Source organism: Eretmochelys imbricata, chromosome 2 (assembly GCF_965152235.1).
Source record: "Eretmochelys imbricata isolate rEreImb1 chromosome 2, rEreImb1.hap1, whole genome shotgun sequence".
NCBI lineage: Eukaryota > Metazoa > Chordata > Testudines > Cheloniidae > Eretmochelys > Eretmochelys imbricata.
This window is the reverse complement of record NC_135573.1, coordinates 267,169,001-267,290,896: the sequence shown is the minus strand read 5'-3', so window position 1 is coordinate 267,290,896 and position 121,896 is coordinate 267,169,001. Positions and strand designations below refer to the sequence as shown.

The 121,896-nt window shown below is 50.3% G+C and overlaps 4 protein-coding genes across 5 annotated transcripts in view; 3 read left to right on the top strand and 1 right to left on the bottom strand.

Annotated features, from left to right (window-relative positions):
• The first annotated feature begins 2,118 nt into the window (after positions 1–2,118).
• Positions 2,119–55,654, top strand: LOC144260216 (uncharacterized). The gene is made up of 4 exons (XM_077808771.1): positions 2,119–2,133; positions 3,355–3,481; positions 9,021–10,444; positions 49,625–55,654. The coding sequence occupies exons 1-4, from the start codon at positions 2,119–2,121 to the stop codon at positions 50,648–50,650; spliced, it is 2,592 nt and encodes an 863-aa protein (XP_077664897.1). The 3' UTR covers positions 50,651–55,654.
• LOC144260076 (histone H2A-like) lies at positions 36,671–37,099 on the bottom strand. The gene has a single exon (XM_077808622.1). It carries the CDS (start codon positions 37,097–37,099, stop codon positions 36,671–36,673), a length of 429 nt encoding a protein of 142 aa, XP_077664748.1.
• Positions 41,811–49,410, top strand: LOC144260077 (zinc finger protein 566-like). Its single transcript, XM_077808624.1, has 4 exons — positions 41,811–41,928; positions 47,666–47,792; positions 48,373–48,486; positions 49,120–49,410. The coding sequence occupies exons 1-4, from the start codon at positions 41,887–41,889 to the stop codon at positions 49,176–49,178; spliced, it is 342 nt and encodes a 113-aa protein (XP_077664750.1). The 5' UTR covers positions 41,811–41,886; the 3' UTR covers positions 49,179–49,410.
• Positions 55,655–118,611: 62,957 nt separating the features above from the next.
• LOC144260053 (uncharacterized) overlaps positions 118,612–121,896 on the top strand; it is a 12,510-nt gene continuing 9,225 nt past the window's right edge. The window contains exon 1 of one of the 2 annotated variants that reach the window (XM_077808567.1): positions 118,612–118,703. The gene's annotated coding sequence lies outside the window, so the exon portion shown is untranslated. Of the gene's footprint in view, positions 118,802–121,896 lie in introns of both variants that reach the window. The other variant, XM_077808568.1, reaches the window with a different exon arrangement.

Here is a 121,896-nt window from a genome sequence, read left to right as displayed (position 1 = left end):
CTGGACCTGGGCCCGGATGGATAACCAGAACCGGCAGAGAGCTTTCCATCCTTTGTCCTCAGATTCTGACCGCTCCCGGCCCAGTTGCTGTCAGCCCAAGGAGGCCGGTGGTTCGGGTCATACAGGAGCCGGATAACGGAGGCTCCCATCAGTGGGGTTCTCCGGGGCATAAGGAACACATTGTGTTCAGCAGGGATACCTGGATATGGACATCTGTGGCAAGGGAAACTCACGTTCACTTTAAACCTGGAAAAACACGGATTTTTAGGGGTGAATTTGAGGGGTTTATCACGGAAGATCCGGATCCCCGGTGATCCGGTTTAGCACGCCTGGGGCCGCCCCAGCGATCCGGTTTAGCAGGCTGGGGCCGCCTGGCGCTCTTGGGCTCGATGATCCGGCGCCCCCTCCCGGCCGAGGCATTGCAGTGACCCGGGCTCTGTGCCATGGCCGCATGCCCGGAGCTCGCCCCGCCGCGCCGCTTTGTGTCCAGACCTGTGCGCGGCTGGTGCGGGCAGATCCGGAGACATCCCGGGTTCCGCGCTCCGCACATCGCCCGGCTCCGGCTCCGGCTCCTCCGGCTCCGGCTCCGACCTCTCCCCGCTCGCCAGCCTTTGTCTCCGTCCGCACCCGCCTCTCGCCCCCGCCCCCTGCTCCAGTTCCAGCCGGTGCGCGCCTGAGCCCGGCTGCGGCTGCCCTGGGGAGCGGAGCCGCCGAGCGGGGCGGAGGAAGGTGGAAACCCCCCGCTGGAGCCGGTGCGCGGCTGTCTGCGGCTGAGCAGCCCTGGCCGCTTTGCCATCTGCCGGCCAAGCCTTTCGCCGCCCGCGGCCCGTCCGCGGGGCACCAGGACAATGCCCGGAGGGGCCTCGGCTCAGGTAGGGCATTTTACAATCAACTTCCCCGGTGTGGCCGCGGAGGCGGGTGGGGGGCGATGCGCCGCGCTTACTGGCAGCCGGGGCCGTTCCCCTCTGCACCAGGTACATCGGGGATGCGTGCAGACAGGTCCGGAGTGCCCGGAGCGTCGGACCCTGGAGGCACACGCAGACTGGCTGGCTAGCTAGATAGGGCTCCTATCCACAGCATATGTTTGTTTATGTGAAAAACTCCTTAAGGGACCAATAATGGAACAGTTCTAAAGCTACCAGCAGGATTTGAACCTAGGTGCTTCAGAACCAAAATAGGAGAGGCCACCACTTGAGTGGAAGGGGCAGCACTATTACATGGTAGCAATAGAAGGCTATTATCCTCTATGCAAATCAGCCACTGGCAGGAGGGGAGCACACTTCATAAGCATATTGCATTAGGATGTGGTATGAGTTTTGCATGGGAGGCACGGTGCACCGAGGCAGAAGATTGGTGCATACTCAGTGCAAGAGAGAATATCAGAAGAATTTGCGAGACACTGGGGAGGGAGTGGTCAGTAGGTGTGCATTGCACCTGGGAGAATTACAGTTCACTGGGTCCATGTGAACCGAAAAGATTGGAAACAGAAAAGGGACCAGATAGGAATAATCCGTCTGTGAAATCAAAACATAAGGGCAGGAGAAAGGATGACCTTGCGGCAGCTGTCTGGGGTTTTTCTCTGGAGCTGAGTTAGTAACTGGGTTTTTGGGTCGGTGCCCAAACCGAAACAGCCAGAAAAAAATCTCATTGGCTTCATTCCAAAGCTGAATTTTAAAAAAAATTCTCAGCAAAATGAAAAACACAAAAATTTCATCTGGGTCCAACTAAAGATTTCAAATGTCGATTGGAAACAAGATTTGGTTTGGAAATAGTCATTTCAGAATGAACTCGCCAAACGCTTCAAAATGTTCCGCCGTTTCTGAAATGTTTGTTCGTTTTGGGTTTTTGTCCAAAACTATTAATTGAATTCGACTCACATCCACGAATCATTTCGGTGCCCTGGAAAAATGCCTTTTCCAGAAAATTCACTATTTGCCAAAAATATGTTGCCTGCATCTAGTTGTCTCCCAGCACCTCTCGTGCCAAGCAGAGGGGGGACTTCCAAGCCATCCTGCACTTCAGAATGGCCTGGACCCATCTGAGTAGGACACCTCATCACAGCAGCTAAGAGGAAGAAGAAGGACTTTGAAAATTATGGTGATTTGGGGTAACAAAAAAATGCTGTCGGAAAAGGTAAGGCCGGGCGTGAATGCAGGGGATGAAATCAATGAGGGCTCCACAATGGCTCGCGTAATAACGTGCTGCTTAAATCTGGCCATCGGTCAGAAAATTACCAAAGAGGAGGTGTGGTTGCCAAGGCTGGAGCTGTCGATGGACAGCAGGAGACGGGATACATGCAGAGAACCAGAATATATACAAAGCAGCTCATCCAGATAACATGCATTGTAAGGCTTGAAAGGAATTCGCTAATGACCCTAGAGGCCTGAGCAGACAGGAAGAAGGTAGATCTTGGTGCATTGAAAAAGAGAGAAAGCTTAGCAATCGCTGTGTGGTTTGTCACACTTTCATCTCTAGCAATGTCTACTGCTATATGGATAGATATTGATGGTAGCCTAGAGACTGACGTCAAGATCTGAGCCCCATTGCGCTAGGCACTGTAAAGACATGTGGTAAGAGATGGTCCCCTCCACCAGAGGTTACAGTCTAAATAGACAATGCTGGGGAGGGGAAACAGACAGGAGGTGTTTTGCCCAAGGTCACGCAGCGTGTTGCCAGGAATAGACCCCAAATCTCCTTCCTTTCAGTCCAGTTCTCTCTCCACTGGATGACACTACCTTTCCTCAATGGAAGGAATATTAAGGGTTAAAAACCCTGTAAGCAACTGGAGGCTGGTGGAACCATGAGCAATAGGCAGCGAGGGCTAATAAAGAACCAATCACGCCAGACAAATGTTATTGCTTTTATTCGGATGAATTCACAAAAGTAGCGGCTGTCAGGAGCTCACTGGCAGCAGTGAAATTAGACGCTAAGGGAGCCTAAGTGCAGGGTGTCACGAAAACTTAAGTTTACCACTAATTGGAACTGGTTTGGCCACGGAGGTATGGCTTGGAAATAGGGGGTGCAGTGGGGTGGGGTTATAAACGGAAATTAAGGGGACTGAGTCACAACGCCAGGTGGAGCTGGAGAGAGATACTCAGGAGGGTTTTGCTGGGCTTGATTTTAGGCTTGATTTTAGTTACGGTGTGTTTCATGATCTGGAAAAAGAGGGGAGAGGCCCACAAACTGCATGCACCAATGGCATTGCAATGGGAAGCCTTTTCAATGCCAGGGAGGACAGAGGAGGATATGAAGGGGCCTAGAGAGGTCGGTAGGCTGGGCTGGAACCCCACAACTGCCAGGGACAGGTGGTGACTGAAGCAGCAGGTGCTGAGCGTTTGGTGCTTGTTATTGCAGGTGCCGGTGACGTTCGATGATGTCGCCATCTATTTCTCCCGGGAGGAGTGGGAGATGCTGGCGGAGTGGCAGAAGGAGCTGTACCAGGAGGTGATGAGGGAGAATTATGCAAATCTGATTTCTCTGGGTAAGGATCAGCCTTCGTTGTTTTACTGGGTGCAGCAGGATCATTGAAATCCCTGGGCTGTCTTTAGTCTATTATTATTCATTATTTGTTTTACAGTAACCCCTAGGGGCAACCAATCCAGGATCAGAGCCCCACCATGCCAGGTGCTGTATACACTGGCTTTAAAAAGCTAGTCCGTGCTCCAGGGAGCTCCCAGTCCTAGGATAAGTCTTGCCTACTAAGCATGCAATGGCCCAGATCATCAGCTGATGCAAAGGTCCGTAGTTCCATTGAGGTCAATAGAGCTATACTGATTGATCCCAGCTATGGTTCCGACCCCTGGCGTGGCATCCCTGGGGAAAGACAGTGTGCTCCTGAGGGTCAGTAACAGACGACCACCGCCGAGTGACGCTGCACCCCGTGCTGCTCCAGCCTTGACCCTCTAACCTCTTGCATGTGGGAAGCACAACCCTTTCTAATGCTGCGGTCACTGATGTGAGCCTCCGGCACCTACCCAACCCCCACAGAGGTTTCCTGTCTGAGCCCCACTTGGTAAAACAGGAAGCCTCGTTCTTGGAACCGCTCCGCAGCAAAGCAGGACACTGGAAAGCAGACAGGCGCGTTCGGCCCTCACTGCTGCTCTGTTATCAGTGGAATGAGTCACGAGCAGAAGCAGGTCATTTCTCAGTTTTCCCGAATGGAGGGAGAGAAATTCGCCCATCACATGGCTAAAGGACCAGACGTGTCCCACTCATGGTAGGGGAGTGGACTGCTATAGACCAGCAAATCGGGAGGAGGAGGTATTTTTAGAACAAATAGCAAAAGCATCCAAAGGACAAATCCCAATGGTAACGGGGGACTTTAACACCCCAGACAGCTGTTGGCAAGGCAATATGGCAGGGCACAGACTCTCCTAACAGCTTGGAATGTGCTAGGGAGAATGTTTTGCTTCTGAAAGTGGAGGAAGTAACTAGGGGGCTGCCATTTTAGATTTGATGCACGATTTGTACGCATGATTTCTCCCTGTCATATAAGAGGCTAACAACAAAAACAGCACCCCAAGCCCAGCGCCGCTCAGGCCTAGCACTCCAGGCTGTCGCCTGGGTCACCTGCCCCTAAATCCAGGCCTACCACAGAACACCCTGCCATAACAGAAGGAGGGGGTAAAACGTACTTTGTTGCGGGTGGGATGGGGTGGGCAAAAAAACAGACTGTGGGAGTTTGCAGGAAAACACTACATCTCTTGTCAGTTTACTAAGAGTAGCCTATTTGGGAAATTGCTCATTGCTCAATTGTTTGAGTTTCTCTTTCCCAGTCGTGTTTATTTCCCTCACTCCGAAGCCGGTGCAGTACACCAGCCCAAGTCAGGGCCAAGAATCACACTCCTGGGTCGTGCTGTTCTGTGATGCCACATATGCGCACTCAGTCCCTGGTGTATCAGCTTGCTGCCAGGGCTGTGAGCAGTTTTTCCATTAAATGTTTTTTGAAAAGCAGTAATAGTCCTGACACATAAATAACTTGAATGGGATGTTTCAAAGTTCTCAAATCGGTGCTCAGAGTCCAATATAGCTGCCTCAGGAGATCTTTAATGACCTGAAAATCAAACAGGACTTGCACAGGAAGAGGAAACATGGACAAATTGCTGAGGATGACTCTAAAAAGACAGCACCCGCATGCAGGGACAAGACCAGAAAGGCTAAGGAACAAAATGAGTTCTAACTAGCAAGGGACATGAAGGCATTAGGAAGACATTAATAAATAAATACATCAGCAGTCACAGAACACAAAGGAGAGTGTGGGTCCAGTACTTAATGGGGAAGGTTTTGCTTCAGTCTTCACCGAAAAGGTTAATAATGACCAGATGTTTAACACAATTAATATTAACAACAGGGGACAGGAACACAAGCAGGAAGAGGGAAAGAACAGGTTAAAGAATATTTAGATAAGTGAGATGTATTCCAGTCAGCTGAGCTTGATGAAATTCACCCCAGGGTACTTAAGGAAGTAGCTGAAGCAATCTCTGAACCATTGGTGATTATTTTTGAGGACTCAGGGGGGACGGGTGGGGTCCTAGAGGACTGGAGAAGGGTGAACATATAGCCGATATTTAAAATGGGGAAAAAGGAGGATCCAAGGAATTATAGACCAGTCAGACTAATTTCGATACCTGGAAAGATACCGGAATAAATTATTAAACCCATCAATCTGTAAGCCTCTAGAGGTGGTGAAGATGATAAATAATAGCCAACATGGATTAGGCAAGAACATATCATGCCAAACCAATCTAATTTCCTTCTTTGATAGGGAAATCTGCCTAGTAGATGGGGGGAAGCAGTAGATGTGATATATCTTGACTTTATAAAGGCTTTTGGGACATCCCATGTGACATTTTCATTAGCAAATTAGGGAAATGTGGTCTAGATGAAATTACTATAAGGTGGGTGCACAACTGGTTGAAAGACCGTACTCAGAGTAGTTATCAATGGTTCGCTATCAAACTGGGAGGGTGTCTCTAGTGGGGTCCTGCAGGTGTCCGTCCTGGATCTGGTACTAGTCAGTATTTTCATTAATGACTGGATAATGGAGTGTAGAGTGTGAAATGTACAGATGACACCAAGCTGGGAGGGGTTGCAAGCACTTTGGAGGACAGGATTAGAAATCAAAACAACCTTGACAAATCGGAGAATTGGCTGAAATCAACAAGATGAAATTCAGTAAAGACAAGTGCCAAGTACTACACTTAGGAAGGAAAAATCAAATGCACAGCTACAACACGGGGAATAACTGGCTAGGCAGTAGTATTGTTGAAAAGGATCTGGAGGTTGGACTGGATCAGACTGAATTGAATATGAGGGACACAGGGTGGGTGAGGTAATATATTTTATTGGACTAACTTCTGTTGGTGACAGAGACAAGAAGTTGGTCCAGTAAAAGATATTATCTCACCCACCTTGTCTCTCTAATATCCTGGGATCAACGCGGCTACACCACATCCCGCTTTGCTCAGCACTGGTGAGGCCCCAGCTGGAGTTCTGTGTCCAGTTTTGGGCACCACAATTTAAGAGATGTGGGAAAACTGGAGTGGGTCCAGGAGAGCGACAAAATGATGAAAGGTTTAGAAAACCTGACCTACGGGGAAAGGTTGAAAAAATTGACGTGTTTAGTCCTGAGAAGATGGGGGCAGGGGAAGGGGGATGGACCTGATAACAGTCTTCACATATGTAAAAAGCTGTTATAAAGAGAACCGTGATCAGCGGTTCTCTTTGTCCATTGAGGGTAGGACAAGTGGTAATAGGCTGCATTTGTAGCCAGGGAGATTTAGATTAGATATTAGGAAAAACTTTCTGAGGATGGCTCAGCCCTGGAACAGTGACCTCGGGAGGTTGTGGAATCCCCATCATTGGAGGTTTTTGAGATCAGGTTGGACAAACACCTGTCAGGGATAGTCTGGGTCTACTTGGTTCTGCCTCAGCATGGGGGCTGGACTAGATGACTTCTTGAGGTCCCTTCCAGCCTGACATCTCTAGGATTTGGGAAAGCATATGCTGGCTTGAGTGGGATTTACGTTGTGCCTCAGCCACATGCTGGCCCCCTGCACAGGGTAAATTTCACCATTTTGAAATCGCTTTAAGATTGTTGCTAAAAAATCCACCTTCTGCTGTTACTATGCACGACTTTGAGAGGGTCAACAAGCACGTGGACAAGGGGGATCCAGTGGATACAATGTACTTAGATTTCCAAAAAGCCTTTGACAAGGTCCCTCTTTGACAAAGGCTCTTAAGCGAAGTAAGCAGTCATGGGATAAGAGGGAAGGTTCTCTCATGGATCGGTAACTGGTTAAAAGACAGGAAACAAAGGGTAGGAATAAATGGTCAGTTTTCAGAATTGAGAAAGGTAAATAGTGATACCCCCCCACCCCCGGGGGTCTGTACTAGGCCCAGTCCTGTTCAACATATTCATAAATGATCTTGCAAAAGGAGTAAACAGTGAGGTGGAAAAATTTGCAGATGATACAAAACTACTCAAGATAGTTAAGTCCCAGGCAGACTGCGAAGAGCTACAAAACGATCTCTCAGAACTGGGGGCCTGGCAACAAAATGGCAGATGAAATTCAGTGTTGATAAATGCAAAGTAATGCACATTGCACAACATAATCCCAACTCTACATATAAAATGATGGGGTCTAAATTAGCTGTTACCGCTCAAGAAAGAGATCTTGGAGTCATTGTGGATAGTTCTCTGCAAACATCCACTCAAGGTGCAGCAGCAGTCAAAGTGAACAGAATGTTGGGAATCATTAGGAAGGGATAATAAGGGATAGTTAATAAGACAGAAAATATCATATTGCCTCCATATAAATCCATGGTATGCCAACATCTGGAATACGGTGTGCAGATGTGGTCGCCCCATCTCAAAAAAGTTATATTGGAATTGGAAAAAGTTCAGAAAAGGGCAACAAAAATTATTAGGAGTATGGAATGGCTTCCGTATGAGGAGAGATTAATAAGACTGGGACTTTTCAGCTTGGAAAAGAGACAACTAAGGGGGGATATGACAGAGGTCTATAAAATTCTGACTGGTGTGGAGAAAGTAAATAAGGAAGTGTTATTTACTCCTTCCCATAACACAAGAACTAGGGGCCACCAAATGAAATTCATAGGCAGCAGTTTTGAAATAAACAAAAGGAAGTATTTTTTCACACAACGCACAGTCAGTCTGTGGAATTCATTGCTAGAGGATGTTGTGAAGGCCAAGACTACAACAGGATTCAAAAAAGAACTAGATAAGTTCGTGAAGGACAGATCCATCAATGGCTAATAGCCAGGATGGACAGGGATGGTGTCCCTGGCCTCTGTTTGCCAGAAGCTGGGAATGAGCGACAGGGGATGGATCACTTGATGATTACCCGTTCTGTGCGTTCCCTCTGGGGCACCTGGCATTGGCCACTGTCAGAAGACAGGATACTGGGCTAGATGGGCCTTTGGTCTGACCCAGTGTGGCTGTTCTTATGTTCTTATCACTCTCAAAACACTGTGGGCCAGACTCATTCCTGATGTTCAGGGAAGTCAGTGGAGCTACTCCAAGGATACATGTGAGTCTAGGATTTTCCTTCAGTTTACCCAAGAGACGGTTAAGAGATGCCTAGATCACAATCTCTGAGTACCTCCATGGAGAGGAGATTTTTGATAGTAGATGCCTCTTTAACCTAGCAGACAAAGGCCGAATGGTAGGTGAAGCAAGGGAAATTCAGGTTATAAATAGGTCACACATTTTGTAACAGGCAGGGTAATTAGCTATTGGAATAACTAACCTAGGGATGTGCTCACTTCACCATCACTTGAAGGCTTTAAATCAAGACTGGATGTCATGCTAAAAAGCATGCGTTAGCTGGCCCAGAAGTTTTGGTCTGGATGTAGAAATCACTGGGTGAAATTCTCTGGCTTGTGTTCTGTAGGAGGTCAGACTGAAAGATTGGAATGATCCCTTCTGGCCTTAAAATCTATGACTCGTTACCACCACCCCATCCATAAATAATGCCTGGACTCTTTTCTCTGTCCAGCAGGGGACTGGCCCAGGCAGAGAAGCAAGAAGAAAAATGAGGAGGAATGTGCTGAAAAGTTGGAAGCCCCTGAGCTTCCGACTGGAATCGGCTTGGCCAAAGGCTCAGAGAAGGCAAAGATCTGCAGCACTCGGATCGCCTGCGTCCCAGAGCCAAGCAGCGAGGAAGGCGGCTGGCTGGGGCAGCTTGTTGAAGGTGGAAGAGGGAACAGCCACTGCATGCGGCCCAGTGGGAATCAGGGTCCCAAGAAAAGGGCGAGACCACACAAGTGCGATGAGTGCTGGAAAAGCTTCACCTGGAGATCGGAGCTGGTTCAGCACCTCAGGACTCACACCGGGGAGCGGCCGTATAAGTGTGCTGAGTGCGGGAAGGGCTTCAGTCAGCACGTCAACCTGACCATCCACCAGCGTATCCACACCGGCGAGCGGCCCTACCGGTGCAGTGAGTGTGGGAGGGGCTTTACCCAGCATATCAACCTGACCCTCCATCAGAGAATCCACACTGGGGAGCGCCCGTACCAGTGCTGTGAGTGCGGGAAAAACTTCATCCGCAAATCCAACCTGGCCAAGCACCAGAAGATCCACACGGGCGAGAAGCCCTTCCAGTGCGCCCAGTGTGGGAAGAGCTTCGTGCACAAGTCCGGCCTGGTGTCGCACCACAGGACCCACACAGGGGAGCGGCCGCACCAGTGCGAGGCGTGCGGGAAACGCTTCGGCCACAAGTCGGGCCTGCTCTCGCACCGGAAGACCCACACGGGCGAGCGGCCCCACCAGTGTGCCCAGTGCGGGAAGAGGTTCCGGCATAAGTCAGGCGTGGCCTCACACCAGAGCACCCACACGGGCGAGCGGCCGCACCCGTGCTCCCAGTGCGGCAAGCGGTTCTCCCGCACCTATGAGCTCATCTCCCACCAGCGCCTGCACACGGGGGAGCGGCCCTACCCATGCGCCGACTGTGACAAGAGCTTTGTGCGCAAATCTAACCTGGTGAAGCACCAGCGTGCGCACACGGGGGAGCGGCCCTACCAGTGCGGCCAGTGCGAGAGGAGCTTCTCCCAGAGGTATGAGCTGGTGGCTCACCAGATCACCCACACTGGGGAGAGCCCCTATACCTGTGCCCAGTGCGGGAAGATCTTCAGCCAGAAGTCAAACCTCGTGAAGCACGAGCGCATCCACACCGGCGAGAGTCCCTTCCCCTGCACCCAGTGCGGGAAGAGCTTCAGCCAGCGCGCCAACCTGGTGAAACACCAGCGGATCCACACCGGGGAGCGACCATTCCAGTGTGCCCACTGCGGGAAGAGCTTCAGCCAAAAGTGCGAGCTCGTGTCGCACGAGCGGATCCACACTGGGGAGCGGCCATTCCAGTGCACCCACTGCGGGAAGAGCTTCAGCCAGAAGACGAGTCTGATCGCTCATCAGAGGATCCACATGGGTCAGCGACTGAGTGAATGTGCCCAGGGCGATGCCCTCCCATCCAGCTCTGTCTGGCATTCCAGCTGATGCCAATGGGGGGCTGACGTGCAGATCAAGGGTGGTGCGTGGCTCTGGGTATGGATCCATCAGTAAATATCTTCTTGCCTACCAGGGAGCAAACAAGGGAGGAACTAGGGCTTTCAAGTGGGGACAGCTTGAGATTTCCAAACACATCCGAGAAAGATTTTAAATGGCTCCTTGAATCTCCCTTGTCAGGAGAGGGTGGATATTTCAAACCTGTCTTCCGGTTAACAATCAGCAGGTTGGGAAACACCATGTAATTGTTGAGAAGTCCAGGAAACATCTGGCAAAGCAGGAACCATGTTGAATAGCAGAGTGTTCCCCCAGGAGAAGAGGGGGCAGATTTGGAAGACGCAGGGCTGATTCAAACCTTGGGTTTTCCAAATGTCTGATGATGAACCTTCTGAGCTTGACTGACTCTCAGGAAGACTGTAAGATGGGGGTAGACCCCTCATCAATACCCTCAACTAGCCAATGGGAACATGGAGGGCTGGAAGGGGTGGAGAATGATTAATGGGGTATGAAGAACAGCTGGTCAAATAATATTCAGCAAATATATGATCTGGTTCTTGTTCAGCAATGAATGAAAGAAGTAACTTTTTGAAGCGTTCATTCAGCTGTTGAAAACTGTTCCTCAAAGAAATTATTTGGGGCCAGGTTCACAAAGGTGTTTAGGTGCGTAAAGATGCCGATAGGTGCTAGTGAGATTGACAACAGCACCTAGTGAGTCAGGCACCCCACTCCCCTTGACTCTCAGTGGTATCTCTGGCCCAGGTCCTCAAAAGTAGTTATGCACCTAACTCCCAGTGGGAGTTATACTTGGAGGATCTGGCTGGAGGCACCTAACCTGCTTAGGAGCTTTTAAAAATTCTTGTATGCGCTTAGCTGCATCTCTAGACACCGAAATGCTTTCGTAAATCTGGCTGTTGACCAGGGCTGGCCATACCATGAGGCAAACTGAGGCAGCCACCTCAGGTGCCAGACTGGGGGCGGCACCACTAGGACCCAGAGTTTCAAAGTTTTGGCCCAAGTGAGGGGGCATAGGGGCGTCATTTTGAGCTCCCCGCCTCAGGTGCCAAAATGTTGTGGGCCGGCCCTGCTGTTGACCAATAACAGCAAAGGCCAGTGCGTAATGCTGAGCCCTTTCCCTGGTCTTCTCCCAGAGGCAGTTCTATTTCTGTGTGGCAGGTTTAATCACATCCTGGTGCGTGGGCGATCAAAAGCCATTATGCCTGATGCTATTTCAGTGGTGAGTAAGAAATAATGTCAAAACTATCCCAATAATAGTTATTTCCTGGATGCTGAATTGATTAAACATATCCCAACTACTTCATATATATAAACCCGTTCTTTCAAAAACATCAGTAAAGGAGGACACTGCCCTGATTATGTGGAAATATATATGCTATGACATGGCTAAGATCATGAAACCATGTGTTCTGATAGCCTTCTCTCCAGTGTGGTCCCCACACGTAACCCATTAACTGAGAGACTCTTTTCAGAACCATTGTTTTAAATTAACAGTATCAACTGGATTTAAATTGGTGTCTTCTTTAGCCCAAAGAGGAAGTTATATTTTCTTCTGATCTGTCTGGATAAACTTAACACAGTGGCCTCAAACTTGTAAAACTGCCTCTCAGGCTGGTATTCCTCTCTGCGCTCCTCACACGTGATCTGACTCACCTCTTTAATGAACGCTGTTTCCTTTTTATTTATGCACTGATCTAATTATTTCCATTATGTACCATATAAAAAAGCCTTCCCCGTGTTAATAGGTGCCTTTTTAAAGCACAACGTGTAGTTCAAAGGTAGGAAAATTCTCCATGGTCTTTGACTCATTGGCTTTTTTTGGTCTGCTTTATGTTTTGCTTCCTGTAGTGTAACTTCCATGTCTTGCTGCCTGCACGGAGGCCTTGGTGTAGAGCAGGGAGCTGGCTTGGTTTGAACTCTGCAGTCCTTATTGCCCAGGGGTTGGGTTATAATTTGGGTATGATTCTGTAAGTGCTCCGTGCCCGGGAGTCTGGTTGACTCCGAAGACAGTTCTGTGGTTGGAATGCTCATGGGACTGGGGCCTGGTGTTTCAATTCCTCTTAGCCATGGATGGCTCCCACCTCTATGTCACCTTCTCATCTGACAGGAATGCTGTGACTTCCATTACACCGGAATGGAGAGCTGGGCAAGGAGCAGCCGGCTAACGCTCAATCCAGACAAGGCACAGAGGTGATGCAAGTGGACAGGGGAAGTGTTTTGAGGAACTGTTTGCAAAGGTGACCTGGCCCTTCACTGACAGAGTACGTTTACCCTGCCACTCACAGCAGAATCCTGCTTGGTTACTCATTGCTCTTGAGTTTCAGCTAGCTGCGGGGATCAGAAAAGCCAGCTGCTACTTCCCATTAGCCAAACAATTATGCTCATTCCTTTCTGATGTGGACCCAGCCACAGAGACCCAAGAATGTGTTGCAACCTTCTCTATCTGGGCTTACCAAGGAGCTGCATCTTCTAAGCAAAACTGTCTGGCATCAGTAAAACAATGGGTCCATTTCTAGGTGCTTGCCCTGAATGGGCTAGAGTCCAGAGACCTCTGGGACCACCTGTCTTCTCCATTCCCCGCTATCCTTCCTACACTCAGCGGGGACGCTGAGGGTGACAGAGCCCAGATTTCATCTTGTGACAGCAGAAGAACAAGGTTCTTGGTGAAAAGTCCACGCTTGTGACAACCACTTCCCCAGCACATCAGCTCGATATGCACATCTCACTACCTTGAAAGGATGCTGTAAGAAGACACCTGCTTAAACTAGCATTTCCCCATGCAACCAGGTTGTAACGACGCCGTTCTCACACATCATCAGCTACCAGTGTCAGAAAACAGATTAAAGGGAGAAAGGTTCAGAGTTTTACTTCATACATGTAAAATGAAGGCTCAATACCCTGAGTCACTCTGCCCCTGGCGATGAGTGAGACAGCAATACCTGCGGATAAATGAAATCAAATAGTGCATTCAGGGAACAATGCCAAAGCCTCCTTGTCGCTAACTTCACCATGTCAGTTCAGATACAGGGCAAGAACAGGCTGTGTAGCTGAGTGGACAAGCTCTCTGGATCAAATTCTTCCTGGACATAAGCAGACAAAACTCCCATTGAAATTGCTGGGAGTTGCCACCACTCACACCAGAGTGGGACTGGATTTCGGGGCTTGCAAAGGTGGTGAATTCAAATCCTGTTACTTGAGGATACTTTCTTGTCTTGGCATCAGATCAACTGTTATGTTTTCACTACTTAATTATCATCATCAACCAAAAATGTGACTTTATCCTTCAAACACTTAGTATCTGGAGCGATGCTTTCTATCATGTAGGCAGTTCTCCTCCTGTCGTGAATATTTACGGGATCAGAGTCTTGCTTTGTGTTCAATGAAAGTATTTAAATAGTTTTCAGAGTAACAGCCGTGTTAGTCTGTATTCGCAAAAAGAAAAGGAGTACTTGTGGCACCTTAGAGACTAACCAATTTATTTGAGCATAAGCTTTCGTGAGCTACAGCTCACTTCATCGGATGCATACTGTGGAGAATACAGAAGATGTTTTTATACACACAAACCATGAAAAAATGGGTGTTTATCACTACAAAAGGTTTTCTCTCCCCCCACCCCACTCTTCTGCTGGTAATAGCTTATCTAAAGTGATCACTCTCCTTACAATGTGTATGATAATCAAGGTGGGCCATTTCCAGCACAAATCCAGGTTTTCTCCTCACACACACAAACCCACTCTCCTGTTGGTAATAGCCCTTATCCAAAGCGATCACTCTCCTTACAATTGGCAAAAAGAAAAGGAGTACTTGTGGCACCTTAGAGACTAACCAATTTATTTGAGCATAAGCTTTCGTGAGCTACAGCTCAATTCATCGGATCCTTACAATGCGCACGATAACCAAGGTGGGCCACTTCCAGCACAAATCCAGGGTTTAACAAGAACGTCTGAGGAACAGTGGGGGAAAAAACAAGGGAAAATAGGTTACCTTGCATAATGACTTAGCCACTCCCAGTCTCTATTCAAGCCTAAGTTAATTGTATCCAATTTGCAAATGAATTGCAATTCAGCAGTCTCTCGCTGGAGTCTGGTTTTGAAGTTTTTCTGTTGTAATATCACAACTTTCATGTCTGTAATTGAGTGACCAAAGAGATTGAAGTGTTCTCCGACTGGTTTATGAATGTTATAATTCTTGACATCTGATTTGTGTCCATTTATTCTTTTACGTAGAGACTGTCCAGTTTGACCAAGGTACATGGCAGAGGGGCATTGCTGGCACATGATGGCATAGATCACATTGGTAAATGTGCAGGTGAATGAGCCTCTGATAGTGTGGCTGATGTGATTAGGCCTCGTGATGGTTGCCAACTGTGCCCACATATCTATTCAGGGGACACCAACAGGAGAGTGGGTTTGTGTGTGTGTGGGGGGGGGCATGGGGAGAAAACCTGGATTTGTGCTGGAAATGGCCCACCTTGATTATCATACACATTGTAAGGAGAGTGATCACTTTAGATAAGCTATTACCAGCAGGAAAGTGGGGTGGGGGGAGAGAAAACCTTTTGTAGTGATAAACACCCATTTTTTCATGGTTTGTGTGTATAAAAACATCTTCTGCAGTTTCCACAGTATGCATCCGATGAAGTGAGCTGTGGCTCACGAAGGCTTATGCTCAAATAAATTGGTTAGCCTCTAAGGTGCCACAAGTACTCCTTTTCTTTTTTAAATAGTTTGTTTCTCAGTGAAGTAACTAATCATACAGTACATCATAGATGGTTTGCTTGGTTATTAACTATTGTTATTTGATTGTATTATTTATGTAGTACCAACACTGTATATTAAATGTTACATGCATGCAGGTCGTGGTCTGAAGATCCTTGCTGGTGTCTATCAGATTAGCTCTACTGGCTTCAACAGCTGAGGATCTGACTGGTGGAGAGAGGACTTTGCAAATCTATTCCTAAGCATTGTTTAGTTATTGGCCATAAAACGCTTTGAAACTGGCAGGTGCTGTATTCCATAGAGTGGTTGCCATTTGTAACAGGTCGGGGCACTCACTGACACAGTGCCTCCTGCTGGTCAGTCCGGGAATTAGCTCATCCAGCTCAGGAGCGCCCTCTTCTGGCCGATTTCCCTGCCCTTACCTGCCTCTCTGTAGTCCCTTTATCTCCACCACATGTAGGCCCCATGTCCATCCTTGACCATGGTGCCCTTACCTTGGGGGGCTGCCCCTCACCCAGGGAAACCCACTCTCCTGAGCCCACCTCATCTCAGTGACTACTGCCAATTGTCATCTAGCCCCTTCTCTCAGGGGCACACCGAAGTCTGAAATGGCCACTCATCACTGGCAAGGGGGTGGTTGGACCTGCTGCTTTTTCTTGCCCTGGCTGCCTTCCTGCAGCCCTAGTACGTCCTCAGGCCTTTGCTGCAAGGCCTCAGACTGGGAGGTCGCCAGGCCAGAGCTCCCCAGCTCAGCCTGCCCTTCCCCAGCACTGCTCTGTCCAAGGTACCCCTGTCCCTACCCAGCAACTAGGTCCTTCTTGCTCCACTACTGGAACAAGACTCACCTCCTTCTCCCCAGGAGCCCTTCTTATACTGGCCCAGACAGGCCCTGACTGGCTGCCTCCAACCCGCTCATGATTGGCTCCCTGGGGCAGCCCTCTCCCAGGGCTGTTTTTAACCCCTTCCAAACCGGAGCAGGGTGACCGCTCCACTACACCATTATACAGCCAACATTTATCGTCACCCTAGAGATGATGTCACAGTGATTTCCTATGCTAAGCATGTCTCTGATAGGCCAAAGTTGGTAGCGGCTTGCCTTTCATTGGTGATCATCAGGGATCCTAGTTGTCAGTGATAAACAAACTCCAAAATTCTCCAATAAAAAAAAAATCCATGTTTTCCCACGATTAAAATTCAGGTTATGTTTAGCGCTTTCCGTGTGTCTACAACTGTCTGCCTTCTCACGTAGTCTACAGCCTTGCTGTGTACAGTACCACACAGCACAGTGCCATCCACATGACATTTGTCCTTGCCAAACTCAGGGACACGGGGTTAGGGGTGGTTTTCAGGTTTGTGGCCTCTTTTCATAACTTAATTACTCACGGCTGGAGGCTGAAGTGAAATTTGAGATGCATTTAAACACGAAGCTCTATACACCAGAAGCAGTTTGTTGGAGTGTGTTTAGCTATGTACATTTAAAGCACATTCAAAAATCAACCACAAGAGGGGGAGGCTGCGCGCACTGAATACGTGACACTGGTGCTTTCAGTAAAATCTAGTTAATAGTTAATATATGTTTTAATTTTTTCAGAAAATGTAAAAAACAAGATTCTCTGTAACAACGCAAATCCCGCGTTTTTCCACGGCAAGTGGATTCCTAGGATCCCTAGTGATCATTGTAAGAATCAAGCACTATTTTTTAGGTTTGATTTTTAAAATAAGCAGCCTGATCCAGCTGCCATGACCCTTGCTCAAGCCAGCTGTCCCACTAAAACCAGTGCCCCTCCTGATCCCGGTGGAAATACTCCTGCTGACTGACACTCGCATGAGCCAGATCAGAATTCAGCCCCTTAAAGTCAATGGGGTGACGTTTTTCATTCATATTATTGTCATTACAGTAGCCTCTGGAGGCCCCTCATACCGAGTGCTGCACAAACACACAGTGAGAGAGATTTGCTGCCCAGAGACCTGGCAGTCTAGCCAAGACAGCTGAAGGGCTGCAAGGCGACAAAGGCACAAAGTGGTGCAGCGACTTGGCCGAGATCACACAGCAGGTCAATGGCAGAGGTGGGCCTGGAACTCAGGTCTCTGAAGGGTCAGTGTAGACCTCTGCTTACAGCCATCTTCAGCAGGGAGCACTGCCATGGGGACGGGTTGCAGGCTCAGGCCCTGTGTTTGTATCGCAGACTAATACCTCAGCGTTACAGACACGCTAGCCAAGGGGGCATAGCCTGGGGGAAGAAAGGCCCCGAGAGGAACATTTCTTCCCTTTGGACTCTTGCATCCCTCAATGCTCTGCTGCATTACTTGTGCCGGGTGAAATCCATGCCCTAGGGCTTGAGCGGCATGTGGAAGATTCCTAGGTCTCCCATAGCCCCTGGCTCAGAGCTGAGCCCCAGCTGCTGTGCCAAGACCTGGCCCTTCCTATTTATTGCAGATGTTTAAAAAAGCTTTTGTGTTGCAGAAGCAAAAGCGCACAGTGAGGGCTGGTTTCTTTGTAGGGGCTTGTGCATGGACATAGGTCTCAGCGTGACCCAGCGAAATTACTTTGTAGCCCTGCTCTTTGGTTTGGATTTTTCAATGTGGAATTGTCTCAGTATGTTTCTGTTGCATTCAGGGCACCTTCCCTTTCGGGCCTGTAACTGTGGGTCAGTTGTACCAAAGGACTGTGTAGCCTAACAGGTAACGTGTCTGGTTTGAACTTCCAACTCTTACTGGGGTTATACTTTTATTAAATGTCTAAGCAGACTGCTCCATCACTGTGCTTCTAGATAAATTCATCCTTGAACCACGTCTGTAAAGGGAAAAAAATCCAAAACGTTTGCAACATCAGTAGATCCAAGCTGGAAAATAAAAATTTCAGCCATATAGAGATGCCTATGCAATCCACTGGCAAAGCATGTGTCATGTCCCCCTCAACTGGCTGGCTCCTATAAGGATAACGGCCTACTACTGCTGTTGCTGTTGAAGTTACTCCTTTAACTCAAGTGGTAGAGGTTGGTTCAGTAGAGCTGAAGGTTTGGGATGGAAACCCTGCTGAAGACCTATGAGGCAGGGGTTCATTGCATCTCAACAGCTCGGTTAGAAAAGGGTTAACATATTACGTTTAAAGGGCAACATGCAGATACGGTAATTTGGTCTCCCCTTCTGCGATTGACTGAGGCTTGATCTACACGACGTACCTACTTCAGTATAACTATGTCGCTCAGAGGCATGAAAAATCCACACCCCAGAACGATGTATCTATGCCGACCTTCACCCCCACCCCCATGTAGATAGCGCTATCTTGCTGGGAGAGCTTCTCGGGCCGGCATAGCTGCCGCCTCTCCCATCGGCTTAGAGCGTCTTCACCAGATGTGCTACAGCGATGGAGCTGCGCCGATGTAACTGTAGTGTAGACCTGCCCTAACTCACTCCTGGGAGCTTTAAACTGGGGAGTGGCAGCTCCGTGTGTCACATCAGCCACCCAGCAGGGCATAAAGTCTAGTGGTTAGGGACTGAGATTCACGTCTTCTGGAGTCTGGTCCTCTCTCTGCCCCTGAGCAAGACACTTCCCCTCTCTGTGCTATAGGTTCCTCAGGTGTCAATGGGGGATTGTATTCATTGCACAAGGGGGGCTTCATTCATTAAAAGCTCAATCTTGCCAGCCCCTTACTTAGTCAATGGGAGACATTCCATGTACTGAGGGCTTGCAGAATAACATGGCTGCTTCTTGAGATATCAGGGCCCAGATCCTCAACTGGTGTAAATCCTGTCACTGCCCTGACTTTACACCACTAAAGATTTGGCCCCACATCTTCATAGGGCTGAACTCTTTATTTTCCTAATTAGGGTTTTTATTAAAACCAGTGAGATATGCTGGATCAGACATGGTGTCGAGATCCCCACTGTGTTTATCGAGATCCCAGAGGGGCAGGGTCGTAGCAGTGCACTGTATTGTTATTTCTACATGGCTGCCTACATGATTCCAAATCAAATGGAGGACAGGTCGAGCAAGGGCTATTAACCAGGATGGGCAGGGATGGTGTCCCTAGCCTCTGTTTGCCAGAAGCTGGGAATGGGATGGATCACTTGATGATTACCTGTTCTGTTCATTCCCTCTGGGGCACCTGGCATTAGCCACTGTCGGAAGACGGGACACTGGGCTAGAGGGACCATTGGTTTAATCCAGTATGGCCGTTCTTATGTTATATTCTTAAATACATCAAACAACTATATCCAGTACTATGTAATATTCAGATTCTAATTAAATGAGCATATGCAGAGATATATTGGCTGCCATTCATTCTTGTCTCCTCTCACACCTCATTGCTTCTGCCTTCCAGGAGAAGTAAATAACAATGGGGAAAATTCATCCTTGGTGTAATTTAGCTCAGGGGGTCAACCTGTGGGTCATGACCTAAAATTGTGTCACCAGAATGTGTCAAAGGGTCACGTAGGAGGCCTGGGTATTGGGGAGGGGGTGAGCTCCAGCTTCTTGGCAGGGAGACCCTGGCGTGGCGGGGGGAGGATGCAGAACCTGCCCTGCACCACCCCACAGTGACCGCTCCTGTAGGGCTGGCTGGGCTCAGGCCCCTGCTCCGGGCGCTCTGAGCTGGTGCACAAGGTTGTGGTGTCACTCAGGTTTGGCCCAGCTACCTCTCCGTCACGGTGACAGGGTGCAGCCAGGCCAAATCTGAAGGCGCGGCAGTGTGACCCATGCACCGGATCACAACACCAGTCATGCAAATGTGGCCTGGCTGGCCACCCGTCAGCAAGGGCCAAACCAGAGCAGCACTGCACCCCTGAAGGTCACAACCCCGGGAGAGGGGACCCAACCGAGCCCAGCCAGCCCCATGGGACAGGAAACACAGGAGCCACCACCATGGTATGCAGGGTGTACCTAGTTAGTACTTATTACATTAATGTGTATATTGTGGATGCGAAATGTGTAGTAAACCAGATGGTTTTTGCATTAAAGCTATTTACTGGGTCATGGCGGGCCGTCAAGGTTACAAATGGGTCCTGAGTCCAACCAGATGGAGAACCGCTGGTGTAGATGGACTGGAATTCAGTCCAGTATTTTGTTGCATCAGGATCCAGCATGTGGGTGGTCCCTTGGCTATTCATGAGGAAGCAGCAAGTCCCAAGTGAATTGCTTGTATTCAGTTATTACACCAAGAACATAGTGGATGAAATAGCTCACTGAGCAACTCCAAAGTCTGGCATCTCCTTGTGTCACCCTAGCCGGTGTCCTCTCGCCTTCGCACCTCCTGCTGGATACAGGCAGTGTCCACAAGATGGCACTAAGGTGCAGTCTCCACTCTAAACAGATGAAGAAGATGTTTATTTCTTCCTGGGACCCACCTCCTGTTTCTGTCCCACTCTACTCAGTACTGGGGAGGCCCCTGCTGGAGTTCTGTGTGCAATTCCGGGTACCACACCTTAGGAAAAATGTGGACAAGTAGGAGAGAGTCCAGAGGACAGCAGCAGAAGTGATAAAAGGTTGAGAAAACCTGACCTGTAAGGGAAGTTATAAAAAACTGGGCAAGTTTAGTCTTGAGAAAAGAAGACTGAGGGGGGACCGGGTAACAGTCTTTAAAGAAGACAGTGATCAGTTGGAACAGGCTCCAAGGGAGGCTTGGGAACCCCATCACTGGAGGTTTTTAAGAACAGGTTAGAGCAGGGATTGGCAAACTTTGGTCTGCGGCCTGCCAGGGGAAGCCCCCTGGTGGACCGGGCTGGTTTGTTTACCTGCCGTGTCCGCAGGTTCGGCCCATCGCGGCTCCCACTGGCCGCGGTTTGCCGCTCCAGGCCAATGGGGCTGCAGGAAGCGGCAGCCAGCACATCCTTCGGCCCACGCCGCTTCCTGCAGCCCCCATTGGCCTGAAACGGCGAACCACGGCCAGTGGGAGCCGCGATGGGCCGAACCTGCAGACGCGGCAGGTAAACAAACCGTCCCGCCCTGCCAGGGGGCCGTGTGCCAAAGCTTGCCAATCCCTGGGTTAGAGAAACAGCTGTCAGGGATGGTCTGGGTTTCCTTGGTCCTGCCTCAGCACAGGGGGCTGCACTAGTTGACCTCTCGAGGTCCCTCCCAACCCAACATTTCTATGATTACATCTTTCTTGGTGTCCTGCTCTGCAGCATTAAAACAAAATAGCTTCTGACCCTCTGCTTGTGAAGAAAACCTTCCTAATGCGACACAATTCATTGCTAGCTGCAGACAAAGAGCCTGAAACATTAGCTCTGAAAGGTGTGAGCTGCTCTTGATCCTATCCATGGACTGTTAACTGGCACTCCGTGCTGGGTTCCCTGCCCAGTGCTTACCCAGGTGCTCACAGGGTTGCCAACTCTCATGATTTTGCCAAGAGTCTCATGATAATGATTGTTTCTCCAGCCCCGGGCTCCCCCCCACAGCCCCGTGCCCACTCTCTCTCTCACACACACACCGTGCTGCAGCAGAGCCATGCATTGTACAGCGAAAGCTAGAGGGAGCAGCTCACGCCGCTGGTGGGGAAGGCTCTGCTCACAGGGAAGCGCTGCCTCTTCCATCTCTGCTCCTCCTTCCGGAACCAGACACATGCACGGGCCAGATGTGGCAGAGTCAGCCTCTGCAGCCCCTCTTGTTGCCCACTGGGACATAACTCACCCTGCCTCAGTTTCCCTCAGTCCGTGGTTGGCCGCTGCCTCCCAAGTGGTCTGATGCTGCGGCAACTTACCCCGCATCCAAAGTTCCCCTCCCAGGAAACCAATGTTCCCAAACAAATATAACAAAATCAACAGAAGATGCTCTGTCCCAGCCTTGGGCGGGACCCCATCCTTCTACTCGGGTTTAGCTAGTTACCCCTCACCAGCGCTCCCTGCCTCAGGCCTGCCTTTCCTCCGGGGAGACTCCCAGGCACTGATCTCTCTCTGTGCCGGACATAACCTTAGACAACAGTCCCAGGGGCAGCATGAACAGAAGGGCCTTGGCCCCTCGTGGGCTCAGCACCCTGTTCTTTCTGCTCCTCTCTCAGGGCTTCCTCCGGGAGCCTCCCCTCTTCCGGGGCCGGTCTCCAGAGCCTTCCACCCTTCCGCAGCGCCTTGCCCTAACAGCTCTCTCACCCTTTGTTGGCATTGCAGGACCCCTTCCCAGCCGGGTTTAGTAACTGACCAGGGCCGCCTGCTCCCTAGCCAATCGGGATCAGCTGGGGGAGGTGATCTGTCACAGACTGGACCCGACTCTCCCTAATGGGCCAGCCAGCCTGTGACACCAGGCCTCTCCCTTCGCATACAGTCCAGTGGGACAACTGGTGGAGGAATCTCACCTCCCAGAATGGCCTGCGTGCCAGCAGCTTCCTCAAGGGCTGGTGAGTCCGGGAGAGTCCCTCTGCCAGCCTCTCCCACTCCTGGTCCTGCAGAGCTGGGCACTATCACCACCACGGCTCCTTCCCGGAGCGAGGCCCCTGCACTGCGCCCCTAAAAGTGGGGTCCCGCAGGCCAAGGAGTGGGGAACACGGACGAGAGTGGTGCTTGGCTGCACTCGCAATGCATCGGGGGATGGGGGAAGGGCGTGCCCCTTGGTCCCCGGTCCCGTGCCTGGCGCAGGTTATTCCATCCCCTCCATCTCCAAGTGCTCGGAGGCCTGTCCCCAGCAGGGCCAGCTCGCCCCGCGCTCCCAGAAGCTGGAGGTGCTGGCAGTCAAGGCCCTTCTCAGGCCAAAGTGCTGTGGGTGCCTTTTATTTCTGCCTCTTCTTTTCACCCCCTCCCTGGCCCGGGTGCCTATGGGAGCAGCGCTCCCAAGCGAACGGAGGAGAGGTAGAAATAGCAGCCTGGCCAGCAAGCACCAAGTGGGCAGGTTCACATCCAGCAGATGTCAGTTAACCAAGCTGGGGCTGCTGAAGGAGGCTGGCATCCTCTTATTGCTATCGCCCAAGGTGCCCAGCCAGGGGCGCTGCGTGGGCCCTGCAGGGACGGGGCTCTGTGCACCAAGGGCAGAGCTGCAGGGTCTCCTCTGCCTGTCGCTCCCCCATAGAGACAACCCGACATCTGGACTTCAGGAAAGCAGACTTCGACTCCCTCAGGGAACGGATGGCCAGGATCCCCTGGGGGACTAACTTGAAGGGGAAAGGAGTCCAGGAGAGCTGGCTGTATTTCAAGGAATCCCTGTTGAGGTTACAGGGACAAACCATCCTGATGAGTCGAAAGAATAGTAAATATGGCAGGCGACCAGCTTGGCTTAATGGTGAAATCCTAGCGGATCTTAAACATAAAAAAGAAGCTTACAAGAAGTGGAAGATTGGACATATGACCAGGGAATAGTATAAAAATATTGCTCGGGCACGTAGGAATGAAATCAGGAGGGCCAAATCGCACCTGGAGCTGCAGCTAGCAAGAGATGTCAAGAGTAACAAGAAGGGCTTCTTCAGGTATGTTGGCAACAAGAAGAAAGCCAAGGAAAGTGTGGGCCCCTTACTGAATGAGGGAGGCAACCTAGTGACAGAGGATGTGGAAAAAGCTAATGTACTCAATGCTTTTTTTGCCTCTGTCTTCACTAACAAGGTCAGCTCCCAGACTGCTGCGCTGGGCATCACAAAATGGGGAAGAGATGGCCAGCCCTCTGTGGAGATAGAGGTGGTTAGGGACTATTTAGAAAAGCTGGACGTGCACAAGTCCATGGGGCCAGACGAGTTGCATCCGAGAGTGCTGAAGGAATTGGCGGCTGTGATTGCAGAGCCATTGGCCATTATCTTTGAAAACTCATGGCGAACGGGGGAAGTCCCAGATGACTGGAAAAAGGCTAATGTAGTGCCAATCTTTAAAAAAGGGAAGAAGGAGGATCCAGGGAACTACAGGCCAGTCAGCCTCACCTCAGTCCCTGGAAAAATCATGGAGCAGGTCCTCAAAGAATCAATCCTGAAGCACTTGCATGAGAGGAAAGTGATCAGGAACAGCCAGCATGGATTCACCAAGGGAAGGTCATGCCTGACTAATCTAATTGCCTTTTATGATGAGATTACTGGTTCTGTGGATGAAGGGAAAGCAGTGGATGTATTGTTTCTTGACTTTAGCAAAGCTTTTGACACGGTCTCCCACAGTATTCTTGTCAGCAAGTTAAGGAAGTATGGGCTGGATGAATGCACTATAAGGTGGGTAGAAAGCTGGCTAGATTGTCGGGCTCAACGGGTAGTGATCAATGGCTCCATGTCTAGTTGGCAGCCGGTATCAAGTGGAGTGCCCCAAGGGTCGGTCCTGGGGCCGGTTTTGTTCAATATCTTCATAAATGATCTGGAGGATGGTGTGGATTGCACTCTCAGCAAATTTGCGGATGATACTAAACTGGGAGGAGTGGTAGATACGCTGGAGGGGAGGGATAGGATACAGAAGGACCTAGACAAATTGGAGGATTGGGCCAAAAGAAATCTGATGAGGTTCAATAAGGATAAGTGCAGGGTCCTGCACTTAGGATGGAAGAATCCAATGCACCGCTACTGTCATAAATATAAAGGGAAGGGTAAACCCCTTTGAAATCCCTCCTGGCCAGGGGAAAGCTCCTCTCACCTGTAAAGGGTTAAGAAGCTAAAGGTAACCTCGCTGGCACCTGACCAAAATGACCAATGAGGAGACAAGATACTTTCAAAAGCTGGGAGGAAGGAGAGAAACAAAGGGTCTGTGTCTGTCTGTATGCTGGTCTTTGCCAGGGATAGACCAGGAATGGAGTCTTAGAACTTTTAGTAAGTAATCTAGCTAGGTATGTGTTAGATTATGATTTCTTTAAATGGCTGAGAAAAGAATTGTGCTGAATAGAATAACTATTTCTGTCTGTGTATCTTTTTTGTAACTTAAGGTTTTGCCTAGACGGGTTCTCTATGTTTTTGAATCTAATTACCCTGTAAGATATCTACCATCCTGATTTTACAGGGGGGATTTCTTTATTTCTATTTACTTCTATTTTTATTAAAAGTCTTCTTGTAAAAAACTGAATGCTTTTTCATTGTTCTCAGATCCAAGGGTTTGGGTCTGTGGTCACCTATGCAAATTGGTGAGGCTTTTTATCCAACATTTCCCAGGAAAGGGGGGGGGTGCAAGTGTTGGGAGGATTGTTCATTGTTCTTAAGATCCAAGGGTCTGGGTCTGTAGTCACCTAGGCAAATTGGTGAGGCTTTTTACCAAACCTTTGTTACGAATTACACCTTGTAGGACACGCACACAAGTGCTACGAATTACACCTGGTAGGACACGCACACAAGTGCTACGAATTACACCTGGTAGGACACACACACAAGTGCTACGAATTACACCTGGTAGGACACGCACACAAGTGCTACGAATTACACCTTGTAGGACACGCACACAAGTGCTACGAATTACACCTGGTAGGACACGCACACAAGTGCTACGAATTACACCTTGTAGGACACGCACACAATTGCTGCGAATTATACCTGATAGGACACGCACACCAGTGCTGCGAATTATACCTGATAGGTCACGCACAGTTCGAATCTAGGCTGAGGCACAGAAACAAAGTCCACAACTGCAGAGTTCCCAAAAGACACTAAGTTTATTACGCTCGAGCGTGGTGCCCCCCTGCTAGCCAGGAGGGGACCCTGAATGCAGATTATACAAAGGTTATATACCTTTTAGCAAAGCATGTTGCCCTCGTGCATCGGAAACCTTAGCCAATAAACAAACCCTTGTCTTATCTACCACCTATCCCTGCTTGGTGCATTCCTCGTGCTATACCAGTATGTTAATTTCACAGCATGGTCCTAAAGCCATGCATCAGTAACTTTTATTATCAGGATGGGAGGCCTCACATCAAGGCCAAGAGACAGGGAGTTAGAGACTGACAAAAACCAGATACTGGGAGTCAAGGCAGGCTGGAGACAAGGAGGAGGATTTTCACAGGGATTCAATATCTAAGGATTACTCCTCCTGGTGTATGATGTGCTGGCATTTAAACAATGGTGGGCCCCAAACCAAAATGGAGTCACATGTGCTAACTTTTTCTTAACAGTCCTCCCTTTTTTTTTTGTACGTCAGTAAGCTATATCAGGGCTGAGTAACCGTGCTGCAGGGTTAGCAACTGCCGACAGCACATACTGCAGCATTGTAGGCATACAAAAAATAACGCAAAAACAATAACAGTCAAAAAAAGTAAATACAAAATACGCCGTCCCCAAGTCCCCACATCCGGTAGCCATGAGGTGAGCCAGTCCCAGACCTTCTGGAATCTGGCGTTGGTAGTGTCGAGGCTGATGTGGTGGAATAGGGCTGCCTGTTGCTTGAGGATGTGGATGTTAGTTTCTATCCTATGGTGCTGATTTACAAATACACAACAGCTTGAATTGACCAGAGCACAAACCCCGCCCTGATTTGCAAGGAGATAATCCAGGGCTAGGCGGTTTTGCAATGTAGTTTGGGATAGCTGGGTGACTTCAATTTGAAGGGCAGAGAGAGCATCTGCAGTAGCATTTGCCATTAGTTACAAAGCAGCTGAAATGTTAACTATAGCTTTTTCCAGCTCGCTTACTCCCAACCATGGTAGAAACCAACGCACAAAGGAGTGAAAGCCTTTGGGCCGATAAGAAAGGGGGTTTAAAGGAATACTTCGTCGGTCCCTCCATACTAGATTGCGGATCTCTCCCCGGGTCAGGTTCTGGTGTACTGTCACGGCGGGTACTATAGCCCCTAAGGTACATGTACCACACCATCCTGCTGGGAGAACCTTATAGGCTGTGTGATTGCATAACCAATACCAGCCAGACCCCTCGGGGACCGCCACGGGGTCCTGGAGTAGGTAGAGGGGCCTCCCGCACCAGAGCTGATTTGGATGGTGTCCTTGCACCCTACAAAATTCCCTACAAAAACTGTATTTTCTATGCCCTTACGTTGTGACACACATAAAGCATAATTACTCTGGGCCACCATATCAATAGACCATATTTGGATTGTAACATTCCAGTTAAATGTAGTGTTTGCCCATAGCTTAGCTTGGAGTGTTCGATTAAGGGGGATAGGTACCCCTACCAACGGGACGCCCTGACCTAAATATGTGGGGGTACGAATACAAATCCAACACTGCGTTCGATTTACACCCTGTTTGATAGCACGGGTTAAATTCAAGAAGCTATTGCCCTCCCATCCTTGTACTGGACTTGGGAATAGGGAGAGAACCCCTCCCAGGCAAACCATACCAATGTTGACATCCCCCCCTGTACTATACAAAAAACACTACCCCCAATGTAAGTCCAATAAACAGGAACACAAAAAGTCCTGGTGGGCTGTGAAGGTCCCAGTAGCTGGAAAGCTTAGTCCATGGGTTGGTCGTGGTGTTCATTCGCGAAGTGGCTCATCCAATGGCTTGTCAGGGTCAGGTGGGGGTCCCAACGCCAACTTAACATAGCTATGATGGATCCAGGAACCTTTACCTGCAAAGGAGTGGTGGCAGATGGTGGGAGTAATGTTCATGGCTGTAAGGCGTTTTTGGTATTTATACTTGCCTACAAGCACAGTTCCAGCCTCTGGAATAAACCCACCCCACCACTTTACTTCACATTTCCAAGAATACATTCCGCAACTTTCTCCCTGCCAATGTACAATGCTCCGTCTTTGCCATCAAGGCCAATTCTCAGTGTCTTTTGCAGTCAGGAATTTTTGGATTTTGGTGGTTTTAGCAGAGCAGGCGTTCCTTCTCTCTTGGAACAGTCATGGTTTTGCATTATACAGGGGAGAGGTTACTAGCACGTCACCCTGTAGTGCTTTGGTTTCTTTAGCAAATACTGAATGCAGGTTAGCTTTGTCAGTGGACAAGGGAGAGGTTACTAGCACTTCACCTTGTTGTTTTTTTTTTTTTTGTTTGTTTGTTTGGTTTTTTTTGCTGTTTAAAAGGAGGAAAGAAAAAAAAAAAAAAACCCAGAAGGAGGGACAGGCTGATCAGTAGTCGAAGTGAAGTCACCTCGAGGTGGAGGGGTCTTTTTGCAGTAAGAAGCATGGGTCTAGGCAGTCAGTCCTTGGCACTTCACAGCGGTGTTGGTAGTTAGCAGGACTTAATAAGGGCCTTTTCAACATGGGGCCAGAGTAGTATTTTGTCGAGGGACCTTTATGTAGACCCAGTCACCTGGTTTTAACAAATGGCAGGTTTGCTCAGGATTCTTGAAGCGGGACTTCTTTTACCTGTAAATACAGAGACCTAACACATTTCATTAATGTCTGGCACTGTGTTGCAGATTTCACAGCTGTTTGGGCACATTTAAGCCCCCCTCTTTCTTGGCTGTTAGCCAAATCCTAGCTGTGAGTAGTGTCCTTGGGCAGGCCAGTGTCTTATCTTTGGACCGAGCCTGCCAAGCCTGCCAGCTACAGCGTTGAATTAGCTCGTCCTCCGTTTTATTTATTTATTTATTTTTTTCCCTTCTTGGCTTTTATTAACCTGCAAAGGAAACTTTCACTTTTTACTTATACATTTTTGTTTAAAAAGGAACACATGTACATTGCCCATTATACAGCACTTTAGTCTTATTGTATAATGTATGCCACATATACCCTTCTAGGAAAATGACTTTATTACAGAGCTTTGGAGCAACAAGCCAGGACAAGCACACCCCACTTTTGAGGAGTCCACTTGGTACAATTTCTGGTGCCCAATAGCCTTTTTTCCCTCCCCAGCCCTCTGGCTAGAAATGTGAGGTAGCCAGAAGGATCTCATGTATAATATGGGGAGTGGGTTAACCTTTGATGTCCTTGCTTCCAAAGACTGTTGGTGTGCAAATTTTAACAACAATTTTTTAATTAAAAGATCTGGCCAATGAATTTTTTTTTTTTATTATTTTTTTTTTTACTTAAGCAAATGTATTAAACTTTAGTATATCACATTTTTTTTTATATTATCCAAACACTTTGTATTGCAAGTTGAATAAAACAAGTATCTGCATTTTGATTTAACCCTTCTATTTAGTTTTAAACTAAACTGTCCTATGAAAAATTAAACACAGCAATTCTGGCCACAAGACAAACACCACAAGACAGGACATAGAACACAGAACAGAATTTCTATTGTGCCAGTAAATTCATGAGATGTTGAATTGCTTTTCAGCTGGCATCAGTTTTCTCTGATTTTCTGAAAGACAAAAATAAAACACAGATCTACCCCTTTTGGGCAGTCAGTCATTGCTTAAAATATTTCTTTTTTATACAAATACCCTTGTTAATTGCAGGCAAAACAGAGGAATTACCCATATTTTTTTGTATTTGTTTTATAGGCAGCCCAGGTTTTAGTGGCCTCTACCTTATTAGTTAGGTAATTTACATTAAAATAAATGCTTTCCGGCTTGCTTTTGGATCCACAGGTTAAAGATTCTTACTTTAAAAAGGGCACAATAAACTTTACCAGACTTTTGATTGCCTTTTACTTTTAACTCCTGCTGTCAAACACACAGCGACCTGAAAAGGAAGACACCACCTATTGTAGCCTCTTGGAACCTAATACGATATTAATTAAGTAGCACTGTATAATTGCATTTCTTTGGAAAAGGGCCCATTTTTTTTCCAAAATGGCTGCAAAGAAACCAAGCATTTTTTTTTTCTTTTCAGTATTTTACAAAGTTTAACTGTTTAATTCTTTCCAGCAACTAAAGAGTTAACTTTTTACTTTTTTTTTTAAAATTACTTGCTTATTTTTCAAAACGACACCCAATTACTTAGATTTTACCATTTTAAGTATTATTCCGGGATTTACGTTTTTCATTCCTGTAATTATTTACTTTTCTTTTTCACTATGACCTTTAAGTTTTCAACCTGTTTTCCAATCTCTCTATCTGTTGCCTGCCCGCTTGGGCCCGATCCTTTTTTTTTTTCTCTGAACTGTCCCTTCCATGAGCACCAGCTTTGTTTCACTACCAAATTAACAAGGAGGGTGGGCTTCTTAACTAGCCCCCAGCCCTCCTGGTCTCTTTTTTAAAATATTTTTACTTACAAGGGCTACCCGAGTCCTCCCCACATGAGGCTTGTCACCTGGACAGAAAGCACAGCTAATTGGCAAGCAAGGAGGTGACGGGCATAAGTCAGAAAGCCGAGGGTAAGCTGGAGGAGGGGCAGAAGCAGGCATAGCACAGAGCGGGGCTGGAGACCCCTGAGATGAATAAGAAAAGGAGGAGAAAAGAGGATGTCCTTTTGCATGCGCATAAGCCCAGTTGTCCCATACATACCAATAATCCATCTGGGCTGCAGCTTTGTCCTCCAGCCTCCTTTTAAGCACTGTTAATGTATCCCCAGCAAAGGACCCATCCGGTGGCCATTCAACAGATGTTTGAGTTGTTAGTGCTGGCCACTCAACCTTACATAAAATAACAGCTTTTTTTCTGCCTAACCCATGGGTGCCAGAAATATTCCCCCAATTCTTGAGAATTTCAGCCAAAGGGGTCCCCTTACTTACACTCTGCCCAGAACCTATAACGGGCTACCAAAAGAACACAAAATGTGCCACCTTATCGCCTAAGCGACGGCTCACACCCCCCCTCCTCGGAGTTCTCAAAGGTGAACTCACCCTGTGCCGGCTGGAGCTGTCCGAGAGGAGGAGTGTAGTCTCGCTTATTGGGGCGAGCCTAGAGTCCCTTCGTGGTCGCCAAAACTGTTACGAATTACACCTTGTAGGACACGCACACAAGTGCTACGAATTACACCTGGTAGGACACGCACACAAGTGCTACGAATTACACCTGGTAGGACACACACACAAGTGCTACGAATTACACCTGGTAGGACACGCACACAAGTGCTACGAATTACACCTTGTAGGACACGCACACAAGTGCTACGAATTACACCTGGTAGGACACGCACACAAGTGCTACGAATTACACCTTGTAGGACACGCACACAATTGCTGCGAATTATACCTGATAGGACACGCACACCAGTGCTGCGAATTATACCTGATAGGTCACGCACAGTTCGAATCTAGGCTGAGGCACAGAAACAAAGTCCACAACTGCAGAGTTCCCAAAAGACACTAAGTTTATTACGCTCGAGCGTGGTGCCCCCCTGCTAGCCAGGAGGGGACCCTGAATGCAGATTATACAAAGGTTATATACCTTTTAGCAAAGCATGTTGCCCTCGTGCATCGGAAACCTTAGCCAATAAACAAACCCTTGTCTTATCTACCACCTATCCCTGCTTGGTGCATTCCTCGTGCTATACCAGTATGTTAATTTCACAGCATGGTCCTAAAGCCATGCATCAGTAACTTTTATTATCAGGATGGGAGGCCTCACATCAAGGCCAAGAGACAGGGAGTTAGAGACTGACAAAAACCAGATACTGGGAGTCAAGGCAGGCTGGAGACAAGGAGGAGGATTTTCACAGGGATTCAATATCTAAGGATTACTCCTCCTGGTGTATGATGTGCTGGCATTTAAACAATGGTGGGCCCCAAACCAAAATGGAGTCACATGTGCTAACTTTTTCTTAACACCTTGTCCAGGAAGTGGGGTGCAAGGTTTTGGGAAGTATTTTGGGGGGAAGGACGCGTCCAAACAGCTCTTCCCCAGTAACCAGTATTAGTTTGGTGGTGGTAGCGGCCAGTCCAAGGACAACGGGTGGAATATTTTGTACCTTGGGGAAGTTTTTGACCTAAGCTGGTAAAGATAAGCTTAGGAGGTTTTTCATGCAGGTCCCCACATCTGTACCTTAGAGTTCAGAGTGGGGGAGGAACCTTGACAGCTACAGACTAGGGACCGAATGGCTAGGCAGCAGTTCTGCGGAAAAGGACCTAGGGGTGACAGTGGACGAGAAGCTGGATATGAGTCAGCAGTGTGCCCTTGTTGCCAAGAAGGCCAATGGCATTTTGGGATGTATAAGTAGGGGCATAGCGAGCAGATCGAGGGACGTGATCGTCCCCCTCTATTCGACATTGGTGAGGCCTCATCTGGAGTACTGTGTCCAGTTTTGGGCCCCACACTACAAGAAGGATGTGGATAAATTGGAGAGAGTCCAGCGAAGGGCAACAAAAATGATTAGGGGTCTAGAACACATGACTTATGAAGAGAGGCTGAGGGAGCTGGGATTGTTTAGCCTGCAGAAGAGAAGAATGAGGGGGGATTTGATAGCTGCTTTCAACTACCTGAAAGGGGGTTCCAAAGAGGATGGCTCTAGACTGTTCTCAATGGTAGCAGATGACAGAACGAGGAGTAATGGTCTCAAGTTGCAGTGGGGGAGGTTTAGATTGGATATTAGGAAAAACTTTTTCACTAAGAGGGTGGTGAAACACTGGAATGCGTTACCTAGGGAGGTGGTGGAATCTCCTTCCTTAGAGGTTTTTAAGGTCAGGCTTGACAAAGCCCTGGCTGGGATGATTTAACTGGGAATTGGTCCTGCTTCGGGCCGGGGGTTGGACTAGATGACCTTCAGGGGTCCCTTCCAACCCTGATATTCTATGATTCTATGATCTCTGCCTCCAGACCTACCCACCACCATCCAGCCCCAGATCCCACCTGCCCCGCTGCTCCTCTTCTCCACTCACCCCTGAGTTCCTGGCACCGTCTCTGCAAAGGCCCTTAGGCCAGGAGAGAAAAGGACCTGGCTCAGCCCGGCCTGTCCATTACACTGGCTGCTTTGCCACCTCGCAGCTGGGAACTCCAAGCTTCCTCTGGTGAATACAGGGGAGAGGAGGAGGAAAATCAAGGGCACCATTTCAGATTTTGGTGAAGGGGGGGAGGCAACTTTAACTGTGATTCCAGGGGTTACGTAGGCACCTGAAAACTCTAAGGGAGGCAGATAACGTAACAATTAGCTGACAGGAGCCCTGTATCTAATTCCTATATAAAAGAAAGAACATTTAAATAAATATTAGACCCACTCTGCTCTAATATAACATGTTCTTGTTGTGGCAAGTCACTTAAGGGACACCAATTAGGTTTAAAATGTTAATGTATACTCTTACTTTGTTACTAACTCTGCAGAGAAAGGGAGACCCCATCAGGACTCCTGGGTTCTATCCCAGCTCTGGAAGGGGAGTGGGCTCTAGTGCAGGGGTGCCATTTAGGAGGAGGTGGGGGGGCTCCTGTCCCCACATTGAGTTTCGAACCAGAGATCTGCTCACAGTGCATGCCCTAGGCCAGCTCTGGAAGGGAGTGGGGTCTAGTGGGTTACAGCACGGGGCAGATACATCTGGGTTCTATATAAGAACATCAGAACGGCCATACTGGATAAGACCATTGGTCTATCTAGCCCAGTATCCTGTCTTCTGACAGTGGCCAATGCCAGGTGCCCCAGAGGGAATGAGCAGAACAGGGAATCATCAAGTGATCCATCCCTTGTCGCCCATTCCCAGCTTCTGACAAACAGAGGCTAGGGACACCATCCCTGCCCAGCCTGGCTAATAGCCATTGATGGACCTGTCCTGCATGAACTTATCTAGTTCGTTTTTGAATCCTGTTCTAGTTTTGGCCATCACAACATTCTCTGGCAAAGGGTTGGACTGTGAAGAAATACTTCCTTTTGTTTGTTTTAAATCTGCTGCCTATTAATGTCATTTGGTGGCCCCTAGTTCTTGTGTTATGTGAAGGAGTAAATAACAATTCCTTCTTTACTTTCTCCACACCAGTCAGGATTTTATAAACTCTATCATATCCTCTCTTACTCCTCTCTTTTCCAAGGTGAAAAGTCCCAGTCTTATTAATCTCTCCTCATACGGAAGCCGTTCCATACCCCTAATCATTTTTGTTGCCCTTTTCTGAACCTTTTCCAATTCCAATATATCTTTTTTGAGAGGGGGCGACCACATCTGCACACAGTATTCAAGATGTGGGCGAACCATGGATTTATATAGAGGCAATATGATATTTTCTGTCTTATTATCTCTCCCTTATTATCCCTTTCTTAATGATTCCCAACATTTTGTTTGCTTTTTTGACTGCCGCTGCACCTTGAGTGGATGTTTGCAGAGAACTATCCACAATGAGTCCAAGATCTTTTTCTTGACAAGTAACAGCTAATTTAGACCCCAGCATTTGTATGTAAAGTTGGGATTATATTTTGCCATGTACATTACTTTGTATTTATCAACACTAAATATCATCTGCCATTTTGTTGCCCAGTTGCCCAGTTTTGTGAGATCCCTTGTAACTCTTCACAGACAGCTTTGGACTTAACTATCTTGAATAATTTTGTATCATCTGCAAATTTTGCCACCTCACTGTTATCCCCTTTTTCCAGATCATGTATGAATAAGTTGAACAACCCTGGTCCTAGTACAGACCCCTGGGGGACACCACTATTTACCTCAATCCCCTACAAAATACTGACCATTTATTCCTACCCTTTGTTTCCTATCTTTTAACTGGAATGCCTGGCAGTGCTTTCAGTATCATCTAATAATCCTTAATTTAATTTAATGACAAGCCTTTTGTTATCTTAATCACCCAGCCTCTGTTTATAACAAACTCCCTGCCCCAAGGGGGAAGCTGAGAGCAGCACAGAACTCATCACATTCCACATTCAAGCTCTGTCTGGGGCTAGGGTATGTGCTGTGAGCAGACCTCTGGTTCAAAACTTGGGGGGAGGGGGGAAGGAGCCCCCTCAAAATGGCACCCCTGCAGGAAGACTAGGGTTAGGGGTCCAAAGAACATCCCTGGGCTGATGCCGTTGGCTCCACCAGGGAAGATTTGGGACAGACAGCCAGCGTGGAGAAGTGAAGCTCTGAGGAAAGTTTTGAAAGCAGCGGAGGCCTGTTAGATAGAGAGTGGAGGCCTGGCAGCGCAACCGAATAACACAGCAGCATGAAAAGTCCTAAGGGCCAGAATCTCAGCTGGTGTCAATCAGCAGAGCTCATTCATTGAAGACTTGGAGCTATGCTGATCAACAGCAGCCAAGGATCTGGCCCTACATGATTAATTCGACATTTTAAGATGGGTTTCAAACCAACAAATCCAATATTGTTGCATCTCTCCTCCCCTGCCAGGCCTTTCATGTCCCAGGATAAGTTTGTTTTCCTGCCTTTTACCTTCCAGCACCTTAGTGCAAATTCAGCTGCTCTCATGGGAGGAAAGATCAGGCTTCCAGCCTATCACAAAAGACAGAGAGCAAAATGTGCTGCCGACAGCCATGGTTCTTTAAGCCACTTATCCATACAGCACCTAAGACTTTACGGTCCTGTCATAAATATAAAGGGAAGGGTAAACCCCTTTGAAATCCCTCCTGGCCAGGGGAAAGCTCCTCTCACCTGTAAAGGGTTAAGAAGCTAAAGGTAACCTCGCTGGCACCTGACCAAAATGACCAATGAGGAGACAAGATACTTTCAAAAGCTGGGAGGAGGGAGAGAAACAAAGGGTCTGTGTCTGTCTGTAGTCGTCTTGGCCGGGGATAGACCAGGAAAGGAGTCTTAGAACTTTTAGTAAGTAATCTAGCTAGGTATGTGTTAGATTATGATTTCTTTAAATGGCTGAGAAAAGAATTGTGCTGAATAGAATAACTATTTCTGTCTGTGTATCTTTTTTGTAACTTAAGGTTTTGCCTAGAGGGGTTCTCTATGTTTTTGAATCTAATTACCCTGTAAGATACCTACCATCCTGATTTTACAGGGGGAATTTCTTTATTTCTATTTACTTCTATTTTTATTAAAAGTCTTCTTGTAAGAAAACTGAATGCTTTTTCATTGTTCTCAGATCCAAGGGTTTGGGTCTGTGGTCACCTATGCAAATTGGTGAGGCTTTTTATCCAACATTTCCCAGGAAAGGGGGGGGTGCAAGTGTTGGGAGGATTGTTCATTGTTCTTAAGATCCAAGGGTCTGGGTCTGTAGTCACCTAGGCAAATTGGTGAGGCTTTTTACCAAACCTTGTCCAGGAAGTGGGGTGCAAGGTTTTGGGAAGTATTTTGGGGGGAAGGACGCGTCCAAACAGCTCTTCCCCAGTAACCAGTATTAGTTTGGTGGTGGTAGCGGCCAGTCCAAGGACAACGGGTGGAATATTTTGTACCTTGGGGAAGTTTTGACCTAAGCTGGTAAAGATAAGCTTAGGAGGTTTTTCATGCAGGTCCCCACATCTGTACCCTAGAGTTCAGAGTCGGGGAGGAACCTTGACAGGTCCAAATTCTGGTCTGTCAAAGCCAATGGCAAAATTCCCATTGGTTTCAACAAGACAGGGGTCTGGCCCTTCCTGTGCAAAGCGCTGTGGAGGTATTGACTAGTCCACGGTAGGTAAAAATTGATTTCCTCCTTTTGCAGATAGGGAAGCTGAGAGACACAGAGATTAGGGAACTTGCCCAAGGCCCAGCTGCAAAGCTGGGATGAGAACTCAGGACATCACGCCTCCCGGGCTCAGATACATCCCACGCAGCGCCCCCTTTCTCTTCTCCATATACACTTTTATGAATCCATCCCTGGCAATGAAAAGCAGTGCTGGGTTTGTATCTTTTAATAGAGCACGTGGGTGGCTGTGAAAGGGAAGGGCCAAGTCACTCCTATTTCTCCTGGAGGGTGTTCTCCCCCCGCAGACGAAGACTCTTGCTCCTGGAGGATTTGCTGCTCTTGGTCTTCAGCAGCATAGCCTGGCTGTTGGGTAGGATCCCCCCCTGGAAGACAGCATCGCTGCCCAGCAGTAGTTTGTGGAGGTCCTTGTTACGGCGGATGGCAAGCCGCAGGTGCTGCGGCATGATACATCTCCTCGGGTCGTCCCGGGTGGCGTTCCCAGCCTGTGCCAAGAGCTCAGCGGTCAGGTACTCAATCACGGCAGCCAGGTAAACCAGTGCTCCTCCTTTGATCCGCTTGATGCAGTGTCCCTTACGCAGCATCTTCTCTATATGGTCCACAGGGAACTGAAACTTCTCCTGAGAAAACTGGGACTTGGAGTTTGCCTGAGGTGCCTCCCTGGTCTTCCCCAGCCCAGACATGACTGCAAATTCCTGCGGCTCAGTGGCACTCCGTGCAGTAAACAGCAAGAAGAGCGAAAGAGGCTCGGATTGAGGATTCAACGCTATGGCGGTGGGGGAAAGGGAGGGAGGAAGGATGGCAACCTTACATTTTGATTCGTTGGGTATGAACCAATGGGAAGCAAGATCCTTTATTAGCCAATGGGGATATTTCCTCTCTTTATGATGTCATTTTCATTAACAGCTTGTTGACCTTTGCAGTTTCAAGGGAGAGGTGAAGACGAGCATAGGTCTTTTTAGACAAGCTCTTGTGTAATATGATCTTAATTTACAGGATAATTCCTTTAACTCATCACGTTTACACACATCATGTGCAGAGGGGTGGGAAGATGTTGGCTTCCCCTAGCAAATACTTCCTTCTCAAACATGAACCAGCATGGGTTCTTCCCTGCGCACTCCTAGCTGATGGTCTCCTTGTCACTGAGCTACACAAGTTGGAGATGGACAAGATCGAGTAGTAAACACTCCCAAAGGACGGAGCCATGCCATCCACAGCACTTTACAAAGATGGGTAAGTATCACGCAGGATAAGTGACTACACTCACAGTGTGGCAGAATCCAGTCCTGTATTCTAATCCTTAGACCACACTGTTTCACATCTAGTCAGGTCATGTCTAGCCCTTCTCCAGTCTTTTCCCACTACTTCCCTTCGGAAACTCTTCTGCACCCTCATACTTCAGTATAATGAAGGCACTCAGATACTGCGATGATTGGCAGCAAGATAAGAACCTAAATAGACAGATGGAGATTACTTGCTGTCAGTAAGCTTTCCGGATATTCATCATATATCTGCCCTTTCTTAATCCGTCCCATTACAGCTAGTTCTCTCTTTATAACACCCTAAACAATTCCTTTTCCTGCTCGGTGTTTATGAGATCCTACTGAAACTCACCCACCTCACAGACCTTTGAAGCATGGAACTGATGTGCTCCATACCTGCCATTCCCCTCCAAGCTAAGAAACCCCGTCTGCTTCATCCACCATCTACAGAGTCATTCTGGTCACCACACATGACCTTGCCCATCCTCCCTGGGTGGATGGAAGATGCCCTCCTCCCAGCCTTCAGAAACATGCCCCGGAAACACCTTTGTACCAGGTGCAACGTGCCAGATTGACAGCTCTGGATCCTGAGCAAAAAGGTGCAAAGCATGAGGCCTCAAAACAGCCTATATTTCCCCATACCAAGATGCCTCAACGTTGGCCCATGAACCGTAGGTGCCCACTCCGTGGGTGCACCGGGGCTCAAGCACCCATGGGGGAAAAATAGGGGATGTTCAGCACCCACAAGCCACAGCTGCCCAGCGAGGCTGACGTTTGGCGGCTGGCGGGAGGCGCTCGGGGGAGGGGGCATACCGTGAGTGGGAAGAGGCGGAGCAAGGGCGGGGCCTCAGGGGAGGGGCGGAGCAGGGGCAGGAAGAAGCGGGGAAGGCGCACCCACCGGGAAAAGTACAAGTCAGAGCCTGTGCTCATACGTCACCGGCAATAAAGACCGCCAGAGGGTGCCACCCCAAATAACCCAGCGTGGCCCCGCCCATGCTCTGCCAGGAAGGCCCCCTGCTGCTTGCCCTTCCCCCTCGGCCCCCCAGCCCAGGCAGGCTGGCTGCTCCTCTTCAGGGAAGTGTGCTGGGGCTAGGGCTGGAGCTAGGGGACTTGGAGTGGCTGGGGCCGCCCAGCGCTGGGGAGTCCCTGGGTCCTGGGGGTGCGCTGCCTGGCGCTCAGGGGGGATTGCGTGCTGCCCGCCTGGGGGGGGCTGCATGCCGCCTGCCCTGCTTGGCACTCAGGGGGCACCCACCTGCTTGAGGGCTGGGGGGGCCGCGTGCTGCCTGCCAGGTGCTCTGGGGGGGGAGGGCTGGCGACTGTGGGGGTGGGGGCTGTGGGCTCTGGTGGGAGGAGCAGGGCGGGCCAGGGGCTAGTCTCCGCAAGCTGGTGGGTCACCCACCACTCATGAGGACTGCACAATTAGAACATGGTTAACATTCTGCTGATGATGCCTGAGGTGGACTAAAATCCAGCTCACTCACCCACTCTCCGCCACTGCAGGGCTGACAGGAGTAAAAACCAGTAAAAACTTTGTGTCGCTAAAACGTAGCAGCTCAGACGCTGCCCGTGCAGAGGGAGTAAGGAGCAAGACGGTGCCACTTTAAAGTTCCCGCCACAATGAAGTTCAAGAAGAATCAAAATTCAGGTAAGCACAGGGCATTAAACCTACTATGAAGCCTGTGACCAACGTTGGCCCAGTGGATTTTTCCTCCTTATTATGTCGTATGCAAGCCTATGTGAATCTTACCCTTTTACACAAATACTGTGTGTGCCTCAGTTTCCTTGTGTATTGCACCAGTGCCTGGGTGGTGGGGATAAGGGTGTGTGACTTTTGCCGAGACCCACGGGGGCAGGTGAGGCAGCTCCAGCTGCCTGCACATAGGCGATGGCCAATGCCCTCCGTAAGCAGGAGGGGGATGCGACCAGGTGACACTTTGCCCTGGAAGCGAGAAAAAGACCAAGAGAAGGGGCAACGAGTGTGTCGGAGGTTGGGTTGCTGGAAGCTGGGCAATCTCCTGTTTGGGACTTGGAGTCTGGCCCAGGATTCTCCAAGATGGACTTTGCTGAAACTCACTGATTTCTGTGCTAACAAGCTCTGTTCTACGTGGTGTTCCTGTTGACTAATAAACCTTCTGTGTTATACACTGGCTGAGAGTCACGGCTGGCTGCAAAGTTGGGGTGCAAAGCCCTCTGGCTTCCCCAGGGGTCCTGTCCATGTGGACCCGCCAAGGGGAAGTGTGCGGTGTGAACAGCAGGACTGAATGCTCTGAGGTCAGACTGGGAAGGCCATAGCTGAGGAGGTTTTTTGCCCTGAACAGCATGCCCTGAGGGGAGTCACGTTACCCAGAGTCCTGGCTGGCTTCATACAGAGCAGTTCCAGAGCACCGGGCCTGTGACTCCGTCACAAAGCCCAAGATGAAAAGACACGTGGGAGGAAGGATGGTTTGGTCATTAAGGCACAGGGCCAGCATTCAGGAGACCTGGTTTCAGTTATCGACTATCACATACATTTCCTCTGGGGCCTTGCGTCCATTGCTTAATCATTGTTTAATCTCCAGCCTAGTATCCGACAGCGGCCAGTGCCAGGTGCCCCAGAGGCATAGGCGCCAACTCCGTGGGTGCTCCGGGGCTGCACTGGCAACCCCCCATCAGCTCCCTTCCACCCCCCAGCACCTCCCACCTGCCGGCGAGCCCCACAAATCAGCGCCCCCCCCGTCGCCCATTCCCAGCTTCTGGCCAACAGAGGCTCGGGACACCATCCCTGCCCAGCCTGGCTAATAGCCACTGATGGTCCTATCCTCCAGGAACTTAGCTAGTTCTTTTTTGAATGGAGATAAGCACCGACATTCCCCGTGGGGGGCTGTTATAAGGATAAAATCACTCCTCTTTGTGAACTGCTCTGCTCCCTCTATGCCGAGCACCCCAGGAGAGCCTAAAAATAAACCTGACTGTATTTGGGATCAAACACCATACAGAAGCTTGTGTGGGAGAAGGGGAAGGAGACACATACCTGTTGCAAAGCCCCAGCCCCGGGGCAGGTACATTATATCAATGAAACTGAAAGGGAGGTGAGGAGATTTAAAATTGATAGCAGGAAATATTTTTCACACAATGCACACTTAGACTGGGGATCTGCCACATGAAGTCTAAGAATGCAGTAAAATTCAAAGAGGGATGTGATGTATGTTTATATGGCTAACAAGGACAGTCAGAGTTTCGATAGTTAATGCTAACCAAAAGGGAAGGGAGCTAAACCTTGCACTTCACAGTTTAAAGCACTGGTTCTCAACCAGGGGTACGCAGAGGTCTTCCCCGGGTTCATCAACTCATCTAGAGATTTGCCTAGTTTTACAACCGGCTACGTAAAAAGCACCAGAAAAGTCAGTGCAGTACAAACTAAAATTTCATACAGACAAAATGAGACAGTCAGCACTGTTTCCGTAATAATGCACTGGGACACTTTTGTATTTTTATGTCTGATTTTTTAAGCAAGTAGTTTTTAAGTGAGGTGAAACTTGGGGTACACAAGACAAACCCAACTCCTGAAATGGGTCCGGTAGTTGAGAGCCACTGGTTTAAAACAATCTCTAATGATCGGAGAAGAGGACAAAACTCCTCATGGGGCAGATTATCCCACATCTACTGTGCGGTTTCTTGCCTCTTCCTCTGAAGCTGCCCAGTGTCAGAGAGGGTACTAGATCCCCAGTCTGATCCAGTGGGGCAGTTCCTGTGTTCCTGCTCTCATGTGGCCTAGACCCCAGGCTCGGGCCTCTTGAAACAGACTATCACAGCTTGTCAGGCCCTTAACCAGAGCCCGGGTTGGGGGTTCCCAGTACCAGTGCCCGCAGGCTCCCCGTTTTTAAGGGTTGCCCTGCCCAGGCTGGGCACGGGTTAGCGCCTCCCCCCTGAACTGGCCAGCGGCCACAGCCGGGAAGGGCGGGGAAAGGGGCTGGGGGCGCGGAGCTGCAGGACACCCCGAAGCCCAGCTGCGGGCGGCGCGGCCCCGGGGGCGCGGGGCAGGACGCGCCGGGAAGGGGAGGAGACCGGCGGGCGGGCGAAGGGACCGCTCCCGGCAGGCCGGGGCTATGCCGAGCGGGGCCGCCAGGCGTCCCTGTGGCAGGACTCCCGGCCCGTCTCGCCCGCCCCACCGCTCCCTGCTCCGGAGCTCGCTTCCCGTCCTCCCGGGGCGCAGCCGGCAGCCCGGCGCCATGGGGAGGAAGAGGCCGCGGGCCGGGGCGCCCCCGGCTCAGGTAGGCCGGGGCTCAGGGCCCGGCTGCGGGGCGTGCGAGTGGGGAGCGGCCCCCGGCCCCGCAGCCACCACAGCGGGGCCTGGAGCCTGCGCCGGGCTCCGGGGGGCGGCCGCCTTCCCCGCCTCGCTCCAGCCCCTGGCTCCGGGGGGCGGCGTGGGGGGAGCCCGCGGCCGGGGGAAGGGGCAGCCGGCAGCTCCAGCCCGCCGGGCTGGGGAGAGCCGAGCCGCCTGGCAGCTGGCGGGACGCACCGCCCCGCGTGCCCGGTCCAGGCCCGGGCGAGCTGCGGGTGTGTCCGCGGAGTCCCAGGGAGGGGCTGGGCGGGGCTGGCCCCTGGGTCACCGCGGCCGGAGACCCGCCGGCAGGCGACCCCAGCGCAGAGCTCTTCGGAAACCAGCCCGGCTGGGCTGAAACCTGGCCGGGGATGGAGAATCCGCCCGCCCCGCGGGGGTTCATTACCCCTCCCCATTAAAGTCCCAGAGCCTTGGGCCAGCAGGGACCGATCCAGCCCCAGCATGTCCCGGTGTTTTCTAATCATGGTTCCTTTTGTGTGGTGGAATTTGTTAGGTTGTTTTATCCATTTTATGGGGGGCAGGGCGAGTCCTGCCTACCCCCAGATTATGTGGGTTGGTGGGAGGCCTTAGGGTGGGGGGCGTGTGGGGTCCTGCCCCCAGGGCGGGAGGGGAGGTTGGCTCCTGTCTTTTTTCTGCATTTCTTATCTGCTAATGTCTGTTGATTGCTGTCTAGCTTCCCTTCTTTTCACTTTTCTGTTGATTTTTATATCTAATTGTTGCCTTCACCTTTGAACAGGGATGGCTGTTAGCCAAAGCTGCCCTCTTGATTTGCGCTACAAGGGGGGGGTGAGGTCCTGTCTTTGACTGGACCAGCTTCTGTTGGGGGAGAGAGGAGCTGTACAGAGCTCTTCTTCAGGTCTGGGAAAAGTACTGAAGCCTCGCAGCTAAATACAAGGTGGAAGAGATTGTTTAGCGTAATTAGTTGGGACCATTCAAGGTGGAGTGGCTCGTTAACATATCTGCAGTCAGAGGACAAAAAAGTTTACAGATTGTTGGGTCTCTGTTTGGTCCATGATTTTCCATGGTGGTTCGGTCCCAGTACCTAGCAGGGTTATGAATTTAATCTCCCAAGCTCCTCTTTTGAAAGTGTTGTGCAGCTTGCCTTTGAGGACGAGGACTGAGAGGTCGGATGTAGAGTGATCACTTTGTGAGACGTGTTCACCCACCCACATGGGTGTCAAGAGTGTCGTGACCGTCTGGTGTGACCCACATGGTTGCTATCGGGGCATTTAGTACACTGGATGAGGTACACCACATGTTGTGATGGGCATGTGTAGGATCCATGGATCTTGAAAGGTGTGTTGTAGGCGGTGTTGAGCATTGTAGCAGTGGAGATATGTCTGCAGGTTTTGCATCTGTTTTGACAGGGTCTGGTGCTGCTTTGAGTTGGTGTGACCAGGTCTGTGGGGAGCTTGCTTCTGATGATGAGCCTGGAGTTGTGGGGGGCTGTTTGGTTGCCAGAAGTGGGGGTTCAGGACAGATTTCTTTCAGGATGGGGTCTCCATTGAGGATGGGTTGTTTGATGATTCCCCATATGGGTTCCAGTGTGGGGTGGTAGGTGACCACTAGGGGTGTATAGTCAGGGGGCTTTATTTCTGTATGGAAGCAGGCTCTCTCGGGGTATGTGGGTGGCCTGTTCCAGGATACAATCTACTTCTCTGGTGGAGTGTCCGTGTTTGGTAAAGGCGGTTTTGAGTGTTAAGGTGTGAGTTCCGGATTTTCACCTCCAAGCATAGTCTGTGGTATCTGAGTGCTGAGCTGTAGATAACAGATTTCTTGGTGTGTTTTGGGTGGTGACTGGATCTGTCAGGATAGGTGTGGTGATCCGTGGCTTTCTTGTATGTAATTATCTGTAGGGTTCCATTGCTGAAGGTGATCGAGGTGACCAGGAAATTGATGCTGGTGTGGGAGTGTTCCAAAGAGAGTTTAGTGGACGGGTGGTGGTTGTAGAAGTTGTGGTGAAAATCTATGAGGGAGTTAGTCGTCTGTCCAGAGGATGAAAATATCATTGGTGTCTCTCAAATATATCATTGTTTTTGGGGTGCACTTGTCTAGAAATTCTTTTATGTATAAATAGGGTGGCACATTGGGGAGCCATCCTAGCACCCAGGGCTGTTCCCATGCTTTGGACTAAGTGTTTGTTGACTGTAAAGTTGTTAGGGGTGAGGATGAATTGGATGAGTTTGGCGATGTGTTTGGGGTGGATCTCTGAGGGTTGTCCATTGTCTTGCAGATATTTGAGGTAGGCAGCGATACTGTCATTGTGAGGGACGTTGGTGTTAGGGAGGTTGTTAATGTTGCGGCGTTTGTGGAGGAAGCTCGTAGTGTCCTGGAAGAAGCTGGCCCTTTGTGTGGTGTGCGGTTTGAGGATGGCTTCTGTGAGTCTTGATATTCCTTCAGTAGGAGTGCTGTGGCCAGATATGATGGGTCTGCCTGGAGTCCCCTGTTTGTGTGGCTTTGGAAGCATGTAGAAGGTCCCTGGGGTGGGTCGTGGGGGGTCCATTTGTAGGGTTTCTCTTTCTTCATTGTGGAATTGCAGCTTTTTGGCCCTCTAATCAACTCTTGTTAAAGAACTCCCCATTTTCAGACACATTTTTCCGTCTGTCCTCCCAGTCAAATTCACTGAAAATTTTCCTCAGCTTTGGGAAATTAGCCCTTCTGAAGCACCATGTATATGTATTACTGGTTGGGACTGTCCTCCGTTTGCCTATATTGAATGTAATCAGGTCATGATCACTGGTCCTGAGGCAACCACAGCTTCCAGGCTAGCGGATAATTTACCTTTGCCAGCCAGAATGAGGTCCAGAATAGTTACCTCGTGTTGGGGGCAATACCTTTTGGGTTAGAAAAGTAACAATGGCATTTCTGTAGTGTTGAGAAGTGCTTGTCAGACCAGATGCCATTCGTCATACAAACACAGAACAAAAAAATGGTTCCGCATCTTTAGAAACTCCTAGTGATGTTTTATTATTGGCTGCATGAGGCCCCAGCACATCATTCCAAGCAGAAGTCCCTCAGAGCTGCCCAATTTTTCTTTCCCCACATTACAGACAGGTGCCTACGGAGAAACTCCCTCTGTTCCTTGACTTGATAAGGTGGTGTGTACCAGACCCCTCCCTGTGCTTTGTAATTAGCACATTGATCCATATGCGTTCAAGATCCTGAGGTTCTAAGTTATCAAAAACTCTAAAACAGGTGTAGAAATCCCCCTCCCCCCGTTCTTTTAGCCCCGATGTTCGTCCTAAACAGATTATAACCATTCATTTTAACATGCCAGTCTTGCAAATTGTCCCACCAGGCTTTAGTAATTATAGAATCGTAGGACTGGAAGAGACCTTGAGAAGTCATCTAGTCCAGTCCCCTGCACTCAAGGCAGGACTAAGTATTATCTAGACCATCCCTGACAGGGGTTTGTCCAACCTGCTCTTAAAAATCCCCAATGCCGGAGATTCCACAACCTCCCTTGGCAATTTATTCCAGTGCCGAACCACCCTGACAGTTAGCAAGTTTTTTCTAGTGTCCAACCTAAACTGCCCTTGCTGCAATTTAAGCCCATTGCTTCTTGTCCTCTCCTCAGAGGTCAAGAAGAACTATTTTTCTCCCTCCTCCGTGTAACAACCTTTTATATACTTGAAAACTGTGGTGCCCGTTATATCACATCCCTTCTCATCAGTGAGAACTTCCAATTCCGTCTGCTTGTTACCCGGACTCCTACATTGGTATAGAAGCAATGGAAACATTTCTTCCCTTCCTCTCTGTCACATTCATTCAGATTGTTTGTGAGACACGGAGTCTGACCTTCTATTTGCCTTTGCCTCCTTAGCACCCTCCCCCTTTATTGTTAGTTTAATGCCCTCCTGGCTGCTCCAGGTAGTCTCCAACTGAGATTAGCCCCCACCACCTGGGATATGCAGGCTGTCCCCCCCACTGGAACGTGAGGGGCAGCTGCCAACCAGCCCTTATAAATTCAGAATGTTCTTTCTTTTCTGCTGATTGGCTGCTTGCTCCAGACCTCCTGCGCCCCCCCCTCCAATTTGTTCACTTCAGCTGCCCCCACCCTCATCCTTCTCCTGCCCTTGCCTCTCTCAGTCCCCGACCTCCTCTCCTGCATCTTCCTTTGCGCTAATCGGTTCCTGTGTTCCCTTCCCTCCCACTCCTGCCCTGTCGTATGCTGATGATGTATAATAATTAGGGCCCTACCAAATTACCACAGCCATGAGAAACGCGTCACGGACCGTGAAATCTGGTCTCCCCCTGTGAAATCTGGTCTTTTGTGTGCTTTTACCCTATATTATAGCGATTTCACGGGGGAGACCAGTGCTTCTCAAATTGGGGGTCCTGACCCAAAAGGGAGTTGCAGGGGGGTCACAAGGTTATTTTGGAGGTATTGCGGGATTGCCACCCTTACTTCTGCACTGCGGTTGGCGGCGGCTCTGCCTTCAGAGCTGGGTTTCCGGCCAGCAGCTGCTGCTCTCCAGCTGCCCAGCTCTGAAGGCAGAGCCATCGCCAGCCGCAGCGCAGAAGTAAGCGTCGCAGTACTGAAAACCCGCCCCCCCAACTCCTTTTTGGGTCAGGACGCCTACAATAACAACACCGTGAAATTTCAGATTTAAATAGCTGAAATCATGAAATTTACAATGTTTAAAATCCTATGACCGTGAAATTGACCAAAATGGACCTTGAATTTGGTAGGGCCCTAATAATAATGTAAGAAAACCCTATCCCCAAATTACAGATCTAAACAAAAAATATTGTGGAAGGTACCTGACACTTTCATGGTTTGCTCTGCTTGTACGTGGAAGTAACTGGCTTGGTGGCAGCTGAAAAGGAGCCGGGGGTTAGAGTGGGGCACACACTGAATATGGGTCAGCAATGGGATGGAGTTGTGAAAAAGGCTAAGAACATTCTGGGGTGTATTAACAGGAGTGTCGTACGTAAGACGCAGGAGGTCATTGTCCTGCTGCGCTCAGCACTGGTGAGGCCTCAGCTGAAGTACTGTGTCCAGTTCTGGGCACCACACTTCAGGAGAGATGTGGCTACAAACACCTGTCAGGGATGGTCTAGCTTTATTTGGTCCTGCCTCAGTACAGGGGGTTGGACTTGATGACTTCTCGAGGTTGCGTCCAGCCCTGCATTGCTATGATTCTATTATTGTGCACTCCTTTCCCTGTTCATGTTTGTCTTGCCCACTTACGTTGTCAGCTCTTTGGGGCCGGGACTGTTCCCTAGTCTGTGTGTGTGAAGCACCCAGTGCAGTGGGGCTCTGAGCTTGACTGGGGCCTCTGGGCACTACTGAAATGCACGAATTAGATAATAAAAGCCCCGGGTGCAGGGCCTGAGCAGCATGTCTGAGTGGAGGCTGGACTCAGGCCTGGCTTCCCTGTTAATAGCCCAGGATAGTATATGCACCATCCGAATAAGACATGAGAGAGCTCTGAACAGGCCTCGGATAGTGTCCATCAGCCCAGTGAGCCCTGAGAAAGCAAAGGGTGCCTCCTGTTCCCTTCCAGGACCTTGACGTTACACCCATGTGAGGTGGGCTGCCCTTAGGACAGGTGTCTGCTGTCAGGCGGGTGCCCACAGGTGTGACCCTCCTGCCGGGCTGAGTCTGGGGCGGCAGGAGGTGGAAGCAGCAAGGGCTGAGCATGAAATGCTTGTCATTGCAGGGCCGGGTGATGTTTGAGGAGGTGGCTGTCTGGTTTTCCCGGGAGGAGTGGGAGATGCTGGCAGACTGGCAGAAGGAGCTGTACCGGGCCGTGATGCTGGAGAACTATGAGAATCTGTTTCTTCTAGGTAACAAGTGACTTGGGCTGGAGGACATGGGATTTTGGAGGCATGTTCACTGCTTCAGACACATTCAGAATCCCTTCAATAAGCATTTGAAATATCCTGGGATGGCCTGAAATAGCCTGTGCCCTTTGTAACACTCACTCAGGTGTTAGCCAAGCAGCCACCCTGCTTGCCAATGCAGGAATCAGTTCTGCTGCAGGGAGCTGGCCAGCAGCCAGGAGAGAGCCCTAGCCCCAACCAAGCTAGCCTGGCTAGCGCTCACTTTGCTGCCGATTGGTTTGGTGACCTCCAAATATGCAGGGATCTACAGATGTTTCACAGATCCCAAGACTGGTTTTCCCCTCCCTGTACGTTAACCCTTTGTAGGGGGCACCATCAGTAATCAGCGATGCACTTCCAACCCTGATGATCAGTGAGACTTTTGAAGCCGTCTCTGCAGTACAAGAGTAGAAACTGATGATTCCCTTCAGTGAAAGTTAAAACCAGCTTCACATTTAGAGCCCCAAAATCAGGCAGACAAGTGAGCTCTGCAGGTGCCAGGGACTGGCTCTGTCCAAATGCGATTTTCTCTCTAAATAAACAGGCCATGCAGATGCCAAACCTGAGATGATAACCAAGCTTGAACGAGGGGAAGAGCTGTGTGTCGGGGACCAGCAGGCCCCGGAGGGGAGAGAAATTCTTCCAAGTGCTTCCAGGGGTGAGTATTCCCAATGACTGCTTATACCCAGCTCTGTCAGCCCTGCCAGCTCAGCCTGGGACTTTCCCTGAGCTACAATATCAGGATTTGGGCTGTTGAAGTTAATGCAAGGTTTGCCTGCGTTGAGACAGACCAGAACCTGAGAAGTGAATCCAGAGCGCAGCCCGTTATAAACTGGGAGTTTTCATCAAGATTAGTGCAGTAAAAGCAGCATTCTATAAATGAACCTCTGCCCCTTGTAGGACTTTGGTACCTAAACACCATGGAGACTGGCTGGGGTAACAGTCTTTTCCTACTGCCTGCTAACGTGATTCGTCTAGTAGCTCGGGTGGGAGACGTTAGGTAGCAGTGCTAACAGCTCGGGGTTCACACCTGACTGAAGATGCATAATAGAGTGGGTGGGGTTGCTGCAGTTGAACAGAATATCATTGGTTTTTTTCCCTGTTGCCATTTAAAAAATAACTAGGAAATTTCATTACAAAATCCATGTTAAAATAGCGTTATTTGGGTTGCAGAGTCAGACACTCCAAAGCTAGGAAATGCCAAATTTATGTTTACCCGTGCAACTTAAATTCAGCCCCTTTTGTATCATTAAGATCTTTAATTACATGATCACATATTGGTTTTGCACAGGACCCTGGCCTTATTCAGTGCACAGGACATCTGTCAATCTGAATTTTCCAACATTCTGATGCTTGGCTTTGCCACCTAAATAATGTTCCTTTAATGCAGTTGTTCTGCATGGAATATGTATGAATTTTACCTTGAGAGTGTCTGTAACTTGACCTTTCACAGTGGTTAGACAGTTAATTCCCACCTCATCATGATACAGATTTCTAATATGAAGCCTATCATCTGTGCAGAATTTCTCTGTAATTTTCCATCGGCAAATTGGTCCAGGAAGAAAACTAAAAGGGAGTCGGACCTGGAAGAATGTCATGGAAATCCAGATGTTCAAGGGACCTCATCAAAAAAGTTCAAAGAGAAAGTTTTGTGCAAACAAACCAGAAGATCCAGCAAACTCACCAGTGACCCTGATCTCCAGAGCTGCGGCACAAAAGAGAAGCTGCTGAAATGTACGGAGTGTGGGAAAAGCTTCACCAGGAGGCAGAATCTGAGCACGCACAAGAGAATCCACACTGGAGAGAGACCTTACGAGTGCAGCGAATGTGGGAAGAGGTTCAGCCGCATGCAGCACCTCGTGTCACACCAGCGAATCCACACAGGAGAGCGACCGTACGAGTGCACCGAGTGCGGGAAGAGCTTCAGCCAGAAGTCCAACCTTCTCACGCACCAGACCATCCACACGGGGGAGAGGCCCTTTAAATGCACGGAATGTGGGAAAAGGTTCAGCCAGAGAGTCTACCTGACCCAGCACCAGAAAACCCACACGGGAGAGAAGCCGCATAAATGCATGGAGTGCGGGAAGAGTTTCATCCAGAGGAAGGTGCTCCTGACGCACCAGAAAAGTCATGCCGGGGAGGGAGGGCCGTACCTATGTGCCGACTGTGGGAAATGCTTCACCACACGGCCAGGACTGAGGTATCACCAGAGAATCCACACCGGGGAGCGGCCGTACCCCTGTGCCCTGTGCGGGAAAGGTTTCGCCACCAATTCCCGCCTGAAATATCATCAGCGGATCCATTCGGGAGAGAGGCCTTATCAGTGCAGCGACTGTGACAAACGCTTCCGGCACAAGTCGGCTCTGGCCTCCCACCAGGGCATCCACACCGGCGAGAGGCCTTACAAATGCACCGAGTGCGGGAGCAGCTTCCGCCGCCGGAACGGGCTTGTCAAGCACCAGAGGATCCACACGGGGGAGCGACCCTACCCGTGCGCGGAGTGCGGGAAGAGCTTCAGCACGAGGAGCACACTCACCGATCATCAGAGGACCCACACCGGGGAGAGACCCTACAACTGCAGCCACTGCGGGAAAAGCTTCAACCGGGTCTCGCAGCGCCGGAAACACCAGAGAATCCACACGAAAAAGCGACCGGAATGTGCCGAGTGTGGGAAAAGTTTCCGGAGTGAGAAGGAGCTCGCCACGCACCAGAGGGTCCACACTGGAGAGAAGCCATACCAGTGTCCCCAGTGCCAGAGGCTCTACCATCGGAAGAACGAACTGGCCAAGCACCTGAAAAGCCATGTGGGGATGAAGCCATAACCTCGGGCTTATGGAAGGTGGGTGTGGACAGACCCACACCAGACACGTACCAGCCCTCCAGGCCCAGCACTGCTCCATTCCAGGAGTGTCTCGAGGAGACGTATCTGTGAGGTTAGGAATGTGGGGAGGGAGAGGGAGTGGTCTTGCGAGGGCAGGGTGTGGTCAGGGAAGTATCTCCCTACTGCTGTCCCTGTTCAGGGCCTGGATTCCAAGGGGCAGGCGGGGCTGGAAAACCCTCTTTCACCAGACCCACAGAGCAAGGCAGTCTAGGAATTGTAGGCTTCAGAGAGGCCAGGACTGTGATAGGCCTGTTGAGAAAGGGCTGGGTTGGGGTATATAAGAATCTACCTTCCCTCAAATGCAGGAGAGACTCAGAGGGAGCCAGGAGGGGTCTCTGAGAAGAAGGGGCAGCTTATCTATCGTTTGGTTTGGTTTGCTCATTTTACAGAGACAGAACTTTTGATTTAGGGGTTGTCTACACACAAGTTTACACCAATTTAGGTAAGTCAGAACAAACCCCTGTGTGGACACTCTTACTTCAGTTTATTTGAGCATAGATTAAATCTGTTCCTGGCCAATTTAACATAAATGAAGTAAACCTGGTTTAAAGAGAGAGAAAAGTGTTCACATGGTTTTTTAGACCTTTTAATTAAAGAGGATCAATATCAGACCCTCTGTCAAACTGGTGCAACTGAGCATGTAAATGTTCGGGATTTGAAATGACTGTGGGACATCCCCTATCTCAAGGGGGACTGTCCTAATTCCAGAAAGATCAGGGAATGAAAAGCCCTGAACCGCAGATTGGGGTAAGGGAAAGGTGTTTTGTTTTAGAGGGGACCATGGCCATGGCTCCTTGTTTGGTTTAGCGGGGTAACTATGATAGCAGTGCCCCAGCTCTGGCCTCCTGTGGCTCTGCTAAAGTTAAGGCGGAGAACTCCTTTCTCTTTAAATGTTGGCTCTTCTGAGTGCTGTAACTTGAATTGCTTGGAAAGATACATACGGAACCAGGTGGGGAAAGTTTCCCTCCGAAGTCAAATCTTGCACAGCCCCTGAAAATTCCCACAAGAAATGGCTGCTTTGTAATAAACATGCTCTGGTTCAACCACAAAATACAGGCTTGGTGCAGGAATTACGGGGTGGGGTTCTGTGGCCTGGCTGTGCAGGAGGCCAGACTAGATGATCACAAGGGTCCCTTGTGGCCTTAAAATCCACGACTATACCTTTAGCTGTGTGGTTTGTGCAGAAGGAGGAGAACCCTGAGTAACTGTCTGTAGCACACAGACCCCTGCAATAGCCACAGTGCCAGGCCTTGCAGTGGGTGGGACAGGCAGCCTCCACCTGCCAAACCTCATATAGCAGGGCTACCGAATCAAGGCCTAATACTGCACTGGATGCAAAGTCAGAGTGTCAGGCTAGGGAGCTCCCCAGATTGCAGGTAGAAGCCAGGGATGCTGAATATCAGTAACTGAGTGTGTCAGCAGCTGGAACGGAGAGTGGGGAGGAAAAATCAAACCGCAGAGCACAATGGGGTTGGCAATTGCAGCTGTTGAGAACCTGCTCTCGGAACAAGCTGTGTGCTAAGCAGTTGCATGGAAAACAGCCAGGTCTGTAATATTCAGCTGGCTGGGGTCCTAGGGATGCTCTGGTCTCTGGCTGTAAAACAAAATGTCCTAGAGCGAAATGGGAGAGCTACAGAGACAAAGAGTTGCTCCCAGCAACAGCTCAGGGGAAGTGAGATAAGACCACCGATGTGCATAAGAACGGACACACTGAGTCAGACCAAAGTATCCATCTAGCCCAGTATCCTGTCTTCTGACAGTGGCCAGTGTCAGGTGCCCCAGAGGGAATGAACAGAACAGGTAATCACCAAGTGATCCATTCCTTGTTGCCCATTCCCAGCTTCTGGCAAACAGAGGCTAGGGACACCATCTCTGCCCATCCTGGCTAATAGCTGTTGATGGACCTATCCTCCAGGAATTTATCTAGTTCTTTTTTGAACCCTGCAGAGTGAAGGGATTGTGTTATTATTTTGTAGGGTACCATGTTGACTGGTAAAGATCGTAGAGATGCTGGGGACATCCATGCCCACAAGCCCCTGAAGATGCAGACACTTGGCCCTTCTTGTATTGAGCAGTGTAACTTACCATTGGCTGTGGGGGCCGCTCCTCTGTGTTCTGCAGGGAGGCACGGGAGATGAGTACACTTGGTGCCTCTCTTCCCCAGCTGAGAAAAATCACCCCGACTCCCCCTAGCACCCAAACACCTTGCTGACCCCATCTCCCTACACGGAGTCTCTCCATGCAAAGCCAATTGCTTCCTGGCTAGCCCAAGGGAGCCACCTCCTGCTGGGTCCCAGCCTGAAGACATGCTCAGGATCGGGCGGCAGGACGGTGGTTCAGGGCAAGGCAGGAGGGTGGAATCCTATTAGGGAGGGAGGTTTTGCTGAGACTCCCACCCGCATTTCCCAGCAGCCAGGAATCCTCCCACTCCCTGCTCCAGCATGGCAGTCCCAGCCTTTAAAATAAGAATGGCCATACTGGGTCAGACCAAAGGTCCATCTAGCCCAGTATCCTGTCTCTGACAGCGGCCAGTGCCAGGTGCCCCAGAGGGAATCAACAGAACAGGTAATCATCAAGTGATCCATCCCATCGCCCATTTCCAGCTTCTGGGAAACAGAAGCTAGCGACACCATCCTGCCCATCCTAGCCATTGATGGACCTATCCTCCATGAATTTATCTAGTTCTTTTTTGAACCCTGTTATAGTCTTGGACATCACAACATCCTCTGGCAAGGAGTTCCACAGGTTGTATGAAGAAATACTTCCTTTTATTTGTTTTAAACCTGCTGCCTATTAATTTCATTTGGTCAACTTTGTCAACTCATCCACCAATATTAACCATTTCCCTGGTGCCAGCCTCGTTTCCAAGGGTTACAGTGTGTTCTACTGATCTGCTCAGTGGCTGCTCATTAGATACAGCAATGCTATGACTGATATCCGGGTGTCTCACAGTGAAGGGGAGCCAGGTCCGGGTATAAAGCTCGCCTGGAAAAGGCTGTTTCTGCAGCTCTGCTGCTGTGTCCCTCTGTGACTGGGCAAGTCACTTCCCTTCTCGCTCCGTTTAACCTCTGAAATAGGGACTCTCGCTCTGACTTAGCGCAGAGGCTTCTGTGGGGGATAAAGTTTGTCCGATGCCTGGGAAGAGGTCAAGCGTTAAAGAGCTCTGATAATGAAACAAGTTCAGCTGTTCTAACTGGAGGCAAGAGGATGAACGTGAACTTGGACCAGGCAGCTGTAGAGGAGCTAAATATTTACTACTATTAAGCTTCTCTCGCTTTCTTTGCTGGGCATTTGGTTTTGTTCCACCACGAGGCTGCAGCCTGAGGTTGCTGAGTGGAAAGCCTCGAAATGCATTTCCCTTTGAGGATCAAAATGTGCCCGCAGTTGGTAGGTCAAAATCAGCTCCCACCGCCCTCCGAAAGCACCTGCCAGACAGCTAAGAATTGAAGAGCTGTGCGTGGCTGGAAAGCTTGTCTCCCCAATAGCAGCTGGTCCAACAAAAGGTATTACCTCCCCCACCTTGTCTCTCTAATCTCCTGGGACCAACACAGCTACAACAACCCTGCCATCAAGGCAGTTCTGTTCTATATACAGGGACAGCACTGGGGGGGGCTAGTGTCAACCCAAAATTTGCCTTAGCCCTCCCAGAGCCACCCCTCCCAGAGCTGGGCGCCCAGCCAGCAGCTGCCACCATCTCTGGCCACCCAGCTCCCGCCGCCAAGGCAGTCTCCCCTTCTGTGGGAAGCTGATCCATGGCTAGCGTGGCACTGGGGGAGCTTGCCCAATGCTAGAAGTGGGCATTCCCAGGTCGGTCTCTGCTGAGCGGGGAGGCTGAAGGGGGCCTCTGGCTCAGGAGTGGGAGCTGCAGCTGCTTCTGTACTGAACAAGCACTCGGGCTCCTGAGGGCTTGAGTTAAAGACACACTCACACCACACACAGTCTCCCTCTCAGACAGTCTCCCGTACGCACTCCCCCAACACACACACTTTCTCCCTCCCTCCCTCTCTCTCTCTCTCTCTCACACACACACACACTCCCTGCAACACACACCGTTTCTCTCGCCCTCACACCCTTGTATTGTTGTTACTTCTTGGTACTTCCTGTCGAAATGCGCAAGGCACATATATTCTCTGTCCTTTTATCTGTCAGAGTTCGTTAAGGATCACAGTGCTGTTATTTTAGTTTTTGGACTGGTCTGTGCATTTCCTAATTTTATTTCTCTCTTATGCTTAAGTTTAATTCTTTGAGTAGTGAGTGCTAAAATACCTAGCTTGTCCTGGCTGGAGTAATTATCATGGTTACATATTGTGCTTTGTCATTTATTATTTGAAGCGGTACAGTCAAATAACAGTATCCGTCGAGAATGTAAATTTAGCTTGTACTCACCTTAGCAATGCCAGTTTAAAAAAAAAGCTGAACACAGAATTTCAGACACTGGGCAGATGAAGGTCGCTTATTTTCAAATTGTATTTTTATTATATCTGTAAAATAATTTAATACATATGAAAATAAATGCGGTACCAAGTCCGCTACTAATAGTAAGGACAGAGTCAAATGTTAGTGAGTCACGTACATGATTGTGCTCGGTAAATGTAAATGCTGAATTTATCCAAAAAATAAATTCCTGTTAAAAAAAGAGAAACTTAACCACATGTTAAAATTATGTAAATATGTTTATAGTGGAGTGAGAAACAATTGACTAAAATAGAGGAGATAATGGCAGTAACACGGAGTGAGTCTGTTAGAGAAAGTAAGCAGATTTTAAGCAAATTTTATTTATTTTTATTTATCTCTACTATCGATAGTGTACAAAGTAACAAACGTGTGTTTCTGAGACCTGTGTTAAGGCTCCAAAATTGACACCTCAAGGTTTGCGATTGGGAATATCTTGCTGTATTATCTCCTGATTGTTTTAAACTTACATATAAACTTAAAATGTGGCTTTAATTGGTGTTTGTATATATATTTTCTTTCTTTATATAGGAATTAGATGCAGGGCTCCTGTCAGCTAATTTCTAATTATGATCTGCAAAAAAACCTACAGTTTTCAGGTGCCTAAGTAGCCCTTGGAATCATGGTTAAAGTTGTGAGACACCCCCCCCCGCAAAATCTGAAGTGGTGCCCCTGTGAGGAAGGCCATGCAGGTTTGTGGAATTTAGGGAAAAAGGTACAAAATTTGGGGATACGCATAAAGTTACGGGATGGTGAACACTGCGTTATGGGAAGTTGATCCCATGCTCCCAATCACCTCTGTGTGACCCATTTGGGCCCCAGCATGTGTTCCCAAAATACAGTGCAGTGGACGGTGGCGAGTTGCACAGTGAGATATGTACCCACGATGCACCGCACTCTGAATCAAAACAAGCGCTCCTGGTGCGTACGCTCACCGCTGACACAGGGAGTCAAGTAGGAGAGCACTTCAGTCTCCCTGGACACTCAATAACAGACTTAAAAGTGGCCGTTCTTCAACAAAAAAACTTCAAAACCAGACTTCAACGAGAAACGGCTGAACTGGAATTAAATTGCAAACTGGACACCATCAAATTAGGCCTGAATAAAGACTGGGAGTCACTGGGTCACTTCAAAAAAATAATTTCCCCTTTGTTGACATTCACACATTCTTGTTAACTGTTAAGAATGGGTCACATGCACCCTAATTGAATTGGCCTCATTAGCACTGACCTCCCACTTGGTAAGGCAACTCCCATCTTTTCATGTGCTATATATTTATACCTGCCTACTGTGTTTTCCACTCCATGCATCTGATAAAGTGAACTGTAGCTCATGAAAGCTTGTGCACAAATAAATTTGTTAGTCTCTAAGTTGCCACAAGAACTCCTCGTTTTTGCTGATACAGACTCACACGGCTGCCACTCTGAATACTAACTGGCAACTGTATGCTGACATAACTTGAGTTAACATAAGTTTGTAGTGTAGATATGGCCTTAGATATATGAATTGTGCGGGAGAGGTAACAGCAAAAGTATGAGGGGTTTAGGCTCCTACTTTTGTGGATCTGGACCTACTGCATCCGAAAGGCTCAGGAACAAAAGGGCACATAAAGAGAATCCCATAGCATTTATTTGTTTTTAAAATTTCATGACTTGGGGGTGTAAACTCATGATTTTTGAATTTGTGTGGTTGTCAAGCAATCTGGGGGCTGTAGATGTGTGTTCATTATGTTGTAAAGGCCAAAACTATAACTGGGTTCAAAAAAGAATTAATTGGTTCCTGGAGGAAAGGACCATCAATGGCTATTAGCCAAGATGGTTAGGGATACAACTCAATGCTCTGGGTGGCCCTAGCCTCTGACTCCCAGAAGCTGGGACTGGAGAACAGGGGATGGATCACTCAGTAATTGCCCTGTTCTGTTCATTCCCTCTGAAACACATGGCACTGGCCACAATCAGAAGACAGGACACTGAGCTAGATAGACCATTGGTCTGACCAGTATGGCCACTCTTATGTACAGTAAAAATTACAGTAGATTTTTGCCTTTGAGAAGGATTTAATATGAGATAGTATGCTGCCCTTAATGAATATTTGGGAACCAGGTTCGACACATGTGAAAAAGCACCAAGGGCTGGATTGAGAGGCAAAATAAGAGTTGAGAAAGGCACTCCCCATTGGTGGATGAAATGAAAATGAAGACGTTTTGACACCAGGCCAGGAAAGCTGTCAGACTGGAAATCCCACGCTTCACCAGAATACATTTGTGCTAGAAAAAGAAAAATGTTGAATTAAAATTTCCAAATGAAAAATCACAGCACACTCTAGGAAGTGCACTATGAGAAAGGCAGGTGTCATTGCTAAAATGACTAGCAGCTATTCACTTACCTTTTCAATGATTATTTGCTATTAAGCTATAAATTAACTAGCACAACGGTATCCATCTGCACAACGTTGACAAAGGTAAACGATGAAGCGCGAAGAGTAATAAAAACATTTTAAAAAGTAAATTAGAAGGAGCAAAACTATATTTAAAATTCATTACAAGGAAGTGCAATTCAGGGAATCAGCAGCGGATAAGACACATTTGTGAACTGCTAGGAGATGTTATGCAGATATAGAGTTAGTCCTTAGCAGAGGTAAGCGCAGGTGGGGGGGGGGCGAGAGCAGCCCCCGGCCCGTGTCCCAACCCGCAAGGGCATACTGCCCAGGGCAGGTGGCGGGTCCGGGGCTCCCTACAGTGGCCCAGATTGACCTGCTCCAGCCCGTGCTCCTGGGCCATGCCCCCCCCGTCGTCACTACTCCCTGTGCCTTGGAGCCAGGTCCCCCCTGCTTGGAGCCAGGTCCCAGACAAAGCTTACGGACTGCAAGCAGTTGAAAGGTGGTGGAAGCTGAGGAGCAGCTGCAGCCCTCAGCAGCAGCAGATGGGAGCACCACAGCTGCCCGCTCCATAGAGTCATCATAGAAGATCAGGGTTGGAAGGGACCTCAGGAGGTCATCTAGTCCAACCCCCTGCTCAAAGCAGGGCCAATCCCCAATTTTTGCCCCAGATCCCTAAATGGCCCCCTCAAGGATTGAACTCACAACCCTGGGTTTAGCAGACCAGTGTTCAAACCACTGAGCTATTCCCCCTGCCCCCTAGAATCGTAGGACTGGAAGGGAACTCGAGAGGTCATCTACTCCAGTCCCTTGCACTCACAGCAGGACTAAGTATCATCTAGACCATCCCTGACACCCAGGTGTTTGTCCAACCTGTTCTTTAAAATCCCCAGTGAGGGAGATTCCACAACCTCCCTAGGCAATTTATTCCAGTGCCTAACCACCCTGACAGGTAGGAAGTTTTTCCTAATGTCCAACCTAAATCGCCCTTGCTGCAATTTAAGCCCATTGCGTCTTGTCCTGTCCTCAGAGATTAAGGAGAACAATTCTTCTCCCTCTTCCTTGTAACAACCTTTTACGTACTTGAAAACGGTTATCATGTCCCCCCTCAGTCGTCTCATTTCCAGACTAAACACACCCACATTTTTCAGTCTTCCCTCATAGGTCATGTTTTCTAGACCTTTAATCATTTTTGTTGCTCTTCTCTGGACTCTCTCCAATTTGTCCACATCCTTCCTGCAATGTGGTGCCCAGAACTGGACACAGTACTCCAGTTGAGGCCTAATCAGCATGGAGCAGAGCAAAAGAATTACTTCTCATGTCTTGCTTGCAACACTCCTGCTAATACATCCCAGAATGTCTGCTTTTTTTGCAACTCATATTTAGCTTGTGATCCACTATGACCCCCAGATCCCTTTCTGCAGTACTCCTTCCTAGGCAGTCATTTCCCATTCTGTATGTGTGCAACTGATTGTTCCTCCCTACATGAAGGACTTTGCATTTGTCCTTACTGAATTTCATCCTATTTACTTCAGAGCATTTCTCCAGATCATTTTGAATTTTAATCCTATCCTCCAAAGCACTCGCAACCCCTCCCAGCTTGGTATCATCTGCAAACTTTATAAGTGTACTCTCTATGCCGTGATCTAAATCACTGATGAAGATGTTGAACAGAACCGGACCCAGAACTGATCCCTGCGGGACCCCACTCGATATGGCCCTTCCAGCATGACGGCGAACCACTGATGACTACTCTCGGGGGATGGTTTTCCAACCAGTCATGCACCCACTTTATTGTAGCTCCATCGGGGTTGAACGCCATTATCCTTATTGTGCTGTTTCCCCTCCTACCATTCAAGCTGTTCTCTCCCTCTACGTGCTGTAAGTCCGGGGAAGCCACCCTGTATTCTTCACACCACAGAGAAAGGTTGACTCCAACTGGGACACTGGCAGCCCCGGTGCCAGCTCATGCCAAGGCCCCTAGGCCCCAGCTGAACACTGACCGTGCAAAGCTAGAAACCAGGCTGACTCCCTGGTGTGTCAGTGTTGTTCAAGCAGATGTTAAGCTTCTAAGAATGTGTTTAGACTTTATGAAACGCTTGTCGGATGCTGCAGGTATTGATCTCCCTGCGCAGCAGCCCGTGTCCTACGGTGATCGTGTTTGCATTGTAAACCTCCGCCACGGTCAGTCACCACACAGGAAAGCAGCATTACCTGATGGCAGCTGCAGGGTTCTACAGGTGATGCTCGGTCCTGCCCACCACGGAGGCCCATTAAAACCGAATGAGTCATTGTGAAACATGAACACTGACTTTAATTGCTTTCCTCCCCCCCCCCGCCCCCACCAAGAGGAAACCTGCGTGTGAATGATCCCAGCAGCTTGGACTCTGGGGAGAAGGGAATAAAAAGCCCCACCCAGGAGAACTTGGGATCCCCCAGCTGCTTGAGATTGGGGAGGGCAAAAATTTCTAAGCATGAGGAAGGGAGCCCCGACTGTGTTGTCTGGGTTAGCCCTAAAAAATGTCTAGCACTGCCATATTACAGCAGCGTTATCACCTCCTGAAACCTAGGACCGGAACTCATTTGTGCGTGCATGTTTACCTGCTTTAACCGTGTAAATAACGCTCATTTCTTTTCCTTACTTAATAAAGCTCTAGGTAGTTTACTCTAGGATTGGCTACAAGCCTTGTCTTCAGTGTGAGATCTAAAGTGCAATTGACCTGGGTGAAGTGACTGGTCCTTTGGGACTAGGAATAACCTGAATATTGTTGTGATTTTTGGTGTAAGTGACCATCTTTCGCACAGGCAAGCTTGCTTGGGTGGCAAGACAGACCTGAGTACCCAAGGGGACTGTTTGAAACTCCATGGTAAGACTGTTACAGTACGTGAGGAATTTATACTTGGTTGGTGAAACCTAAGTATAGAACTCACAGCCAACTTGGAGTTTGTGCCCTGGTTTTTAATGGTCTGCCTTGAGGTTGGTACTCACGCCCCTCCAGAAAGCTTAACGTAAAGCAGATTCCCTGCTGTATGTCGAATACAGGGTAAGGTCGAAACCAACTTTCAATGAAAAACTCAAAGTAAAACCAGTATCAGCAAGACCTACAGCAGACTGGTTACAAGCTGTCTTCAACCTAAACTTTGAGCTGCCCATTTACTCATTGACTTGAATGGGGATGGACGGTCAAAAGCAAAAAGCTCCAGAAATTCCCTTAGCATATTCAGTGTCACGTGATCTGTACCACCAGTTTTGCAGAGATAGCCACACGTTTGGGGCCTACCAGAGCGCTACTGGTACCAGAGGCCCGCTACCCTCTCTCCTTAGGGATGTGCCTCTGTGCAGGAGCCCTGGCACCACACTGCTGCCCACCCCCCAGCACTGTGATCACAAGCCTGGGGCCAGGAGCACAACTTCCTTGCAGGTCGGAGGCGAATGGGAGGCAGCAGACAGGGGCTGGTATTCTGCCGCTGGTACCTGATAGCTCCCCCCAAAGGTTGGGAGATGTTGCTGTAAGTTCATCATGGCCTGCCTGGTTGAGCATTTCTACCCCTCCTGGTGCAAATGTTCTCTCCTCACTAGCCCCAGTCTTCAGCCTTGCACAGCAGCATCTGCTGCGTACGATCAATCCACTGAAACTCAATTGGCACGACGAGTCATGATACAAGTGTTGCCGAAGCACAAGAAGAAGAAGAAGAAAAAAAAGTACAGGCCCCTCGCCTGTCTCTCGGGGAGGATACAATACACCCAGGATAGAGTAACTGTCCATGGCCATGTGATTCTCACCGGGAGCTGGATTACACGGGTATTACACCACTATAGCTCTGCCTGTCAACTTTGCCATGGAGACAAGTCCTTACCCTGCGCCCCTCCTTGGAGCGATTCGCAATAAACCTGGGAAAGCAGCATCTCAGCTGCGCAAGGACAGAGAAGAGCCGGGTGGGAAGTGGAAACATTTATCAGGGGGCTGAAGATTTGGTTTTCGAAATACTCGTGGAGCTGCCCAATCCCTTGGATGAAGCAGGAGTGTAAAAAACCACTGCCTGGGGGAAAGGGCTACTTGATGTTATTGTTCATTGCCAAGTTCTAGGTCCAGTGTCTGGCTCTTTCGACAAAGTAGAAAATAAAACAGGCCCCGGAGCTTTCCCATTCCCAAGTGATTTTTGTCCAAACATTTCAAAATGCTTCATTAAGTCTCACTACCCTGCTTTCAAGCAGCTGAGTTTTACTCTGGCTGCAGCCAGGGAAAGTGGAGCACAAAGAGATTAAGCGGCTGGCCAGGGTCCCACACACAAATACCTGGGGCGTCCTGACCCCACTCCAAGTCCCTCTTTCCTTCCCTGTGGAAAAAATGGCAGTCCAGAATGTCCAGACTGGACTGACCCTCATAGTAAAGACTTGACAGCAAAGCGCCGAGGGGCTCTGGCAGATATCCTGGGGAAGGAGTTCCCTGAGTGAGGTTCCTGGCCAGAAAAGACCCTACCCTCAGCCCCTTTCAGAGGGAAAGTCAGGCCAGACAGCACGTACCACCCTGCTGAGTTTAAGTGCCCTAGCGGGCCAGAGGGGGGCAGTCATGGGATTAGTAGAGTGGTTGGCACGGGGGGGGGGGGGGTACAGTGGCACAGGTGATGCACAGCAACTCCCTGGAGTTTCACCATCATTTTGATCAGAGCGACAGACCCCAGTGGAAGCTCTCCTGGGCCCCTGACGGACTCAGGGCTATGACCTGCATTTCTCCTGTGTCTTGAGCCGGTCAGAGCCCTCTTTCATTTAGGTGAGGGTCACTTAGCCCCACGGGTTTTTTGCTTTTTGTCCCACGCCCCAGTATCCCCGTAAAACCGTATTTATCAAAAGTCAGTCTCTGAATCTTCAGTCCTCGACTCGGACCCTAGACACACTGTCCCCACAAGTACAGCGACTACTTGTGCTGCCACCAATGGGGGGCCGGGGGGAGGCTGAGTTAAGGGGGCCAAGGAGAGTCGACACAGCTGAGCTCCCAAGGAGCGCAGAACAGACCCAAGAAGCCAGACCCAGCAAACCTGATTCAGAACCCCCCGGCCCCCGCCACAGAAAGGCCACGTGGAGAGCAGTCAGCTGAGGGTTACTCTAGGATTCCCCCCTTTCGGTTCGGTTCGGTGTCAGCCCATTCTGACAGAACACGGATACCACCCAAAGCGTCAAGCCACCCCAGCTACGCGGATCGCTCTTCCGGTCCACCGCCAACTTCCTCAGGGCGGAACGAGCCGAGAATACCTAGCTCAAACGCACTTTGTGCTCCAGTGCTAGATAACCCTCCTAACCCCCAACCCCCGCAGGAGGTGGGAACCTGCTATTAGCTCTGCGACTGACCGATCAGGAAATAGTGAGCGATCTCCCCAAAGCCCCCAAGGGAGTCAGCCTCAGAACTCAGCAGCGCAGGGCTCCTAAGCCATTGCTCACAACATACCTGCCTCTGTGGCTACAACATTCTGGGAGCTCTGCTCGCTGAAGCTAGGTCTACTCTATGAGCGAGGGGCACGAGTCTCCTGCTTGTGCATGCACACTCGTGCTTGCTCGCACCAAGCTCGCACACGTATCAACAGCCACGGGTAGCGGGGACGCGGCCGAGCCCTGCAGAACTCAGACCCGCTGCTTTCAGGCGCGTTTGTGATCGGCCCGGCTCAGTCGTGCCACCCGGGCTGCCGCAGCCACCCAGCTAGTGATACCTGTGCTCGCTCGCTGAGCGCTCACGCACGCCGGGGCACCCCAGCCCTGGCTCCTAGCGCAGGCAGAACCTCGGGGGGAACTCGCCTCTGCTCCCGCTGGCTGAAGTGGGATTTGAGTGGTGCATAGGCCATCTGCGTGGGCTGAATTTCCCCCACAATTCTCTCACTTTTAGACGTGCTGGACAAAATTCAGCCACAACTCCTGTTGAGGGCAGTCTATTTATTGGCCCTCTCCCGCACGTTCCAGGCTTGCACTGCACCTGTGGAGGTCAGGGATCCTCCAATGCCTGCTCTCTCCTCTGCCCACCTCCCCTGCTGGTGGTCAGAGCTGACCTCTCACTTGCACCCGACTTGTGCATCTTCTGGAAAAGAAATCCAGGGTGCTGGGCGCTGAGCCCCTCCCAGGCGGTCCTGCATGCTCTCCCTGGCACCGGCGGGCGGGCAGAATGCTCAGCGCCATGAGGAGCCCAGCCTCCCGATCTTTATATGGCTCTTCCTCACGCGGTGTCTGCCCGCCTCCCAGCTTCATCCCACGAGCTCAGCATCGCAGGGGCTGCCTCTTGTAACAGGCCCTCAGGACCGAGAGATCCTGCTCCATGAGGCTCCCTCTGCACCTGCTGGGACAAGGAGCTTTCTTCAGCCTATCTGGGGTTACTGGGTGTGTTTCCACTTGACCCTTTAGGGTGCTCCATGATGGGTGCTATGAAAGAAACAAAACCCGTCTGTACCCCCGGCCGGGTCTTGTCTCCAGATCAATTAGAAACGTACCAAAGTTTCATTGCCTTGAAACAAAGCACAGGGGATGTCCTGCACCCAAGAAGTTTGGCAGGACGACTGGCTGGCATGTCTGCGACACCCCGGCCAACCCGCCTCTTTAAGTAGCAAAATGTACACAAACACTAGCAACTAGTCACCTATGTCTATGGTATGAGCCTCAGGGCCAAACAAATCACTGGTGTATTGCCACTGAAGTCAGGAGATTTACATCAGGGATGCCTCTGGCCTATAGATTTGAGGAGGACTCATTCTCAGGAGCACTCTTGAAATTTGCAGGGCGATTACTTGGAGCGTTGTCAAACTCACGTCCTTCCTCTGGGCACCGCTTTGAAGGAGAGCCTGATCCTCAGCTGGTGTAAACTCGCATAGCTCCTTTGAGGTCACTGGTGCTCCACCAGTTCACACCAGCTGAGGATCTGGCCTTAACTGGGCATCCTTTCTAACAGGAGGTGGGTTGCGTTTGGTTTTCATTTCCGGCTGTTGTACCTGAGTCCTGGTTTCTCCCTTCACTGGGCTGCTGCGGATGGTAACTTGATTTTGCAGCTGAACACGAGACATATTAAGCCACCCCAACCACTCCTCCCCTTTTCCCTGGCAGCAAAGCTCCCCCAGGCTTTGCTCAATCTTCTTTCAAAAGGTCCCAGCTTTGGGGCTTTCACAGCTTCCTCTGGGAGACTGTGTCACAGACAAGTAGGTCTCCCTTTCGGAGACTGTTATTCAGCCTACATTTCCCATTGCTCCGTTTCAGCCTGTTGTTTCTAGTGAGTCCCCCTTTACCACACTAGACATTTTTTTCTCCTCCCTTTGGTTATTACTCTGCTCAGTGATTTCCAGTCATACACCCAATTGGTCCATTGATTTGGCCTCTCTCCTGTGTGGGCTCCCTTGTGCTGACCTGTTCATAGAGAGAAAAGGAGTACTTGTGGCACCTTAGAGACTAACCAATTTATTTGAGCATGAGCTTTCGTGAGCTACAGCATCTGATGCATCTGATGAAGTGAGCTGTAGCTCACGAAAGCTCATGCTCAAATAAATTGGTTAGTCTCTAAGGTGCCACAAGTACTCCTTTTCTTTTTGCGAATACAGACTAACACGGCTGTTACTCTGAAACCTGTTCATAGAGAGTGACTTTCAGAAACAAGCAGACAGCCTTCCCTGGCTGATCAGAAGTTCATACACCTGAAAGAGTTCCTTCCACTCCTAAGTCCAGAAGGCAGCCCACTTTGAGAAGGAGTTCTCCCCCAGATATGTATTTGTGCATCTTCCCATATTTAGAAGGGGTAAATGGTTACCCTGGATTTCTTGTGGCTCATTAGACGTTCACAAAAATTGGGAGCGTCTCCAATATCTTTTGGGTGAGTGAATATCAACAAAAGATTTTCCTGGATTCAGTTCCTAATGATTGAGATGTTCACCTGTCATCTCCTTCCATATGGGCTATTACCCCAGTGCCTCATTGCCAGGAAAAGGAAAGTCGTCGACCATGACCACCCGGAATGGGAGCTCCCCACTCAGCTCTTCCGCGCACAGGTGAGTTTCCAGGGGACATTGCAGACGCTCACCCTGGGGGAAGATGGGTGCATATCCCTCAGCCACACGTGCTCTGTCCCCATGGTGGGTTCTCTGGTGCAGGAGGAGAGGATGCTTCTGAATGAAGCCCTTTCCACACTGGGTGCACCAGTAAGGTCTCTCTCCCGTGTGAGTCTTATAGTGACGTTTCAGGTTCTCCCCCTTCTGGAAGCTCTTCCCGGACTCCTGTGTGCTTGTGTTGATGCATCTTGAGGGTCCTGACAGCATCCCCAAAGGGTGCAGCCCTAGGGCTTCTCACCAGCGTGCGTCCTCTGGTGCGTCACCAGAGTCTGCTTGTGCCGAAAGCTCTTGCCGCAGTCACAGCAGACGAAGAGACTCTCCCCGGTGTGAGTTTGCTGGTGAACTTTCAGCACCCGGTGCGTCCGGAAGCCCTTCCCGCACTCGCTGCACAGGCAGGGCCGCTCGCCCGGGTGGATTCTCCGGGGTGGATTCGCCAGGTGCTGCTTCCGGATGAAGCTTTTCCCGCACTCGGCACAGGGGTATGGGCGCTCCCCCGTGTGCGTGTGAAAATGGCGCTTCAGGTTCTCGCCCCTCCGGAAGCCCTTCCCACACTCGCTGCACGTGTGCTTGGCGGGCTTCTGCGTAGCGCGAGTTTGCCGATGCCGTCGGAGCTGCTTGGGCACCGTGAAGCCTTCTCCGCAGTCGCTTGCCCCGGTGTGAGTTCTCACATGCCTCACGAGCGATTGCCGGTGCCTGAAGTTCTTCCCACAAGCCTCACACACGTGGAGCCTCTTTCCCGTGTGGGTTTGCTGGTGAATGCGGAGATCCCCGCGTCTCCGGAAGCTCTTCCCACACTCGCTGCAAGTATGGGGCCGCTCCCCCATGAGGGTCTGCTGGTGCAGCGTGAGATGCACGGGCGAGCAAGAGCTGTCCCCGCAGCCAGGACCGCTGTACGGGTTCTCTCCAGCATGGATTCTCTGGTGGACCCTAAGGGTTTGCTTACAGCTGAAACTTCTCCCACCGTCATTACACCTCTGCAGCTCCTGCCCAGCGTGAGTGAACTTGAAGAACCCGGAACGTCTGGAAGCTTTCCCTGCCCTCGCTGCAAGGAAACGCCCTCTCCCCCCGGTGGGTGCTCTGGTGTGTTTTAAAGCGAGCAGACGAGCTGAAGCTCCTCCCACACTGGGGGCAGTTATACGGCGCCACCCCTGAATGGGTTCTCTGGTGCGTTACCGGATGGTGCTTTTGGCGGAAGCTCTTTCCACACTCCGGGCAGGGGTAGGGTCTCTCCCCGGTGTGCGTCTGAAAGTGGCGTTTCAGATTCCCACGCTTCTGGAAGCTTTTCCCACATTCGCTACATTTGTGAGGTTTCTCATCTGGGCTGAGCTGCTGTGGATTTGCGGTTTCAACATGCTTTCCTTTCAGGTGGGCTTGATTTCGTTTGTTTCTCCTCCCCACAGCAAGGCTGCCCTGACCAGTGCGGTTTACTCCCTGGATAGAAAAAAGCGAATGATATTCCTTTTCAGAGTCTCTGAGTGGTGTCTCGAGTTGTTCCAGGTTCTCAGCATTTTCCCTATCATCCTCGTCCTCCTTCTTTAGGAGCCTGAAATCAGCTGCTGGAATGAAAAAGAAAAAAGTATTCTGGGCATCCACATGTGTTGGTTGCAAAGACCAAATTTGTTACCACCTAACACTTGCTCCCAAGACATTTCATCCCTTGACACGCAGGTCTGCTATGCCTGCAGCTCAATATACCGTGGGTAGCAAGTGTGAGCCTGGCCCAATTATGGGGCTGATTCTGCCATTCTTGCATTAAGCACTCCCACTGAAACCAGTGGGACTATGTGGCCCAGGTCAAGATGGGGGCTCTTAACCCAGAGAGCCCAAATTGCAGCTCTCCAGACTGGAACGCTGGGAGAAGACCCGATCCCAGTTTGACTCCCGGGGGTTTTGGGGTGGCAAAAGGGCACAGGCCACATAAACCTTCCCACATGCAGCATGCGAGTGCTATCAACCACCCCCAACCTAAGGGAGGGCGTGAAACTGGAAGGGCCTGGTGTAACTCCCACCAAGGAATGGGAGAGATGCTGGGGCATCCATAGGAATGTTGGTGGGTTCGAACTTCCCCAGGTCACTGGCTAAAGTGACCTCACTCAGTTCGGTCTCAAAGGGGGGAGAGATGTGACGAAGCGGGACTGTTCTTAATGTTTCCTCTGAATATTGTGGGGGTGCCTCAGTTTCCCCTAGGCAGCTCTTAAGTATCTAGGTGGTGGGATAAGGGTGAATGATCATTGCAGAGCCCTAGAGGGCAGGGGTGTGCAGGGGTCTGGACACAGAGAATGGCCGACACCCTGTTTCCTGGCAACTGATGGCCTGGGCCCTTCCCCCCTGCAAGGTGAGAGCTAAAGGGTTGGAGAACAAAGGGATCAGGTGCCCTCCTGGCCCAGGAAAGGGACAAAGCCCAGAGGAGGAGGAGGGGCTGGAGAGAGTTTCAGTTTGGGGCTGGCTGGGGACATGAAGTGAAGTGCAGACGTGGTTGTCTGGCTCACTGCCCCCCAAAATGGACCCGGCTGAGGGGTCCTGTTCTCTGCACCTACAAGCTCTGTTTTAGACCATGTTCCTGTCGTCTAATAAACCTTCTGTGTTCCCGGCTGGCTGTGAGTCACGTCTGACTGTGAAGTTGAGGGGCAGGACCCTCTGGCTTCCCCAGGAGCCCGCCTGGGTGGACTTGCTGTGGGAAGCGCAGGGAGGGGCAGAGGAGGCTGAATGCTCCGAGGTCCGACCCAGGAAGGTGGAAGCTGTGTGAGCTGTGTGTCCTGCAGACAGGCTGCTCACAGAAAGGAGACTTCCCCAGAGTTCTGCCTGGCTTCGTGGGGAGAAATCTTTGGAGTAAGGTGAGATAGGATGACAAATGTGGCTGTACGTTAGAACAGTTTTCCAAACAGTGTGTGGTATTGAATTAAGTTTGAAGGTCCATGTAGCTAAGGGCTTCTCTGAAGCGGGCTTCAGGAGAACACTTGCAGGAGTGAGTCCTGTTCAGATAACAGGTTTCACAGCATGGACCCCTCAGTGAGTTTTCCTGGATACTCTGATCTCAGCCCATTCTGCGTGTGCTCTAACATTCCTTGAATCCTCTACTCCAGCTCCACAATCCATTGGATCTCATCCTCCAGTTAATCTCCCCGAAACAAAAATTCATTCTTTTCACTAGTCAGTAAACTCTCCCATGGGCCCCTGGGATTGATAACGGCCTGGATCACTTTCCCAGTATAGCCCAGCACGAGCACTCCTCTCTGATGGCTGCTGTTGTCTCCGGTGGTAGCAATCTGTTCACTGTTTCTATGGCCGGGAAGCTATTAAAGTTCCTACTCCCTCACAGGTAATTCTATTTCTTCCAAATCCTGATGCTCCCAGAGCGATGGCCCTTCCTCCGGATTGTGCAGGGACACAAGAGCAGATCTGGGAACTGGATACCCTGTTCACAAAGACAGGATGACACACCTGTCTGCAAGGTTCTCCTTCCAGCCTGTGCTCTATTCCCCACCCCTGGAGCAAGAGGCTCTCCACAGCGATAGCAACCCACACCCGCATCTGAGCAGCATCACTCGTAGCGGGGCCAGGACTCAGCACTTCAATGTTCATTTGCAAAAGCTCTATGGCTTTTTATGTACCGGGAAAGCTGGGGCTCCGATATTCATCTCAATCTCTGATCCCACCCAGGAATGTCAAAGCTCCAACACGCAGTCAAAAACAATGAAAACTGATCTTTACCTAGTGAAATCAGATGATTGTAATTCTCCCTCATCACCTCCTGGTACAGCGCCTTCTGCCATTCTGTCAATTCCTCCCACTCCTCAAGGGTCAAATAGTCAGTGACGTCCTCAAATATCACAGGCACCTGAAATCAAGAGGAACATGCGCTCAGCACCTACTGCTGATGCCCTGAGACTCAGCCAGGCAGAGGGAAGTGTTTGTAGAGCGTCTTCATATTCTGCTCTGGATGGTTCATATATGCAGTCTCATTTCTGGACACTTGTAAACTCCCAGGAATAGGAACTGGGTTTTGTACAGAGTCAGTGCTCTCTAATTTATCCGGTGGCATCTGAGCACCTCAACAACGAGATAAAAAGCCCCAAAGGAGCTTAGAAGTTGTAGTCTGAACTTTACTGCTGCTACATGGTTTCCTCATTGCTCCATCTCTACACACACAGGCCTCTCCTCCACTCTTCCTGGACATCTGGAGCTCTTAGTCTCACACAGTGCATTGGCCAATCACTTGCTACAGGCCCCTTCTGACCAATCAGAACCTCCAGAGCAACGTCCGGTCAGCGACATAGGAGCTTGCATGAGAGAAAAGTAAAGTCCTGATTGGTTGGAGGCACTTTACTATCCAGAGGTTTTGTCTGTTGAGTAGATAGTTCTGCACCCAGCCCTTCGGAGCCCCAATTAGTGGGTTATTCCTTACAGTGCATTGAATCCATCTCCTCTATAAACTGCGCATATAGAATCTCCACACCTAATCGGAGATTACGGCTTCTCGCTGAAACACGTCTGCATGTTCTGTCTCACAGCAGGCTTGGTCCAAAGCCTGCTGAAGTCAATGCAAGTCTTTCTAGGACTCCAGTGGGCTTTCAATGAGGCCCGAGACCCTCGCATCTTTTCCCTGCTCTTCGCAGCCCTGAACTCGATCCTTTTTTTGGAACATGTTGGGGTGATACTGACGTTTATTTTTGTCTTTTAAGGGTTGGGTGAGGGAGGCCCAGTGTTTACAGCACCAGCGTCCCTGCATTTTAGAACACGAGCAGCCGGCTGCAGGCAATGAAGTGCTGTAGCCCCGTTACACAGTTGCCAATTTTCACACGGTAAATAAGCACCCCGACTTCCACAATAAGCCAAAAAAATCAAGCTAATCCCACTTCAAAACAAGGCCAGAACAAGCCAATCCCTAAGAACCCCAACACTCTATGTGACTGGATCCCCCCGGCCTGCAGTCTGGGTCCATGCTGGGCCCGCTGTGCGCCCCTGACTCTCTCCCCGCTTGCCCTTGCTTGCTGGGAACCGATCGAAAACAATGACACAACTAGCTACAAGCCAAACAAGCAAAAAACTAGCCAACAAGCAACTCACAAGCCAATTAAGCCAAAAACAAGCCCAAATATCTGCGTTTTTTCATGTCTGCCCTGTCAGTGCCAGAAGATTAGGGAGACAAGGTGCGGGAGGTCAGATCTTTAACTGGAGCCGCTTCTGTTGGGGAGAGAGCCCAGTGGCTCCAGTAAGGGAGACGCCCTCACCCACCTTGTCTCTCTGGCCAGCCAACAGAGGGGGAAGCGCAGAAGGGTTGAGCGTTACCCCTGCAGGGGCCCGGGGACACGCTGCATGGAACGAGCGCCCTAGGCGGGCTCTTGGCTCCGATCTCGGGCCCCGATCCTGCCGCGTGGGCGAGCCCCCATGCTGGCCGAGGCCCCCCTGATTGCAGGATCCGGGCGGCGCGGGGCCTTCAGAGCCTGCGGGAGTGGGGCCGGGGGAACCCACCCCCTGCCCTGCCGAGGTGTGTGTGGGGGGGGTGCCTCTGCCTGGGACCAGCTGAGGGCAGCCCTCGGAATCCCCCGTTCACAACCCCCCCAGCGCCCGAGGGAGAGGAGGGAGCGGCAGCGGGGCACGTGTTCCCGGCAGCCGGGGAAGCTGCTCCACCCCCAGCCCCAGAGGAGGCCGCCGGGGCCGTGCAAACTCCGCCTCTGATCCCGGTGAACCGCGGGGTGGACCTGCCCCGGGCAGCTGCCGGCCCAGCCCCTTTCCCCGGGACCCTCCCTCGCCCTGCTGGGACCCACCCGCAGCATCCCCCGGCTCCTACCCGAGGGCGGGCCCCGTCAGCCATCGCCCGGGCGCTGCTGCAGCCCAGCGGGCGCCCCGCTCCCGAGCCCGGCTCCCGGGAGCCCCGGGCTCCCCGCACGCTCCCGCTTTGCCGGGGCGATGCCGCCTGCGGGGCTCGCGGGCACCCCCTAGCGCCCCGTGTGCGTAACCACCGGCCGGGCTGCGCCGGGAGAGCCCGCCCCTACCTGCCGCCGCCGCTTTCAGGCCCCCCTCGACCGGGCGGGGTTCGGGCCCGGGCTTGGGCCGGCCGGGTGTACGGAGCCATTAATAAGAGTTGGTTCTGGGTCCAAAAACCACCCGCGCCTAAAGCATGTGAGGGGCCGGAGGCTGGTTCCCCCCGTGAGCGGCTTGCCCCAGCCCGGGGTGAGGGGTGGAGGTGGCCGCTGGAAGGGTCCGCGCTTCCTTTCCCGCAGAGCTGGTTTGGGGGTCGGTCAGCGGCGGCAGTTTCCCTTGTGCACGGTGATGATGCTAATCAGGACGGGCGAAGGGCTTTTTCAGCCCTGGACTTTGTTAACATGGCACAGGGCGGAGGGGCCGCCGAGCCAAACTCTGATACCTCGTGTGCAACGTGCGGCGCTGTCTATATTCTGCTCGGCTCCCAGTGGAGTCACTCCGGATTTATAGCGGTGTCAAAGCAAGAGCAAAATTTCACTCGAGTCTCTGGAATGATTGATCCGTTCTCACTTCTCCCGCCTGCATCCGACTGTAGGAGAACTCCAGGACAACCGCTTCATGAAGGAATAGCCAGCTCCGTGACCCAAGGCCCTCTTGGCATAGCGGTACATACGGGTTGCAAGGATCCCCTGGGTCTGGTATGTTTGTGGTAGCCTGCCCATTAATGGTATGTAGGGTCTCCAATGAAAGCCTGTGTCACACGGGTTATCAAAATCATTGCGAGATGTACGGAAAATAGGTGAAGAGTTCTGTTTTATGCTAAAAACTCTGCTCTCTGGGGCAGTGAGTTAAGGCAAGTCATACCTAAGCATGTGTTTCGGGGGAGAGATAGCACAGTGGTTTGAGCATTGCCCTGCTAAATCCAAGGTTGTGAGTTCAATCCTTGCGGGCGCCATTTGGGATCTGGGGCAAAAATTGGGGATTGATCCTGCTTTGAGCAGGGGGTTGGACTAGATGACCTCCTGAGGTCCCTTCCAACCCTGATATTCTATGTTTCCAACATTCTTTCTGCCCCTCGCTTGAATTTCGGTTCTCTGATTATAAACATCTCCTCCTTGTCGCTCTACATCTACCGGAGCTGCGTGACGCAGAGCGGGGACCCTGAGCGGCCGTGTTCTCCTCCTTTGGGAGCAGCGAATCCGAGAGCTCTGCGCTCAGTGGGATTAGGAGTGCTAGTCATAATGTAGGATTCAGGCCTGTATTTCCGCCTGAGACAGAATTTTGGGCCCTGTTTGCCTGTTTGATTCTTGATACACTTATATTCTTACTAATATGTGTGAACAAAGGGATCCTTACTGAAATGTGTAAACAAAGGGCAAAAATGTGGCTTCTGCCTGGCCAGGTGGGTTTGTTGGTGTAACAGGAACAGATAAGAGCAGTTAAAGTGTTACTGGGCATGGCCGGCAGACAAGCACACACTTGAAGATTGCCTCAGCTCCTATCTCAAGAAAAGGTCAAACAACCAGTTGGGAGGGGCAAGGAGGATTGGGGGAAGGTATAAAACACGAAAAGGCCAAAGAAATGCCTTTCCTGACCATAGCACAACCTCGCTCCTTACCCCTCCCATGGGGTACAAAAGAGGTGGGATGAAGACCCCAGACTCACGGCCCCCCCAGAATGGGACACAACCATAAACTGTAAGGGTATTGCAGGTATAATTATGCCTGCTAAAGGGGAATGGGGACACGGGGTAAAGGCTCTGCGGCGTCGGAGCCGGGAAGGGGGACGCGGGGTAAAGACTCCGCAGCATCGGAGCCAGGAAGGGGGTGGTCGTGCCCTCGAGTTAATTAGATCTGCAGAAAGAGCTCTGTTTGTAATGAACTATTTTTATTGCTCCAAACCCCCTGCACACAGTACATGAGATTACACAGGATTCACAGGTATTGCTGTTAGGGATGTAACTATCGTTTAAAGAAGTACCCGTTTAAACTATTAAAATTATATTGTTAACTGTTTAATCGTTAACCATCTACCCCTGGCGGGGGGCACCCACCCTGCTGTCTCTGGAGTGCAGTGGGCTGGGGGATCATTTGCGTGTGCACGGCTGGGCGTTGCCACCCCTCACTCCCCCAGTTTCTAGCCACTGCCTAGTGCGGCAGATCAGTGCCAGGGCAGAGCCAAGCGTTCCAGCAGATCCAGTGGTTCCCAGCCAGATCCACTGCTGCAGCCAGCTGCAAGAGAAGCAGAGCTGGGGGGCTGCCCCCGACGGTGCCCTCTCTGCCGGACACAGGCTGATCCAATGGCCCCCCAAGCCACGAAAGCGTTGCAAGCTCCCGCGCTCCCCGGGTATTGCTGTGACATTTTTGATGTGGGCATTAGGTATTACAATGTCACAAATTATTTTACCAACTTGTTTTAAACGTTAATCGGAATATATTACCGGTAAGACTAACGCTGATCGGTTAACCATGTAACATTTTACCTCCCTAACTGCTGTACGGTTCTACCACACGCGACAACACTGTAATAAACCCCTTCTCTCACCCCTAGAGAGAGACATTGGTTTCTGCCATTGCTACTCACAGCAGCGAACAATTACTGAGTGTTCCGAGTGACGTCTGCAGCACGCGCCCAATGCCTCCGCTGATGCCAGCCGTTCTTGTGCCTTCCAAGCTCCTACAGAGGAGGAGGTGCAAAGACAGCAAGATCAAGCCCTAGCCTGGCTCAGAGAAGCACCGGGCACACAAACTTCACACTAGATTTTTTTAAAAAGCATCCAAATTTTTGCATGTGTCAGCGTGGTGCTGGAGAAAGGTGACAGCCCAGGAGACAGGCTTCCTCTACCCCCAGAGCATGTACACAGACAGCGTGGCACAAGCAACCCAAACCATGCTCTTGATCTGGGGAAGTCCAGTTCTAGCAGGCAGGACCGTTAATTCGGCACAACTCATTCAAACCTCAGCCTCTCTGCTGGGAACACCACGAAGGGGGCTAATTTGGGAAGGGTACATGGACATCTGTCCACTGGTAAAATGGCTGAGACCCGGCATACTCATTTCCCATGGGCCACTTTCCATCAATATCAACCCCAGTGAGATTTAAACTGGTAACCCAGCAGTAGAAAGCTCTCCCTCTCATTAGGAATTGCTATTCAGTTCTCGACTTTTCTAAAAATCGCCTGTGTAGATCCTGCAAAGTCTGGTGGCTCAACCAGCTCTAACACCTCAGCACGTTATGTGACCTCACACCTACCAGAAAACAGCTAAAGCACTGAGCCACCCTAAAGGTCACAAAGCAATTCCTGGAGACTTTCCTAAGTGACAGATCTGCGTGTGCGTGACTTTAACGATAAAGCTGTCTACTACTTGGACTCCTTTTAGTTCTCCAGAGCTAGACCAGCTAAGGGGGAAGAGAGCTGGATTCCAAACCCTCTTGGACATCAGTGGGAATTATTGTGGGGATTTCCTCTGGCCTGCGTTACCCAGGAGGTCAGACTAGATAGTTGCAATGGTCCCTTCTGGCCTTGGAATCTAGGAATCAACAGAATTGTTTAAGTTCAAAACATTTTCACAGGGGCAAAACTTCTGAACATAGTAAACACACAGCCAGCAGACGTGTTGAGCAAGAACGTGCCAGTTTTACTTTTCAGAGTAAAACCACCCTTTAAATAGTTCCACTCAAGTCCTACGTGCTGATATACGGTGATTTTATTAAGGGTGAATTGAACAATGAGCTTTAAAGTGTCCATCCCATCAGATGGGTGGGAGAATATTTCTTACACTTTTTGGATGCTGTTCCTACCTTGGGAACATAATATGTTTCCATTTGTCAGGGCAAGTTTTCCCCACGTGCAACAAGATGTTGCATTTTTGTTCTTTCTGTGCAACTTGCGGCCCAGTGGATTAAGCCTCATGGCTTATTTTATTGTAACGCACAACAGGAAAAGTGAACTTTGGAACCGTGATCACCGAGACCAGCGTTTCTCTTGCATGAGTGACCTGGTGACGCCGAAGATCATGAATGGCTTGAAAACATCTCCCACACTCTCTGCACAGGCAGGTGGCTTGGTTATGTGGGTCTCCTGGTGCCTGAGCAGCTGTTGCTTCTGAATGAAGCACTTCTCACACCTGGTGCATTTAAACCACTTCTTCCCTGCGTGGACTCTCAGGTGCATTGCCGGGTCTCGCTTTTGAGCAAAGCATTTCCCATATTCAGCGCGCACGTGGGTCCTCTCTGCACGAGCGAGCTGGTGACGGTCCGGAGCTGCATGATTTGAGAAGTGCTTCTCACATGGGCTCCTTTTCTTCTTGTCCTGCTCCAAGGGATCTGGGATTGTAGCTGACCTCTTGTCGCTCAGGCCAGACAGATCTAACGTTACGGGCAGCCTCCTGTTCTGCTTGGAGACGTTGCTCTCACTCGGGCAGGCTTCTTCCTTGACGGAAGTCTGCAAGGCATGCTCCCTAGAGTCCCGGGGTAATAGACTGACTTGTCGCAGGCTTACATCATACGCTTCGTCATGCCTCTCCACCTTGAGCTGGACCCCAAGAGCATCTGCAGGATTAGAATCAATGGCCGGACAATGGTCAGCGACAAAGCACTCTGACATGACAATAGATTTTGTTTCACGGGGGGATTCCAAGACACAGAACCTTTTAGAAACTTAGTATGGTCCTGCAAGGGGGCCAGCTCGGGACTCACAAATCCACTTGGCGAGAGGAACTCTGCAACGTGTAGCCTCAGGCTCTTAGACCAGAACACAAGGGCTCTTCTCAGGCTTTGCTTCACCAACAAAGGTGCCGGTGTGCACAGTTCTACGTCGGTGGGAGACGTTCTCCTGCTGACATAGCTCCCGCCGCTCGTTGGCGGTGGTTTAGTTCTCTCCCGCTGGCACAGAGCGTCTACACAGAGATCTTACAGTGGCACAGCTGTGTAGACATGGCCTAAGCTGGACAAAATTGACTCCACAAACCCACCGGCATGTTTTGGCAGATAATTTGTTATCCAGACACTGTGCTCTTGACCTGAATTGTAAAAAAGATCCCCCACCACCATCTATACCAAGATGTGAATTCAACAGTGAAATGAATACAACTCCCCCTGAGGTTTTGGGCCTGGATCTGACCCACATCACTTTCCCTGCTAAGTGCGGGTAGAGCAGAAGCCATTTCATCAGGAACAACAGACCGGCAGGATTTTGGTTTTGGCAGAGGGAGACAACTGGTTACATTTCTAGTTGCCCTGACTCCAACCATTACTGGGGGTTGCAAGGTTGGTCATTCCAACGCAGCTGAACCTTCTTCCCTGTTACTGGCTGGAGGAATATAGGTGCACAAAACTGCACCGAGTTGCCCAAAATACAGGGCAGGAATTCCATATTAACAGAGATCACTGTAGACACCTTTTCTGAGCAGTGTGGAGCACAGGAAGGGATCCCTATCCGGCCAGACACCACAGAACCCACCGTAAACTTCCCATTGATAAAGGGAGACAAGAAGGAAAAAAAAAGCAAAGGAACATTGGTATGATCCAAGAGGGGCTGTGATGTAGGCATGCCCAGACCAACCCAGGCAGGCATTAGATCTCCTGCACGTCCAATCACCCTCTTGATACTTCACCTAAGGGCGGGGTAGTGTGTGGTCTCTGCCGAAAGCTCAGAACTCGCTGATCATCCTGGATAATATGAGAGGTTTGTACGGGGATTATTTTAAGAGCTATGGAAAGTGTAGGATGTTACCTGTTGGAGAGAGGCGGGGCGGGGATTTCCCCCGCTGCAGGCGCCCCTGCCAAAGCGCCTCTCCCCTGCGGAGCCAGCCTGCCCGGCCCGCGGTGGCCGTGGGCCTCCTCCCCGGGCTGGGGAGCCCCGGCCGCGGCCAGCCCCCCGGCGGGGAGGTGCACGCAGCTGTGTTGACACCACGGGGGTCACCCAGCCGGGGCTGCAGCCTCCTCTCACCCCCCAGGGCTGCAGGGAGGCTCGGCCCGGGCCATCCTGGCTGGGATGATTTAACTGGGGATTGGTCCTGCTTCGAGCAGGGGGTTGGACTAGATGACCTTCTGGGGTCCCTTCCAACCCTGATATTCTATGATTCTATCGCTTGCCGGGCCCCCCCAGCAGTCGCAGCTCCCCGGCGGGGCCGGCCCGCTAGCCAGGGCCCCGGCGCATTCCAGCCCCTACCCGAGCCGCAGCCATGGCCAGCGGGCTCCGCCCGGGGCGCAGCGGAGGGGCCCGCAGGCGGCCGGTCCCAGCTGAAGGCAGCAGCAGCCGCTTGGCCCACGCTGCCTCCTCCCCCTGGTCCCGGCCGGCTTGCCTGCGAGACGCCTGCGGCCCCCGCGGCGGAGCAGCGCCCGTGCCCGGCCCGGCTCTCGGCCCGGGGCCGGCGTCTCCTCGCAGCTCCGCGGGTCCGCTCTGCGCCGCTTGGCGGGGCCGCCTGGGAGTCCGGATTCAATCCCAGCGCCGCTGCCGGAACCCGTTGCCTCAGTTTCCCCTTCTTTAAAATAGGGAGAGCAGCGTCCCTGGTACGCTGGCGCTTCGTTGAGCGAGGGGGAGTCAGGTGAGATCATGTTAGGGAAACCACTAAATCGCAGGGTCCTTAAGGCTTCCGAGGGGGGCTGTGGGTGCATGTCACTGGAGGTGTTTAAGAACAGGTTGGACAAACCCCCGTCAGGGTTGGGCTGGGTTTACTCAGTCCTGCCTCAGCACAGGGGGGGGCTGGAAGTGGTGACCCTCCTTCCTCCCACATCCCTTCCAGCCCCCCCAAACCCCCCCCACCCCCCCCGATTCTGTGATTTTACAGCTTGCCCCTTTGAGAACGCTGAGCTCGGCAAACCGCAAATGGCTACAAACCAGCAAATGGCTGTGTTAAGGTACAAGCCAACATAACCTTAACGCTGCCCTCTTTTAGTGCTGCCGATAACGCGCACCGTCCCACTCTGCCTTTTCCCTGTACTGGACAGGGCCCCACCTGCATTTGCTCTGTGCTCGGACAGTGACTCTGCTTCCCCCACAGAAGGCCACATTTGGGAGATTTAACTACCCCGTCGGACCCTTTTACAGCCCTGTCACACCTGCACACAGGATACCACCTAACCCTGTACTATCCCCTCTGCGTTGCTGAATCCACAGACTGCTCTCCTGTCCCACCTCGCTCCTGGCACTGACTCAGAAGTCACCCAATTTCAAGGCTGCATGGGCTGAACTCTGTACTGCCAGCTTTTCAGAAGTTGAGTTTCATTGAACTCCACATTCTGGAAGGGCCGGAGCTGTCACCAGGCCACCTTAACTCTGCGTTCACAATGGTTTTTGCCATTTAATAATGTATATTGTAATAGCTGGGGAATCAGAAGAATTTCCCTGCCCCTACTTGGCAGTGAGGTGACATCACACACCAGCTGTCTGCCATGCTCCACCCCAGAGGTGACTGCATTTTAGTAATGAAGTGATTCCCTGATATATAATTTGTTGTGGGATTCTGCCGAATGGAGGCTATTTTAATTTTCCACCTTTTCCTTAATCCTGAGAGTGACAGTAACCACTGGATGGAGAGCCTTATACATCTTCTGTAACCCTGCCTCAGTTCAGTCTGTCTCCAGCACTGTCACCTCTCCCACGTTAACCCATCACGATAGAGTCTGAGAAACTCACAAACACTGATGACCACATCCTCCCAACACCTCGGTGGTATAGGGGACCTTTATTAGGCCAGTTTTTACAGATGGGGAAACTGAGGCACGGGGCCTTGAAAGGCCAGATTCTGCACTGTGCAGAACAGAAGGTGCAGCATGATGGGGGTGGACAAGGATGTCTCTATACCACCTTTGTTCCTTCCTAGATTCTGGGCTGCTCTGGGTTGAAGGGGTGTCAGGTGGGGGTGGCCCCCAATTAATTTAGGGCCTACTCTCACATACAGCAGCTTCCCAACTGCTGCCAATGTGCTGCTCCACAGCCAAGAACTGGCAGAGCACGGAGCGGGATGGGAGAGGGGCGAATGAATGCCTGCCCTACTCTCCCCTAGGAGCGCCCTGCCCCCTCTACACCACTGGAGCATCATAAAGCGGTCCAGAATCTGACCCTAAGTCACATGGGAAATCTGTGGCAGAACTGGTACTGGCTCCAGATCCCCTGAGTCCCCATCCAGCGTATTAGCCGCAAACCTCCTTCCTCGCACCTGAAAGGTGACAGCTACCTACTAGCACCTGAAGGGCTGACGCTCCAAGGGTGGAGAAGAATTGTTTGGGATGGCTCGGGCGTCCAGGTAATCTCCCATACCTCCATGGATGGGTTTAGTAACAGGCTGTATTCGTTTGGTCAATAACATGTTTTAGTTGCATTTGATTTTTCTAAAGTTTAGGAAGAGGTAACAACTAGCACAGGAGTCAATGCACACAGAGCTTCTCATCTGACAGGTGTAACTTTTATAACCCTGACCCAGTCAGGTGACTGGGGCCAGCAAATGACTCTCACACTGAGGCTAGTCCAGTCTCATTGGTGGCTCTGCTCACATGCTAAGCTTTCCCCCTCTCTCTTCACTTTGCCCCAGCTTCCCATTGACTACAGACATCCCAGGAACTGTGGTCATGTTTGTTAAATTCAGGAGAGTTCCCTTTGATTCTTGGCAGCTGCAACCTCCATTTATGCTCCTTTCTTTTTCCCTCTTTCCCCGGAGGACCCATCAGGAGAAGGATAATCTTAAACACACATGCTTGGTGTGAGGGACTGTGACGCATTGCCAGAAAGGGTTAAACATCCTGCAAAATAAATAACCCTCAAAAGACATGTGGGGAGATAATGTTTGTGTTTTTGTGTATTTACATATGTGTGAGTAGGGTGAACAATGTAATCAGCAGTCCCTGTCTATGCTGAATTCTGATAATTCAGAAATGAAAAGAACATCCTATCATGTAAATGAATTGTAAACACAGGATATCTCGGTATTCATCTCTCTTAAAATGTACTGTGAATGGGGCAGGAATGTGTAAATGGCCTTATGTTAATTCATATAGCTAAGTGCTGGTGATGGACCTCCTTCAAATTCCCAACTTGTCAAAAGACATGAAATTATATAAAAGATCCTTGGGTCCTGATTCTGTCATCTCAGATCTGCTTAGGCTTCATCAGGGAAGTTTAAGTCGCAAGACTGAGGTCCCAGTTATGCTGGTACGCCCTGAGTATGAGATTTGGACATTGGACTATAACCTATGAACTATCTCTGAAAGAACTCTTTGCAACTACAAAGCTCATCATCTCTGCTATGAATCTGAACCACAATGGTTTGAACTCATGTCTGTATGTATATTGGTCTTTTAACCATACTCTCTCTCTCTTTTGTTTTTTAATAGATTTTAGTTTAGTCTATAAGAATTGGCTGTCTCGTGTATTTGGGTAAGATCTGGAATATTCAATAACCTGGGAGGTAATGTGTCCGATCCTTTTATATGATGAAGTAAGATGATGTAAGATTTTCAGGAATCTTCATCACATTTGGCTTAGATACCTGGAAGATTTGACTTAGATACCTGGAAGGAGGCCTGAGGCTGGATCACTTTTGTTAAGGAAAAGTTAGCACATGTGACTCCATTTTGGTTTGGGGCCCACCATTGTTTAAATGCCAGCACATCATACACCAGGAGGAGTGATCCTTAGATACTGAATCCCTGTGAAAATCCTCCTCCTTGTCTCCAGCCTGCCTTGACTCCCAGTATCTGGTTTTTGTCAGTCTCTAACTCCCTGTCTCTTGGCCTTGATGTGAGGCCTCCCATCCTGATAATAAAAGTTACTGATGCATGGCTTTAGGACCATGCTGTGTAGTTAGCATACTGGTATAGCACGAGGAATGCACCAAGCAGGGATAGGTGGTAGATAAGAAAAGGGTTTGTTTATTGGCTAAGGTTTCCGATGCACGAGGGCAACATGCTTTGCTAAAAAGTATATAACCTTTGTATAATCTGTATTCAGGGTCCCCTCCTGGCTAGCAGGGGGGCACCACGCTCGAGCTTAATAAACTTAGTGTTTTTTGGGAACTCTGCAGTTGTGGACTTTGTTTCTGTGCCTCAGCCTAGATTCGAACTGTGCGTGACCTATCAGGTATAATTCGCAGCATTGGTGTGCGTGTCCTATCAGGTATAATTTGCAGCATTTGTGTGCGTGTGCGTGTCCTACCAGGTATAATTCGCAGCAGTTGTATGCGTGTCCTACCAGGTGTAATTCGTAACAGTTTTGGCGACCCAGATGGGACTCTAGGCTCGCCCCAACAAGCGAGACTACACTCCTCCTCTCGGACAGCTCCAGCCGGCACAGGGTGAGTTCACCTTTGAGAACTCCGAGGAGGGGGGGTGTGAGCCGTCGCTTAGGTGATAAGATGGCACATTTTGTGTTCTTTTGGTAGCCCATTATGGGTTCTGGGCAGAGTGTAAGTAAGGGGACCCCTTTGGCTGAAATTCTCGAGAATTGGGGGAATATTTCTGGCACCCATGGGTTAGGTAGGAAGAAAGCTGTTATTTTATGTAAGGTTGAGTGGCCAGCACTAACAACTCAAACATCTGTTGAATGGCCACCGGATGGGTCCTTTGCTGGGGATACATTAACAGCGCTTAGAAGGAGGCTGGAGGACAAAGCTCCAGCCCAGATGGATTATTGGTATGTATGGGACAACTGGGCTTATGCGCATGCGAAAGGACATCTTCTTTCCTCCTCCTTTTCTTATTCATCTCAGGAGTCTCCAGCCCCGTTCTGTGCTATGCCTGCTTCTGCCCCTCCTCCGGCTTACCCTCGGCTTTCTGACTTATGCCCGTCACCTCCTTGCTTGCCAATTAGCCATGCTTTCTGTCCAGGTGACAAGCCTCATGTGGAGAGGACTCGGGTAGCCCTTGTAAGTGAAAATATTTAAGAAAAGAGACCAGGAGGGCTGGGGGCTAGTTAAGAAGCCCACCCTCCTTGTTAATTTGGTAGTGAAACAAAGCTGGTGCTCATGGAAGGGACAGTTCAGAGGAAAAAAAACAGGATTGGGCCCAAGCGGGCAGGCAACAAATAAAGAGATTGGAAAACAGGTTGGAAACTTGAAGGTCATAGTGAAAAAAGAGGAGTAAATAATTACAGGAATGGAAAACGTAAATCCCAGAATAATACTTGGAATGGTAAAATCTAAGTTAATTGGGTGTCGTTTTAAAAAAATAAGCAAGTAATTAAAAAAAAAAAAAAGTAAGAAGTTAACTGTTTAGTTGCTGGAAAAAATTAAGCAGTTGAACTTTGTAAAATACTGGAAAGAAAAAAAATTCTTGGTTTCTTTGCAGCCATTTTGGAAAAAAATGGGCCCTTTTCCAAAGAAATGCAATTATACAGTGCTACTTAATTAATATCTTATTAGCTTCCAAGGGGCTACAATAGGTGGTGTCTTCCTTTTCAGGTCGCTGTGTGTTTGACAGCAGGAGTTAAAAGTAAAAGGCAATCAAAAGTCTGGCAAAGTTTATTGTGCCCTTTTTAAAGTAAGAATCTTTAACCTGTGGATCCAAAAGCAAGCCGGAAAGCATTTGTTTTAATGTAAATTACCTAACTAATAAGGTAGAAGCCACTGAAACCTGGGCTGCCTATAAAACAAATACAAGAAAATATGGGTAATTCCTCTGTTTTGCCTGCAATTAACAAAGGTATTTGTATAAAAAAAAATATTTTAAGCAATGACTGACCGCCCAAAAGGGGTAGATCTGTGGTTTTTTTGTCTTTCAGAAAATCAGAAAAAACTGATGCCAGCTGAAAAGCAATTCAACATCTCATGAATTTACTGGCACAATAGGAATTCTGTTCTGTGATCTATGTCCTGTCTTATGGTGTTTGTCTTGTGGCCAGAATTGCTGTGTTTAATTTTTCATAGGACAGTTTAGTTTAAAACTAAATAAAAGGGTTAAATCAAAATGCAGATACTTGTTTTATTCAACTTGGAATACAAAGTGTTTAAATAATATCAAAAAATGTAATATACTAAAGTTTAATACATTTGCTTATGTAAAAAAAAAATTTAATTGGCCAGATCTTTTAATTTAAAAAATTGTTGTTCAAAATTTGCACACCAACAGTCTTTGGAAGCAAGGACATGAAAGGTTAACCCACTCCCCATATTATACATGAGATCCTTCTGGCTACCTCACATTTCTAGCCAAAGAGCTGAAAAAAAAGGAAAGCTATTGGACACCAGAGGTTGTACCAAGTGGACTTCTCAAAAGCGGGTGTGCTTGTCCTGGCTTGTTGCTCCAAAGCTCTGTAATAAAGTCATTTTCCTAGAAGGGTGTATGTGGCATACATTAAACAATAAGACTAAAGTGCTGTATAATGGGCAATGTACATATGTTCCTTTTTAAACAAAAGTGTATAAGTAAAAAGTGAAAGTTTCCTTTGCAGGTTAATAAAAGCCAAAAAAAAAAAAAAAAACCCAAAGAACAAGCTAATTCAATGCTGTAGCTGGCAGGCTCGGTCCAAAAATAAGACACTGGCCTGCCCAAGGACACTACTCACAGCTAGGATTTGGCTAACAGCCAAGAAAGAGGGGGGCTTAAATGTGCCCAAGCAGCTGTGTGATCTGCAACACACTGCCAGACATTAATGAAATGTGTTAGGTCTCTGTATTTACAGGTAAAAGAAGTCCTGCTTCAAGAATCCTGAGCAAACCTGCCATTTGTTAAAACCAGGTGACTGGATCTACATAAAGGTCCATCAACAAAAGACTACTCTGGCCCTATGCTGAAAAGGCCCTTATTAAGTCCTGCTAACTACCAACACCGCTGTGAAGTGCCAAGGACTGACTGCCTAGACCCATGCTTCTTACTGCAAAAAGACCCCTCCACCTCAAGGTGACTTCACTCGACTACTGGTCAGCCTGTCCCTCCTTCTGGGTTTTTTTTCTTTCCTCCTTTTAAACAGCAAAAAAAAAACAAGGTAAAGTGCTAGTAACCTCTCTCTTGTCCACTGACAAAGCTAACCTGCATTCAGTATTTGCTAAAAAAATCCCCAAAGCACTACAGGGTGACGTGCTAGTAACCTCTCCCCTGTATAATGCAAAACCATGACTGTTCCAAAAAAAAAAAAAGAAAAAAAAAAGAAAGAAACACCTGCTCTGCTAAAACCACCAAAATCCAAGGATTCCTGACTGCAAAAGACACTGAGAATTGGCCTTGATGGCAAAGACGGAGCATTGTACATTGGCAGGGAAAAAGTTGCGGAATGTATTCTTGGGAATGTGAAGTTAAGTGGTGGGGTGGGTTTATTCCAGAGGCTGGAACTGTGCTTGTAGGCAAGTATAAATACCAAAAACGCCTTACAGCCACGAACATTACTCCCACCATCTGCCACCACTCCTTTGCAGGTAAAGGTTCCTGGATCCATCATAGCTACGTTAAGTTGGCGCTGGGACCCCCACCTGACCCTGACAAGCCATTGGATGAGCCACTTCACGAATGAACACCACGACCAACCCATGGACTGAGCTTTCCAGCTACTGGGACCTTCACAGCCCACCAAGACTTTTTGTGTTCCTGTTTATTGGACTTACATTGGGGGTAGTGTTTTTTGTATGGTACAGGGGAGGATGTCGACATTGGTATGGTTGGCCTGAGGGGATCCTCTCCCTATTCCCAAGTCCAGTACAAGGATGAGAGGGCAATAGCTTCTTGAATTTAACCCGTGCTATCAAACAGGGTGTAAATCGAACGCAGTGTTGGATTTGTATTCGTACCCCCACATATTTAGGTCAGGGGGTCCCGTTGGTAGGGGTACCTATCCTCCTTAATCGAACACTCCAAGCTAAGCTATGGGCAAACACTACATTTAACTTGAATGTTACAATCCAAATATGGTCTATTGATATGGTGGCCCAAGGTAATTATGCTTCATGTGTGTCACGACGTAAGGGCATAGAAAATACAGTTTTTGTAGGGAATTTTGTGGGATGCAAGGACACCACCCAAATCAGCTCTGGTGCGGGAGGCTCCTCTACCTACTCCAGGACCCCGTGGCCGGTCCCCGAGGGGTCTGGCTGGTATTGGTTATGCAATCACACAGCCTATAAGGTTCTCCCAGCAGGATGGTGTGGTACAAGTACCTTCGGGGCTATAGTACCCGCCGTGACAGTACACCAGAACCTGACCCGGGGAGAGATCCGCAATCTAGTATGGAGGGACCGACGAAGTATTCCTTTAAACCCCCTTTCTCAACGGCCCAAAGGCTTTCACTCCTTTGGGCGTTGGTTTCTGCCATGGTTGGGAATAAGCGAGCTGGAAAAAGCTATAGTTAACATTTCAGCTGCTTTGAAACTAATGGCAAATGCTACTGCAGATGCTCTCTCTGCCCTTCAAATTGAAGTCACCCAGCTATCCCAAACTACATTGCAAAACCGCCTAGCCCTGGATTATCTCCTTGCAAATCAGGGCGGGGTTTGTGCTCTGGTCAATTCAAGCTGTTGCGTATTTGTAAATCAGCACCATAGGGTGGAAACTGACATCCACATCCTCAAGCAACAGGCAGCCCTATTCCACCACATCAGCCTCGACACTACCAGCGCCGGATTCCAGGAGGTCTGGGACTGGCTCACCTCATGGCTACCGGATGTGGGGACTTGGGGACGGCGTATTTTGTATTTACTTTTTTTTGACTGTTATTGTTTTTGCATTATTTTTTGTATGCCTACAATGCTGCAGTATGTGCTGTCGGCAGTTGCTAACCCTGCAGCGCGGTTACTCAGCCCCGATATAGCTTACTGACGTACAAAAAAAAAGGGAGGACTGTTAAGGAAAAGTTAGCACATGTGACTCCATTTTGGTTTGGGGCCCACCATTGTTTAAATGCCAGCACATCATACACCAGGAGGAGTGATCCTTAGATACTGAATCCCTGTGAAAATCCTCCTCCTTGTCTCCAGCCTGCCTTGACTCCCAGTATCTGGTTTTTGTCAGTCTCTAACTCCCTATCTCTTGGCCTTTGATGTGAGGCCTCCCATCCTGATAATAAAAGTTACTGATGCATGGCTTTAGGACCATGCTGTGTAATTAACATACTGGTATAGCACGAGGAATGCACCAAGCAGGGATAGGTGGTAGATAAGACAAGGGTTTGTTTATTGGCTAAGGTTTCCGATGCACGAGAGCAACATGCTTTGCTAAAAAGTATATAACCTTTGTATAATCTGTATTCAGGGTCCCCTCCTGGCTAGCAGGGGGGCACCACGCTCGAGCTTAATAAACTTAGTGTTTTTTGGGAATTCTGCAGTTGTGGACTTTGTTTCTGTGCCTCAGCCTAGATTCGAACTGTGCGTGACCTATCAGGTATAATTCGCAGCATTGGTGTGCGTGTCCTATCAGGTGTAATTCGCAGCATTGGTGTGCGTGTCCTATCAGGTGTAATTCGCAGCATTGCCGTGCGTGTCCTATCAGGTGTAATTCGCAGCATTGCCATGCGTGTCCTATCAGGTGTAATTCGTAGCATTGCCGTGCGTGTCCTATCAGGTGTAATTCGTAGCATTGCCGTGCGTGTCCTACCAGGTGTAATTCGTAGCATTGCCGTGCGTGTCCTATCAGGTGTAATTCGTAGCATTGCCGTGCGTGTCCTATCAGGTGTAATTCGTAGCATTGCCGTGCGTGTCCTATCAGGTGTAATTCGTAGCATTGCCGTGCGTGTCCTATCAGGTGTAATTCGCAGCATTGGTGTGCGTGTCCTATCAGGTGTAATTCGCAGCATTGGTGTGCGTGTCCTATAAGGTGTAATTCGTAACACTTTAAGGGAACTGTGTTGTTGGGACTTCTGAGTAACCAGTGAGGTAATAAAGAAGCTGTTTTAGTCTGGCTTGGTAAATCTAAGTATTGGAATATCCACCAGCTTTATGAGGATTGTCTGCCCCATTCTTTGCAGTTCACCTTAATTGAGTGATCTCAGCTGGCCCCCACTAGGACCATCGGTCACAGAGACAAACTGAGATGCAGTGATTCTGGCAGAAACTTTTAGAGCTGCGTTTGCCCTCTAACAAGGTCCATGCAGCTTTAGGCTGCACATGGAGGCCTTACAGGGCAGGAGGGCAAGAGTCCTGTTGTATACAGCTCTGGTTCGACTGCCCTGAGTGTTCTGTTCTGAGCACCACTTTACCTGAAAGACATTGACGAGCTGAGAGAACGCAGAACTGGGGAGGATATAGGCCCGATTCTCCATCGCAAGGTGTCATTCCTGCCAGGGCTCCGTGGGCGTAAATTGCTACCAAATCAAAATGATGGCATTTTACACTGGTCTAAACAATGACACTGGTAGGTCCCTGCTTTCAGGGCCAGTCCCTTGCTGGTTTTGCAAGATACAGTGTTATTCCTCCATTTCTGTGAATGCCTGCAGACTGGCCACCTCCAGGAGCACCTATTGAGTTCTGGGAGGAGCTTGTGCCTGCCCACACCTGAAGGCCCCTCCCACAGCCTAAGGGGAGGAGCTACCAAACCCAGGGCTCAAGTGAGGTTGGGGGATAATGACAGACAGGGTCAGGAGTGAGGGTCATAGGTCCAAAATCAGAGATCCAGAGGGGGACACCAAGCAGAGAACCCCAGACAGCGCCCACTGCTCCTCGAAGGTGTCTAGGGAGCCAGCAGACATGGCCCAGAGGAACTGCTCAGACGTGTGATCGAAGGAAGGAACAGAAGTAGTCCTCACAGTCCCACAGCACCTCCCCATCCAGTATTCTCCTCCTGGTGGAATCGATGGCCTCCTTGGCCAGCACCAGGAGGAGACTGACAAGGAGGTCTTGTGACTTCGTGGGGCCACAGAGAGGGTGTGCGTAAATCAGGAGGTGCAGGGAAAAGCACAGCCAGAACCGATGGAGAAGATTCTGGAGGAGAAGAAAAAGGGGCTACAACCTGGCGCACTCAAGGTAGATGTGCATCAGGGTCTCCCTCACGCAGCAAAAGGGGCAAGTGTCAGGGAACCCTGCCAGGTACATGCCCTTGATCACAGCTCCATGAAGGAGCCGCCAACTAATATCCACCGTGGGCCATGGGATCAGGGCAGAATACAGACTGGCCCACCAGGCACTTCCAGGAGCAGCTGAGACAGTGACAATGATGGTGTGAATGAGCGGGTGGGGAGAAGAGGAGGGTGAGAGCTGGGAAGGGCTGAGGAAAGAGGGATTAGATCGAAGGATAAGGGAAGAGAGAAGAGGAAGGAGCAGAGGGAAAAGAGGATTAAAAAGTCGAGAAAGTAAAAGAACAGAAGGTTTCAAAGAGGAAGAGAGAAGACAGGATTTGGAGCTTGGAGGCCCCTAGTTGAAGAAAGGCCACAAGAAGATTGAGGAGGCTGGAAGGATCAACATATGCGTTAAATCCTCCAGCCTGGGCTGAGAGACATTTGAGAGGGAGACATAACAGTCTACCAATATCTGATGGGGGTAAACACCAAAGAGGCACAAGAAATAATTACCGGACAGGGAAAAGTTTCTTTAGTTTGTGATCGATTCCCCGACCCCCCACTCACACCCAGCCGAACAGCCTCTACTGCAGTGCAGTACTTCTCAATTACCAGCTTGCAGTGACGGGCACACAGCATCACACTGCTGCTGCGTACTCAGAAATTCACTAGTCACTATGGTGTGCGAAACACCCTCCGTGGCTGCTAGCGGGGATGCGACGGGGCATATACTGCATAGACCCATGGAGAATAGCACCATCTCCTGCTTTCCCCCAAACTTCCCGAGACCGTTGTATTTCATGCCAGTCTGCAGCATGGATGTGCAAAGCCTGCCCCAGGAAATGCAGTATTTCACAATCAAGACGTTAAGAAGCTGCCATGGAAATCGCTCTGGCACTCAGCTACAAGGCTCCTAAATAGCAGATAAAGGCTCCCCTCCACAGCTCAAATTATCTTGCAGTCCATTAAAAACAGGATAACAAAGGTTCAGCACATACGCACTGACAGTATGGACCACTCTGGTGTTCAGACTTGCCGAGATTTTAAGTCATTGTAAGTCATCATGATTCCTACTTAGGGACTAGGGCCCAGAGGAAATTAGGAGCCTGAATATCTTTGTGGATCTGGGCCTATTTTTTTTCTGCTGATCTCTCATCTTGGGTGTACGACTGCTTGGGAGCCCAAATGGAGACATCTGTCATCAGTGGTGACTGAAAATTTGAGGCTGTATAAATCTGTGATCAAAAGATGCCCTCCTGCAGCGCATCTCTGTCAGGAGCACACGCTGTTCCACACTGCGCACCCAGCACCGCACCCAGCTGTGTCATCTCTGCAGCTCTCCCACCCAGGAGACCATGTCCAGCGATGGTTACCATTCAGCTCATTGCTCATCAGATACAGGAGGTGGCAGCTGAGGACTGCAAAAAATGTTCAGATCTATTCAACGACAGACTGCCAAAACCACACCTCGACGTCCTGCTGCTTAGTTAGGCCCTCCTCCAGCAAACCACTTAAGCATGTGCAATGGGACTATTCGTATGCTTAAAATTAAGCACGTGCTTAAGTGCTTTTCTGGCTCAGAGCCAGAGTACGTGTCCTTGCAAAACACAGGTGTAATCTAGTAGACTGGATTTCACCGTTTCACCGATGAGTGAGGGACAGTGTAAAACTGGTTTGCAGGCAACTGCTTGGGAGATTTGATCGGTGTTTGCTGGTTTATATGTTACTATGAAACATCATGAAGCCTTATTAGTCATTTAGCAAACCCACACGCAGACTTCAGCTCCCTACATCTCCAAACCAACCTCTGCAAAAAAAGAAAAGAAAACCCTTCCACTTCTGGTTGCTTGGTTTGGCGTCAATCCAGCAATGCACTTAAACACATGCAGTGAGACTGCTCACATGCTTAAAATTAAGCATGTATTGAAGTGCTTTGCTGGAGAGGGGCCAGCAGGTCTGGGCTCACAAATCACTGACGGATGCTGTGATGAGAAAACCAGACATCAGGCTGGAAGGTGCCTCTGCAGCCCTGGGTAGGGGACCGTGTAAACCTGCCTTGCACACAGCTGGCTGGAAGATTAAACCAGTGTTATATGTTGGTTTAGATTTTGTAACTATGAAACATCATGGAATCTTATTGAATCGCTGAACCGATTTCACTAAAAAAAAAGTCAGCTCCATTCAACGCCTTGTCCCCACCTCAGCTTCCGGCTGCTTAGCTTGGCCCCAGTCCAGAAAAGCACTCAAGTGCATGCAGTGGGACTATTCACATGCTTAAACTTAAGCACATGCTTTAGTGCTTTGCTGGACCAAGGCCAGAGCGTGCGGTCTTACAAATCACTGCTGGGTGCCGGAACAAAAAAACAGATGGATTTTGCCTTTGCAATACCAAGTCAAGGACGGTGCAAAGCCGGCTTGCACAAAGCAGCTTGGGAGAATCGTAACAACTCCATAGTAGAAGTTGAGTTCTGGAATGCACTTGAAAACTAGACACAAATTCTTGGTTGTTTTTATATGGAGGCAGCCTTATTCCGTGTGACATTTCCTATGGTGTTAGCTGTTACGCCCTTTGAACTTCCGGAGCAGTTTTGGCTGGATTCTGTGTAATCCATTTGTAATGGGTGGCACAGGGGCCGACTTTCATTTTTCTAGGTGGGCGCTGCATCCTGGCTCTGCCCTAGGGTTGCCAACTTTCTAATTGCACAAACCCAAACACCCTTGCCCTGCCCCTGCCCTGAGGCCCCACCCCTTCTCTGAGGACCTGCCCCCACCCACTCCAGCCCCCCTCCTTCCGTCACTTGCTCTCCCCCACCCTCACTCACTTTCACTGGACTGAGGCAGGGAGTTGGGGTGCAGGAGGGGGGTGAGAGCTACAGCTGGGGGTGCAGGCTCTGTGGTGGGGCCAGAAATGAGGGGTTCAGGGTGCAGGAGGGGGCTCCGGACTAGGAGAGGGAGTTGGGGTGCAGGAGAGGGTGAGGGCTCTGGCTGGCGGTGCAGGTTCTGGGTTGGGGCTGGGGATCAGGGGTTTGGGGTTTAGGAGGGGGCTCCGGGCTGGGGCCAAGGAGTTTGGAGTGTGGGAGCGGGCTCAGGGTGGGGACAGGGGATTGGGGTGTGGGAAGGGGTGTGGGCTCCAAGAGGGGGCTCAGGGCTGGGGTAGGGGTGTGGGAAGGGGTGCAGGAGCAGGGTCTGGGAGGGAGTTTGGGTGCGGGAGGGGGTTCTGACCTGGGGCAGGGGGTTTGGGGTGCAGGCTCCGGCTGGGCAGCGCTTACCTCAAGCGGCTCCCAGTCAGTGGTGCAGCGGGGCTAAGTCAGGCTCCCTGCCTGCTCTGGCTCCACGCTGCCTCCGGAAGCGCCCGGCATGTCCGGCCCCTAGGCAGAGGGGCCAGGGGACTCTGCACAGTGCACACTGCCCATGCCCACAGGCGCCGCCCCCGCAGCTCCCATTTGGCCACAGTTCCCGGCCAATGGGAGCTGTGGAGCCAGTGCTGGAAGCGGGGGAAGCACACGGAGCTTCCCTGATCACCCCTGCACCTAGGGTCCGGATATGCCGGCCACTTCCGGGGATCTGCGTGGAGTCAGGGCAGGCAGGGAGCCTGCCTTAGCCCTGCTGCCACACCGACTGCATTTTTAATGGCCCCAGTCAGCAGTGCTGACTGGAGCTGCCAGGGTCCCTTTTCAACCAGGCATTCCGGTCAAAAACCAGATGACTGGCAACCCTACTTTGCCCCGTGGCCCTGCCCCCACTCTGCTCCTTTCCCCAAGACCCCATCCTCGCTCCCCCCCTCCACCTCCACTCCATCCCTTCCCCAAGCCCCTGCCCTTGCTCCACCTCTTCCCATCCCCACTCCACCTCCTCCCCCCAGTACCTCCCACCTGCCACCGAACAGCTGATCGGCAGGGTCCGCTGGAAGATGATTGGCTGGTGGCTGGCGGATGCTGAGCACCCTCTATTTTTTCCCCATGGGTGCTCCAGCCCCGGAGCACCCACAGAGTCGGCACCCATGGGCATGCCGAGGGCAAGGCGGAGAGGATGCAACATTGCAGCTCTAGCCGTCTGGAACTGGTTTTATACCTGGCTCAAGAAAATACCGTGAAAGGGGCCTACCCTGAATTTTCCCTTATTCAAAATGGCCACCATCTCTTATTACTGCCAATGGGTTGAAGCCGGAAGGGTCACTGCCATGGCCCTATGGGCGGTATCTCCCTGTGGAAGAGTGAGGCTGCCCTTAGTAAAGATGGCTGCCACCTCCCACTGTATTCAATGGGATTGAAGCCCTGACCACAGGCATGATGGCTGCCACTGCAGGGTTCAGGGGGCTGGACAGGGCACAGGGGCTGTGAGGAGCAGCAGAGGCCTCGTGAAAGGGGGACAGGGAGAGTGAGGGGCAGCAGGAGGCAGATTTAGGGGGTGCAGAGGTTGTGGGGGGCAGGAGGGAGGGTGATGGGGGACCAGGGGAGTGTGGGGCAGCAAGGAAGCTGAGGGAGATGCAGCCAGAGTGGGGGGCAGGAGGGAGGCTGAGTGGGGAACAAGCGGGAAGTGTTGTACAGGAGGGAGGCTGAGTGGGGAGCAGGGTGGTATGGGGGCAGGAGGGAGGCTGAGGGAGGAATGGGGGATTTGGGGGCAGAAGGGAGGCTTAGGGGGAGCAGGGGGAAGTGTTATATAGGAGTGAGGCTGAGGGGGAATGGGGGGATGTGGGGGATAGGAGGCTGGCTGAGGTGGAGCAGGGAGCAGGAGCGTATGGGGACAGGAGGGAGGCTGAGGGGGGAGCAAGGGGGAAATGTTGTACAGGAGGGAGGTTGGGGTGTGAACGGGGGATTTGGGGAGCAGGAGGAGGCTGAGCGGGGAACAGGGGAGTATGGGGGGCAGAAGGGAGGCTGAGAAGGAGCAGGGTGAAAGTGTTGTATAGGAGTGAGGCTGAGAGGAGAATGGGGGGATTTGGGGGGCAGGAGGGAGGCTGAGGGGGTGCACAGGACAGTGATAGAAGTGGGAGATGGACAGGATTGGATGGCAGCTCCCCCAGCCTGGGGGTGGGGGTGGGGAAGGGGAGTCCCCTCTGAGTAGCCAGGAGAAGGAAGGCCGTGCTGCAACATTGCTATGTCTACACTGCACTTTTGTCATTAAAACTTTCGTTGCTCAGGGATGTGAAAAAAACACCCCCCCGAACAACAAAAGTTTTAACAACGAAAAGTGCTGGTCTGAACACTGCTTCGTCCCCTGCCGCCAAACTACTGCCCCTCGTTGGGGGTGATTTTATTTTGTCATCAGGAGAGCTCTCTTCTGGCGACAACGAGCAGCTGTGCCGTTGTAAGGTGCACAGTGTAGACGTCGTCTGACTCTCATGACTGATGACTAGTGAGTGCCACAGGTTGACTGTGCGTTTTGTGTAGGACTTCCTTTTGTTTGTTTTAAACCTGCTGCCTGTTCATTTCATTGGGTGACCCCAGGTTCTTGTGTTATATGAAGGGGTAAATACCGCTTCCTTATTTACTTTCTTCACACCATCCTGATTTTATAGACCTCTGTCGTAGCCCCACGCTGTCCGAGTCTGAGTACCCCAGCTGTGATAATTTCAGGATTAATCTACTCCGCATTTTTTGCATTATTCTTGTGGGTGCCATAAGTAGCAGGAAGTTTTACAATGCAGAGAACTTGCCCAGTGGAGTCTACAGCCAGAATGTGCAATGTAACACATTATGTTTCATTTATTTATTAGCTTCAAACAGCCCTTGACAATTTACCCTTATCCAAATGAGAATATTGGTTGGAACTCAAAGTCAATGTAATGTTTGTTATCATAGACTCATAGAATATCAGGGTTGGAAGGGACCTCAGGAGGTCATCTAGTCCAACCCCCTGCTCAAAGCAGGACCAATCCCCCAATTTTTGCCCCAGATCTCTAAATAGCCCCCTCAAGGATTGAACTCACAAACCTGGGTTTAGCAGGCCAATGCTCAAACCACTGAGCTATCCCTCCCCTCTTTATAATTTGTATAAAGAACTTGTAAGGGTATAATTGCATGTGAGACTGAGTGTATCTAAGGGTAGTTAAATAAAGTTAAAGTAGAAGATATGGGATAGTGTCTCTGTTGTGTTCATTTGGATGTTGGAAAAATACACCTCTTCCTTATTATTAATTGCTGTATTATTAAATAAACACTGACAACCTGAAATCTAGTCAATTTCAAAAAGGTCTCACTGCCAAATTTTGGGTGGTTTTGTTGTTGTTTACAGTCGTCGTTTCCTATTTTTCCAGACATCTTTCTCTCCCTTGTTGCTGAGTGAAAGTCCGGCACAAGCAGTAGGGGAAAGTGCCTGACTATACAGAAGGAACAGTGACACCAGCTTAACCCAGAGAGCTGTTGAATGCACAAAACTCACTGGAAGAACAGATTTTTTCTCTCTGACTTCTTTCCGCCACAGCCCTCTCAGGTGTTCCTTGTAGTAACTGGAGGTAAAACTGTCAGACAGAAACGTGACTTTATTTTAAGTTGATGCTGTCTATTTAAGCAGAAGGCTGCATAGATCAAGATGGACCATTGCACACTGGCACACACAGGTCCAGATCCACAGCCCCTCCTCAGATCAGGGGCTTTAGACCCTAAGGAGGTACCTCAGCAGACAAATACAGAAAACGAGGCATGTAACACCATTAGCAATGACCCAGTTCTCACTGTCTCAAGGTGTTTGACTACACTGTGAACATACCCTGAGAACTAAGCCACATAGCTTTTTGGCCAAGAACAGCTCTTGGCCCTCAGTCCCATGGAGGCCATGGAGGCCTGGCCGTGGGCCCTCCAAATACTGCAGCCCTTGATGTTCTGGGGCCTCCAAATATGTTCCCACTTTGTCAAAGTGGCCTGAATCCTGGGGCAGCTCTGCTGTGCGATCAGGCCAGCTTCCATGTGCAGTCAGTGACTCCTCCCCCTCCTCACTGGGCTCCTAGGCAAATTTCCTTGGGGTACCCGCAGCTCCCCCAGTTCCCAGGTGGGGAGTCTCCTGGCTCTCTAAACTGCTAGCTTATGTGCCACTGCAAGTGTCACCCTTCGTGGGGTCTCTCCTAGGGGAGTCCCATTCCTCCCCCTGCGGCCAGATTGGTGGGCTGGGATCCTCCTGGTAAGTTCCTGTGGAACTGTCCCTGCACAGAACTGTCAAGCTTGCCCTGGTAGACAGAGTGTGTGTATCTGTCTTCTACTTTGAGGCACGTTCCTCTGTTGGTCTGCCCTGGACCAGCCTCAGTAGTTCACAGGGGTGAGGGCCCGCGGTCCCTCAGGCCCTCCTCTCCCAGCCAAGGGACCACTCCAGTCCTGAGCTGCTTCCAGTCCTGCCTTTGCCCATGGAGCTTACTGCAGAGACCTGCTCTCCCAGGGCAGCCAGAGCACAAGCACCTCAGCTTCCTACTGCCTCCCTGCTGGCCATCCCCATCTCCTTGGGGACACCTCCAGCTGTCACTGCATGGGGACCTTCCCTTATGCTGGGGTCAAGCCGGCAGCCAGTTCTGCACTGTCTTGGGGTGGGCACGTCAGGCTGCCTGTACCTGCCCCGGGTCACCTTCTTTTGGCTGTCCGTGTAGCTTTACCTCTCCCAGGAGCTCACTGGCCCAGATCAGGGTCTTTGGGGGCCTCCCCTTACCCTGCCCCATCCAGTCTCTGGCTGGTCCTTCCAGCATCCCTGCCAACAGCCCCACAGCCACCCTAGAAGGAAGAGGGAGTGGCAGTCAAATGGCCATCATGGAATTCCTTGTTTTTGGAGGGTGGGGTGAGGAGAACAGAGGAAGGATTTAAGCTTGGCAATTTTTTGAGCCAGACTCCACTTCCGATGCTGGCATTTTCTGCTGCTGGCCACAAGTTCCCAAACAGAGCAAGTTTGAGGGCAGCCCTCGAATCATGGGAGATGGCTCCTGAACCGGCTGGAGGCAGAGAGACTATTATTTATGTTACAATAACATGTCGACGCCCCAGTCAAGACTCAAGATGCTTGATGCTGTACACCTCTCACGATCTAGGCTTAAGATAAGCACTGCAGACAAGGGGGAGAGAGAAGGCTGGGTAACATTAGAACAAGGATGATTTTGCAGAAATAAGCAGGAGTCGCAGCTCAGCACCTGCCTGGCCAATGTGAGCGGCCAGTGTCCAGGCAGAGGTGAGTCTTCGGGGAAATCCGAGGGAGGATAAGGTGATGCCCAACAGTCCGGCTTCACAGAAGAACTGCCACCTCAACTCTGCACTTGTGGGAAGCTTGGGGAAGGAGATGCTATAAGTCTGAGGCAGTTCGGGTTACAGATGCGATCTGTAGCGTATGTTGGCTGTACTAATAGTGAAGTCGGATTCCCATTTACACCAAGGATTTTCACACTGCGCTGGCAGTGGGGGTAAATGTAACTGATACATTTTAAGGCCACTTTTCCCTGCAAGAGCTAGAGCCTGCCACCGTAGCTACACTTCCATTTTGAGCGCACCAGTTTGATCTGGAAATTACCCCTCCAGCTCCAGGGCAGACGTCCCCTTTGTGTGACTGGGATGAAGGCTGACGTCTCTGGAGGGGTCTGTATTGTGAGGTGGCTCAACTTCATTCCCTTGCTGCGCAGGTTGTAGGTGAGGGAGGTCTATGTGTAGCAACACACAATGCAGTGTTGTTTCTGCAGGGTTTTCTCCCCCTGTTCCTGAGTGGGATTAGAGCAAACAGAGACCCCTGTCCAGCAAAGCACTTAAGCATGGGAGTAATCCCATTGCACATGCTTAAGGCCCTGAACCAGTCAAGCACTGGAGTCATGTGACTATCCAGCCAATGAGATGACTCACATGCTAAATTAAGCAGGTGCTTAAGTGCTTTGTTGGAGTGGGGCCTAAGTGCTTTGCTGGATCAGGGGGTTTTTTTGTTTTTTTTTCTGCTGACAGCAGCAAGTCATCAAGGCGCTTATCCAGCAAGCCACTAAAATGTGTGCTTAATTTTAAGCACGTGAGCAGTCCCATTGCACATGCTTAAGTGCTTTGTTGGCTTAGTGCCTAACTAAGCAGCAGGAAGCAAAGCGGGGGGGGGGGGGGGGGTTTGCTGAGGCTGGAGCAGGATGAAGCTGAACACTGTTTTAAGTGAAGCCTGCTGAGGGATTGAATGAGACCCTGTGATATGTCAGAGTCATAAAGTATAAAGCAGCCACCACCAGGATCATTAACACCCGGCTCTGCTGTGGAACAGTTCTGGTTCTTCCACACCTGATACACCTGACTCAAAGCCCCAGCAGCAAGAAAACGAAACATTCGTCTGCCTGGCAGTACATAGCCTCTACTCTTCTACCCAATGGTACACAGCTTCCCACCGCCAGATACCAAAGAGCACACGCCAACCATAGCTTTAACTCCAGGGATACCAGCCTTCTTCCCTCCAGTACCAAAGCGTCCCCATCCACAGTGCTGTCAGCTTCAAGAGATCAAAAATCACGAGTCAGACCCTAAAAATCATGAGGTCGGCCCAAAAACCATCAGTTGTTTTTTTCTAAATCCAATCATGGTGTAGTCTGTGTTTTGACACTTTAAACTCCCCTCTGTTCCTCTACCAACCTGTGTGATAATTTCAGGTTGAAAAGTCAACCGTTAACACATACAAAATATACGCCTCAGCCTGGCTGTTCACATGGAGACAGCACTTACCCTCTCCTTGTCCCTGAGACAGGGGCACTGCTGGCCATTTCCTGTTACTGTCTTGATCCAGTAACGCTACTTCCCTGCCTCCCCAGTCTCCTGCCCCCAGTGCCCCAGGACCTGCTCTTTGCTCTAAGGCAACAAGTGAAGGCAGGGTTCAGTGGCAGGCCAGGTCTGTGTCCTCAACCCTGAGGCTCTTGGACAGAGCTCTGCCCAGCCCTGAAAATCACGGGAGGAGCCTCTCATGTCATGATGACAGCTCCTCCTGGAGGCACCAAAATCCTATGGACATCACTGTTTATTTCTCTCCATTCTGAGAACTGGCCATTTATTCCTACCCTTTGTTTCCTATCTTTTAACCAGTTACTGATCCATGAGAGGACCTTCCCTCTTATCCCATGACTGCTTGCTTTTCAAAAGTCTATTTACATTAAATACATTTTTTAAATGTTTTGATATTTTTTGTTTTAGAAATCTAGAACTGTTATGTGTTTTGGTGTAACTTGCATTATCCTTATGTTAAGTTTGCATTATCCTAACAGAACATTTAATTTATTCATATATGTTTTATATGTTGCAGGTCAAAGTGAAAATGAAAAGACAAAACTCAATGCTACAATTTTTGCACTCAAAGACCGCAAAAACCAACCAAGATGAAGAACACACCAAGAATATACCAACATGTCATCTCAAGGTTCAAGTGGTGTATCTACATCCGACCAGCCCAAAGCACACATACAGCTACCTACTGAAGAAACAGTGTCTCCAAAACCTAAAGGCAGTTCCCGATGTTTGTCGGTCAAAGTTTTCCAACGTATTGAAGTTACAAAAGATGACTACTGGCATACCTCTTGCAAAAAAGCTTACGAAGAAGGAAAGCTTTGCAGTGCTACAATTGGTAAAAGTGGAGGAGCTTGGTTTGGCAGACCGATCAGCAAAGCCAGTGCTGACAAACTATGTGAAAAGGCTACGAAACACCAAGCCTCTGGATTGCACCAACATGCAGAAAGCCTTATTAGCCGGTTACTGTCAAAGCCAATTTTAGAAGTACTTAATGAGGCTGTTAAGAATGCTGGTGACACAACACAGTTTATGTGAACAAACGTGGCTGTCACATCATACTTTGTATTTAAGCAAGAGATACCACATACTACAGGCTGGAGGCCATGTTAAATGCATTGTCACTTATTAATCCTGAAGGTAGACTCTGGTTCCGAACAAGACCAGCAAATGCTCACTGTCTTTCTGCAAGAAACTCAACTGACTGGTTAGAAGCATACAGTGCAACAGTGAAAGACTCAGCAGTTGAAAAAGTGAAGAACTCTGTCACCACATTCAAAATATGTGCATGCATGGCTGATGAATGCACGGAAGCAAATGCGTGTCAAGTATTAAGTCATTGCATATCTTATCTTGATGTCAGGGGTAGGCCAGTAGCTGCATTTCTAGATGTTCTGGTTATAGAAGACACATCGGCTATATCTGTGACATCTTAGAAGAGTTAAATGCTTGTCAGTTGAACCCAAAACAGATGGCTGCTTGTGCATTTGATGGAGCTGCAAACTTCTCTGAAAGACATGGTGGACTATAAGCTTTGCTCAGAGAAAAGTCTAACCCTAATCTCTCTTATACACACTGCAGAGGCCATCTACTCCAGTTAGCACTAGTACGAGGTGCAAACTCTTCAAAAGACATTAAAAAAGCCATAAATTTAATGTCTTCATTATACTCTTTTTTTCAGCAAGAGTCCGAAAAGACTGAACATCTTGGAAAAAACAGAAGATACACTGGTTCTGAAGTTCAAATTAGTCCAACCTGGGAAAACCCACTGGCTTTCTCATGAGTGATCCATGGATGTTGTCTCAAAATTACTGCAACCGTTATTACTGGCTTTGGAAAGAATCTACCAAGATGGGACAGATCTAAGTAGTGAGGATGGTGGACTACTTTTGCTACTATGTTCAGAGAAGAGTATCGCCATTCTCCCTCTTGTAAGTCTACCATTGAAACCAGTTGAGTCATTAAACAATATCATCCAGGCATCTGCTACAACAATAGTAGATCTCTGTCCAGCAATGGAAGCTACATTTGGCTCAATCAGAGAGATATCCATTGAAAACATACTGGAAGAAGCAAAGACTTCAGTCCAGAAGTTGACTAATGAAGGCCCTTATATTGACTCCTTAAATGAAGAGGACAAGAAGTGTTTGTTGAGACAGCTGAAAAAGTACACAGACTTGATTCTTACAAATCTACAACAGCAACTTCTGGATTCTACTCAACCTCTACAAAGTTTTTGCCGATGCCTGTCCTATAAAACACGGACAGTTGAGTGGAGTGAGGCACTACCAGCCATGGGGCTGCCATGTGCTCAGGACAGAATAGAGAATTTGAACACACAGTGGAATATCACATGATGAATGAATGAAGATTTGACTGCAACTTCTTCTTTATGATCACTAGTGCCACGACCTGATGTTTGTGCCCTGTTTCCTGGGCTGAAAGAAGTAGGAATTCATCTCTTGCTACTCCCAGTCACAACAGCTACAGCTGACCGTTCTTTTTTGTTCTGTTTGGATGGGCCCATGCTTTGGGGGGGGGCCTCACAGACCTGTGTAAACTTTGCACTTTGTGGGCCAGCCACTTATCAGGGGGACTAGAGAGTGACAAGGCACAGCCCTAGGTTTCTCATCTGGAGACCCCACATGTTTCACCCCAGAGACGAGCTGGATGTGGGAACTAAACATGAGTTCAACGTGGAAAAGATCAATCAAAATACAATAACCCTTCAGGAGCTGGATTTGGTTTCATCTAGAACCTCAGTGCTTAAGATTCCAGCTCTGAGTTCACAGATACAGCTCTGTAGTGGGTGGCTGCCCCACTCCGATAGGCAGGGGTTAAAAGCAGCCAAGCTAGGCTGATTGGGGAAGCAGCCACAGCTGTGGCCAGCTCACTTAGGGCTCAGCTGACCCTGATCAGAGGGCTGGGGGCCAGGAGCTGAGGGAGTCTCACTCTAGCCCTGGAGTGGGAAGGGCTATAGCTGCCTGAGAGGAAGGGACCTGAACTGGAGCAGCGCTGGGGAATAGGGCAAGGGAGCTGGGGAGTTCCAGCCTGGTAAAACCCCAGGCTGCAGGCCTTGTTGAAGGCCTATACAGCCCGGCAATAGGCAAAGGCAGCAGGTCCCACCCCCTTGCCAGTGATGAGTGGCCATTACAGACTGCAGCCTGCCCCAGTGAGTGGCGGCTAGATAATGACTGGCAGTAGCCACTGAGGCGAGGTGGGTTTAGAGGGTTGGGGGTTCCCCTGGGAGGGAAGACCCAGACTGTGGATTACTGCTTGGGGCAGAACCCTGAGGTAAAGGGGCATCAGGGTCCGGGAGGGACACGGGGGCCTGAGGCAGGCAAGACACCAGCCTGCAGAGGGCGCTCCGGGCTGGAACAGAGCTAATTCCCAGGACGACGAGCAGCAGGTGCCGCAGCGGTGAGTCTTTGCCTCGCTACAAGCTCCCATAGGATTGCAGCACTCGCTGTCTGAGACCAGGTGGGGTGAGGTATCTGTGGGGTGGGTTGGAAAGAGTGCCCAGTTCCAGGTCATAAGAACAGCCCTACTGAGTCAGACCAATGGTCCATCTAGCCCAGTATCCTGCCTTCCAACAGGGGCTGGAGCCAGAGGCTTCAGAGGGAATGAACAAAACAGGACAATTTATCAAGTGATCCATCCCCTGTGTTTGCAGTGAGAGGTGTAGGGACACCCGGAGCATGGGGTTGCTTCCTGAACCATCTTGGTTAATCACCATTCATGGACCTATCCGCCAGGAACATATCTAATTATTCTTTGAACCACATTATACTTTTGACCTTCACAACATTCCCTGGCAATGAGTGTTGACAAATGCGAAGTAATGCACATTGGAACACATAATCCCAACTATACATACAAAATGATGGGGTATAAATTAGCTGTTACCACTCAAGAAAGAGATCTTGGAGTCATTGCCAGTATAGTCTAGCCCTCAGAGTTCAGAGGTGCTTTCGCATGAATTCACGGGGTGAGGAGGAGTCACCCTGCTAGTTCCTACAGCCGCCGGCTGCTCACTCTGGCCACTGGTTTTCATCATGCCACCGTTCACTCTATCGCTCCGTCCCCAATGGCCCTGCACCATCACCTTCTGCTGCCACCTGCCACTGTGACCTCTGCGAGTCGGTCTCTGGAGGTTCCTCCAGCTCTCGGTGATTTCAGCTCTCAGTGGGGGAACCTCGCTGCTGTGCAGGCTGGGCCGTCGCTTCCACAGAAATGCTGTCCCGCAGCCAGTCTGAGCACTTAGACCTGATTCTCAGCGATTTCAGCTCTAGTGGTCACTTAACAAACCAAAAGACTCTCTGTGGAGCCTAACTAGTTCTCTTTCCCTCTAAACAGGAGAGGGAGGCAGGTCAGATAGTGCCTGTGACTCTTAGGCAGGGCCCACCCCACCAAGCAAAACCCCTGTCCCCACCCTCTGTCTCTCCACTGGGGTCTGGCATCCAACCCCCCTGCTTAGCGAATGCTGTTCAGTTGAGGGTGACCCCCCCAGTCAGGACAGGCTAAGCACAGATCTGCTGCCCTTTATTCATACAATAACAATAACAACATTTAATTACCCCCACATTCAAATTTAATTTTTTTATTAAAGCTAATGCTAAAATTATATAGCACACAGGTTAAAGAAAGAGTGTCTATACAACTGGGTATAGTGTTTAGATTATCCAAAAGTACAAAGATTGGGTTAAAGTCATACAATACATGTAGTACATAATCTGCAATAACCCAAATTTAGGTGAATAAATTTAACGATACAGTTTAGATATTAATATCCAAATATTCGAGTACATCACTCATGAAAGGTTATACAGAGAGTTGGTTGTGGAAAGCAAATATATCAATGAGTGAAGATTGTCCCTCAGCACCTGAGAATTTATTGATGATGGTTTTTTTTAAAAAAAAAAAGAAAGGTACAGAGTATAAGCGTAGTCGTTTCTGGTTATCAGAGAATAACATAAGATTATCAAGGGGTGTGAAGTTCGGTTTAAGATCGGATGGCATAAGGAATATATAATCTGCAATATCCCTGATTGGGGTAGAAGGTTAACGGGTCAAAGTACAGACATTGAGATATGGGGGTATGTTGTTCATATAATGGCCATGTTCAGATGTGGAGTATAATGAGTGGATGCTATGATGAGGATGGATTGACCCGCACTTGGTGAGATTTAATGTTCAGTGAGTTTATGGGTCCAGTTCATATGGTCCAACGGAAAAAGTCTCTCGGTCCCTTTCTTGTAGTCAATGTACGATGTTGCTCGGGCTCACGCCTCCTGGTACTGTCGATGGCCAGTGATGTGTTCGATGAGGCCAGTCAGCCTCACCTCAGTCCCTGGAAAAATCATGGAGCAGGTCCTCAAGGAACCAATTCTGAAGCACTTAGAGGAGAGGAAAGTGATCAGGAACAGTCAGCATGGATTCACCAAGGGCAAGTCATGCCTCACTAATCTAATTGCCTTCTATGACGAGATAACTGGCTCTGTGGATGAGGGGAAAGCAGTGGATGTGTTATTCCTTGACTTTAACAAAGCTTTTGACATGGTCTCCCACAGTATTCTTGCCAGCAAGTAAAAGAAGTTTGGGCTGGATGAATGGACGATAAGGTGGATAGAAAGCTGGCTAGATTGTCGGGCTCAACAGGTAGTGATCAATGGCTTCATGTCTAGTTGGCAGCCGGTATCAAGTGGAGTGCCCCAAGGGTTGGTCCTGGGGCCACTTTTGTTCAATATCTTCATAAATGATCTGGAGGATGGCGTGGATTGCACCCTCAGCAAGTTTGCAGATGACACTAAACTGGCAGGAGAGGTAGATACGCTGGAGGGTAGGGATAGGATACAGAGGGACCTAGACAAATGAGAGGATTGAGCCAAAAGAAATCTGATGAGGTTCTACAAGGTCAAGTGCAGAGTCCTACACTTAGGACAGAAGAATCCCATGCACCGCTACAGACTAGGGCCTGAATGGCTCGGCAGTAGTTCTGCAGAAAAGGACCTAGGGGTTACAGTGGACGAGAAGCTGGATATGAGTCAACAGTGTGCCCTTGTTGCCAAGAAGGCCAATGGCATTTTGGGATGTATAAGTAGGGGCATTGCCAGCAGATCGAGGGACGTGATCGTTCCCCTCTAGTCGACATTGGTGAGGCCTCATCTGGAGTACTGTGTCCAGTTTTGGGCCCCACACTACAAGAAGGATGTGGAAAAATTGGAAAACGTCCAGTGGAGGGCAACAACAATGATTAGGGGACTGGAACACATGACTTATGAGGAGAGGCTGAGGGAACTGGGATTGTTTAGTCTGCGGAAGAGAAGAATGAGGGGGGATTTGATAGATGCTTTCAACTACCTGAAAGGGGGTTCCAAAGAGGATGGCTCTAGACTGTTCTCAGTGGGAGCAGATGACAGAACAAGGGGTAATGGTCTCAAGTTGCAGTGGGGGAGGTTTAGGTTGGATATTAGGAAAAACTTTTTCACTAGGAGAGTGGTGAAGCACTGGAATGGGTTATCTAGGGAAGTGGTGGAATCTCCTTAGAAGTTTTTAAGGTCAGGCTTGACAAAGCCCTCGCTGGGATGATTTAGTTGGGGATTGGTCCTGCTTTGAGCAGGGTTTGGACTAGATGACCTCCTGAGGTCCCGTCCAACCCTGATATTCTGTGATTCTATGTAGATGTCCCTGGACCATTGTATGGTTGGTTGTGGAAAGCAAATATATCAGTGAGTGAAGATTGTCCCTCAGTAGCTTAGAATTTATACTACACATGATCTTAGCCACCTAGGCTGAGAAATGATTTGTCACCCAACACCAGCCAAAACTGTAACCCAACACCAGCAAAAATTGATCACTTAGGCAACACAAATCTGTCTGCTTGGATACGGAGGCAGAGTAGGTGTGTTCATGTAAGCCTTTCTCCCTCATCCCCCAGCTGATCACTAGCTGTCAGGGAAGAGCTCACTCAGACCTTGCTTACAAATCAGAATATAAATTATTACGTTAGCCAACATCCCCAAAACAAATGCGCCGACATTGTCATAAAAAACAACAGCTATGTGAGGAAGCCAGTATTTGTTCATACTTTTCAAATGCTGTTATGCTTTTTCAGGTATAAGTATTTTATCACATCACGTATATGCTTTTAAAGTGTGAATTAAAGTTTCAATTTCAAATCAGATTTCCAACCAATAACTATATTGGCAACACTGCTTAATTAGTTGACCGCTGTGGGGGTGCTGGGAAAATTCAGGGGTGTGTGTGTCTAGGGAAATCCCTGAGAATCCAGAAGCAATTTACTCCTAGGTCTGACATCCTTACCCAGCTAGGTCAACATTTAGCACTTCTCCCTCATCAAATCCTGATACAGCTACAACCTTCCACTCTTCCCAGGAGACACAGACAGCGATGTCACCTAACCCCACTGGGCCCTGCAATCAGAAGCATTATACACTCAGCACCTTCTGACACCCTGAATCTTGATGTAAGAACCCACAGCCTACAACCAGGATTGGAAGGGTTTGAGGCAGCTGCTGATTCTGCCTCACCACCTGGGGCTCAGGCAGGGTAGCCACCGCATGGTGCTGAGAGATTGACCCCTGCAGGAAGTCCTGCCCTAAGGGGCATGAGCAACAGCCCTCTGTGGTTTCCTGATTGGCGGGCATTTCCCATATAAACTAGGAAGCCATTTCTGGGAGCTGTCTGAGTAACACAGACCTCTGGTGCACACCTGCCTTGATCTCATACTCCCAGCTCTCAACATAGGCTTGGCTCCTTACCCCCATCCCTGGTTTTCTGTCTTTGGCCTAAGACTGTGGCTGACCCTGTAAGGATGAGGCCTTTGTCTGTGGCCATATTAAGAGAGCAGCAGCCATGAGCTAAGAAGCAGAAAGTCACATCCTCACATTCCATCTAAATAACATTAAAACAATGTAATATTGGGCTGTTCAGAAGGAATCCTGTCCTAATAACACCCATCATCACAAGATAAAGAAACAAATCTTAAGATAGTTAAAGAAAACTTTGTTTGATAGCATTCTGTATGACAAGAAATCACTTATCAAATTGTGGTTGTGAAATTCCTATTTCTTTATTGTTTTGCCTTTATGGTCCCTACTTCTCTATTGTTTATCTGTATGGTCTCTGTCTGGCTCTTTGATTGCTTCTGTCAGTTGCATAACTAATTTTGCTAGGTGTAAATCAGCCATGGTGGTGAGGTATGATTGAGGTATGGAGCGGCGAACAGCAGAGTGGCTAACAGAGGGAGTTTGCCTGGGATCTGTCTGAGAGGAGGTAAACTAAGGGCTGCATTAGGGAGGCTGTGTTGGTGAGTATCTGAGTGTCTGTTGTGGGGACAGATGGACAGTTTGACCATGTGCTTGATTGGTTGTTTGTTTGAAAAGTTGTGAATTGGGAGTGCTTTTTTCCAGGTGAGCCTCGAGTGGGCCTGACTGTTATAAAAAGCCAGTCAGCTGTGAACCAGCTGAGCAGTGAACAGCAGAGAGGTTAACAGAGGGAGTTTGCCTGGGAGTTCACCCGGGGAGAGCCCACTGAGGCTTACATCTTGCCGGCTTCTCTGAGTAGTTACTACAACTCCTGAGGAAGCTCGTAGAAGGAAGGTAATATAGATGGGGAGCATTCAGCTGTTGTGACCTGCACTGGGTATGCCATGTTTGTCTTTCTTCCACAGGACACAAGTGACTTTGTCTGTACAAAGTGCAAGCTGGTCTCCATATTGGAAGAGAAGGTTCAAGGTCTGGAGAAACAAGTATCAACCCTGCGTTGCATAAGAGAAACTGAAGATTTCCTGGACAGACGTCAGGATATGCTTCTACGGACACAACGTTCTGAAGATTCAGAGCAGGCTGCGCAGCGGAGACAGGAGGATGGTGAAGAAATTTGGCAGCATGTGACCTCCAGAAAAAGAAAGGGGAGCGTCCATGTACCAGCAGCACAGATACCAGTAAGCAACCGTTTTCATGTTCTCTCCACAGGTACTAATGCGGAGAGTGGGCTAGATGATACATCTAGGGAAGGGAACAGAAGGAGACTCCGCCGATTGGAAGGCATGAGATGCACTGTCCTAGGGATGGGGGTTCCACAACCACCGCTCCCAAGAGGAGGAGGCGGGAGGTGGTGGTCAGGGACTCTCTCCTCAGGGGGACTGAGTCATTTATCTGCCACCCCGACCGGGAAAACCGAGACGTCTGCTGCTTGCCATGAGCTAGGATTCGCGATGTGACGGAGAGACTGCCAAGACTCATCAAGCCCTCGGATCGCTCCCCCTTCCTGCTTCTCCACGTGGGCACCAGTGATACTGCCAAGAATGACCTTGAGCAGATCACTGCGGTCTACGTGGCTCTGGAAAGAAGGATAAAGGAGTTTGAGGTGCAAGTGGTGTTTTCATTCATTCTCCCCGTGGAAGGAAAAGGCCGGGGTAGAGACCGTCAAATCGCGGAAGTCAACAAGTGGCTACGCAGGTGGTGTCAGAGAGAAGGCTTTGGATTCTTTGACCATGAGATGGTGTTCCAAGAAGGAGGAGTGCTGGGCAGAGACAGGCTCCACCTAACGAAGAGAGGGAAGAGCATCTTCGCGAGCAGGCTGGCTAACCTAGTGAGGAGGGCTTTAAACTAGGTTCACTGGGGGAAGGAGACCAAAGCCCTGAGGTAAGTGGGGAAGTGGGATAGCGGGAGGAAGCACGAGCAGGAGAGCGAGAGAGGGGAGGGCTCCTGCCTCTCACTAAGAAAGCAGGACAAACAGCAAGTTATCTCAAGTGCCTGTACACAAGTGCAAGAAGCCTGGGAAACAAGCAGGGAGAACTGGAAGTCCTGGCACAGTCAAGGAATTATGATGTGATTGGAATAACAGAGACTTGGCGGGATAATTCACATGACTGGAGTACTGTCATGGATGGTTATAAACTGTTCAGGAAGGACAGGCAGGGCAGAAAAGGTGGGGGAGTTGCATTGTATGTAAGGGGGCAGTATGACTGCTCAGAGCTCCGTTATGAAACTGCAGAAAAACCTGAGAGTCTCTGGATTAAGTTTAGAAGTGCGAGCAACAAGGGTGATGTCGTGGTGGGAGTCTGCTATAGATCACCGGACCAGGGGGATGAGGTGGACGAGGCTTTCTTCCGGCAACTAGCAGAAGTTACTAGATCACAGGCCCTGGTTCTCATGGCAGACTTCAATCACGCTGATATCTGATGGGAGAGCAATATAGCAGTGCACAGACAATCCAGGAAGTTTTTGGAAAGTGTAGGGGACAATTTCCTGGTGCAAGTGCTGGAGGAACCAACTAGGGGCAGAGCTCTTCTTGACCTTCTGCTCACAAACCAGGAAGAATTAGTAGGGGAAACAAAAGTGGATGGGAACCTGGGAGGCAGTGACCATGAGATGGTTGAGTTCAGGGGGAGGGATAGCTTAGTGGTTTGAGCATTGGCCTGCTAAACCCAGGGTTGTAAGTTCAATCCTTGAGGGGGCCATTTAGGGATCTGGAGCAAAAAAAAATTGGGGATTGGTCCTGCTTTGAGAAGGGGGTTAGACTAGATGATCTCCTGAGGTCCCTTCCAACTCTGATATTCTCAAGGAATCAGTTCTGAAGCACTTAGAGGAGAGGAAAGTGATCAGGAACAGTCAGCATGGATTCACCAAGGGCAAGTCATGCCTCACTAATCTAATTGCCTTCTATGATGAGATAACTGCTTCTGTGAATGAGGGGAAAGCAGTGGATGTGTTGTTTCTTGACTTTAGCAAGCTTTTGACATGGTCTCCCACAGTATTCTTGCCAGTAAGTTAAAGAAGTATGGGCTGGATGAATGGACGATAAGGTGGATAGAAAGCTGCCTAGACTGTCGGGCTCAACAGGTGGTGATCAATGGCTCCATGTCTAGTTGGCAGACGGTATCAAGTGGAGTGCCCCAAGGGTTGGTTCTCAGACCGGTTTCATTCAATATCTTCATAAATGATCTGGAGGATGGTGTGGATTGCACCCTCAGCAAGGTTGCAGATGACACTAAACTGGGAGGAGAGGTAGATACACTGTAGGGTAGGGATAGGATACAGAGGGACCTAGACAAATGAGAGGATTGGGCCAAAAGAAATCTGATGAGGGTCAACAAGCACAAGTGCAGAATCCTGCACTTAGGACGGAAGAATCCCATGCACCGCTACAGACTAGGGCCCGAATGGCTAGGCAGCAGTTCTGCAGAAAAGGACCTAGGGGTTACAGTGGACGAGAAGCTGGATATGAGTCAACAGTGTGCCCTTGTTGCCAAGGAGGCCAATGGCATTTTGGGCTGTATAAGTAGGGGCATTGCCAGCAGATCGAGGGACGTGATCGTTCCCCTCTAGTCGACATTGGTGAGGCCTCATCTGGAGTACTGTGTCCAGTTTTGGGCCCCACACTACAAGAAGGATGTGGAAAAATTGGAAAACATCAGCGGAGGGCAACAAAAATGATTAGGGGACTGGAACACATGACTTATGAGGAGAGGCTGAGGGAACTGGGATTGTTTAGTCTGCGGAAGAGAAGAATGAGGGGGGATTTGATAGCTGCTTTCAACAACCTGAAAGGGGGTTCCAAAGAGGATGGGATCTAGACAGTTCTCAGTGGGAGCAGATGACAGAACGAGGAGTAATGGTCTCAAGTTGCAGTGGGGGAGGTTTAGGTTGGATATTAGGAAAATCTTTTTCACTAGGAGGGTGGTGAAATACTGGAATGCATTACCTAGGGAGGTGGTGGAATCTCCTTCCTTAGACGTTTTTAAGGTCAGGCTTGACAAAGCCCTGGCTGGGATGATTTAGTGGGGATTGGTCCTGCTCTGAGCAGGGGGTTGGACTAGATGACCTCATGAGGTCCCTTCCAACCCTGATATTCTATGATTTAAGGATTGTTTTACAACATGTTTGGATTGTTTAGAAAATTATTTAGTAATATTTTAGTAAAATGATTGGTTAAAGTGCAGCTAAGCAAGACTCAAGTTTCACTATATAAACTGGGGTCCAAAAGGAAGTTCTTTGGAACCAACTCCAGGACACAGCCCCAAGCTCAGAGCTGCCAGACCTCAACACTCTGCTAATGACACCGGGCAGAAGCTGGAGTTTCCCCAGATGACCTGATCCTGACTGGCCATCAAGAAAAGTTCATCTGTCTTATTGGGAGTGGTGAGCACTGTATGCTTAGTGTGTACAGTCTGTTTTGGTAATTGTTAATAAATAGAGGTTAAGTAGGATATTACTGTGTAAAGCTCTTTCACTGGTAAAAGACCCCACAAACCCACAAAAGGTTAAGCCCTGAGTCCACAGAGAATGGGTGTTTGCTCTGAGTCCACAGGGAATGGTGTTTACCCGGAGCCCTTGGAGCCCACGGAGGAGTACAGCCCAGAGCCTATGGAGGGGTAAAGTTAGGTGCCTTTCGCCTGGAGCCCTGGAACTGGGAAAGGGTACGGGTGCCTAAATCAACCGGGTTATGCCTTGAGCCCTAGGAACTAGGTATAGGTGGGATGTCCTAGGGTGTGCAGGCAACAAATTTAGGGTAAAGTGGGTGCCTTATAGTGTGTGTAACAGAGAATTTTGTGCAGGTAACCCTGGTGAAAGAACCTGGCTGGGTCTGGACTGACCCCAGTTCTCAGTTTGGTAATGGACTCTGACTTTGCAGCTTTTACCTGACCTGGCCTGGTCCCAGACTGATCTCTGCCCTTCGGCCCTGATAGTGAGCAGCTTGCTCCATGTCCCCGGGCTGGCCCTGACATGCAGCCTGGTGTAGTTTTTTGTTTTGTTTTGGGTTTGGGGAGGTTGCCCCATCAGCTGCATGGAGAAAACCCCGGAAAAATCATGCAACTGATTGGGCAACTGAGCTGTATTATCTCGTCCATGGGCCCTTTCTGTGGAAGGGAAATCCCCCTTTTAATGGGGGTCCTGGGGAGGTGAGGTGGAGCCAGGAATGGCCCTGGTAACACAGCTACATTGGATCTGTGCTGGTGGAGGGCGGGGGGGTGGGAGTGTGGGTGCTGCAGTCTTCAGATCCCATGTGGGGGGGATAAGGGATAGCTGAGAAACCCACCGTGCTTGGGGAAAAGACCTGCCCTGTGGTTTGTTCTGTAAACCCCATGGAATGATTTGGGGGAAGCATTAAAGGGAGCTGCAGGAGCTCAGCGCCCCTCAGGATCAGGCCCACATGGTAGATTTTTTTTCTGCTGGTATTTCAGTGATCAGAGAGTCAAATATTCTGTGTGTTTTCCAAACTCAGCCTTATTGCTGCAGAATATCTTCTATAATGAGCAGGACTTCAGGAGCATCTAGTTTCGCTGGATGAGGGCTCCAGCCGGGTGTTTCTGACATGAAGCTCAGCAGTGAAAGGATTAACAACATCAGCCTTTAAAGGGCACCACCACCCCTGGGCAGGTCATGTTTCCTTGGCAGCTACTGGTGCAGCCAGTATCAATGCAGATCCCGCAGGGAAACAGGGTTACATTCAGAAGCCTCTACCCAACCAGAAGAGCTGAAAACTTGCCATTATTACTAACAAAATGTTAGACTCTGAGGACCACAGAGAGCCACTGAAAGGACAAATCCAGAGATCCCACCCGATCTCCATTGTCCTTGCCCAGGTCTCACCTTGGCAGAAGCCCCTGCAGCCCCTTCCCCTGTCACTGTCGCCTCTGAATTATCCATCTACAGATTCTAGGAGAATCGCGTTTCTCAGGGATCGCTGGGCAGAGGGCAGAAGATCTGGCTTTTTGGTGCCCGGACCTCTACATTTTACCTCCCCTTGCAGCTGAGTCTCTCCTAATGGCTGCTGTGCTCATTCGCTGGAAATGAACTTCCAGCTTGGAAAATGAGCTCTTCAGATCTGTGGGGCCCAAAATCACCACCGACCGCCCCAGTCCACAAATTCTTATTTTCCTCGGGTAGCATTCCCTTCTGTGCACAAGGTTCCTTTCCCTCTGCCAGCATCTCACTCATTGCATGACCAGCTGTTCACTTTTGCACCATCCTTTGTTTCTACCTGCCGCTTCCCGAATGTAGACAGGTCGCCAGCATTGTGACCACCGGGCATTCAAATCCTGCTCAGGTCAGCTCGAGACCCCATGCCGGGTTAAATGCCAGCAGCCACCGGGCTACGCTGGAGCTAGCCGGGTTGTAATATAAGAGTGCTTGGTAAAAGACAATTGAATGTTATTTCCTGGCCCCAGTCACTGGATGGGGTCAGGGCTACACAGGTTCCTCCCCCTCTCACATGATGATGGGAGTCAGTCCCGACTGCCCCCATTCATGGATTCCAAGGCCAGAAGGGACCACAGTGATCATCCAGTCTGACCTACTGTATAGCACAGGCCAGAGAATGTCCTCAAAATAACTTCCCTACAGCAGATCCTTTAGGAGAAACACCCAGTCTTGTTTAAAAATTGCCAGCAATGGAGGATCCACCACAACCCTTAGTAAATTGTTCCAATGGTTATTTACTCTCACCATTAAGAATTTAGGACTTATTTCCAGTCTGTGTGTTTCTAGCTTTCACTCCCAGCCATTGGATGGTGTCAGACCTCTCGCTGCTGTTACGTCTTCCATAATCCCGATAATGCCAATCACAGACCAACACAGGCCATGGATAAACCCATCTGTGGAGATGTCAAGGAAGAAGGCCAGGGGACGACCCCAGACCCTGACAGATAAGAGCCTCTCAACCTCAGTGGCTTATTGATCACACAGCCACTTCTTGACCTCAGAACTGCTCTGCTCAGTGGCTACGGTGGGACTGCGTCCTAGAGCCTGTGTTTGCTGCAGTGACTGCTGGTTTTCATTTTCACCAAGGGGATGGAGACATTGTAAGGACCCTGCTGGCTCATTCGGGAGGGTGTATCGGGGGAGGGGGAGACACTGTGCTAGCCCCTAGTTTAACACCGAGCCTGCAGAGGACTCCATAATCCCTCCAGCACAGCAATCAGTGAAGGAGGTCAGAGTGGACCTGGCTCAGAAGGGAGCTGGAGGCCGCAGCCTGGGAGCTGGCTGCAGAGGGACGGCTGGAGAGCGGGCAGCCTGAGAGTTGGGGCTGGAGGCCCTGGGAGCCGGACAGACACATCCTGGTGCTGGCTGTAGCTACAGTGGGAGGACACAGGGCCTGTGGCCTGCAGGCAAGCGGACAATGTGGAGAGCTTACCCAGGCCTTTGTTAGGTGTCATATCGCTGGACTAGACTGCTGCGAAGGACTGGGCAAGGATCAGTTGGATTCTCTTGGTTTAACTGGGACAGTAACCATGCCCAGAGTGCTTGCCGCTGTTTATTTCGGCCAGCCCTAGGGAAGGAACCCTCTGTCACTCAGGCTGTGTGACCGTTGTGTGCGGCGCCCAGGAGGGCTGGAGTCTGAGGGACAAAGAATTGGGACATCTGGGATGATCCTGAGCCCACGAGAGTGGATAGCTGGCAGTGGGTACAGAGCACCCTGGCAGATTTCCTGAGACAGCCACCTCAAAAGAGGGACAATCTTAGGAAAGCCCAGGCAGGTGCCAGCCCTGCTGGAGCCTGTAGAGCCCCTTGCCTGGACTCCTCTGAGTGCATGGTGCATCCCATGAGCTACCAGGCCACTCGGGACTGGTGTCCTACAGCCACTCCCTGCAGTGGGGCTGGTTACAGCATGTCACAGGCACACTGGTGGTAGCATTGTGGACGTCCATCACCAAGAGAGCCAATGTGCTCCTTGCTTCTAGCAAGATGTCTCTTGCACCTCCGGTAGCACTGAGCCTCGGGGTGGTTATGACATCAGCTGTTGGGGTAAATGGTCTCACTGCTGACTGGGCGGGCTGCTGGCCACTTTCTGTTTGGCTCTAACACTCTGTGCCACTTGCAGCCAGGGTATCTGGTTGGCCTTTGTGCCATGGTATTTCTTCTCTCCTTTCCTGGCATGTCTCTGCATCAGGGTTAACTCAAGACGTTTGTTAGATGCTGTCACCTCTGCCCATGGCTTGCTGACCTGGTGACTCTGATAAAGTGCTGTGACGGGTGTTGCAGAGTTCCAACAAAGCTCAATACAAGACCCCTTGAATCTGCTGGGACTTTTTAAATAGCTGCTTCTAGGGACTTTTCCATTAATCCAGTTGCTGTGAGGGGCTCATCTACCAAAGAGAATTGTCAAAATGAGCCACTCCTGCATTATGGACTAGTAACTCATCTAGAAACTATAGTACAGAACAGAATTATCAGACACATCCATAAACATGATTTGTTGGGGAAGAATCAACACGGCCTTTGTAAAGGGAAGTCATGCCTCACCAATCTCGGAGAATTCTTTTGAGGGTGTGAACAAGCAGGTGGATAAGGGTGATCCAGTCAACACAGTGTACTTGGATTTTCAGAAAGCCTTGGACAAGGTCCCTCACCAAAGGCTCTTAAGAAAACTAACTAGTCATGAGATAATAGGGAGGTCCTCTGATGGATCAATAACTGGTTAAAAGATAGGAAACAAAGGGTAGGAATAAACGGTCAGTTTTCACAATGGAGAGAGTTAAACAGCAGGGTCCCCCAGGATCTGTGCTGGGACCTGTACTGTTCAATGTGTTCATTAATGGGGGGTGAACAGGGAAATGGCAAAATTTGTGGATGATACAAAATGATTCAAGATAGTTAAATCCAACACATGCTATGAAGAATGACAAAGGGATCTCACAAAACTAGGTGACTGGGCAACAAAATAGCAAATGAAATTCAACATTGATGAGTGCAAAGTAATGTACATTGGAAAAAATAATCCCAACTACACATATATAATTATGGGTTCTAAATTAGCTGTTACCGCTCAAGAAAGAGATCCTGGAGTCACCATGGATACTTCTCTGAAAATTTCAGCTCAGTGCACAGCAGGGGTCAAATTGGCTAACAATGTTAGGAACTATTAGTAAAAAGTGTAGAAAATAAGACAGAAAATATCCCAATGCCACTCTATAAATCCAGACCTTGAATATCGTGTCCAGTTCTGGTCACCCCAAAAAGGATAGAGTGGAACTGGAAAAGGTCCAGAGAAGGGGAACAAAGATAATCAAGGCTATGGAATAGCTTCCATATGAGGAGAGACTAAAAAGATTATGGCTGTTATCTTAGAAAAGAGACAACTAAGGGAGGGTATGATAGAGGTCTGTAAAGTCGTGAATGGTGTGGAAAAAGTGAACAGAGACGTATTATTTACCTTTTCCCATAATACAAAAAACAGGGATCAGCCGATGAAATTAATAGCCAGCAGGATTCATATAAACAAGAGGAAGTACTTTTTCACACAATCCACAGTTAACCTGCAGAACTCATTGTCATGGGATGCTGTGAAGGCCAAAAGTATAACTTGTTTCAAAAAAGGGATTAGATAAATTCATCCAGGAGAGGTCCATCAATGGCTATTAGACAAGATGGTCAAGAATGCAATTCCATGCTCAGGGTCACCCTAAACTTCTAACTGTTCTGTACAGTCCCGTTGAAGCCCAGGCACTGGCCACTGTTGGAAGACAGGATACTGGGCTCGATGGCCCATTGGTCTGACCCAGTGTGGCTGTTCTCAATCTTATATTCTTAATCCCACGCTTGAGCAAACTGCTCCTCAGGCTGTGTTGTTGTGTCATGATTAAGCACATTGCAGGGTGTGGGAGCTGAGGGTGCTCAGCCCCTCGCAGACCTGACAGTGGCAGGATCAGGCCCTTTGTGAAATTCTTTTTGGAGGAAAGAGAACGCCAGGAAAGGTTGGCCCTCGCTGATGACCATTTACAGCCATTCTCTTCCTTGGGGACAGAGGCCGTGCACTAGCCAGAGGCAAACACCCTCACGCTTCACCTGCGCCCTGCCTAAACTGAAACTCCCCCACATCTTGCTTTGCCACTCCACTCCCTCCTTTGGTTTCCAGGGCTGCAGGTGTTGTTGCCGCGCTGTCACCGGGCAGAAGCTGAACCAGCCACCTCTTTCCTCCCACACCATACGGTTTAGGTGCTGGCTCCTCCTCCTGAGCTCACTCCCTCTCTAACAGCAGCTCTTCTCCTCCAGAGAGACTCAGCATCCAGTCTCGAGGGTGCCACCAGCTGTCCATGACCTGCTAATATGCACATTTGGGATGGGATTTACTAGTCTCTTGAACCTCCCACAATCCTGTCCTTGACTTGGTCCCTGTACCCCTGTCACAGGGGAGCCACAGGGACAAAGGCATTTCTCCTCGAGTCTCAGGGCGGCCACTCTGTCCCTGTATCTTTCCTGTAAGACCTCACCTAGACATAGCTTTTGTACTGGTATAACTATTTCGAGTAGGGTGTGATTTTGTTTTTAACCACCTTCATTATATCAATATAACTGCTAGTCTGGACATGGGCTCACCAGTATAACGACACCTTATAGCTTATTCCCCTTTCTGACAAGTATCAGCTATACCAGGATAAGCTCCTTTATACCAGCAGAACTGCGTGCACAGTAGGAGGGTTGTCCCACTTTCACTATATCGGTGTAGTTAAATGGATTCTAACGTGTGTGTAGACAACACGTAATCCTCTGTCCTATCAGCTCGCCATCTGCTTTTCAAATCTCAGCCAAATCCCCTGACTTTCTCTACCAATCTCTTAGATCGTGAGCTACTCTCCCAAGGGAACCTCCATCTTGGACTGGATATAGAACATAAGAATGGCCATACTTCGTCAGACCAATGGTCCATCTAGTCCTGTATCCTGTCTTCCAACCGTGGCCAGGTGCTTCAGAAGGAATGAACAGAACAGGGCAATTGTGAGTGATCCATCCCTGTGGTTCAGTCCCAGCTTCTGACAGTCAGAGGTTCAGGGACAATCGATGAGTGAGGTGCATCCTGGCCATCTTGACTAACAGCCATTGATGGAGCTGTCCTCCATGAACTTACCTAGCGGTTTTTTTTTTAACCCGGTTATACTTTTGGCCTTCACAACATCCCCAGGCAATGAGTTCCACAGCTTGACTGTGCATTGTGTGAAGAAGTACTTCCTTTTGTTTGTTTTCAACCTGCTGCCTATTCATTTCATTGAGTAACCCCGAGTTTTTGTATTGTGGAAGCAGATAAATAACACTTCTCTATTCCCTTTTTCCACACCATTCATGATTTGATAGACTTCTATCATACCCTGCTTCAGTTGTCTCTTTTCTAAGATGAACAGCCCTAATCTTTTTAATATCTCCTCAGATGGAAGCTGTTCCATACCCTTGATTATCTTTGTTGCTGTTCTCTGAAACTTTTCCAGTTCCACTCTGTCCTTTTTCAGATGGAGTGACCAGAACCGGGCACAATGTTCAAGATGCGGGTGCACCATGGATTTATATAGAGGCATTATGATATTTTCTGTCTTATTTTCTACCCCTTTCCTAAGGGTACTTAACATTCTGTTTGCTTTTTTGACTGTTATTTTCAGAGAACTATCCACAATGATGCCAAGATCACTTTCTTGAGTGGTAACAGCAAATTTAGGCCCCATTATTTTGTATGTATAGTTGGAATTATTTTTCCCAGTGTGCATTATCTAGCACTTATCAACACTGAATTTCATCTGTCATGTGGTTGCCCAGTCACCCAGTTTAGTGAGACCCCTTTGTAATTCTTTGCAGTCAGCTTTGGACTGAACTATCTTGAGTATGCAACAGGAAAAATCCTGCCCAGGTTCTCCCTAGGTGGACTGCATGTGTAGCTTGCTAGGTTCTCAGATTCCTTTTCCTACACTCAGTTTCTCTCCCCTTCTGTTATTTTTATCTTATCTGTTTTATTTAATTCTATATAAAACATTTTGGGGATCTAGTGTACATGAAAGCTGCTATTCCTTGTATATTGTTTGAATGTAAGACACATGGCCCATTATGCTAGCTACTGCACAGAGAAGTAACACAGAAAACACTCGTTGCCCCAGAGAGTTCACCATCTAGGTGTCAGGATGCAACAAGTGGATATAACAGACTGGGGCTGGGAGATAAGAGAAACAAAACTATACAGAAACAGAGAAAAATTGCATCATGTAACTGCAATCTTTTTATTTGCCTAGACGCCCCCCCTCATCTGAGCACCTCCTCCCAGATATTTATGGGTTAATCTTCACCTGCTCCCTGTGAGGTAGGGGAGCATCACTGTCCCCAGTTTCGCGCTGGGGACCTGAAGCACAGAGAGGCTAGGGGATGTGGCCAAGGGTACACAGGAAGGCTGTAGCAGAGCCCAGAGTAGAGGCCATCTCTCCTGGCCTGAGGGCTGCTTTCCACCTGCTCCATCCCAGGTTTCGGTGTTGGGGAACTCAGCCAAGCAGAAAGAGGAGGAGGGAGAAGGCAGCATTTGTGCCAAGCCAAGGTGGAGCGGGCGGGGGGGTCCGTTTATTAGACCGTGTGCAGGGTGCCTCCAACAAGCAAACCCTGTAGCTGACCTCTCCCCCCACCACCCCCGCTGGAGAACAAGCCTCCGTGGGTCGGGAGCCAGCAGAGGGCAGCAGCAGGCTCGCCGGCGGCTCGCCGTGCCTGCCACTCGGAGGCAGAGGAAATGAAGGCGAGTTCCTCTGAGTCAGGAGCCATTAGCCCAAGAAGCTGGAGCGCCCAGCGCCAAGCGCCGTGAGTGCGGGCGCGGGGAGCCGGGGCGCGGAGCCCAGCCTGCGGCCGGGCGCGGGGGGGACCCGAGCGCCGCCGCCGCCGCCGGGCGCCCTGCTCAGGTGGGCCGTGGGCAGCGGGCGCGGCGGGGCCGCTTGGCCCCAGCAGCCGGGGCACGGGGCGAGCGGCGGGGCTGGGAGTTCGCGGACAAGGGCGAAGCGCCGGGCCGGGCCGCCCCGTCCGGGCCGCCCCCGGCAGCGGAGCCGAGCCTGCCGCGAGCTCTGCCCGGGGGGCGACGCAGGCTCTCGCCGCCGGCCCCCGCTCTGGCAGCGGGACCCACTGGCTGCGGCGCTGGCCGGAGGGGCGGCGGGAGCGCGGGTCCCGGCAGGGGGCCGGGGTTCCCCCCCGCTCGCCCCGGGGGGCAGGGCCCTTCCCCGGCGGCACCAGAACTTGAGCCGCCGGCCGGGCTGGCCCCGGGGGCTCCGCGCGCCTCTCCCTGCTGCAGCGGCGGCTCGGCCGGGCTGGAGCCGAGCCAGGCGGAGGGGGGAGCGGCTCCGGCACCGCGGAGCCCGCCCGGGGCTCCCATTGTCCTCGGCGGGGGCCGGGGCGCCCCGGGCTGGGCGCGCTCCGCCGCCGGGCGCGGGGCTGGGGCAGCAGGGTGCGGTGCGGGCGGCCCCTGGGAAGGGCCTGCCCGGGGTGGGGGGGCGCCCAGGAGTCCCGTCCCGTCCCCCCCCCGGCCAGGCCAGTCCCGTCCCGTCCCGTCCCCGTCCCCGTCCCTGTCCGGCCCTGCAGCCCCAGCCGCGCCGCTGGCTCCGACCCGCGCCCCGCCGAGCGGGGGAGGGGGAAGCGAACAAAAGGCTGCCGCCTGCCAGCCCCGCCGCTGCCGCAGGAGCAGCCCGGGGGGGCCGGGCGCGGGGGGCCGGCCCCAGCCGGGCGGGCTGCGCTCGCAGGAGGCCGCTGAGCGGCTCAGCGCTGGGGCGGGGGGAGCAGAGCAGAGCAGATTAGCTCCCCAGCCGGCCGTGGTATGCAGAAAATGTTGAGCTTGGAGAGTGTGTGCCTGTGTGCGTGTGCACGGCATAGCCCTGTGTGTGTGCGTGTGTGTGTGTGCGTGTGCACGGCATAGCCCTGTGTGTGTGTGTGTGCGTGTGCACGGCATAGCCCTGTGCGTGTGTGTGTGCGCGCGTGTGCGCGGCATAGCCCTGTGCGTGTGTGTGCGTGTGCACGGCATAGGTGTGCACGGCATAGCCCTGTGCGTGTGTGCGCGTGTGCACGGCATAGCCCTGTGCGTGTGTGCGCGTGTGCACGGCATAGCCCTGTGCGTGTGTGTGTGTGTGCGTGTGCACGGCATAGCCCTGTGTGTGTGTGTGTGTGTGTGTGTGCGTGTGCACGGCATAGCCCTGTGCGTGTGTGTGCGTGTGCGCGGCATAGCCCTGTGCGTGTGTGTGCGTGTGCACGGCATAGGTGTGCACGGCATAGCCCTGTGTGTGTGTGCGCGTGTGCACGGCATAGCCCTGTGTGTGTGTGCGCGTGTGCACAGCATAGCCCTGTGTGTGTGCGCGCGTGTGCACGGCATAGCCCTGTGCGTGTGTGTGTGTGCGCGCGTGTGCACGGCATAGCCCTGTGCGTGTGTGTGTGTGCGCGCGTGTGCACGGCATAGCCCTGTGCGTGTGTGTGTGCGCGCGTGTGCACGGCATAGCCCTGTGCGTGTGTGTGCGTGTGCACGGCATAGGTGTGCACGGCATAGCCCTGTGCGTGTGTGCGCGTGTGCACGGCATAGCCCTGTGCGTGTGTGCGCGTGTGCACGGCATAGCCCTGTGTGTGTGCGTGTGTGTGTGTGCGTGTGCACGGCATAGCCCTGTGTGTGTGTGTGTGTGCGTGTGCACGGCATAGCCCTGTGCGTGTGTGTGTGCGCGCGTGTGCACGGCATAGCCCTGTGCGTGTGTGTGCGTGTGCACGGCATAGGTGTGCACGGCATAGCCCTGTGCGTGTGTGCGCGTGTGCACGGCATAGCCCTGTGCGTGTGTGCGCGTGTGCACGGCATAGCCCTGTGTGTGTGCGTGTGTGTGTGTGCGTGTGCACGGCATAGCCCTGTGTGTGTGTGTGTGTGCGTGTGCACGGCATAGCCCTGTGCGTGTGTGTGCGTGCGTGTGCGCGGCATAGCCCTGTGCGTGTGTGTGCGTGTGCACGGCATAGGTGTGCACAGCATAGCCCTGTGTGTGTGCGCGCGTGTGCACAGCATAGCCCTGTGTGTGTGCGCGCGTGTGCACAGCATAGCCCTGTGTGTGTGCGCGCGTGTGCACGGCATAGCCCTGTGCGTGTGTGTGTGTGCGCGCGTGTGCACGGCATAGCCCTGTGCGTGTGTGTGTGTGCGCGCGTGTGCACGGCATAGCCCTGTGCGTGTGTGTGTGTGCGCGCGTGTGCACGGCATAGCCCTGTGCGTGTGTGTGCACGGCATAGCCCTGTGTGTGTGTGTGCGCGTGTGTGTGTGCGCGGCATAGCCCTGTGCGCGTGTGTGTGTGCGCGGCATAGCCCTGTGCGTGTGTGTGTGTGTGTGCGTGTGCACGGCATAGCCCTGTGTGCGTGTGCACGGCATAGCCCTGTGCGTGTGTGTGCGTGTGCACGGCATAGGTGTGCACGGCATAGCCCTGTGTGTGTGCGCGCGTGTGCACGGCATAGCCCTGTGCGTGTGTGTGTGCGCGCGTGTGCACGGCATAGCCCTGTGCGTGTGTGTGTGTGCGTGTGTGTGCACGGCATAGCCCTGTGCGTGTGTGTGTGTGCGTGTGTGTGCACGGCATAGCCCTGTGCGCGTGTGTGTGCGTGTGCACGGCATAGCCCTGTGTGTGTGCTTGTGTGCGTGTGTGTGTGTGCGTGTGTGTGCACGGCATAGCCCTGTGCGCGTGTGTGCGCGTGTGCACGGCCTAGCCCTGTGTGTGCGCGCGCGCCTGCGTGTCTGTGTGCACGGCATAGCCCTGTGTGTGCGCACACGTGTGCACGGCATAGCCCTGTGTGTGCGCACACGTGTGCACGGCCTAGCCCTGTGCGTGTGTGTGTGCGCGGCCTAGCCCTGTGCGTGTGTGTGTGCGCGGCCTAGCCCCGTGCGTGTGTGTGCGCGCTGTGCGCGGCATAGCCCCGTGCGTGTGTGTGCGCGCGTGCGCGGCATAGCCCCGTGCGTGTGTGTGTGTGCGTGCGCGGCATAGCCCCGTGCGTGTGCGTGCGC

What these genes read in the sequence shown, in the direction of transcription:
- LOC144260076 (XM_077808622.1), bottom strand. Translation starts at nt 37,099, where the DNA reads ATGTCTGGGCTGGGGAAGACCAGGGAGGCACCTCAGGCAAACTCCAAG.
- LOC144260077 (XM_077808624.1), top strand. Translation starts at nt 41,887, where the DNA reads ATGGGGAGGAAGAGGCCGCGGGCCGGGGCGCCCCCGGCTCAG. An exon ending in CCGGGGCGCCCCCGGCTCAG is followed by an intron (nt 41,929 to 47,665) that starts GTAGGCCGGGGC and finishes TTGTCATTGCAG; the next exon opens with GGCCGGGTGATGTTTGAGGA. An exon ending in TCTTCCAAGTGCTTCCAGGG is followed by an intron (nt 48,487 to 49,119) that starts GTGAGTATTCCC and finishes GGTTTTGCACAG; the next exon opens with GACCCTGGCCTTATTCAGTG.
- LOC144260216 (XM_077808771.1), top strand. An exon ending in TGCAAATCTGATTTCTCTGG is followed by an intron (nt 3,482 to 9,020) that starts GTAAGGATCAGC and finishes TTCTCTGTCCAG; the next exon opens with CAGGGGACTGGCCCAGGCAG. An exon ending in TCGCTCATCAGAGGATCCAC is followed by an intron (nt 10,445 to 49,624) that starts ATGGGTCAGCGA and finishes AAGAGAATCCAC; the next exon opens with ACTGGAGAGAGACCTTACGA.